The following is a 144179-nucleotide window of genomic DNA, read 5'->3' on the forward strand; positions in this document are numbered from 1 at the left end:
TAGGCTAAACTATTTATTGATAGAAAAATAAAAGCTGTGCAATGCATGAACAATTTCAACAAACCAAACTTATGAATTGAAGTGACTGACATTATTACAGTAAATCACACACTGTTCACTTTCTTTAAATTTCCACAGAAGACAATCATTTTCACAGAACTATATCAGGGTGCAGTGTCTCATGCAGCATTTTAAGTGGGATTACCCATTGTTTATTTCACTCCTGAAACCTGGCATCTTTTAGCTTTCACAAGTGCATCAATATCAGGCGTCACATCCTGAGTGGCAGCCAATTTCAGGATGTTATTCAAGTGCTTGTTCGTGAGCCTTGAGCGCAGATTTGTTTTATTGATGCTCATTACAGAGAAAACTTGCTCACAAAGATATGTGGTTCCAAACATGCACAACACTTTTGCAGCAAGGGCTGTCAAGTTGGGGTAACGTGGCAAGAGATACTGATAAAATGTGTCCAAGCCAGCTGCAGCAAATTTGCCCTTCAAATCTGAGTCACACTGCAAGTCTATTATTTCAAGTTGGATGTTGACGGGCAGATCAGAGGCATTCGCGGTGAATGGCGAGCAAAACACTTTGAAGTCTTTCTCCAGTTCACCAAAAATCTGAAAACGTTGCTCAAACTCCCGCAATAGTCCCGTTATTTTATCTTTGAACCGCTTCATGTCTGCGGCATGTTGGGTCGCGCACACATCTTTCAGACAAGGAAAGTGAGCTGCATCACCACCTGCGAGTTGCGTCTCCCACAATGACAGCTTCAACTTGAACGCACATATGCTGTCATAATACTGCGTGACAACTTTGTTGCGCCCTTGCAGCATTTTGTTCAAGTTATTCAAGTGCTCTGTAACATCCACCATAAATGCAAGGTCCTGCATCCATTCTGTGGACTGAAATTCTAACACTGGTTTGCCCTTTTTTTCCATGAACTGTTCAATTTCCTCTCGTAATTCAAAGAAACGCCTCAGCACAGCACCTCGGCTTAACCATCTTACCTCGGTGTGGTATGGCAGCCCATGGTTGTGGTCTTTCTCTCTGAGAAGGCTGTCAAACTGACGGTGATTCAGGCCTCTGGATCGGATGAAATTAACAGTTTGGACGACCACCTTCATGACGTTATCCATCTTTAATGACTTGCAACACAAAGCCTCCTGATGCAAAATACAGTGAAAAGTCCAAAAATCACGTTCTCCATTTGCAGTCTGCACTTTCTCTCTGAACTTTGTCACAACACCTGCTTTTTTCCCGATCATTGAGGGCGCACCATCTGTAGCCAGGCTGACAGCGCGGGACCAGTCCACTCCGACCCTGTCCAGGGCGCCGACGAGTGCGGTGAAAATATCAGCTGCTGTTGTGGTATCCGTCATTGGCACCAACTCCACGAACTCCTCGGTGATGGTCAAAGTGTCATCAACTCCGCGGATGAATATGGCCAGTTGCGCAACATCTGTAATGTCAGTGCTTTCGTCAATTGCAACTGAAAACGCAATAAATGACTTTACTTTGCGCTTCAATTGGCTGTCCAAATCCGCCGAAAGATCAGAAATCCTGTCTGCAACTGTGTTTCTTGTCAGGCTGATATTTGAAAAAACCTGGCGCTTTTCAGGGCACACAATCTCCGCAGCCTTCAGCATGCATGTTTTCACAAATTCCCCCTCACTAAATGGCTTTGAAGCCACTGCAATTTCATTAGCAATAAGGTAGCTAGCTTTCACTGCAGCGTCACTGATTTCTCGGCTATGAGTAAACACAGACTGCTGTTTCTTCAGACCCGCCAACAATTCATTCACCTTCTCTCTTCTCTGTTGTCCTTGAAAGTTGTTGTATTTGTCGGCATGAAGAGTCTCATAGTGGCGACGAACGTTATATTCTTTCAGCACTGAAACTTGCTGTAAACACAACAAACACACAGCTTTCCCATTCACTTCCGTGAAGAAATAGGAGGATGACCATTTTTCTTGGAACAGTCTGCACTCTGCGTCCACTTTTCTCTTTTTTGACAGAGACATTTTGGGGCAATGAGGGTGCCAAAGCACGTAATGTTCAAATCGGGCAGGCAGAATGACAAGCTAGCTCCGGACTAGCTGTAGCCTACTTCCTTAGCCCCGGTATAAACATTTTGCTTGTGTAAGGCAGTAGCCTAAATCAGCCACCAGGTGTCGCTGGTGCGCTGTAATTCCCATCCAGAATTGCACAATAGACATGGTTGTCCCTTACAGGACACCGTAGTTAAAAGTTACGTGGGGACGCCATCTTTTTTTCTGTTTACTTTTCTTTATTACTTCGTAAGGTCAGCGTGGCGGCCCGCATCGTAGTACAATATATTAATTAAAAACACCCTTCCTGTTCATCTTTTTCTACTAAATTTATAATTGAGATGTTGCCTTTCACTTATTATTATTATAGATATGTTTTATATGTAAATAGTGGCCGTAATGTTGGCATTTTACCGTGCAGAGCAGAGCAGCCGCTCTAATACAGGCGGGAGAATTAGCCTGTTGACTTATTGTTTGCTAGCTGTCTTGTTGTTGTTTCATTTAAATTATTTTTACATTAGATTTTACGTTAAGAGTGCCTTATATCATTTTATGTGTTGTAATTTACTTCCATGTTAGTGTTTAGTGTTTATTTTTGTAATAGAATACATTTTCTCATGGAGTTTATTTACTTTTCTTTATTACTTCGTAAGGTTGTGGACGAACAATGAGATGACAGCAGATGTTGTGGACAAATAAAGTCTTCCCGGTCTCAACCACAATCAAAAAGACTGTGCCGGTGTTTCCCTTAATCTGCACCACACCCCATAACACAACTATAAACACAACGCAGAGTCCCGGGGTGTGCAGAGAGGCTCCAGCACGTGGGTTACACTTGCTTAACAGAATTGGGATAAAATTGGTTATTTGTCCCCCATAAAAAATTTACAAAAATCTAAATTAAAAGCTGTATTTATTCTTAATCAACTGAATTAAATCATAAAATGCATTTTTTTTAACTCTTTTTGAAATTAAATTCATCAATATATTCATCAACAAAATTGCTTATATTGGTTCCTCTACACTTGATCCATTTTTCAAGACATTCCATGTGCTTTCAATACTTTGTGTATGTACTTCTGGGTTGTTTGGATCTACAAAGTTTTTAGAGTGATTTATTGTCCTGTGTATGTACCCCATTTTTTTTAATATTGAAGTAAGATTTCCAGCAATCAGAAATGATTATTGAACCAGGAGCAATATGTTTCTCAATTAAATCCAACAAAGTTTGTTCTTTTCTATCAGGTACATGGACTAAAAATCTCTTTTTTGTTTCCCTGCAAACCCCACCAAACATCCACTCCGTTTTTAGTATTTATCCTCTGTTATACTTTCTACGCGATATAACAGTTTCATCGATCTCGATCCTTGCTGCAGCGGCCCAGGGTTCGAATCCGACCTGTGGCCCTTTCTGCATTGTCATCCCCTCTATCCCCCCTTTCACCACTATCACTGTCAAATAAAGGAAAAAGACCAACAAAAAAAAAAATCTTAAAAAAAAAAAAAATCTTAAAAAAAAAAAAAAATTTTTTTTTTTCCTTTTTATGCTTTGCAAAATCATCTCGCGGGCCGGATTAAACCCGTTCGCGGGCCTGATCCGGCCCGCGGGCCGTACGTTTGACACCCCTGATTTAGCCACTATAATAAAGTATAAATTAACAAATTGTTTTAAGTATCGGTCAAACAGAAATCAAACCTCTTAGTTGGTTGTTGTCTTTAAATTGATTTACACATATTCTTCCTCTTTTTAAAATTCAATTTATTATTAAAAGTGCATATCAGGTTTGCCAGCCAGGACATCAAACATGTGATGCCAATAAATATAGGTAAGCACTCCATTCCATCAGACGCTTACCCAACCAAGTTCACTTTATGTATGAGACAATAAATACAGATATAAACAGCGGAGAATAAAAACACTGAAGAAAAACTGTGACCGAGACAGCAATGTCCACAGAAAAGTTTCCCGAATATGCTACTTAATCTATTAGTATAAAGGTCTCGCACAATAATTACACATTTAAAATCTTCTTCTTATGTTGAATATATTTGATATTCCTGTTACTTGACTAAAAGTTGTTTTCAATTTTATTATTTGGAAAGGTCAGAAGTCCAGAAGGTGATCCTGGTTAAAGGTAAACAACAGCTCAATGAGGCAATAGAGGCGTGTATGGATGCTGGCTGTATCCTCATGAATGATTGGATGAGGGGAGTCTATAAAAGTCTGGATTGCGTTGAAGACAATTTTAGTAAACATACGTCGAGGAAGAAGAACACATCTTTGCTGAAACTGATTTGGACAAGTCATGAGTGGATGTCCGTACTTTGAGAAGAGGCATTTGTAAGTTCAAATTGTTCCGTAAAGGACTTCTAATCCGACTTGTTTTTCAAATTTGACTAAACGCAGCCCTCTAACGATTCATTATTAATACTGATCTGATGGGAAAACATAACTAACAAAACACCTTCTCTCTTTGCACTGCAGGTTATTCAAAAACAAGCCTCCCAAAAAAGAGGAAGATGAGGATGCCTCTCAGGCAGGGGTTAACAAGGCCACTAAAGGAGGAATCATCTATGGAGACTACCTGCAGGTAAAGAAAAACACCACTTTTTGTGCCTGACGTTTTGTAAAGAAAGATATGTACTGGAACTTCAAATTTGTGCTTTTAAGTTAAGTGCTTCATTTCTTTTCAACTCTCAGCTCGACAAAATAGTCTCAGCCCAGGTGTTGCAGAGTGAAGTAGCGGGTAATAAGATCCATGATGAGCACCTCTTCATTGTCACCCATCAAGGTAAAACTAGCTTTATAGTGTTTAAGAGCCTTTTTTCTACAGAAATTAAATAGTTGTTTTTATTTTGTATTTAGACTTTTTTTGTTTGTTTTTTATGCAAATTTAACTGGTTTGCAATACACTTTATTTCACTTGTGTTAAAATACTAATAAAGGAACTTTTAACGAGAAAATGTCTCTCCTGAAAATATCATGGAAATTGATAACGATTTTTATATCAAAATGCATAAGGCATGATACAAGAGTGACTTCCTCAAATAGGCATGTTTTGTAGTTTAATTGGCCCTAACTGCTTACCGACCTGTTTTCCTTGTAATATTGTACTAAAATATGTATGATGCTTAAACTTTTTATCTTTTATTTCAGCCTATGAACTGTGGTTCAAACAGATTTTGTTTGAACTGGATTCAGTGCGACATGTCTTCATCAGTGGACACGTAAGTCACATTTTTCGTGTGAAAGAATCTTACAAGCGTTATGTGATTGTTTTTATACATATATTTTTTTAATTATTTTTAAGTACCATCAGTTCAATGATTCTGAAGTAGAGAAGAAAAATGTTGTACCACTAAATTCAGATGTAAGCTGTCAGTGTTGAAGATGGAACGCTGTGCAAAATATTAAATCACTAACATGAGTACAAAAATAGTACAAAATCCTCAGAGGAAAACACTATGATAGTCACATCTCAGAGTGCCTCGGTTAAAAATGAAGTAATATTCAATAGGATCATTTGTTTGATTCAGTTTATCTGGCTTTTGAGTTTAGTCAGGGAAAAATCTGAAATGTTGTGCATCACCAGGGTTGACGTTCTAAATTAAAATTAGAGCAACAATTTTACTTCATTTTTTCGCTGGAAGAGACACACATTAGGTTGATGAAATAATGATGGAAAACATCTAAACTCTAATTATTTCAGTAATTATAGATTAGGTTTTGTTTTGCAGTGTCAGGATTTGTGCTTACAAGGTTTTTCCATGATTGCTAATTATTTCCTTCAATATTTTACTATTCCTCCAGGTCAGAGACGAACGCAATATGCTCAAAGTCAACAATCGCATCCACAGGATCGTGATGATCTTTAGACTGCTGGTCGACCAGTTTTCGGTTTTGGAAACAATGACAGCCTTGGACTTTTTTGACTTTAGGTAAGGTTATAAATAACCTCTGGCCCGTTCTACTTCAGCTCTAAAACTTTTATAAAATGCACTCCTTCATGATAGTGCACTCTGTCTGTGCTGTGTGCATGTATGCTTACTTGTGTGTGTGTGTGTGTGTGTGTGTGTGTGTGTGTATTTAGGGAATACCTTAATCCAGCTTCTGGATTCCAAAGCCTTCAATTTCGGATCCTGGAGAACAAAATCGGGGTGCTGGACAACCTGAGGGTTCCATACAACAGACGTCATTACAGGGACACTTTCAAGGACCACGAGAGTGAGATGTTGCTCGCCACTGAACAGGAGCCAACACTCCTAAAACTAGTTGAGGTACGTCTTTCCAAACACCTATTCAGAAAGCTTCCTGGTACAAAGAGTTGCTCCAAGTGACATAATTCTAAAAATGTTCCCCTTACAGTTAAGACTAGATCCTTGTTAAGATAAAAGTTATCCACAAAGCATCTTAGTTAGCCCTTAAGAGAACTCCTAAAGTGAAAAACTGTTAGGAGTGTGGAGGACTTTTAAAAGGTTTAAGAGTTTCTTAAGCAGATGAGAAAATGGCAGAAAGACAAAGAGGTAGGAGAAATATTCTCCAAACACTGAAGTAGGGGATAATGTACAGCTAGCCGGTCGTTGTTGTGAAATAAACCCCGACATGGCAATGTGGCACCCCAACATAAAGCAGAAAGATCTTACATCGAAGGGGTTTATTTCACAACAATGACCCGCTAGCTGCACATTATCCTGCATATTACACGGCTTCTTACATAAGAAATCAATAATTTGACACAAAAACGGTCCGCCAGAGTCCGACATCAGAACTGCGTCCATAGCAACAGCCTCTTATACATAGCAACAGTCTGTTATACATAGCAACGTTCTGTTATACATAGCAACGGTCTGCTCTAAAGAAATAACAGACCGTAGAGCGTCGTGATTGACCAATCAGAATCGAGTATTCAACAAAGCCGCGTAATAATGAACTAGATTAAATACTAAAATTACCAGCATGTTAAACATAGTAAACAACTATCAGCATGTGAACAGGCTGCTGCACAAGTAGAGCTGTGTTTTCATACATTTTTTGGCTACTTTTAAAGTATGGCTTACAATTTATTCAACACTACAGAAAATATATAATGATAATTACACCATCTCTTAATAGAGACTAAATTTGACGCATTCATTTCTATTACCTCAGTGTCCTCTGTTATAAACTAGTTTTTATAAAAGAGTTTTACTCACTGATTTATTCTAAAGATTTGTATTCATTCTTTTCTTTTATCTATGGACCCATGTGTCTGAAATAAAGTTGAATTAAAATATCGCTCTCTTTCTTGGCTGCATTGGACTTTCTAATTTAAGTTTGTATGCCTGTGAAGCACTTTGTAAACTTGTTTTTGAAAAGTGCAATACAAATAAAGTTTATTATTATTTTCTCTTTTTGTTTTTTATCAACCAATTGCACCTTTTTAAAAAAAATTAGTCATAGCTAGCGATGGGGTCAACCACATCTCCTCACTAAGCTAAAAGTGTCTTGCTCAGAGTTGCACTGAGGAGTTTCCTAAATCACTTCTAAGCTAGGACTTCTTACTAGAAATGTTTATGCAAAGTTAGGAGTTCTCTTAGAGCATTCTCAGAATGTTTGTGAATACGGCCCCTGCACATGGTCATCAGTTATTAAACTTAATCAAGCATTAATTAAAGAAAGCATCATTTTATTTTACTGTATGTTACTGTATTTTTTTTATTCAACATTCTGTTTGCTGTATCTTGCTCTGGATAAGCCCAACTGCTACTCACCAGGGTATGAATGTGATAAAACCCTTGGCTGTTCTTCACAGGAGTGGCTGGAGAGAACTCCCGGCTTGGAGGCGGATGGATTCAATTTCTGGGAAAGGCTGGAAATCAATATATTTGATGGGCTGAATCAGGAGAAGGAAAAAATCGAGGTAAGAGATGATTCCAGCTTTCAGAGCCAAACTTTCTTTGCTCTCCCTGGAGTGCACAGATGACTGACAAAGACATGTTATTTTTTATTTACGGGTTACTTTTTTTTTTTTTTTTTTTTAAAGAAAATGGTAGATTCTGAGGAGAAGGAGGAAATGATGGCTGAGCTGGTGAAACAGAAAGAGCTGTTCACTTCTCTGTTTGATGAAAAGCGTCATGCCCATCTCCTCAGCAAAGGTGAGTTATTTCGACAAATTGAAAAGTCTGACTAATTAATCAAATGTCACAATTAGAGCTGTCAATCGCTAATTAATCACACATTTTTTATCTGGGGGAGATTTGTTAGGTATTTAAAAATTTTATCAACAAGGGAGTGGACAAATATGCTTGCTTTATACAAATGTATGTCTATATTTATTATTTTAAATCAATTAACAACACAAAACAATGACAAATATTGTCCAGAAACCCTCACAGGCACTGCATTTAGCATAAAAAAAATTGCTCAAATCATAATATGGCAAACTGAAGCCCAACAGGCAACAACAGCTGTCAGTGTGTCAGTGTGCTGACTTGACCATGACTTGCTCCAAACTGCATGTGATTATCATAAAGTGGGCATGTCTGTAAAGGGGAGACTCGTGGGTACCCATAGAACCCATTTTCATTCACATATCTTGAGGTCAGAGGTCAAGAGACCCCTTTGAAATGGCCATGCCAGTTTTTGCTCGCCAAAATTTAGCATAAGTTTGGGGCGTTATTTAGCCTCCTTGGTCCCACTGGTACCAATGGATTCCTTACGTTTTCTAGTTTCATGTGATGCCAGTATCTTCATTCTAGCTTTAAAACTGAGCCAGCTACAACAAGAGGTTAATTAAAAATCGCAAGTTGCGTTAATGTGTTAAAGAATTTGCGTTAACACGTTATAATTGCATTAACTTTGACAGCCCTAGTCACGATGTGTTTGTCAAACACATAATCTGTGTTTGTATTAAAATTGTATCAATGCTATGCATTACTTTGTGAATGAAGCTCTAGCTCACAAAACTACATAAAGACAATTCGTTTTACTTGAAAAGTAATATATTTTCAATTTTGCTGATCAGGTGAGAGGCGGATCTCTTACAAGGCTCTCCAAGGTGCCCTGATGATCTACTTCTACAGGTATGTAATTTTTACTGTGGTCCTTCACCTATTATGTAGTTAGACAAAGTCACAAGACTCATTAAGAGTTAACAGTGACAGATAATTAATGTGAAACACCACCCAGAAACATTTTCATATGCAGTGAAATACAGTAAATACTTAAATCTTCTTTTTACCTTTTAGGGAGGAGCCGAGGTTCCAGGTTCCTTTCCAGCTGCTCACATCCCTCATGGATATCGACACCCTCATGACAAAATGGCGATGTAAGTTACTGTAGCATCCCTGTCAGTCGCTGCATATGCTCAGCAGTGAACAAGAACTGAACAAATGTGCAGGAGAAAAAGCACATGTCTGCTAGAAACCAATGTTTTCATATTTTCGCCTAAGGGCAGAGCTGGCTAACAAGGGAGTTTACAGAGCTAAAGTTGGGTCGGGGCCTCAGAGGCAGAAGAATCTTATAACATCCTCTATGCTGCTGATCAATCCAACAACACATTCCCATGAAATGCAGTTTTTTACTTTCCTATGTCTAAACAATTTACAGCTGATGAAACATGCAGGGCCAAAACATTGCTCATAACACAGAGGATTTTTCTGTCTTTTTGTTTTAGACAATCACGTATGCATGGTGCATCGTATGATTGGCAGCAAAGCCGGCACAGGGGGCTCATCTGGCTACCACTACCTGAGATCTACTGTCAGGTATTGTAAACTTTAACCTGCTGATTAAACACTTTACACTGCAAGTATCTTAAAACACTTCAGAGTTAATTTAGATAAGGACAGGACACTGCTACTCTCTGCTTATCTAAATTAACCTGTCATATGGTCACTTCTTCCTGACATGCACAAACTGCACTTAAAGTTCAAAGGAAGTTCTTTATTCCCTATGTGTTCAATTTTTGGCAGCAGTTTAATTTAGCTTTTGTCCTTCAGAAAGTACAATTTGTAACAATTATATCGTGTGAGTACACAAGTTAAATATTTAATAAATAATTTTCTTTCCCTTCAGTGACCGCTACAAAGTGTTTGTGGATCTGTTCAATCTGGCAACGTTCCTGGTGCCTCGCCACTGGGTCCCTAAGCTAAATCAAAACGTTCACAAGTTGCTCTACATGGCCGAATGTTGCGACAGCTCCTACTGCAGCAGCGAGGACTCGGACTAAGGGGGCCAGCACTCCAAATTAAGGTTGTCCCGTTTTCCCAGGGACAAAACAAATAGAACCTGGACACAAAGATACAGTGTTGGGATCATTCTGGGACAGAGAAATGTATCATTAAAAATGAAATTATTACGTTAAATGCTTCATGGAATATATATCATATCATATGATTTAGATGTTCACATATGAAAAATGTGAGGTGGCACCGCCCGGGCACAAGCTCCACGCTATGTCACACACACATGCTTACACACACAAAATGAATCATAGGCTTTACAGTTGAGACCCAGTGCTGCCACCAGCACCGCTGTGAACCCCGGAGCGAGACATAATAATAGAAATTTAAATTATGTGATTCAAATTCAGTTTTTTTAATGCAATTAAGTCAATGAAGTGATGCGAGTTAACTTGCATTGTTTATAATAAAACTATATTTATTATGTAGAATGAAGCTGTTTTAGTGACAGGTGCGTAGGGTGAATAATTAGCCATCAAAACATGCAAAGAGAAGACACACAATGTTTCCGAGATAATTTTTTATCTCACAGGTTCATACGCCAGAAAGTTGTGACGCAAAGTCTGACCCTGAATAATTCAAATGGCCAATTTTTACTCTTTTTACTCTAATCTTGACCAGTGACAAAGTATAGCAGATGGCTCCTTGATAAAAATGTACTTAGATGTTTTCTCAATACAATTATGTTAATTAGCTGTGACTGACCTGAAAGCAAACAGATCAGTGAGAGCAGTGATCAAACCAGTGGCTCTGATGGCTTTTAACAAACGCATTATCTTTCATGTCAGCATGGGGGAAGGTGTAAGAGAGGGAGCCGTTTCAGACTAGTGACAATAGTGTACATACAGTCATAATAATCCTCTCTGTGTAACAATCAATGTCAACATCTAAAATAGAACAATGTGCACAGCATACATGTAAAACATGAAGCCTAGAATTTGTACATAATGTTAATAATGTGTATTGTATAGTAAGCTATATGGAGTTAATTTTGTTGTGTATTTATGCAGTAATTGATCTCTCTGTATAGATAAATGTATGAGCTATATCACCCAAAATATGTATCTACCTTATGTATGTAATAAGACACTTTTTATTTTGTACAGTGCATTTATTCTTATTTTTATTATTGTAGTTGTGTGTGTTGATTGCTCAGGTATGATCCAACATTTATCAGCATATTAAGTGTTATATTTTGTTTTTTTGTAATGTAACATGGTGACATTTCAATAAAAACATTATTTAAAGTGACACTTTGAGGCAAACAGATGACTGATTTGATTTTGGCAACACACACAGTTACTCACACAAACAATGACAGAGATGCACACACAATCTCGTCAAAGGAAAACTGCTGCTACAGAATCAGCAATACCTGAGGAAAAAGAAGAAGGATGTGGTATTAATCCCTGAGGGGACGGCAACATACAGACACCAAACTAAAAGGAGATATAAACAGAATATTGACAAGAGGCAAAGATCATACTTACCACAAATGTTTCCACCGATTTTTATATAAACATAACCCTCATTCCCCCATGTGGTTCCCCAAGAGTTCTGCACAATCCAGTATGGAACATCCCCTAAGACAGACAACATGCATTTCAGGATTGAATTATTTACAGGGTAAAGAAACACTAGGTGTGTGTGTGTGTGTGTGTGTGTGTGCATGTGTGTGTACTGCAGCTGTAACCACTTTAGACTATTATATAATCACCCATATCCTTGTGTAATACCCACAAAACACAAGTGTGTGTGAAATAATTCATATTGAGAAATACAAAACACCAATGTGTGTGTGAACAATGTCAAGAAATAAAGGTGAGGTAGCTGTGATTATATTCTGCTGTTAAAATAAGAGATATCTTGTATCTTCAAATTCAACCTTTCACAAAACATCTTTTCACACTGATTTTGTGTTTTAAACTTGGGACATAAAGCTTTATGAGGTAACTGAATAATCAGAACTTTGATACCTAGAAATCTAGTGCACGCACGACTCATGTTTACCAACCCAGCTAATCATTGATCACTGTGTACCGAATAGGACCAACAGGATAAAGGAGGCAGAAGTAAAAAATAATGTCAAAATCTACACACTGTAAATCTAGCAAAAAACGTTTTCACAAACAGTACTTGAGTTTCATATATTCTTTTTTTTCTTAAACATACAGAAATATTTCACCAGTGATGATATAATGGCATATTTCCAGTGCAGTTCTACTTCTTTAAAGGATATTCTAGAAATTAGTGCTGATATCTTCTAACAAGACTGTGTAAGGCACGTCACTACAATACAGACAAACTTACAAAATAAACCCTAATTTTCACTGGAGACGTGCAACAGATATTTCACTTGATATAAGAATATTGTAATTTTGGGGCTCGATAATAAACTAAACCACTTGTTAAAATATGTGTTTCGCACTCCATTTGTTTTAGCAATTAATTAGGGAGGATGAGACTTCTCTGTTGCAGCAGCAATTTGTGACTAAAGGGACTGTATGTAAGTTTTTACACATATAAACGTTTTTGTAATTGTTTTTTTCTTGCCAATGTGTGAACAGGCTATGACCTAACCTTAAAAATGAGACCTTCTGTGACTTTCTCGGCTTCCTCTATCAGCCTGTAGACTGCTTTTAATGTGAAGAATCTGGGCCGGTTTTTCAGGGAAAATCCAATCGATAAAACGTCATGCGCTCTCGTGAGTGCCTTTATGTTGAGCCCTGCTACAGGGCTAACAGTGTGCAACCATAGCTAATGTTTGGTTAGAAATGGAGTCCGCAAACTCTAACAAACGACCAGCCCCCACCGCAACCGCAAAACAGGAATGTGACCGACGTCGAGGGAAAACTAGTGTTGTGGGAGTGGCGCGGTGTGTGGGGAGTGAGTGGTGAAGCAAGAGAGAGCGAGCGGCAGCAAGTGTGTGAGAAAACGAGCGAGCAGCGGAGCAGAAGAGAGTTAGTTTAGCTTTGAGAATATCAAGGGAATGCTCAGTGGAAGTTGCAGTTTGAGCAGAAATAAATGCTGCATCTCCTCATGACCAACCGAGGTTACTCGTGTCTCATTTCCCGGCGGTCGGGCGGAGTGACGGGGGTTAGCTCAGGAGCGAGTAACGTTATTGACTCTGGCCCAGGAGACCAAAACTACGGTGTCTACCCTGTGCCCTCTGACCACGGCCGAAGCAGGAAAAGTTAACACCAGGATCAACATCGGCTGGGCCTTCGATAACATTACTGCCAAGCATGTGAAATATATATTGATATTGTGATTTTAGCTGGCTAATGTTGCTAATGCCTGTCAATCATGTTCAGTCTCGTGTGTGTCGGTAGTGCGAGCACGAGCAACAGTATGCTGACTGTCGTTGACTTAACGGCCACAGGTATCACTGTTAACAAGCAATTTCCGATCCTTACATAGAGTCCCTTTTTTAAGACTGGCATATTTTTACCTAAAAATCTTGCCTTTGAATTACTTTCACAGGCCCTACGTGTTGCAAAACTTTCTTGACCTAAAAAGGTAAACGTCAGCTCAAGTGAAATGTAAAATCCTAGCTGTCTTTCTTGAATTCTAACTCATTGTCATGCCAGTGTAGTGACAGTGTGTACCCATAGTGTTGTATCCAACAATCAGGACAGCATGGTTAGACCGTTGGCTGGAGCAGTGGTGCTGAATGATTCCACCCATGTAATCCTGCCAGCTGACAGCATCCACGATAGCAGCCAAGGGACCACGATCCACCAGCTGACCCATCATTGCCACCTCTTGACCACTGAAGAAGAACAACGGAAACATTTACACTTGAGGCAGGAAGACTGGCCCTGTGATTACACTGATTTCTGTGGTATTGCCATGTGAACTATACTGTTAAGTCAGTTTATGTGAAATGTTATCTAAATGGAGGTTATCGCTTAAGTTCAACGTGTCACTGGGCCTATTTTGCACCATTTTCTCTAGATCAGCATCTCCCCCCTCTCCGCTCTTCTCATTTATAAAACTGGTATTTTCCTCATTCTCTCTGTTGCACATATGCAGACACCCTCTGCCACCCCATCTTGTCCTTCCAGCAGATGATACCCACTAGGGATTAGCTGTGATGCCCTCCTCTGCCAAGTTCATGACATAAGGAGTCCAGGTTGGCTGTGCCAAAACTATACTGAATAAAGCCATTTTACACTCTATACATGGTGAGAGGAGGTGAGGTCTTATCTTGTCTAAACTTTATGATCCTGTTTTTTTTCTTTTGCTATGCAGCAGTAAAGATCTGGCTTATCTGTATGAGCCCCTTAACCGGAAGGTCAAGAGGCCCCCGTGACCCCTGAGTCTCTCCAATCTGCACGAGTGCCCAATTCCAGCAGCTTGATGGACTCACTGATCCAGCACTCTGACCTTTCTGAGCACTGGGGCAGGTCAAAAGGCAGATTTTCATACTGGGGGATCAGTGGATTGTTGAGATAAAGAGGTCTTTTAGTAGCATGACATTGACATTTGCTAGGTTTGAAAACAATTGCACGTTCACTTTGTTTTACTTTTAGATTCTGTTTAAGAATAATTTAAAAAATATCATTATATTTCAAAATACAAGTTGTATGTAAGGAAAGAAACTATATAAAAATAGGAGACATTTTTTTTATATATATATTACGTTGGCAAATGTAACAATCTTTCAAACTCTGTTAACTATTGATTAAAACTTCATCAACAGTGACAGAGACCCTGACCCTTGCTATCATAGAAATACAACAAAAATGACAGGCATCACAGATGCATGAGTGTGTGTCACGATCCTGTTCAATATTAAATAAAAGAGATATGATTCACTTTAACTTAAGGTAACTCTCGAGGCCAGAGTAAAGAACCGCTGTGTTACTGATGTCAAGTCCGTGTTGACACAGTAAACACTGTCGTCTGTCATTGCGCAGGAACTGACCCTCGCCTCACCTCTCTGTCCTTGGAGCTTCATGAAGATCACGTTAAAATTCCATGTGATTTCACCCAAACACTGCGCTGCTAGTTAATTTTTAGCTTTTTTTTTGCTTGTAAACAACTTGCAAAATATCGTCTCTTACCTGAAGTCATGTGCAGTAAAGTTCATCACTGCAACACCGCCATGTGACTGAGAGAAAACATGGCAGATTCCCGTCTTGGCTTTGTAGGGATACTCTGACTGAGGCACCAGTTTCACTCTGGTCTAAAAAAGAAAAATAGTTTATCTCAGTGAGTGCGTTACCTGAATACAAAACATCTATTTATCTTGTTTATGAAAGATCCTGGCTCAGGCAGTTTCCTAATTTATGTCTAACTAGAGACAGCAATCTTTGCTTACTGCCTCTACATATCTCTCTCTACTTAAAATACATGAAGATGTTTAGCTAAAGTTAAATGCACATATCTTTACAACAGGTTTCCTCTTTTATAAGAAGTCGCTTTATGAAGTACTGGGAGTTTATTCTACCTTTGTACTCAATGTAAACCATTTAGGAAGCATCTGTTTAAGACCTGAAAATTAAGGATGCATCTATACCGACTCAAATAGCTGGATCGGATATCGGTGACGATCTATTATATTCAATTCTATCTTTATACATTATATACTGTAATTGTAATTCCTGTTTAGGTTTTTGACCATTTTGTTGCTGCATTAAAAAGGTTTACACCTGAATTGTAATTCCTGTTAATTTTGAAGATTTTTTTACCAAGTTGCTGGTGTACGATTTATTATTTTAATAATAAATAACAATTCCGTAAACTTTTATCCATGTATTATATATATGTAAGTTAGAAAAGCAGTGTTCAAGTCAAGCCTGATGTTGCCTTCCACATAAAAGACTGATCCCAGTCACTTCCACACAGTGAAGCATACAGCTTATTAATTATACAATGGTATCGGATCAGTACTCGGTCCCAGGTATCGCTATCACTGAAAAAGTTGGATCGGTTCATCCCTACTGAAAATATGTCAAAGGCCTGAAATCATGTAAATATTTCAACCTACTTGCTTCAACCAATTCAGGGCCTTAAGTGGGTAGCCTCCGTTGCATCCTTCATTTTGGTAGGAGCAGTCCAAGACCTGCTGCACACTGAGCTGCTCCAGCTGTGAGCCTTCTTTTGCGTGGACGGACTGTATGGCACCAACCACACTAAATGCCCAACAACTCCCACACTGTAAAGGGAAATTGACAGTAATTAGGAAAAAACAAAACTACGTAGAAAGGTTGAGGAAGCAAACTCCAGAATACAATCGCATCTTATCAGAATGAGAAATTGTCATTTTGCTCATCCCCGTCAACAGAGAGGTTGGTGTCTTGCTAAACGACACTACTTCAGCGGGACAAGGACTCGGTTTATGTCGAATGATGATTTCTGCCATCTGTGCTGTCCAAATCAATGCTGCAATTCAGCTTTAATAAGACTAACACAAAACCTAGATACAAGTTCAAATGAGGTTTGGTGGACAAATCTCACTGATCTTAAAATAATTGTTCCAAAATACCAGAATTTTTAAAAGACATGAATCTACAGTGAGTGTGGATGCTGTACACAATGATGAGGTGAGATGATCTGGCCAGTCTGAGTTTGTTTTCTGCTGCCATCTACTGACAGAAACACCTCAGGTATGCTGCTGTATTTTGAGGGGAATCTTAATGTCTGCTTCGGTTAATGTATTAAGCTTTAAAGGCTGAAGATCAATACAGCAAAAATGGCTCTTATACTACATATCTCATGTAGATTGCACTGCTTTCCTGGAACCAGTCATTTCTTTTTTAGAGAAAACACAGTATTTCATTATGTAAGAGAGTGCGCATCTTTTCCTGTATAACATTTGCACAGGCAATCTCATTCTCCAAACAGCATGAGACTTTGCTCAGGTCACTTGCTCAGCATAAATTCCCATAAATGTGATGAAAACCTGGGCTCTCCATGTAAAAATCCAATATTTTGTTGCTCAATGTGGTTCCTTGGCTTGAAAATCAATACTAAAACCAAAATCAGTCATTATTGCTTGCACTGGAGCTAAGTACGCGCTGAGTATACAAAATATTAGGACCATCTGCTCTCTCCTTTAAAGTGATGAAATGCACTTGAGTCATAAAAGTGGAATCAAGATGAGGGAAAACTGAATCAAGAAGAATTTATGAGATGTGAGTGGCTTGATATTTTGGGTCTCTGCGCATGGTGCTGCATTTTATATTCTGTCTATCCAACTATCTATCTGTTGTGGAAACTCAGCCCTGGCAGGTCCACAGACAGAACCAGAGAAAAAGCACTGCGGCAGAGCAGAGAGGTAAGGTGAGTGTGGTCATGTACAGACTCTCCCTGGAGTGATAAGCCTTACCTGTATTCAAGAGAACAAACTATATGTTATGATGTATGCTGTTTGCTGTATGGGGCTATGTCTTTCCCTCAGGAGAACTGTCTCACAGTAAAAATATCATCCCCGACGGCAAGTTAGCTGACTAAAAGAGATGAGGGACAAAAAGAGCAGAGAGAGTGAACCTTCAGCGAGGACAAGCAAACGCTCCATCTCACTAAAAGTCACACTTAATGGTCTCGTTTGTCCTTTGACCATTATTAAAGCGCCCGTCCACTCAAAAAGGTAGTTTGCTTACTGTTACTCCACTTGGATGTTTGACCTTCACTGTGCAGATGAATGCAAGTGTTGACTTTGATGCTAGAATGCTGTTTTCAAAATGAATCTGGTGAAGGGGGGAAAGTTTCTTTGTGTTCACCTTAAATCTGTTCAATCGGGATTTTGTGACATCACAACAGGTTTGCACGACAGTCGTACTGTGTGATGTGGAGTCTAAAAGCCTCCAGTGCAGATAGATGTTGGACTTTTCAATGAGGGATGTAATTTTAATAGGGCTGTCGAAGTTAACGCGATAATAACGTGTTAATGCAAATTAATTTGAACGCCACTAATTTCATTAACGTGTTAACGCAACTTGCAATATTTAGGTTGCAGCGGGCTCAGTTTTAAAGCTAGAGTGAAGATACTGGCATCATATGAAACTAGAAAAACCTAATGAATCCATTGGTACCAACCATGTCATACGAGCATATATATACCTATGAGGGTTTCTGGACAATATTTGTCATTGTTTTGTGTTGTTAATTGATTTCCAATAATAAATATGTACATACATTTACATAAAGCAAGCATATTTGCCCACTCCCATGTTGATAAGAGTATTAAATACTCCCTTTAAGGCACAATTTGAGCGGATAAAAAATGTGCAATAAATTTGTGATTAATCACGATTAACTATGGACAATCATGTGATTAATTGCGATTAAGTATTTTAATCGAGTGACAGCTCCTAATAATTTCTGAGGCCTATTGCTTCATTTGTTAATGATAAAAAGATTTGATTAAAAAAATGTTTGAATGTAACCCAACTGTGTCTCTCTGCCTACAGTACATCCCTACGTATACAGTATATCTATCATGCATCTGTGTAAACCTTACTGGTCCTTGGTCCTGGACCGGTCCCACCACTGCTTGGTCCCTCCAGTCAAATTTGACTTGGAGCCCCTCTGTCTTCAGCCCAGAGAAGAGAGGTGCTCTGTCAGCGCTCGCTCGCAGGTAGAGATCTGCGGACAGATACAGTTCAAAGTCATTCCTGGATACAAATATATACATGTAAACAAACAGTGACTGTGCAGATTCAGTCATCCAGGGGGTAAGACGCTCAGTACATTTAAAACAATCCAATGGACAGATAAAAAAATAAGTGAATTCATCTCACCCGATAGGTGACAAAAACTTCAGCCTACCTCTGAATTCCTTCTGCGAGAGGTCAGAGAAGCGGTTGATGCCATACTTAGCAGACTGTGGTGCTGTGGAGAATGCGCTCAGGTATGCATGCCTCTCTGTAGCATTCTGCAAAAACACAAATGACAGATTGCGTGTGGTAAAGTTAACTGAAGGGGCAGGGAAATGTAGGAAACTCAAGTCAAAGTTAAATTTCTTGCATAAAATTATACTGAGAAGAAGATTAAGAAACCATGAAAAAATGTACAAGAGGTCTAGAGCGGATTTTTCTTTCTTTTCATGAAAACACAACATGATTGAGTCTGAAATTCCCACAGGCTATCTACTACATATTAGTATTTGACCACTAAACAGTGGTGGAAAGGAAGTTAGTACATTTACTCAAGTACTGTATTTGTATTTTACTTCAGTATTTCCATTTTATCCTAATAAACACTTCAACTACACCAGAAGGAAATATGCACATTTTACTCCACTACTACATGTATCTGACATCTATAGATACTAGTTACTTCAAATTTCACAAAAGTACCGCTACAAGTACATTTTGCTTGTAGTAGGCTAATTATTCTGTACACTGAGTGCAATTCTGAATTGCAGGACTTTAAAGGGGACATATTATAGAAAAAGTGAGATTTTCATGTTTTTTTATTATAAAGCAGGCTTAAGTCCTATATAAATACTGTGAAAGTATCGAAACACTCAATCCACAGGGAAATAGACACATCCCGTATAGTGATGTCACGAATATACAATATTTAGACCCTTTAAGCAGTTTTAAACATAGACATTCTAAATGTGTCCCAGTTTATTTACTGGTTGCAGTGTATGTGAATGTCATCAACTGACAGGAAGTACACATGGACCCAAGCTGTTGCCTAGCAATGCAATCCTGTTGCTCCAAAATGACCTAAAAATCAAGGAGTTGGTATCATTAAATATTTTTAAATCTAAAATGAAGGCTTTAGAAACAGACTCTATGGCATGCCAATGTTTTTAGCCCCCTTGTTGTACAGCTGACTCCCAAAAAAGTTCCTTTTTGTCCCCCCATTTGTCTTTAGATAGTTCTCTTTTAAAGCAAATTTTAGTGCTTTTAGAGTTTGTGAATTTTATTTTATCTCTATTTATGTCTGTGTCTGCAACTTTGTGTTCTTGCCGCTGACCGTCTTGGCCAGGTCTCCCTTGGAAAATAGGTTCTTAATCTAAATGGGACTAACCTGGTTAAATAAAGGTTAAATACAAAATAATAATAAATAAAATTCCGTCGCATTCCGTCGAAATGCGCTAAAACGGAGTGTTTAAGACAGAGAGTAAACAGAGGCATATTCAGACTGACAGTATGAGGAAAATAAAGTTTTTTTTTTAACATTACAGCATGTAAACATGTTCTAGTAGAAACACAAAATACAAATATGAACCTGAAAATGAGCATTATATGGGACCTTTAACTTGTAACATTGAGGTATTACTACTTATACAAAGTCTCAGTGCTTCATTTATTGCACATTAATCTACAATTAATGCATAATTTGTAAACATTTTTTACCAAATAAAATACATTTCTTTCATTGACCTGAGTGGGCGTGGTCTAGTGATGTTTGTTTTTAGATGTGTGTAAAAACTGATGAGTGATAACAGAGTTACTCTTCATCTCTACATGTTTGTCTACCTCTGGTTCTTCTCTCCTACCTGGAAATAAAGACGACGGCGGTTAAACTCCTCGCTGTTGACTTCATAGTTGCGGTGAAACTTCTCTCTGAACGAGTCGAAATCAGCGGCAGAGACATTTAACTTCATCAGAGTCTCATCCGAGCTCACATGTTGACAACAACACAGAGGAAACAAAACGAGAGAGGAAACAGCCGCTGTAATAATCAGATAACCGGAGCTGCCCCTCATTTAGAAAGAAGAAATGTGTGTTAAAAACACGCAGTGATCAAAAAGGGAAGTAAATACAGAAAGTGTTTTTGGCGGAAAAGGTGAGGTATGATCTGTAGCGCATGCGCAGCCGTCAAGAGGCGCTTCCTTTGAAACAGAAAGTAAAATGTGTTTTGTATCTGTGGTTCAAAGCAGGTGAAAGTATCATTCACAAGAAGGAGGCACTGGTTCTATGGAAGCCATGAGAGGCAAATTATTATTATAATTTTTTTAGGGGGTGATCCATTTTCTAAGTCTGGTCTAAATGGTTTCTCTCCTGTGTTTATGACTTAAAAATAGGTAAACAAAAAAAAAATGTTTGTCATGATAATCTTTCTAAGTTCCGAAATTATTTTATTTTTCATTTGTGAAATTGGTGGGGGAAAAAAAATTTGCCATGAGAATTTTTTTTTTTTTTTGCTAGGATAAATGTACTTTTTTTTTTTCATCTGTAAAAACAGATGGGAAAAAAAACTTTTGCCAGGCTCATTCTTTTAAAGGTCCCATATCGTGCTCATTTTTAGATTCATACTTGTATTTTGTGTTATTCTGTTATTTTGTGTATTATGCTGTAATGTTAAAAAAAAAAATATTTATCTCATACTGTCTGTCTGAATATACCTCTATTTACCCTCTGTCTGAAACGCTCCGTTTTAGTGCATTTCAACGGAATTGCAACAGAATTGCAATGGAATTGCATTGCTAGGCAACAGTTTGGGTCCATGTTTACTTCCCGTCAGCTGATGTTATTTACATACCCTGCAACAGGAAATAAACTGGGACACATTTAGAATGTTTACATTTGAAACTGTGTAATGGTCTAAATATTGTATATTTGTGACATCACAAATGGAAACAAATTATTTTAATCTGCGCTAATCTGCAGTTATTGTTAGCTATAATGACGTTATCCCACTAGCCTCTGTTAATGTAATGTTTTTTTTTTTATCTTGTGGACATATTTTGTGTTTCATGGATGAGACCAAAGACAATTTTCCTGCCCCAACTGGACAATAAATTGTATTCTATTCTATGTAAGTTGTAATGGTTACATTGTCTCTATGCAAAGAAATCTGTTTTGTGGATGTCAGAAGGAAGAATAGCTGCTGCATTGCTGCAGCTATTGGGGATCCTAATAAACGTATCAATAAAGATGAAAAAAACAAACATATGAGTGGGACATTTGGACACTTGCTAAGGGAATAGGATCATTTTGTACATGTAATGATGAGCTATATACAAAAGAACAAGCACTTTGTATACATTTTGATATTGGCAATTTAAATTAATATGGTTATTATTCATATTTATGATATAGAATTGGATGCTGTTTATTGAATATTGCAATTATAGTGTGATGCTTATTCTTAATCAGTACTTCAGTTGACAGGGGAAACATTGGTACTTAGACCAATCTAAATTACCCTTGAGACCAGTCAGCTGGTTTTTGTTTGTTTAATATTCCAGAGGGAGGTCCAACATTTGACTTGTGGGCCATCCTAGAGGTGTAAGCCACGTCAGTGAAGGCCATGTAAGGCTAATACGCTTTGTTTATTTATTTAACGAATAAAAGACTTAAGTAACAGCAACTATGACTCTGAATGGTGCCATCTTGTTTCACAGAGGGCAGAATGAGACCTACACAACCGATCAGCTGTGCGTATGTAATAGGTGCTATAAAGTATCTCCCAAGTGCAGTGCCTTAAAAAGACCCGATTTTAGCTCACTCTTTCAATCCATTATAATTATGCTTCTCACTTTTTTTAACTTTCTGTTTCCCATGATATACAATATTAGATTGTTGCTGATTGGAGGAGAGTCATTTCATTTTAATGAATCATTCTTTCTCTTAATACAATCTACAGGAAAAATATAGTGTGCACAACTCGTGACAAGTTTACAGCTTTTCTGTATTGCGTCAGAATTGTACCTATATTTTTGGAGGACATAATCAGACATTTACACAACCTGATTCATTTTAGTATATGCAATCTCTTGCATAAAAGGTATGACATAATTAAACTAAAGTAAGCCGAAGACTTAAAAGACCCCTATCATCCGTATTCAAGTACATTTTGTTACAAAGACATTTCTTTCTTATACTTTATAACACTATACGCAGAGCTGATCAGGTTTGAATTTCTCTCCAGCAGTGTGTAGGTCTCATGTTGCCCTCTGTGCATGAATGACTGCATCATTCAGAGACATAGTTGCTATTACTTAAATGAATAAGTCACTAAAAGTCACTTAAAATAACCATTTGAATATCAACTACTCACTGTGTATAACCTTGATTTCCTGAAGAATACTTTTTGTTTTTCTCACATGCCTCCACGGTGAAAGACAGAGTAAATCCTTACTGAATTGAAGTAAATAAAGGCCAGGTTTAACAACAGAAAAACTACATTAAAACATCCATTTACAAACTCTCTCACAACTCGTGCAGTATAATCCAAGTCTAATTTATCCAGTTGTATGCTCAATACTTCCCAAACACCTGCATTTTCACCCAAATCTTACTAATTAAAACATTTCTGCCACTACAGTCTCATGCTTGCGCAGGCACACTGTGAGTCCGTGCATGAGACGGTAATGCTTTGATGTAGTTTTGCTGTTTGTTAAACCTGGCCTCCATTTACTTCAATTCATCAAAGATTCACTCCGTTTTCAGATATTCCATTCACCGTGGAGGCATGTGAGAAAAACAAAGCTTTTCTTCAAGAATTCAAGGTAACATGCAGTGAGTAACTGATAAACAAATAGTCACTTTGTAGGTGAAGTATTCCTTTAACTATTTTATTCATTAAATAAATAATCAAAGCTTGTTAACCTCATGTGGCCTCCTCGGACATTCCCCGACGTGGTTTACACCTCTAAGATGAATTTTTGGATTTCCCTCTGGAATAGTGTACAAAATGAGCTGACTGGTCTCAAAGGTAATTTAGAATTGTCTAAGTACCAATGTTTCACCTGTCAACTCAAGTACTGATTAAGAATAAGCATCACACTGTAATTGCAATATTCAATAGACCGCATCCAATTCTATATCATAAATATAAATAAAAAATATATTAGTTTAAATTGCCAAAATCAAAATGTATCCAAAGTGCTTATTCTGTTGTGTATATCTATCATTACATGTACAAAATGATCCTATTCACTTAGCAAGTGTCCACATGTCCCACTCATAGGGTGTGTTGTGTCATTGATGATTGACAGGGCTTTCCTGTGAACAGAAGTGATGTAGAGGTCATCGATTTGCTTTTGTTGGCGGCCTACTATCTTCCCTGATGTCTCCAGCAGGCTGACATCACTTTTTCTAAAACGTCAAGACTGAGAAGGGGTCTCTCTGACTAACTTCCGTACATATACAATCAACATTGTTTGTAAAACTCAGTTTGTCATCTATGTGTGTTCCCAAATACTTAAAGGTGCAGTGTGTGGGATCTGGCGGTATCTAGTGGTGAGGTGAGGAGATTATAACCAACTGAAACGTCTTCCTGTGTACCAAACGTGTTGGAGAGCTACGGTGGCCGACTTGAAAACATGATTGTCCCTCTCTAGAGCAATTTGTAGCAGAGCCAGTGCGTAGAGTGTGTTTGCACGTGGGAAGTGAGTGGTGAAGCAAGAAAGAGAGAGCGGCGGCGAAGGCAGCGAGTAACGTTATCGACTCCGGCCCAAACAGCACTAATTAACAATGAGTTGGACTAACACCATCATTCAAGCTTGTAAACCTGAGCAAAAATAAACAGAGACATCATCAAAAAGACCCACTAAAGTAATTTCATCAGCATATTTAAAAAGCTTGAAATTGCTGTTGTCATAAAAATAATAATCTAATTTATCCAGAATTCAATACTATCATGAGTTAAAATATATGCAAACAAGCCATTCATGTCACATTTGTGACAGTACCAGACACCACTGTGTGTAAAACTCAATGTGTATAACTTGTGAACACACCCACACACTGTACACTAACATTGCAGTAGTTGCTCTCAGGCACAGTAGCAGCTGCAGGGCATTTTTTTTTTCCAGTCTGGATCAGCCAACCAGTCAGTACACACTGGGAGAAAAAGCAGGCTACTCTTTGTGCTTTTTGCGGTGGTATCTGATCCTGCCTTCATCATAACCAAAGCCCCTCTGTAACGTGTCGGGAGGAAATGTCAGACCCAACAGAGGAACTCGCCAACAAGAACTTCATGGCCCGGTTGTCCAATGTTTACCTCAGCATCTTGGCACTGTTCTGCTTTAAGCTCTTTATTAAGATCTCTCTCAACTTGCTGACATACTTCTACATTGTCCGCGGGAACCGCAAAGAGGCTGCCAGGATATCAGCAGAGTTCTATGAATGTCAACAACGCAGTGAGTACTCTGAGGAAGAACATCAAAAAAGTCTTAAAGGGGTTGTTGTTGTCTTGAGGTGCTTTCTTTGTTCCACAAACTACATCATTTTAATATATTTGTTAACCAAAGGCACATTTGGTGTAACAACAATACTGTTCACACAATACACCAAAGCAACATGTTTGACCTCAGGTGTATAAGGTCAGAGGTAGAATATAAGATATAAATTGTAGTATTCCTCGCTCACACACAAATACACACACACTCACAATTTCCGTGTTTACAAATGAGCTATAAATGCTGCATTGCTAATCCAATGAGTATAAGAACCATTAATTGTATTCACATTAATACAAACTATGGACATGAATGACTTTTCTCTCATCAGCTTAATAGCTACTTATGAATCCTGAACTGTACATTCAATATTAAACGAAGACACTGTACGCTGGCAGTTCCTTCTCTCTAATGTATTAATAGAACACAGTCATGATACCCCCACCACCCCACCCTCCTCACGCGCCCACCCCCATCCTGCCCTAGTTTCCATTCCCAGCTATGCAGTGCACCCTTTCACACTCAGACAGCAACCAAAACAACACTGCACATTCTCAGGGACAGGCAGTTCGAAGGCGCATTCTGGGGGAAGAGGGGACACGACAACAACATAATCTGTATCTATCATTCAAGGGGATGTTTAATTTAAAGTAGGACCTACTCCGTGGAATACTAATTAGCTAAGCCTAGGGTATTAGTCACGGTCCTGTAGAAACGGTCTTCCTTGTTCTAAGAAATATGTTTGATGTCTGTAGCTGGGTCTTTTATAGCCGTATTTCAAATTAGTGTCAGTCAAAGGGAAAATAGGCTGCATAAATAAAAGAGCTTGAATTTAAATAGAAAACATTAGGTTGATTATTATCTATGAATTCAAATTAAAAATGAAGGAAGGTGAGAATGATGATGATAACGTGTGGAACGCGTCGGCTGTTATTATGGACATTGACTCAGGTGTGCTGAATCAGACCAAACTTATATCAAATGGCCACAGAAAATATGAATATCTCGTGTGAATTGAGTGTTAATGTGCTGAGTTATACTGCATTAATGACTTTTCAAGCACCATTAGTCACGTAATAATATGCTGCCCCATGCATTAACTCTTGGAACACAAAGGGTAAAACATGACCTTAATAAATATATCAACAGGATGGAGGATTGATACATTTAGATTTGTGGCTGGGATTTCATTAAGCAGCTGTAATTGATTAAACAATAAAGGAATTAGAATATTATAAGACATGATAAAAAAAACAAGATTTGATAAGTAGTAATAATATCAGGGTACGTCAAATAATTTCATAAAGACGATTTCACTGGTACATACATGATGCTTAATTTCTATCTTCTATTATAAAAGAGTGTTTTACAACCGGATCTGCAAGCTTCAAGTTAAACATGCTGTGTGTGCCAGTGCTTCCCTGTCATTATTAAGTGAAATGAAATGGAAGTAAGTACTGGATTGTTATTCTCACTGCAGGATCCTGGGCGGACCGCTCACCCCTCCATGATGCTGCGAGTCAGGGCCGCCTCCTGGCTTTGAAGACACTCATTTTACAGGTGACGAGAACACAATCCCGTGGGAGAGATACGTTCATCCTCTCATCTGGACACGTGGGGTCTGTTACAACTGTCCTTTGTGTAATTCAATTTGTATCAGTGTCTTTGTAGACTCCTGGTTTAGATGTTAAGGAATCAGAGGTTTGGATGAAAGTAAGGAGTCGCTAGGATTATCTGGGATACATGTAATTATCTAATTGGTACCATCCAACACAGATGTTTTATTGAACTTGATCCATCTCCACCTCCATTAGTTCTCAACACTAAATTTTGGCATTCCTACAGAAAGTAACATTTTGGCGAGAAAAACGGTCATGGCCATTTTCAAAGGCGTCCCTTGACCTCTGACCTCAAGATATGTGAATGTAAACGGGTTCTATAGGTACCCACGAGTCTTCCTTTTTACAGACATGCCCACTTTACAATAATCACATGCAGTTTGAGGCAAGTCATAGTCAAGTCAGCACACTGACACACTGACAGCTGTTGTTGCCTGTTGGGCTGCAGTTTGCCATGTTATGATTTGAGCATATTTTTTATGCTAAATGAAGTACCTTCCACTGACAATATTTGTCATTGTTTTGTGTTGTTAATTGCTTTCCAATAATAAATATATACATATATTTGCATAAAGCAAGCATATTAAAAACTTGACAAATCTCCCTTTAAGGTACATTTTGAACAGATAAACAATGTGCGATTAATTTGTGATTAACTATGGACAATCATGCGATTAATCGGGATTAAATATTTCAATCGATGGACAGCCCTAGTTTTAAGTAAATGTCGGAAATTGGCTGACGTTTTTGTGTAAGCTCACAATACCATGACTTGCCATCTTAGACAATACATCACTAAAACATGTTTTTGAGGTAAATAAACACAGCACAGAATAATAATAATAATATACAGTATTACATAACATTTATATGCAGTATCTAAGGGTGTCAACAGAATTTGCTGATTAATGCCAAATACTAATAAATGTGAGACTGGGAGAATCGCCTCTCCCACTTGTATTTCCAGCTGCTCACAGATTGAGGGGAGTGCTACGAGAGAGTAAGCCATTACAGCTACAAAGCCAACAATGTCTTGTTCTTAACTCCGACAAGCTCACGACAAAGCAGCGATATCATTACAGTATTCTCCATGGTGATTTATTAGCTCTTTACCAAGCCTCTGTTGGGTCTGCACTTTAATTAGCGAGCTTATTAATCGCTATTGTTCAAATGTGAGTGTACATTATAGTTTGTCAATTACCGACAACCATAACAGTGGAGGATGGGTCTTGTTTTATAAGAGAGAAGATGAGCTTTTGTTAATGTTCTTGCAATTCCTGATGTTCACCAATAGAGGTTGACAAAGGTCATGTATTGCTTTAATGCACCATATAAATATCTAAATATCTGTGGCTGTTTCCAGGGTCACAGTGTGAATGTTCTGACTATAGACCATGTGACACCCCTCCACGAGGCCTGTGTTGGAGACCATGTCGCTTGTGCCAGAGCTCTCATTGATGCAGGAGCAAATGTAAGTCACGTACTGGCCCTTCACTGCGGCTATACTGCACAGGTCAAATGTCATTTCCACGGCTGGGAAAATCTGGGTAGAAGTAACAAATGAGCAATGCTGCTCCTCTCCTACAGTCACTGTAGAGCTATTAAGTTGTTGTTCCCCCAGGCTGTTGCTATTAGTCAACTTGCATGGTTAAACAAGGCCTAAAAATAACGATTTAAGGAAAATGTGTTTACAGGTCAATGCTTCCACAATTGATGGAGTCACCCCTCTGTTCAACGCCTGTACAGTGGGCAGTGTGGCATGCACTGAAATTCTTTTGGAAAATGGAGCAAAACCCCAGAGACTCGTATACCATCCATCACCAATCCACGAAGCGACGAGCAAAGGTATATTGTGACAAAGTATTTTGCATTTTGATGGAATGCACCAACTAATATATCAAACTAATATAATATAACTAATATATTAGATAGTTTTCTATTGACTTTTTAAATACATCTAAACAGCGTCACATGGTCAGGTTCAAGGCAATTCATTCATGCAATTCAACCAATACCAATTGTATGTGTTTGCTGCTGATATTCAATATCTTAACATTACCACTCAATGTCTCTTATTAATATATAAAATGAACCAAAATGTAATTCCAACTCTACTAATTACAGCTTACACTAGATCCTTGTCTTTCAACCTGTGTCTGTGTCCTCTGCTGTGCTATAAAGCACTTTCTAACAAACCTGCACTGTGACAAATAGCTTTAAAAATAAATCCCAACATGACCCGAGCAGACAGCTTGGAGAATTATCTCGCATTGTCACTTACTGATTGCCGTCTTCATGGTCCATTACTTCCAGGTCATTACGGTTGTGTGGAGGCTCTGGTGACTTGGGGGGCAGATGTGGACATGGACATTCCTCACCTGGGCACAGCGCTCTATACGGCCTGCGTCTGCCAAGAGCTGGAGTGTGCCAGGAAACTCCTGAGGGAAGGTCAGCTCCCAGCACAGTGTCGATCTTTACATCTCCATACAGACGGCCACACATCCTGTATGAGCACACAGACACAGATGCACAAGCACGTTTAAAAAAAAAAGGAAATATATACACAAACTAGGGCTTTATCTGTTCAAAATGTACCTTAAAGGGAGATTTGTCAAGTATTTAATACTCTTATCAACACGGGAGTGGGCAAATATGCTTGCTCTATGCAAATGTATGTATATATTTATTATTGGAAATAAATTAACAACATGAAACAATGTCAAATATTGTCCAGAAACTTTCACAGGTACTGCATTTTGCATAAAGAAATATGCTCAAATCATAACATGTCAAACTGCAGCCCAGCAGGCAACAACAGCTGTCAGTGTGTCAGTGTGCTGACTTGACTATGACTTGCCCCAAACTGAATGTGATTATCATAAAGTGGGCATATGGGTACCCATATAACCCATTTTCATTCACATATCTTGAGGTCAGAGATCAAGGGATCCCTTTGAAAATGTCCATGCTAGTTATTCCTCGCCAAAATTTAGCGTAAGTTTGCAGCGTTATTTAACCTCCTTTGCGACAAGCTAGTATGACATGGTTGGTACCAATGGATTCTTTAGGTTTTTTAGTTTCATATCATACCAGTATCTTTGGTGAGCAGGTCTTAAAAAAAAAACATTTGTTCGTCCTTATGTTGGTGTACTTTCATTATTCCTGCTTAACTACCTAATTGCAGATGACAGGCATTTCCAGCAGCAGCAACAAAACTGCTTTATTTTTCATCAGTGATGTGATTCATCAAGGCAACGGTTAACTCCAGCGGGAGGCGTTAGTCTGTCAGTTTTTTCCTCAAACTGCTGAACGTTTCTTTCTAGAGATCATATAAGGACAATTCAATCAGAGGAAGCAAAAATATATATATATATATTTTTTACCGGTACTGGCCTCACTAATGGAGACAGACTACGTGTTGCAATTTGAATGAGGAGCGGCACAGCAGTGACATGTAGCCCACAGCTGACTGATGACACTTTCGAGCTTATTTGTATGCCCATACTGCTGGCTACCTTTGATTGAAAGTAACAAGTTCACATCCATCCTCTCTCTCAGGGCTGTTGAAAGTAATTTCTGGGAAATGTAATACAATGTTATGGTAGAGAGCAACAGGGAGAGGCAGTTACTTTAAACATTTAAATAAGAATATATAGTCGAAAAGTAAGCCCTGGATTACAATGAACAACATATATTGATTATATAACAGTGGACGTATCTGAATGGATAATCAAGTTGTCCTTCCATACAGGTGCAAATGTACAGAAAGGCAAATCCCTGGATTCACCCTTACATGCAGCTGCAGAAAAAGACTGCACGGCTGTAGTGAAGCTGCTGCTGGACTTCGGTGCAGACATTAACGCCAGGAACACAGAGTTTCAGAGGCCGGTAGACGTGGCTCCACCCAGCAGTATAACGGAGGGTTTCCTTCTGATATATGAAGGTACAAGAACGCTTCTAACTTGTTTTTGTAGGCCACAACAGACCTATGTTTGCATGTCTAAACTCGGTTTGAACAACTCCATCAACAGATATAAAAGATGTCCTTTTACTCTCCTTTTATCTGAGCTTGTAGCAGGACAGAGCATGCTGTCCAACCAAAGTTAATGGTATATGCATTAGGACCAGCTTATATAATGACTCATTGTCTCATTTTCATAGTTACACCGCGACTGCTGAGCCAGCTGTGTCGTCAGTGCATCAGGTGCTGCGTCGGCCGTGACAGACTCCACCTTCTTTCCCACCTTCCCCTGCCCAACAGGATAAGGAACTACCTGCAGTACCAATGACAGGCACAACAATCAGACTGCCTGCCTAAATGGGACTTACAGAAATAATAAGCCTTTGTCACAAAGAGCTAATCAACTCCATGAACTCTTCCTACCTTTAATTTGAGCTACCAGTTAATTAATTAAGTCACTGAGGAGAGCTGGCTGTACCAAGCTGTGCTGCGCTGGCGTGCATCCCATATGTGATGGACAACGTAAAGCAGGGGGTTTCTAAAAAAGAGTCCTAGGCTTAGCCTTCCCTGGATAAATTATGGTTAAAAATATTATAAATACAATATTATTTGCAATTCAGGTTTGCTGTATTTAGAAGATGCCTTAATAGTTGCACTAGCTACCAGAGAGTAATAAACTTTGAAAACTTTTGAGATTATGATGTCATATAAATGCACAATATACAGTATGTGAATGAGTGTTCATAGGTTTGCATTTGATATATATGATGTATGGCACACTACTAGATGATTAAAGTTGTTTTGAAGCCTGGTGCCTTCCAAAATATGTCTGTGTTGCTAATGATGTTTGACTTAGGAGGTGCAGTGGGAGAATTATCACAAACATTTTTAAAACAAAAATAGTTGACATGTTAAAGCTTGGATTACTGAATACTGACAACTGGAGGCGGCTGACTTTACTGTTAAATCCCAAATGGAAAATATGAGGGAGTGGAGCAGCGAGGGTTTGTTTCTGTTGCTGAGACACTAGCTAATACTGCATTTAAATAAAGCGCCAGACACAGAAATAGACTATTTCTCTGGCTCCAGACATTATGAACAAAATCATATGAATAGAAGTAGTAGTATGAACTCACAATTCATAATATTGGGATGAGTTTCAAATTTTGTATTGACTAATTTCACAATTTCATGATGTTTGTATTGATAAAACTGTGTATGTCATAATGTCTTAATCGTCAGTTTAATATATACTGGTAAACACATTTTTTTTCAAGTTCAATTTTATTTGTCCCCGCAGGGCAATTGGTTTTGCAACACAAAGTGCAACATAAAACATAAAGACAACATGGCATACACCGTAAAAATAGCACAGACTCAACAGCACTGCATCATTGAACAAGCATAATCATCAAGACAATGATAGAAAACAAAGCAGTACAATGATGACTAGCGGTCATCCCCCGACTAAATATGACCAGCATAGAATTCTAATCAAGAGACACCCAACAAGCAAACAAAATCGTCCGACGACAAAACAAGAAATAAGAATCAGTAAAAAAACAACATCAACAACATCATGAGATTTGTAGAAGAGTCATCCGGGACCTGTCAACATGAAACTTGGCTTGTTCTCTTAGGTCAGGGGTCAGCAACCTGCGGCTCCGGAGCCACATGCGGTTCTTTAGCTCCTCTCCAGTGGCTCCCTGTGGGTTTTTAAATATGGAAATGAATAACTGTTTTTTGTTTACATTTTCATTTTATTTATCATTGTTATAGGTTTATGGTACGACGATACGACGGAGTATTAGGGCCACATTGAGGAAAAAAATAAATCTGAGATTTCGAGAAATAAAGTCATATTACGAGAATAAAGTCATAATATTATAAAGTAGTAATTTAACGTGTTATTTTCTTTTTTTCTCGTAAAGTTATGACTTTATTCTCGTAATATTACGACTTCTTTTTTCGTAAAGTTATGAATTTATTCACGTAATATAACGTGATATTAAAGGTTGCTGACCCCTGTCTTAGGCAAAAAAAAAGTCGTTGTTGACCTGCAAAACCAATTCAATATATTAAAAGTCAGATTGTTATCCATATGAATGATTTAAATGATTTCTTTTGGAATTCATCCATAACATGCTGTATTAATATTACATCCTCTGAGGGGCAGTAAACTCCCACCTCTGTCTGTGTGCTGCACGCATGCCACATGTCAAAAGAAGTGTGACGTATCGTTGTCATGGTGATATAAACAACAACAAAAAAGGTCCAGTGCGCCTCCACCATAGATAATAATGAAACTGTAGCGGCTTGTAACAGTAAAAAACACTGTTTGTTTCTAGTTTTCATCATTTCATCAGCTCTCAGAGCAGCATGTCTTCTGCACAGTCTCCCAAAAAGACAGGACTGCCAAGAGAAGTGGTGAAATGGCTGCAGAGCCTCGACTTGTCCTTTTATCCGAAGAATGTGTGCAGGTAACTACACAAACTAAACGAACTTACTGTACACATCCCATTGATAAAAAACGATTTGCAGGTCAATGTTCAGACTTTAAAACCGGGATAAATGTAGTTGAAAAGCCAGTTTAGCTACACGTGTTGGTAACATAGGCCTGTATATTATTGTTTATAAAGTTAGCTCTAGGTTACTGTTAACCGTTCTTTCAATAGGATTCAGCTAAGGTGTTATTTAAGGTGAAGCAGGTAGATAAAACAAAGGTTAGCCAGCTTAATGTCGAAAGAAATTCAACCAAATGTAATGCGGTTTTGATAAATAGTGGGTGTTAGCTAGATCAGTGATTATAAAATAATTTACTAATAAATTATAAATCTGTATCATTAAAAAGTGCATATCTACATATGGAGACCATTTGCACCAATATAGCAAGCATATTGTGTCCATCACTCCCACTCAGGTTAGCAAAACGTTCATTATTTTAAAGTTGAAGCACTTTCTGAAAGTCGAGGTCAGGGAAAACTTTATTATCCCCTAGGGGCAATTTGTTGTACAGTCAGCAGTACCACACAGTCATCAAACAAATACAATAAACACAATAAATAGCCTATTAAAGGCAATATATACAAAAGCTTACAACATACAACATTACAGGGCATTGTTTAGGAAACCAATGGCAGTCGGAACAAAATAATTTCTGAGCCTATTGGTCCTAAGTTTAGGCAAACTGTATCTGCGGCCTGACGGGAGCAACCTGAACTCAATGGACAGGGGATCAGCTAGGACCGACTGAGCCTCCTTCAAGGTCCTACTTTGGAATAGAGGATTCAAGTCATTCAGGGTGGTGTCAGCAATTTTGCCGCACATAGTCCTAGTCATCCTTAGACTGTTAAGTTTAAATATCTGGTTTTATTAGGACTATGTCAGTCTTGCTACTGTTCATTTTCTGAAAGCTTATAAGATCAACTACTTGCAATATAGGCTATAAATCCTGTTAAGTTGAGTCCAAATGCAATTTGAATACAATCACCCTCTGTTTGAAGTATTTAGGTTGAAAAGTTTTAGAATAGAAATACTTCCAATGGCATTTAAGAGTACAAATGGTAGTGAGCCTTTTTGCTTAATCGGTGTTTCGATTATTAGGGGGTCCTTGGAAAATGTTCTCTCCTGTAAGGGATCCCTGGCCCCAAAAAGTTTGAGAACCCCTGTTCACTATCACCTCTCACTAGTTCAGTTAACAATTGATCCATAGTCATTACTATTGAGTGTAACTCTGCCATGCGCCGTTAGCGGTAATGAAAACTTGATTTAACCTTAAAAAGGGCCTCACTGGGATTAAATATATATTTTACAGGTGTGTCCTGTTGCACCATAAAACAAAAAGTAGCAAAATATATAACACACATACTTATAATGAAATACTGTAGATAAAATATGAATAATCAAGGGACACAAAACGGATAAGAGAGAAAACATCAGTGCTTTCCAACGGTGCCAAGACAGCAAACTGCGTTTCACTGGTAGAGTAAATAAACTCAGTCTGTTCTCCCTGCTTTTCATTTCCAGAGATTTTTCCAATGGTTACCTTGTGGCAGAGATATTGTCTCGCTATTACCCCCCATACTTCCCAGTGCGTTCATATGAAAAAGGAACATCGCTTTCTGCCAAACAGATGAACTGGAGTCAAATAGAGAGGGTAAGAGAAGGGGGGGAATCTAAAAGATATAATGAGCAGTGAAGAAATGTCTCTTTGTTCAGCTCAGTTGGCATTTGGTTTAAATGTGGTTTAATTTCCCTTTTGTAGACTAGTGGATTTGCTTTAAAAATGACTATTTTTAGGTGTCCAACCCACATTTTTTGATATTTTGATATAGCTCAACCTACCAGCACACAACAGAACTCCTTAATTATCAAAACATATAAAATAATCTATACTGAAGACCCATTGTGATATTTTCTTTACCTACATGTACTTGTCGGATCCAAAACAGGACTTTCTTATTTTGAGTTAGATAATTACCAAATGTTTTTATTGTCCCAGTCTTTACAGAAGCAGCATCTGCACTTGATGAAAGAGGTCATTGATGGAAGCATCCACTGTAAACCAGGAGCAGCTGAACTGTTGGTGCAGGAGGTTTATACTATGTTAACTAACCAGAGGTAAGTGTTGATTGGGAGCAGGGCAGGGAAATTAACACAGTTCACACAATTCATCAGCTCCTTTCTTGCTTTAACCAGACAGAAGAGGTTTATATAGCATCTTGGAGGTTATAAAAACAAATTATTCTATTTTGTTTTGCATCATTTTTACAGTTTAGTTTAATATTGGTACATTAAAAATTAGGGCTGCACAATTAATCAATCAATCAATTTTATTGAAATAGCAACATGGCCTAGTGCAATTTTCAAATCGCAGGAGGCGCAATACTTGTTAAAAAGGTATCACATCACTGCTTGTGATGTACAGGATGCTGATACTGTACAATGACTTTAGCTGCGTCACAAAGATATTTTCATAACAATAAGTGGGCAATAAAAAAACTAAAAAACATCATACCCCCTAACCCGCTTCTAGTGTACTTGAACCCAAATAAACACAACTGAAGAGGATGCTTGTCAGTTGCAATAAAGCACATTTGCACAATGTAAAAATGATATTCACAAAACCTAAATATAGCAACATTATCCTGTAAACTTTTTAAATCTTCCTTCTCAGTATCAGACATGTTCAGGGCCCAGAGTCAGACTTTACTGACCAGGAGTACCAGGAGCTTCTGCCAACGCTGGCCCGCTCTACAGCCTCCAGGGCCATCAAGAACAACCTGAGGATGACAGAGATCATGGCCGAGCCCGACATCAGCACAATCCAGAAGAAGGCACGAGTCATCCTCCACAGGCACCTGGAGCACAAGGCTGCAGAGAGGGTTCTCAACCCTGGTGAGTCACCCAGGGGTGATACCGGGCTTTCTGTAGGGGGCAAATATAGGGTGGCAGTATAACTCATCAGTTTTTCCTTTGGACAATTTCTTTGGTTTCATGATAGGACGTTTTGAAGTGAAGCCTAATCTGGGTCGGCTGGCAGCCAAAAACCCTGTGCCATCCAGCAGCGATGAGTGCTTTGCTTCATCTGGAGACACTACATCAAGTAAGTGTTTAAGTCTTATATTCTCTCTCAGCAATAATCAGAGAATATTGATTCTGTAAATGTGCTCAAATGCATCATTTGGGTGCTGCAGATCCTAATGTTTTTTGGCAAATCATGACAGTTTTGTTTTAAAAAAAGGCCGTAATGTCTCTTTCTGCTGTTTTAGAGTTGTGCTACCCGTCGACATGGAGCGGAGCTGCTGTTTCCTTTAAGGAGATAAAGGTGCACCAGCCCGTCAGACGCTACCTGCTTAATTATTAAAGGAACCTGACGGAGATATGCGCTCTATTATTGTATTGTCTGTGTGTCACTTGATGTAGTGAGATGTTTTTTTTTCACAATTATTCAAAGCATAGTCTTTTTTAACTATTATGCCTCACAAGTATTTACTGGAGTATAATTTGTTTTGGAAAAACAGAAGACGTCACTGTTGTTATGGCTTATGTAGTGTTCTAGTGCCCCTACCATCATGTTTGAGCTACGTCAGTTTGTACCAGTAGGTGGCAGCATTGAGTCGTGAGCAGAGCTCTCAATGTTTTTTTCAGCCTAAAATCCACTGCTGCAGGTGTCCCATTGACAAAAAGAGGAAATAAATCAGTGTATACAGCAGAAATTGACTGGCCTTACTCTTCATCTGTTTGTGTTGCTCACTGTGTTGAGTGCTTAAATGCTATTCCTGAGTTCCTTCGCCAATTATTGAATATGCATCTTCCCTTCTTTACCATCACCGAGGCAACAGATGGACCTTTTTGTCAATCTGCACCCTAAGAAATTATGATCAGCCACCTGCCAAATGCTGGTAAAATTATGCTATATCATTATATTCAATTTGGTAAGCGCCACTTTAGGCAACCAATAACAGATTCTTAAATTGGTTTGCTAGATTTGGGGAATAACGAGTCACTGTGAAATGAAGACATGCAAGCTTTTTTTTGTCTGTCTTGTTTCTCATTCAATGCCCCACATTTTCTAGCCCTTGGTTGAATAGATTTAAGCACTTGAATGGAGTGAGTGTGTGTATGTTTTAGGAATATTGAATGATGAATCACTGGCCTTGACTGTCAAAGGTGTTGATGACTAAAGGCTAAAAATGTCAATAAAACGTTGCCTATGGTGACACAAATTAAGTGTCAACACATCTTGTGCCATTTAGAGCAGAAGAAGAAGCTAAACAATTGTGATTGTGGGTAAAAATGCCACACGTGTGATATTGATTGTGTGGCCCTCACTTCATTGGTTATGAAGGGAATTTAAAAACATCAAACAGGAGATGTATTAGATCACTCACGGTTTGCATACAGAGTTGTTCATGCTGTTCTCATCCTATTTTATTTCTAAGCATCTTGAGAGCCAAAGTCTCTTAGCTAGAAAACTACTGTCCAAGTTTAACATGGATCCTGGGTTTGTTGGTTGAATATTGGATTACTTGACAGGCAGATCATCAGAGTTAATGGCACCATATGTTGTGCTGTTTCATTGGATCACCTCAGGGCTGTGTCGCGTCATCTTATCTGTACATACTGTACGTGAATGACTGCAGAAGTATCCGTCCTGACAGACACATTTTGATGTTTTTAATTATTTAGTCATCTTGAGCCAGTTATAGGAGAGTAATTCTGCTCCTGGTCTGGCAGTTGCTGATTTTATTTTCAGGGGGGCACCAACAGCTTCTTATAACTGAATGTGTGCACGATGCATTTATCTTTGAGGACAATCAAGTTTTCGGTTGAAGCTAAATTTAAAATTGCATGGTTTTATACATTTTTGTTCCCTCAAAAGGCAAAGAAATTTACAGATGGGGATAAACAAACACACATCAGCTGTATTTAATTTACTATAACACAACTGCAAAATATTTTATTCCCGGTTTGTGGTCTTTACTCGGCTGGTACTGTGGTCAATCAGAATTAACAGACGAAACAAATCACCGGCACTCACAGATAAAGGATCTTTCTTAGTTTATTCTGGGCAAAAAACTAACGTGTTTCAGGCTATAAGCCATCATCAGCTTCTGACACTTTCGTTTTTTTGCCCAGAATAAACTAAGAAAGATCCTTTATCTGTGAGTGCCGGTGATTTGTTTCGTCTGTCTTTACCACTACCGGGCACCCGATGCTGTTCCAAGATTAGGAGCCGTGCTCGCTGCTACTTCTTACTATATCTCAATCAGAATTAACAGTCTTGTCTGATGGTGTCATATTAAACTCTGTCACTAATTTGCTTTATGGTTACTGCTGGTGCTACATTAAACACTGCGTACATATCTGTAATTAATTATACCAGACTAGCAAGGGAAGTCATTTCATTTCACTCTGACCTGCATTAACAACACCTGTATTTTATTGACTTGCCCTTTTAAGTGTATAGTTTCTAACCAATTTAATCCACACATGAATGTCTGAAAAAGCACAAGTATACATCCATGATAATCCTGCAAAACAAACAATATTATCTCCTCCATTGTGTGCTTATTTTTGCACACTTAGTGGACGACATGATTTAGTTATTTTCTGGTGCCAAAGCCACTCAGATTCACTTTGAGATTGAGATCACTCTGTTGGTCCCAAATCTCCGAGCACTCGTGGATGCTCAGTGTACAGTACAATTGAGCTGTGTGAAAGCTAGTGAAAAACGGATGACAGGATGATAAGTGTTTCTGGCTGACTGCCTGGCTTCTCATGTGGTCTGAGAAGCCCGGGCTTTCAATAGAGAGATGGGACAATGCTGTAATGATATGATCTCCAAAGCCTCAACAGACTATTAGCTACAGATGACCGTGAGATTTATTGCTGCCATAGCGAAACACCATAATTTGACTCTTAAAAACTGTTGCGGAGGAGAGCATTCCGGGTCAAACTGCAAACCAAACAATTACAACAGCTGATGCTAAACTGTAAACAAAACATTGACACTTTTACAAATCAATCCATCAGTTGTAAGAGAGGGTATCTGACATTTTGAACAACAGATCCAACCAGCCTATAATATATCTCATGGTCTCTTTGAAAGCAGCCCATCCCTTTTCCATGGTAGTCAGTGGCTGCCTGGTAAAGCCTCTTTCCCTGCCTTCCTCAGTGGAGCTGTAAAACCTGACCTCCTTAATCTTTCAGTGTCTTTTGATTTCCCTCAGCTTGACTGGGCGTGAACACACATCAGCACTTAAGACGAAGAGCGCTGTCGCCTGTTGATTTCTGCAGGCGCCGGGAGATGAGCATCGGAATTTGGATTTTCAGTGTCGAGCCTGCATTGGTTTATACTGAAAACCCAGATTGCAAGGTGCAACTACAACCGGCAGCTGGTGATACCTTTAAATGCAAAATAACAAATGTACGGTATACTACAGAAGAGCCAGGGTCATAATACATTATTTTTATAATGCACAATAAATGACTGTGAACACTAACAAGTGAGATGCTTTACATAATAAGCAGTGGTCCGGGGTTACAAGGGCGATGTTTATATTTATTCTACATCTACACGCCTCTTCTGCTGAACAATATCTAGGTCCTGGTTGCTATGGCAACTAGCAAGCCCCATACTGGAGAGCGACCAGGAGACATTAATAAGCTTACTGTGAGCTTCTTTGGCTCGTTCTGTTGGTCATGAGCACACAGGCGGTGGCTCAAGCTGCACGCGCATGCATACAAAGAAATATGCAAACGCATTCGTTCAAGATCAAAACACACACCTCATGTGCAGAAACACAGATTGTGATGACAATAAAGAGATGCCAGGCAACTGATGTTAGAAAACCGAGGATGCCTAAAATGCCCTAAGAAAGTGTTTCACCATCTGCCCATTTTTCCTATCGGCATCATGGGAACCCACAGTGTGAAGGAAGCTCTAGTGGCGAAGGCGAGGTGATGCAGCAGGGTGAGGCGGAAGGGAGGGTCAGTGCCTTATTGGAAGCACAGACAGGAACACGACTAGCCGGGGGGGTTATTGTGAGTCTTTGTAAGCTAAGGATTCCCCGAGAAAAAAAGCCCTCCCCCCATTCCCCACACAGCAAATATCCCACCCCTATTAACAGAGCCACGGTAAGCTAGTGTGTGGCCATGTTATCCAGGCCAAGGGTGGGGCACTCTCTATGTGTGTCTGCACGCTGCCGTGCACATAGACGGTGTGAGAAGTCATGTGCATGTCAGATCCTAATATCTATATGTATTTATTCAGCATCCCGCTAATGAGCTGCTTTTATTCATTTACATATTTTCAATGTAGTTACAATGCATTAGTCACCAACAAGCTGCTGGGCCCCTGTTGTTGTTAATTTTCAAATTCCCAGGAGACTAAAGCTAATTAAGTGCAAATGAGTATTATTTCTACGTGCCACATGCAAACAATACCGCTTAAACAAATATTAAAACATTATTCACTAGATTGGAGTGCAATTCACTTCCTTCACTGAGAGACTTGCTATTTGACTTGATCACTGCTATTTGCAGTTTTTTTTAAATCATATGCATTGCAAATCTTTATTAAAGAGCAATACTCAAAATGAAATACTTCCTGTTTTGTATAAATTCAGATCAGAAATGTTCAATCAAATTTGAGAAACAGTAAACCAAGAGAACACAGTGGGCTTGTGATTAACTTTCTAATTAATGACAACTGGAATAGGAAAGAATAAACAATGGATTCAGTGAGCCCAACACATTTCAGCAACCTGACTATATCAGGTTACTAAGCAGATTAATAGTGCAATTTAAATGCTGTACAGTGACCAACAATGCCCTTTAAATGCTAGAAAACTGCACCGCTCTCCCTCTGCTAGCATTAGACTCACAATAGAAAGGGCAACGGCAACAGGAAGGTACGTAAAAAAAAGAAAAAGTAAAAAGACAACATAAGACAAAGGCAAACTGTGCTTTAGGGTCAAAAGCAAGAATAGAAAATGTCATTTACATTTTTCAGTACTTACAACACTTACTCATAACAACATAGTATATTTTGTGAAGTGACCTAGTTGGTCATATCTCAACAATACCTTAGTAATACAATGACCCACTAAAAACAGAATAACATTTATATGATATTAAGCTTTTACTTTATACCTCAAAGTGCATCAAGTACATTTGGAGCTTATTTAAAACTCTGCAGTGTTTACTTGCGGTTTAATTTGTTAAATGTGTGGAGACTGATATCAAACACTTACCAAATAGTTAATTTATATTAGGAAAGCTTACCTTAATAATTAAAGGCACATACTCAAACATGTTGCTCACAGTATTTTTCAAGACTAAGACACAATGAGGCGGAGAAGTTAATAAATCTATAGGCTAACTTTACAGCAACTAGAAACATTTGCTTTGATTCCCCCACACTGCCACTTTGAAGGCAGGTTATCCAAATTCTATCAGATACAAATATCTGTTCAAGCGTCTGCCTAACTCTTGTGCCTGCAGCCTGTTTTGCTTTCATTACACAACTTAAGAAAGTATTTTTTTCACCATGGGTTGACCGAAGAAAACAGAGCACAAGCTTAAATGTGCAAGTACATATGGATGGGTTAGCAGGCTAGCTTAAAGGGCAGGTCCATCTATGTTCTGTTCAAAAAGTATTAACGTGGTAGTAAGCTAATAGAAGCTAATCAATAAGGTTATGAATAATGTGAACAAGTCAAAGTTAGCTGTGTTAAGTTTGGAAATAACTGAAAGGGTTAGTTCAGATTTTTTGAAGTGGGGATGAATGTTTACTCCCTCAGTCTGCGAGGTAAAATTACTGCTTTTATGAATGTAGTCAGGTGACTTTGTAAAGAGCGGTGTAATCGCTTCAGTTCCCTGTCGAAAAAGGGCTGTCTGACTGTGAGGTAAAGCGGCTGTGGATGGGAGCAGCAGAAAAAAAGTATTTTAACCCCCTAAAAAAAAAAAATCTGTATCATTTTAAGTGTATGCTATATTTCTAATTTTTCACTGCTTTACCTCGCCATCAGACAGCCCTTTCCAACAGGGACCTTAAGCAGTTATATCGCTGTCTCCAAAGCCACCAGAACAGACTCCATCCACAAAAACAGTCATTTTACCTCACAGAACACAGGAGGTGGTGGTCTACCGCTGCATTGATCGGTTAGTTTGTTTGTGTTATTATGTGACGAACTAATGTGACATCGATAGCAGCACATTGCTTAGCTTCCGTGCCCGGTACTCCTGTCTGATTCTCTAAACTCTGAGCGTGCACACAACATCAAAGTTACCATACGTAACGTTAATACACTGACTATAAGAATATGTATACTGTATATGTGGCAGCCTCGTCATGCATAATAATGGACACACCCTTTAATCTGCATCAAAGTGGTGAACCTACCAACTGACCAACCATCAGACAGACATTGCCGTCCCTCGAGCCTTGCCGCTAGCATGGCTGATAAAAAGCTAAGTTGCTAAATTAAAATAACAAAGGTTAGGCACTTAGTGGACACAGGAGGTTAGACCATTTGGTCGGACAATATGCTGCTACGGAAGGCTAATTAAATGATTAATTAAATATGTTGCATTAAGCAATCAAACATTAATAAAGCATTACATTTTAACATCAATAAATCATTACATTCATTTGAAACATTACCATAATTACTATAAACAAAAGCCATAATCGAGATGATGGTGCAGTTCCTCTAGAAGGCTTACAAATTAAGCTGTTAGAGTCAGGGCGGATAAACAGTACTATATGGCTGAGGAAAAGATAACTTTCAATATGTTCCTGCACCAGTAAAGCTATAGATCGCCACCATCCATTACCTTATTTGACCATTAGGGTCTGATAGGTCAAACCATCACTCTAAAAGTAATTTCCACCTGTTAAAATTGGCCTTTCCATGCACCAATCCATCCATCCCTTATTTACAATCTATTTAAGTCAATGTGTTTACTTATATCATTCTCAGCCCTTTTCACTGGCCTCCGTCTTGACTGCTTTCCAGTTCTCTACTGCAGCAGAAGCTCAATGTCCCCACAGGGATCATTAAAGTTTCATCTAATCCACCTGCCTGATCATCCATCCATACACCCATCTGTCCGTACTTCATGTCAAGTCACATTCTATTTATACGGCGCATTTCAACCCAGAGCAGCTTAATGTACCTCAATGATCTTCTAATTATTCCTCTGTGGCTCCCATCCCTCTGTCCACCCTTTAGTTTGTCAATAAATGTGTTATGTTGTGTGGCCTTTGGCCTTGGTCTTTATCAGTAGAAGGTATTAGCTACCTTGTGTGAGCAACACCAAACAAAATTCTTATTGATTATGTTAAAATGGCAAAGTGAATCTCCTGAATCTTGAGTTATTAGTTCTGTACCGTATTTAAAGTATGACTTCTGCATAACATGGAAGTCTTCTTGTACTGTGCAGAAAATTGTTTTGGCATATAACCGATGACGAATGCATATGTCCCAAAGAGTTTTTTTGGGGGAAAATTATCAACCCATTGGCTGTCCAAAGAGTTTCATAAAACCATGAGCTGTAAAACCTCAACCAAGAGCAGACCCCATGATCCTTGAGTTTGAACCTTAAAATAGAGTTGGGAGATCAATACAATTTTACTTTCAATTACGATTTTGGCATCCAACAATTTTGAAAACAAGATAGTCGAGATAAAACAATTATTGTGCCGTATTCTGTTTTGCAGTGACGCTCGTTTGTTTTGTCTTGTCTTATAGATCCAGTGCACCCTTTCCCTCGGCTATAGGACGGTTTGGAAACGCACCCCTCGCCCGAACCTCGCTCGCAAAATTGTTTACAAGAGCACAAAGTTCCACATAGATCTAGCGTCCTAATTTTGCTCTCAAAGTGCACCTGATTGATGCATTTAAGTTTAAAATGTACAACATTTTCTTTCTAAATGCATGATGTTTCCAAAGTCAATGAGGAATCGTGTTAAATAATCACAATCTCAATATTTACCAAAATAATCGTGATTAAGATTTTTGCCATAATTGAGGAGCTCTATCTTAAAATCACCAAAATTGGTCAACAACTTTCCTATGCAGCGTCTGTCTACACATAAAGCATGCATTATTTATATGGTAGGAGCCCAGTGACACCTCCTTGGTGATCGTATAATTGAATCTGTATGACTAATAAGATTAGGAGAATCCCATTTCGAAATCAGATGTCCCCCCTCCCTTTATTTAAGGAGAGGTTGAGTTAATGCAGTAGAGTCACTGCCGCGGGGGGCGACGGCCTTAACCATTCTGTCTGAGAACCGGGGGTGTTTGGGGTGGGCCGCGCAATCAATGCTGACCAACACTCATGAACACCCCCTTCTAAACATGACTCAGTTAGAACGTCTAGATTCACCGGTCAGTTTCTATATATATATATCAGTGTTTTAATTTTACATTTCTCACACACCTGCCTCTTCAGCTGCACACCCCTCATTGTCACACATGCGCTTTTCCTGCCTACCATAGAGACCACCCTCTGCTCCATCCAGCCCCCCCTACTCCCCTCCTCCTCCTCCTTCTCCACCAGGGACCAAAGAGGGTTTTCAGCACTTGCCACGGCAGCTCGCAATGGACAGCACCACAAAGGCTCAGTGATCTCTCTCACATCGCCCCGGACGCTTGACAGAAACCACAACTGACAGGCAATCTCGGCGTTCAGTAGGGACATCTAGAGAAAGTGAAAAAGTGAGAGAAAGGAAAGCGGAAGTGCTTTGTGGACTACCCTGTAAAAAATAAATAAGGTTTTGAATCTGCCCAAACAAGGCATTTTCTTTTGCATATCTCTTGTTGCCCTAAAAACAGAATCGGCACAATGGAAGAAGACATGGATGAGGGGCAGACCCAGAAAGGTAAGAAAGTATTTCTCTGCATGTTTGGGGGAGATTTCCGTAAGTAAATCTGACATGGGGGTTTTGTCAGCGTGCCAGTGCTGCCTCTGCAGAGACAATCGCACAAATGTTAGCCTTTCCCTGTTATGAATAGGGGAGCAGCTGTTTGTGGTAATTCCTTTGTCCATTGAGTGTCAGCACTCCACTGAAGAGTGCACGTCTATATGCTGTTTGGGCAGTCAGAGGGGTGTGAACCGCTTCAGCGAGGGGTGGACTGTCTTTGTTTGCCTGATGAGGCTTTCATGCTTGTCGTGATGGCTGAGAGGGAAACACGAAGAGTGAAGAAACCAACCCAAGCTTCTACACTCAGTAATCCGTCAGCTTTCAGGTTTCTGTCCTTTGTGTACCGAATACCCAGACGTTGTATCTCGCAGCGGTGTTTTGCGACATTCGGTGTGAATTTGATGCAGGAGCAGGGGTTTTCTTTCGTGCATTTAAGAAGGGGCAGTGTTTGCTTTGTGCAAAGTGGAACTGCTATTTATACTTCACACTCCCCCACCACCTTTTTCTCTGCATGAATGATTCAGTGTATGGTCGGGAGCCACAAAAGCAAGAGATTGAGAGTTTGTTTACTAGTGGACAGCAACATTTTGAATAAAGAGGTTCCTTCCAAAAGCTACCACCGAAAAGACACATGAGCAGAAACGGACATGATGCTGTTGTCATGTATTGTAGGACACACCTTTGTCTCTGCCCTCCCTTGTCTCAGATTTACTTCATGTATACAGGCATGGCTTCACATGTTTGTGTTTCTCCTCCCCTCCCACCTCTCCTCCCTGCAACATCCTCTCACAGGCAACACACACATGAGCTGAAACAGTTGCCATGGCAGTGGCCAAATGTAGTCATTATCTATTCTCTCTTCACCCACTCCTGCTGATGACATTTCAGTAACACAGGAATAGTTCACTGTGTCTGAGAGTGTGGGAGGAAGAGAGACAGAAAGAAGGTACAGAGGAAGAGTCAGGATGACAGAAATTGAGAAGAAGAAGACACAGCGAGGGGAAGAGAGATTCGAGAGAGTGCAAGAAAGAGGGAGTGAGAGGTTTGGGAGAATGTAGGTCGCACTATCGTCTACAATGGAGAGAGAGAATAATGCTTGATTATGTTAGTTATGCACACCCAGTAGCTATGTTGATTAAAGGGATTGCCAAAATTGCTGCAAGATCATTGATGAGGGCGCTGTTTCCATGACAATTTGTAACATTTGGCATATGCACCGCCAACCTCACATCACAGATTTGGATCCAATACTTCTTGGTCGCCATTACTAGGTGTGTACTCAAGCATTCCTGTTCAGAAAGCAAAATCTGTCAGCCCTGGCCACTAACACAAATGCTCACTCAACTGAAAGATGCAGCCATGCAAGCTGTGCATGCATTTTCTGTATGCCATGTCCATTCATTTGGGCCAAGCTCAGGTTTGTAAAGAGTTAGTGCGCACTCATATACTGCGAGCTATGTTAGCCCAAATGTGGCTCACTGACTGGCAAACCTTTTCTTCTGAATATCTTAAAAGATTGTAAAACATGCAAAATGAACGGGTATAGATATATTTTGTGTTTAAGTGCAGTCAGAGTTGGTCGACGCTAGCCATTTCAGGGATGCAAAAGAGTCAATTTGTTTATTTTTTTATTTTTTTTGCAGATGACGTAATTGTTTTTCTGTCACTTGATAAACTTTGATGTTAGAAAGGATGGCGATTGGAGATTAAAACTCAAGCAGGGAAAAGAGGTTCAGGATCAAGTTTAAGATGCATACAGAAAAAAAAAAAGAAATGTCATCATACATGGTGTTTATGGCTGACGTTTGTTATGTAATACTGTAAACATTCTCACCATTCATAAAGACTCCGTAAATGACCGTAAACGATAAAAAGTAAATTACCAACCTGTTACCTCAGAAGCTGACAATCAATCTGGTCCACCGCCTGACAAATATATGCAGCCACCAGGGTGAGCTGCCTTCATGAATCACTGCCCACACCTCACCACAAACATAAGGACATCTTTGATTTGTTTCTTTTAGTAACTTACTTAAATGATTTGCTTCCAACTTTTTCTACTGCAGTACTTTATTCTTTGATAATTATATGCTAAAAGAACCATTTGGTCGGGGAAGGTTGAACCGATTCAAAGTTTGCTCAAGGCCAGATAAAAGCTCCAGTAGATGACACGGTGAGATGCATAGTCCATAGAGTGGTGAAGGGATGACGTATTTTTGTAGGCCATCCAGGAAGTTAGCATCGCCTTGTTTCCCTCAACAAAAAGTCAATTGGATTCTTCCATTGGATTTTGGATTATTGCAGAAGATAAGTTCTGTGGCAATCAAACATTTATGATACTTATACGTTTTGTTCAGCAAGATAATCTTCATGAATTAACAACACTTTTATGATTTTTTAAGTGACCGCCTTTTTTAAGACACTTAAAAGCTTCAAAATTCAAGAGTTGGATATTCACTGATGTACATCATAGAACAAAACTTTAAAGTCTCTTCAGCAACATAACTTATTTCAGGCATCTAACTAAAAACCCATTGACTTCCAGACGAGGGAACCGGAAGTGCTAAAATGCTAACTCATTTCCGGGTTTTAGGACTCATTCCTGCACCACTCTATTTCTAACTACCCTTTAAAAGTTAAAGTGAATCTGGCAGTTACCTAAATAATATTATTATTTAACTACACTTATACAAGACTACAAACACACAAAACTTTGGGACGAGTAGTTTTGTGAAATCAATTTCCAAAATCAATCTCACAAGATTTAACTGGGTTCGGAAGGTTGTGTACGTTTACCCTGCGGGTGAAAAATGAGTCGATTTAAAGAAAGAAAGGTCCCCATTTATTACCAGGCTACAATACGATCATGACACAATGTTTCAGGAGATTTATGGTTGATAAAGCATGACACATTGGAAGATAGGTATGTTAGAACACGGCAGCAGGGCTGACTGGTCACCTACCCACGTGGGACATGAAAACTGTCAGCTCCTTTCCTGGTTACTGAAGACAACACGATTGAAATGATTGCTCTGACGAAGCATGATGAACAATAAAGCCACCCTGTCAGGTTCCGTTCCATGTCACTTTGATTTCATGCCTATCTTTCTGTAAATTTGTGTAATCGTTTGTGTGAGTCATCGCTCATTTTCAGGAGAGGTTAAAGCCTATAGCTGTACAATCACACATGACAATAAACAGGCTAATAAGTAAGTGAAGACAAAAAATATATATATTGCCAGGGATAAGCATGAAGACGTCAGACTGTCCTCTGTTGCTGTGATGCTGGCCCAAAGCAAGCTACAGTCCGTCAAAGATCAAGTCAGAGGTTTGGGAAGAAACACTCAAGGCATTCAAGCGAACATTGCTCACAGCAAAAGTTCTCTAAAACACGAGCACTATAACAATATTTCAGTTCAGCCATGACAATTTTAAAAGCTTATGAATGTCACGCAACATTTTTTTTTACCTATGAGAGGGCCGCTCTGTGATGAAATTTATAGGTGCCTTTATTGCCAACAACGGTGTACTATATTTACGATCTATTAGAAATTTATACCACCGTTTAAAAGACAATTTTATATAATTTTGTTGGTGAAAATGAAATACACGTCACCCAAATAAACTGCAAATAGGTACTTCCACCAGAGAAAAGGTGTAGGTGTCAACGAGTGCACTCACAGCACGCTAATGCCCTTCTGTCTTCCTCTTCTGAGGTTGCAAATCTCAGATTATGAGTCAGATGCACCAGGTGGGCACCTGCTAGCCAAATGTAGCAGTGCACTCTATGTACCACAGGGGCCCAATCAGCTACGGGAAGCAAACCAACGCCCTACTGTTGAAAAAACGCAGCTTTCACTGATGTGAACGCAGAGCTGAAATTATTGGGAGTTCTGCAGAGAAGTTCTGCAAATGAGCATAAAATGGGTCATTACTTTTAAAGAATAAAACCAAACAGCATTCTGGAGACGGTTCACACTGGTGGTGTTAATCGTCGCTGAACGGAAAAACTGAGAAAGGCACACCTGTTCGCATTTCTGGAGCCAAGAATCTACTCCGCAAGGCACCGCCTGTCCTTCTGTTTGATCAGTTTGATCAGGACGCTAACTTGGCAAGATGTTGTTACACGACGAGATGCTCATTGATATTTTTGTCTGTCGACATAAAACTCAGCAGAATTTGTCAAAATAAAAACATGGCATGAAACACAGCAGACACAATGCACAAGTTTTGCTGAATTTTTTTAATGGTTCACTGAGTTTCATGCACTTTGAATCAAAAGCTCCAATAATAAATGTCACATTTGCATTGAGGTTAAGGCACGGTGGATTCCCAAGAGGCTGCTTTGAATGTAGGTGCTGTGGTTAGACTGATGGCAGGGATAATATTTTCAAGCACTGGCCCCATGAGCCACCAAGCCCCTAAATTTGGTGGCCCAAATGTAAACTATGTAAAAAAAACAATACAGAAAAAGCAATTTAACACAACTTAACTCAGCTTTCCTTAACAGAATGAAAATATGTAATTGTTTATTTAGATTGAAAACTCAAGTTCTTTGTTCTCTCACAGTCAAAGATATAGTCTTTTTTGCATTAAAAACACTATTCAAATGACTAGGATATAACAAGACACAACAGGACTAAATAGAAACAGGGCGTCTGTCAAAAGTTCAATCATGCGACATTGCACACAATCAGGACACCCCAATAGAATCAATGCAATCCTCTTCTCAAGAGAGACTTGATAGAACTTGGTGGCCACAATGGGCCACTTACAGGGGATATTGGTGGCCACAGAATAACTTTTTGTGGCCACTGGCCATGGTTAATGTCGAACCCTGTATGGTTTGTCACCATACAGAATTTGTGTATTTATAAAGGTATATAATTGATTATTTTTGAAGATATTATTATGTTTGTACAACATTCATGAATAAATTCCTTAATTTTCTAAGTTCTTGCATATCCAACTAGTTGTTTTTTGTCATTTAGTTGGGTTGGTCATCTTGATTCAAAGAGCTTCTAACGCTGAAGAGTTAAATTGGCAAAGACTTCAATTGAGAATTTGTGTCTCATGATGGCCTGAATGCTTTTTGCTGAGGCTATACCACTCTGACATAACAGCTTCAACTCACAGCTCCGTGCTGTATCAGTGCTCAGTGAGTTATGGCCATGTTACAGTACATAACCCCTCTCCTCCCCTGGCTCTCCCTCCCTCTCTTACTCATTGTTCTGAATCCTAACCTGATCCGGCCCAGAAGAAGTCAAGGGAGTTCCACCAATTGTTCTTTTGAAATGCGTTGGAGCTATTAGTGCAGGACTTTTGAGGGTTTTCTTATTGTACTCACAGGAATAACTCCCTAGTATAGATTTTTAGATAAAGAATAACAGGTGTTTAATTTGACACCATTCCCAAACAGCCTTACTGGGTCCTTGCAATGATGATATCTTAAATTCATAATATGATGGTGCAGCCATTCAACGTGATAGTGATTTTGTATTGTCCTATTTTAATATCGTCATGGAACTTCCCCAGTTGATTACTTACATTAAGACAATTATTTTTCTGTATTACAAGTTTTCTGAAAATATATGTTTAAATACGCAAATGAGGCTTTATCTTGTTAAATGTGTGCTAATTTTCATACATTTCCAGAACAGAAATCTGAACATCGGATAACGCCGGGTTCAAAATTCTTGTTTCATTGTGTTGACATATTAGAGTCAAAGGTTTATACAGAAGAGATTTTAGATATCTCTTATCACTCCATAAATCAGAAAATACTGTCAGCCATAAAAAAAAAAAAAAAAAACTATTTTCATCATCTTTTCAGGAATAAAATGTAATATAAATCAGGCCATGAATGATATATGAACAAACCCCTCTGTAAAAAGCTTCGGAACATACAGTAGATAGGAATGAAACTGGAGAGTTTGGTGTAAGTAAGTGCTACTGAAGTGGAGATTTCTGGCTCATAAGAAAGATATGCATTTGTATTACAAGTTTTCTGAAATTGTATGTTTAAATGTGCAAATGAGGCATTATCTAATGCTAACTTTTGGTGAACTTAGGAGAAATCTACTGATGCAAATACACAAAGTAGTAAAATAAACACCTAAATGTGTATTTTGGATGTGTTCTTTCCACTAGTCTGAAAGAGGACACCTTATGGAAGCAAAATCGCCCCAAATCTCAATATAGAGCAGTGAATGACAAACAAGTTTTCCCCTTAAGCCAATAAAAAGTTTTTTTCATTGTTTAGGCTCATTTCAAAGATACAAAGACTTTCAAAATATAGTTAAAGTAGGTTAAGTATTTATATATTTAGGTAATTCAAAGTAGAGTGCATTTGGAAACAATAAACAAAAATTGAGGACAACTCTACAGATTGGTGTCACATTCAATCATATGCTGAAGACAGACTATTACTATGCTCCATTGTTTAGGAGCTGTGAGTTAAATCCCTACACCCCTCGGTGCTTGCTCCTAATAATGTTGGCGATCAAGACATTTAAGCCGATTTTCACCCAGCTGCACGCTTAAAATGTACAAATTGAAAGTAAAAGAACAACCCCTCGTCTCTCCTCCTGAGTGACGTTTGCTCCTCAGTTCCTGGAGTGAACCCGGCACAGACAAAAGACCCGTCCCCTGGCTCAGCAAGTCACGCAGTCATGTTCAGACTCTTTCATCTCTTAGTGGAAAAAGAAAGAGAGGAAATCAGTGGCTGGGCTTTTGGACCTGGCCTGTAACGTCCTTTTTGCCCAGAGGGGTTATCTGTGTAATGTGTCTCAGTCACTATTGTCCCACTGAATTTGTTGACATACAGTAAGTGGGTCATGGCTCTGAAGTACCCGGTCTATTCTCAGATTTTGCGCTGCCGTTGACATGGCAACCATACTGGTTGATTAAACATGCGCAGAGGAGATGGGGGCGTGCGGGAACTGAAAAAAAACCTTACTCGCTTCAGGGGAAGGGGGGCTGCGCATTAAATATAGGAAAGCAACGAGACATGTATTCACCCATTACTCTCAGACTGACACAGACACACCATCCCCCCACTGAGATCTCTCTCTCTCCGTCTCTCTCTCTCTCTCTCTCTGTCTGTCTCTCTCTCTCTCTAGGACCAGGCTCACTGTCACCCCACCCCCATACAAAACTCCTCTGGTAACAAGGAACTAATAACTGCTAGTTGAATGCGCTAAAATGGAGTCTGATTAGATATCTTGCAGTGTACGTGGAGTCAACATTGTACCCGTCTTAAAATTAGATTACCATTTTCTTTTCTGTCACCCCCCCTTTATTTTCAATTTGTTCATTTCCTCCTCTAACGCAGCATCTTATTAATTAACTAATTAACTGCATAAAAAGTAAAGCCTATTATCTTCAAAAAAGAAAAGATCCATTTTAATTAGGGATACACAAACAAAGACATAAATCATTATAGGCCAATATCATCTATTAAAAAACGCAATTATTTGGAATCAACTCAATATTACTTTATTCTGCTGACTGTGGAGCCAGCACTTTTATTATATTTTTGTCTAGGAATATTTATGTCACATTAGCAAAAGGATAAGACAGACATATAAAACACACACACACACACACACACACACACACACACGCACACACACACACACACACACACACACACACACTATCTGGGTAGACCAAGTAAGAAAGTATCAGATATGTCTATTGCATTTAATCAGGCCTTAATCCCACCCTCCAGTGGGATGAAGGGATGACAAAAGTGACAGTATTAGTAATATTCAGTGTATCGCTGATGCCATAGGGCTAAACAAAGCTAAAGTAGTAAAGATCACTTTGGTTACTGAAGCTCAGTTAGACAGCAACATTTCAGCAGCTAAAAACAGTTTCATTACAAACAGTAAGTAAGTAAGTAAGTGCAATGCTTCTCCTTAGACAGACCGTCTTTCTCATCTTGACTGTTTTCACAAATACATGATTAAAGGGTCGATCAGGCTTCAACAAAATACTGACAGGCCAAAAAGTTTTAAGTTTAGAGGGTTATTTACTAGGGGTGTAAATCACCAGTTTCATCACGTATCATATTACATTGATTCTTTTGACAACAATACAATATTTGCTGATATCACAAAGTCCGCCACAATCTCGATTCAGTTCAGGGGCCTGCGACTGATGTGAGATGATATCATATACCCATTTAACACAATCAGCACATCATCACAGAAGCAACTAAAATATGATTTGACAATGTTGTTACTGAGCTCATCCAGACATTTAAATGAAAAACATAATCTAATATTCTTAATAAAAAGAATACATTTAATTAGTGTGGGAATTTCAAAATAAAGGCGTATCTTCATAGCTAATAGGACTACATGGACATACTTGGTCTGCACATGTCTCAAAAGAAACTCAGAAGAAAAGACAGAATGAATCAGGATTAAGGTTATGTGAAGAGAAATTATGCTTTCAGCTTGATAGAAGCGTCAGCGAGTGAAATAAAATGTAATATTGGAGTTATTTAAGGTAAATCTGGGAGTTCTTAAGTGGCCCTTTAAACTTTATATGTGCTTATGTTGCATCTATCCTCTGACAAGATCCTGTAAACAGACCCAGTAAGGGAAAAAACAAAATCTAATAAGCTACAATAAGTATATTGACTGCTTCCATCACTAAACCAGACCTGCTGTGAGCTGGTAAAAAAACAGGTGAAATCTATCAAATCAATATGAACCCATAATATCTAACTCATTAGTAGGTTGAAAAGGGCAGCATATGCTTCGTTAATTAACCCCGACTGTCTCTTGGAGGTGAGAGTCGTGTTCTCTTTTGAAGGACGTCATTCAGCTCGAAGCATTATTTAAAGATAACCTCATCCCTCGTGTGTTGACTGGGTCAGTGAGAGTGTCTCAGTGTGTGTCTGTTTGTTTGTGTCCCTTTTGCCTGTCGGAGGATGTGACACTGACAGATGGAGGAGAAGTAGGAGGTGGGAGGGGCCTTGGGAGGGGGTCATCCTTTCTCTTTGTATTAGGGAGATGCCTTCTGTTGATTGGACCTCAGTGTTTGGGGTCATGCAGGCTTCACTTTTTTTTTTCTTTTTGTTTTTTAAACAGAGGCGTTTTTGTTTGGAGGATAAAATATCTAAAACCCCACCGTCTCCTGAAATCCTCTCTCTTTGTTCAAAATTCATGAGACTAATCCTCGTGTTGCCAGATTTTCAATTTTGGCAAGTGTTATTTATTTGATTAACACTCAGAGGGAACAATATCCTTAGTTGTCTCGTCCCAGTTAGAGACACAAAAAAAAGCATCTATTTTTAAAAACATGAACCTTCAATGCTTCAGGGATAGCCTCCAGACTGTAATAATGAATACAAAATAAAGCAATTTAGTAAGTAATTGGCCTATTCTGCCATGAAAGTAATAACTTATAATATCCAAAACACTAAAATAGCTCCATATTGTCTCCTGCTTCACCAATACCAAGTAGCACACACACGATTCTTCATCGTTTCCCCCTACTTGTCCATTTAAATAACCCTAGCCAAAGTCAATTAGGCCAAATTCCCAACTTGACTCGCTGTCTGTACTTCAAAAAGACAAGCAGCACTACACCTGTGAGCAAGATCAATTCAAATACTCGCGACTCCTCATCAAGCGAAGGATCTTTTATTTCTATCGCAGGTAATGTCGGGCTAAGCAGAAAGCATGAATAATGAATGTGAGAGGCTTGTGCTCGGCTGCACAGCGCCGCTTCTAAATTATGGATCAAGCATCCAGTAGCTCTCTGAGTCGCCATCGCACCACCACCACTGCCATTTTTCACCGGCTCGGTCTGCAGTCGGATTAAGATCGATGACGAGTTACGGAGAGGAAATGAGAGGATGTGCTGGTATGAGAGGAGGTTGTGTGTAATGCAGTGAGGACGTGTATCAGCTGTATCAACAGCACACAAATCAATCATTGCATTGGCCAATCATAGTCTTCATGTTATCCTCAAAATGTTTGGGAAAGGCGCTAGAATGACAGACTAAAAAGAGAAAATGAAACTGAATGCTTCACTCTAGACTCCACTATGACCACGATGTATTCATTTGAACCCGTCATTTAATTTTGCCCTTTCCTAATACACCTCTCTGCACTGGATCCGATTAGTTTCCCCCCACAAAGTTAAAAGTAGACAATCAATAAAACATCACTCTTGTTACATCCACTCACCGACGCTCCCATCTTACCCTGTAACTTCCTCCTCAACTGTTTCCATGGAAACAACACTTCCATTCAGTCAAGTGACAAGACGACTTATTTTGTTGTAACTGGCAAACTATCATAATGCAAAAAAACAGCCGACCAGGTCTGTGTCGGTAATAAGCAGTAATGACACACTGACTATTGGTTTGATTGCCGCTGTTACACGGGGGGGGAGTTAAAATATATTTAAAATGAAGAACAGGCAAGATGCCAGCCCATGCAGCTGGTTTAATCTGTCTGCAGAAATGTAAATAATGCAGAGGTAATAAACCTTGATTGAGGCCACGACATAAATCATTTATATTACTGCTCATCTCCCTTCATGTAGAGCACAGGCTCCAAACATCCACAGCACCAAACTTAACCAGCATGACTCAAAGGTGGGTTAAAGAAAAGCAACATGAATTTTCTCTTAAAATGAAAAAGAATTTGCTCACTATGCAAGGTTGTAGCAACTGCTCCTACTCCAGGTGATATCTGTAGGACGTTGAGCTTGAATTTTTATCCTACTTCAGCAAACAAAAAGCCTATCTTGAGATTAAATACAAAAACCTAATTGGTCAAATAACAATCAATATTGTATTTATAAAAGTTTTCATGTGCTCCATCAGGGTGCTTCATAAAATCCAAACAATTTTGTTCACATATGACATTGAGGCAATAATACCAATGCCAAACTACAGTATTTAATCTTGTAAATAGTCACTTGTCTGTTTTGCTCAGTATACTGACTGGACAGCTTGATCTTTTACAGTCACTTAGACAGGCACACTGACCCAGAGTGTGGAGGGTAAATGTGACTGCTCTCTCTCATCTCGTCAGACAACACCATCGCATCAATGAATCCTGTCCCTGCCTGCTTCCTGAAAGGAAAAGGTAACTCGAGATAATGAGTGTGAGGAAAGGGGTAGTGACAGAATCACTTTAAGTCTTAGACATATTGAAAAAATGGCTATTTGTACTGTACAACGTGCATTTCTGGCTTCCTTCGTTTAACGGAAAATGTTTAATTTCTTATGTCCAGTGGGGGATTTGAGGAGGGATGGGATGCCCATCATCTCCTAGTAGCAGAGAGAGTGCAGGGGCAGACAGGTTGTATGGTTGAATATGTTAAGTCTAGTCTGCCTGACACATTGATCCTTTATCTGACTGAGGTCTGTGCAAGTTTACAATCTATGGCTCCCACCATGGCTCTGAAATATCAGTAGCCTCCTCCGGGCGCAGCTGCGCCACGTTCCGGCTGAGACGTGGCCGCTGAAGCTGATCACGGCCCCTCTAGACAATGATAGAGAAGCATGCATTGATAAATCCATGGTGCTGTCCGTGGTGCTGAAGTAGTTAAACATTTTAAATTAGCTTACTGCTTATTTCCATGTGTAGGTGGTCACATATAGTGAATCTGATGTATTTTTGGTGCAGGCGTAATGATAATGACAACAGTATATTTTTCAATCTAAAATATGAACCAAACAGTAGTTTCAACAGCCCAGAATGCAATGCATCTAAGATAGATACTGCACTTTGAATAAAGACAAGAGACACTCCTAACCTTGAATGATTACATGCAAACAATATAGATAAATCTACCTTTTTATCAAAAGCAATTCACACTGCTTTTACGGGAGCCGTCCAAAAGTATTCTATGAAACAACTGTGACGACAAGGCAAGCTGAGGGCGACAAAAACTAATGACAAAATATAAATGCAGTGAATTGTTTATCTTAACAGAGGGATTTATATCAAAACTACCCTACCCCATTGGGCTTAAATTGTAGAATTGAAGTTGTTTCACCACTCATCCAAGAGGCGGCACCAGTTTTACTGGCAGATAAGGAGTAACCAGCCATGTAAACCTACTGCAGGTAGACAGAGCCACGTGAATTAAGGTGTGAATTGGTGTGAAAGCACCCAGGAGTGAATGTCAGATGGCACCGTCAGTACCTGATAGTCTAAAAGGGCACCAAAGGTGAGGTGTCTCCTGAATTTCATCTCCCTTGCCAGGTAATGTCCCATTCCCCTGGGCTGGGAAAGGGTGTGATGGAAAAAATACCAAGGCAGAGATGATACAGGAATGTTGTAAACAGCAAGTAGTTGCTGTCACAGCAACTCTCCCCTGTTCCTTTTAGATGAAAACCTACAGAAAAACCTGTCTATCCAGACGTGTACCTGCTGTTTAAACCATCCACTTGGGCATATTTCCAACTTTGCACAACTGAGACCCGAAAGCACCCACAAATAGAGACTAAAAAACAGGCAACAGAAGCATATCCACGGGGCATTGATAACCTAACTCATGGAGCTATTTATATTTCTCAAAACTGTAGCTGACCCTCGTGGATTTTTAAGTGTAAAAAGCTGCAGGGGTTATTGGGAAATAGTGTATATATTCTCAGCAAACTTTTCCAGGACAAAAGAGGTTAAAAATAAAGTGGTGAGGCAGAATAGACATTCTACGGTCTAGCACTGGATTACATCAGTGAGGATGCAGAAAATCGAGGCAAGCCTGGGCGAGGGTCGGGGCTGCACCAAGTGTGTCTGAGCGCTCGGCACAGCCCAGCAGGCAGACCAACTACTTGGTATTCCACTCAGGAGCCTGAGCAAATATCCCTCCTCCTCCTCTTCCTCCTCCTCATCAACTCTCTGCTTCCGACTCTGATCCAAAAACCTGCTTTGTAACTCAGGTGAAGACAGCGAGATAACCATAAAAGAGATGGTGCTAAAAACATCCTTGATGCACAATCCTGAGATATTTCATCATCTCTACAGTTGACGATGAAAACCGACTGTGCTGTCACGGAGTCTCTTTTGTGAAACGAGGACAGCCGTGCGAATGCAGATGAATTAAATCACGAGCCACGATAGTGATGCAACTGATCAAGAGGAAATTTTCCGTTTCTATGAACACGGAATTACATTTGTGCATTTCACATGCGTGTATTGATTTTGACTTCAGACGGTTATGCATATTTAGGAAGCAGCTCTCCATTGTGATACGGCTTTAAATGAAGAGTTACAAATTGATTCAAATGGGCTGGGCTTTGTGGTTATACTATACTGCAATGCACTGCAATACCCCTATAAAGTCTGGTTTTGTTCTGTGCTTCCACAGGAAATAAACTCCACTTCTCTCGTTGTTACTCTGAGAAATGGCGGACTCAGGAACCACAAAACACACAAACACTAACACACGACTGGGAGACTCATAAATCTAAGTAATTCATACAGACACACTCGCATGCACGAGTATTTACAGACTCAGCTTCTCTGTGAGCAATCTGTGCAACAGGAGATTGAAGTTGGATCCCGAGCGGCGATTAGTCACCTTAAGGGCCCCCGGCGACAGGAAGCCAGGCAAAGAAGAATGGGGTTAAAGGTCAGGATCACTATGTAAAGCTCAGGCTGAGTTTTTAGTGCTGAATAAAATGTCAGCATCCTCTGTAGGGCTGGACAACTGACACAATGAATATGTTGCACAAACCAAGAATACGGGGAATATGTGAGGCCAGATCAGCGCATGGATAGAGTGAAAGAGGCCATTAAATATCCTATTCCATTTTGTGGATTTGAATTTTGCAGTCCGGCTGTCAAGGTGTTGTATTTGGTTCATGCATGCAGAGCTGTGTTTAAGATTCTCAAAAAGTAAATGGGATTACAGTGTTCTCGCCCATTTGTTGAATTATTTAAAATTCAGCAAAATAGTAAGAATCCTGTTTTACTTTGAGTCTCAGCAAACCACACCTGGATGTACTTTGAGAAGTTGAACTGTCCTTTTCTGTCTTTGTTGACTAATAGTTGATTTTTTTGATTTTGTGTGTCTTTAGGATGCCTTGAATGCTGCATCAAATGCCTGGGCGGGATCCCGTACCCATCTCTCATAGCCACCATCTTGCTGTACGCGGGCGTGGCTCTGTTCTGCGGCTGCGGACATGAGGCCCTGTCTGGCACCGTCACCATCCTCCAGAACTACTTCGAGGTGGTGCGGAGCCCTGTGGATGCACTGGACGTCTTCACCATGTGAGTAGGAAACGGTCGCATCGGATTTAAGGGTCAGTTAGTTGTTGAAGGAAACATTATTGACCCTGAAGAACTGGCAATTTGCACACCCACTACGGGGAAAAACTAGGTCTGCAAATGACGATTAACTTCATTATCGATTAATCTGCAGATTATTTTCTAGATTAAACATTTGATTTATAAAATGTCCGAAAATAGTGAAAAATGTCCATCCCAGTTTCTGAGAGCCCAAGGTGATGTATTCAAATGTCTTGTTTTGTCAGCCCAAAACCCAAAGATACTCAGTTTAATATGATATAAAATAGAGACAAGCAGGAAATCTCCATATCTAAAAGGCTGAAAACAGCATTTTCTGCCATTTTTGCATGAAAAATTACTTTGACAATTAATCGATTATCAAAATAGTTGGCGATCAACTAATTGATTAGTCGACTAATAATTGCAGCTCTAGAAAATGCTCTAACATCACTTGACCCACAATTAAATCTCCCCGTCCTGTGGCATTTTCACATTAAGACTTGTTATATTACTAACTAGAAACAAACTGTAACATAGCGTTTTCATGGGTGTTTTCAGTGGCTCTCTATTCATTCTCCAGGATTGACATTATCAAGTACGTGATCTATGGCATCGCCTCGGCTTTCTTCGTCTACGGCATCCTGCTGATGGTGGAGGGCTTCTTCACCAGCGGAGCCATTAAAGATCTGTATGGAGACTTCAAGATCACCACCTGCGGACGCTGTGTCAGCGCTTGGGTACGACTAACATCTTAGTGCATATTAACAGTCAAATTTAGATTAGATTTTGGTTGCGTTATATCCACAGTTTATTGCTATTATAATAATATCTACTACTGTATATGAGCTTCCATTGCTGCTGCACATTTTGAGGAATCCCTTTGTAATCAAGCAGTCTAAATGTCAGGTCATTTCCCCGGGAGTTACCCTCGAAGGTTGAGTAGGTGAAGGCTTCCGCAAGTCTTTAAGGCATGGTGGCTTACACTACTTTAGTTATTTGTTTTTAACAAATCACGTTAGTCAGGAGTTTAACAGAAAGTAGGAAAAAATGTGACAGATTTTATAAATCCAGAATAGGCATTGTTATTGGGTTACGTCAAATGTTAATCAAATATTATGGATTATTACTTTAGCTAATTACAATTCAACTTTATATGTAGAATATGTAGGAATTGAGTAAGCATGACAAATCAGGCAGCAAAACGTATTGTAATGCTTCTGTGCACTAAATGATTTCTGAAGAAATTCCTAGTGCACAAACTGTGTCCCAGCTGAATTGCTCTGAAATTCTACTGAAAACATTTATCAAAAGTAATTTTATTATACTGCCATAACAATAAAAAATTAGGAGCACTCTCATATGGAGCATATCAGAGAGCCTGCGGCAATCCTAACAAGATTATCTCTGGGACATAATTGCTTAGCAAATCTGAAGCCCCGCAGGGAGGCGAAGGAAATGAGCTATGCTGTGGTATTTGTGGTCATTGGGGTCATTAAGTTTGTGTACTAATCTTGTGCCCATGGAAATGTCCAAACCTAAATAAGACCGGCAGAAATTAGCAAGTGGTGGCTTGGGAACACCTTGTAATCTACAGGGCCACAGGTTCACACCACACGATTTGTATCCCTCAATAGTCGACTAACACTCAACACGATTTTGTCGACTTATCGATTAGTTGATTTAATCGACGGATCTGTTAAACTAAGTTTCTCCACAGAGAATAACATTAAAAGCACCACTTTAAATCTTGTGTTTACCAAAGATGTGCTCAGAAGTTTCTTGATGAATGAAAACAGCATTAAAAAACAACAAAACGACAAAAGAAATCCTAGTCCACTAAGACCAAAAAGACCCGTGTATCCTTCCATAATGCACTGGATCCCATTCTGTAATAGTGTTAGTGTTAGTAGTAGTAGTAGTGTATAGGATACAGAAAACATCAGTCTAATTTGAAATAATTCAGAAAAAGTTCAATCTTGCAATCTGTTAATCGATGCAGTACCTAAATGTGATCTGTGTTCCTCTGTTGCCATTGCAGTTCATCATGCTGACATACATCTTCATGCTGGCTTGGCTCGGAGTGACTGCTTTCACCTCCCTCCCAGTCTTTATTTATTTCAACATCTGGAATATTTGCCAAAATGCTACCGTGCTGGAGGGGGCCACACTCTGCCTGGACCCGCGCCAGTATGGTAAGGATGGATATTCTGGCCCCCCACTGCTGAACAACAGCTCTCTCATCTATGTTGTACCGTCTAAATTGCTGCTATTATTTTTAGCTTCTCGGAAAGGTTGTTCTTTCCCAACTCATCTAGCAGACTTTAAAGTTTATTTAACATGTACAGCCCCTTAGTTTGTTCCTGTAAAAATCTCTTCTCCAAATTCTGGATGGATAATGCAACTATTAAGATTATGGATAACTGATGGTGAGTAAAATTATATTTTGGCATATAACAGAAGTCTAGTTCCTACTGCACAGGAATCTAATAATATAGGATACATTTTACACTTAATTTGTTTTATAACATTATTTTGCATATAAGGACATTAAAAGGTCTAGTGTGTTGAATTTGGCGACATCTAGTGGTGACGTTGCAGATTGCAACCAACTGAAACTTTGCCAAGCGTGTGTAGGAGAACTACGGTGGCCGACGTAAAAACATGAGAATGCGAATGGCCCTCTCTAGAGCCAATGTTTGGTTTGATCCTTCTGGGCTACTGTAGAAACACGGCGGCCAGCTCCGTGAAGAGGACCCGCTTCATATGTAGATATAAACGGCTCATTTTAAGGTAACAAAAACAACAACAATTCGTATTTTCAGGTGATTATACACCAAATAAAACACACATATTAATATTATATTCTATTTCTGCCAATAGATCCGAGTCTAAATGTTACACACTGTTCCTTTAAGTAAGTTAAACAAGCCACTTCTGAGATTAAATACTGCAAGTGAACCAATTTGTTCCCTCTTTTTATATTTACAATATATTGGGTTAACTGTTACTGCAAATTACTGCCATGAAAATTTTAATGATCCAGAATAACGTTATGTTGAGCTGGGATAAAGGTCCTTCGTATCAGTAGCTTATATGGCTGGCTCATTACTTTTAATTAGTGCCACATCTTTCAGTCCATTAGCCACCGGCGGCCACTAATACAGCCTCTGTGTCAACAACCATTTCAGCTGCCACCATCATATTAGAGGCCTGTGCTTTGTCTTTGTGTTACACTGTGTACATTAAGTCTGTGTTATAATAGTTGTACATGAACCTTTTGTCACTCTACACGTTATTTATTTCAGGTATTGTGCCAATCAATGAGGCGAAAACAGTGTGTGCTGGATCAGAGAAGTTCTACAAGATGTGTGAATCCAATGAGGTAAGACGAAAAGCAATATCCATGTATCAAACACTATACCAATTACTGTAGATTACGTAAATTCAGAATTTTACCGATAAATTTATGCTTAGGATATGTTTTCAATCTAAGGAGAACTTTACATATTAAAACATGATTATGAGCAATTTGAATGCCAACAACAGCTGGAGAGTTGGAACAGTCATTCAGAAGATCTCGCCACAATTGCACACCAAACACATACTCTTTCAACCTCAAAACCACTGCCTATACGTGCCCTTAAACAAGTCACTTAGCTGCTCTGGTGGAGCTGCTCAGAGGCAGATAGTATAAAAGCACCAGAGAGAGAGCTGTGAATTGTCTTTGTCCTTGTCAGCTTACAGTGTGATGGAACATGCTGTGGTTACGTACAGTAATGCATGCATTACTCCTGTGAATGAAGTGAACAATCTGAGTAGAACCATGTAAACAGAATCTACATCGACTGCTATACTAACAACATCTGCTGACTGGGAATATTGCTTACATGCAAAAAATCAAAAGGCACCTTAAAGCACAACATTCTACATCTAACTAGGTCTGGGAGATAATTAAAAATGATAATTTATTGTCTTTCGATGGAATCGTATTGTGATGAAATCATATATCAAGATATCGCGATACACAATTACATCATCTAAATTGATAATAACAATCACATACAAACTCAAATTCCTCAGAAAACTGCTAAAACGCAGTTAAATCAAACTATTGTCTTTATCTGATTACTCTGTGTTTGTGTGCATACATGTAAACACAGTCAGTGTATAGCTGGAATTATTTTTTCATTTTTCCTTTTTCTATAATTTCACTTGAAACTGTTCATTTTTGCACTAAAGTTCTTAATCAAATGAGAAAATACTCAGTGCTTTTCATTTGTCAAGTATTTAATTCACTCAGGAGTATACAAAAACAGGCTTGAACATGTGGTTAAAACATGTTATATTGCGCTAAGCATCGTTCTCGAGTTTTGAAATTATCTATATCTAGATAAAAGATGTTGGCCTTTTTTTCAGCCCTAAATCTAACCAAACATTTCACAAATATTGAATGATAAAGTTGTTCATAATCACGTGGGTTTGTGGATGTAAAACTGAATGAAGGTGAATGTGTACAATTGCATTTTCATACAGGATTTGCATTGGCAGAGACGTCCACTAATGCTTGAAGAGTAATATGTGCTGTGATTTGTTTTTGTTACAGCTGGACATGACATTCCACCTGTTCATCTGCGCCCTCGCTGGAGCAGGTGCTGCTGTCATTGCCATGGTGAGACATCAATAAAACGTGCACCTCTCTGTCAAGGGATGAAAAAATCAAAACAATAAGTCAAAACTAAAAATCTTTAACATCAACAACAAAATACAAAACGACAAAACAGAATAACACATTTCTGTGTCATGAATTTTTAAATGCAGATGGCACACCTATGCTGGTTGGAGTTTTTTTTTCAAACTAAACTCTACGTCATCTTCTTTGGTGTTAGCATGTAATTTCTGCAGTGGTGTTCACTGCTTTTGAAAATAAAGGGAATAGTGGGGAAATCCAGTAGCTGGGAAACAAAACAGTTGGGGTTTTGTTGTGGCTTGTGTTGTGTTTGTGTGAGAGAATAGCTGTAGTTTGGAGAGAAGGCATTTTGGCGCAGTGAAAAAGACAGGGTTTGTCTCCCTCCCTCCTTCCTTCCTTTTGGAGGCGCCAGGCATGTCATGCCGTTGTCATAGAAACAGGGAGAAGAAAGGCTCTGAGATTGTTGCAAACATCACTCAGTAATTTGTGAGGAGCCATTTTCTGAGAAACAGAAAGTGTTTGCTATTCAGGGATGATGCTGCAAAATGTGGCAGGACTCTTTTCCGTACTATACTAATTTTTTTTAACAGATACGCTGATGATATCCCGATAACGAGCTGCCCTCAAAATGGCTTCAAAACCAAAAATCAGTGCTAAAGTATTCTTCAAAATTCAGTGTATGAATCTCAGTTGCCTAATTGGTCTTTCTGCATATCAGAAACAAAGAGCAATGCAGCTATGAAACTGTCATTCCTTGTGAAAAGAGAGGCTGTGTTACAACCTCAGTCATTAAAGCACAATACATTCATTATATTCTTAGCTGCCATGGTAACGCAAGTCCAAGACAACATTTAGCATTACGCTGCCACCTGCTGGATCATTGGAAACGTCATCCTCAATTTAAAAGGGCCAGTATATCCAAACAAGCTTTACAACTGGGATGCAACTAACGATTATTTTCATTGTCGATTAATCTGTCCATTATTTTTTCGATTATTTGATTAATTGTTTGGTCTATAAAATGTCAGAAAAATGTTGATCAGTGTTTCCCAAAGTCCAAGATGACGTCCTCAAATGTCTTGTTTTGTCCACAACTTAAAGATATTCAGTTTACTGTCATAGAGGAGTAAAGAAACCAGAAAATATTCACATTAAAGAAGCTGGAATCAGAGAATTTTGACTTTTAACGATTAATCGATTATCAAAATAGTTGCCGATTAATTCAATAGTTGGCAACAAATCGATTAGTTTATTAATCGTTGCAGCTCTAGATATAGTATGACTGAAATGTTCCTTAAGGATGTGATTAGAGCTGCAACTGACAATAATTTTCATTAAGGATTTATCAGTTGACTGTTTTTATCAGGGATTAATCATTTACTGACAGAACCTACCATCTATAAAGATATATATATATATATATATATATATACAAAGATATAAAACAGACAATCCTCATTTTAGAAGCTAGACCCAGCAAAGATTTGTTAGTTGACGACTAATCGGTTAATCATTGCAGCTCTACTTTACAAGTATTCATTGCATTTTAAATTGACATATAAAGTAGTATAAGTTTTTAATTTGCCTCTATAAAAGATAATAAAACTTAAAAATGAATAATAATGTATAAATTATATTAAAATAAAGATGTTATGGACTATGTAACATGTTTTCACAATTAAATTAGAACAAATCTGAACACAAATCAAAAAAGGGCAGATCTTATATGATTTTCTTACACTGATTTTGTATCAGTGACACACTTCATGATTTTCCACATCTCACAGATCCACTACTTGATGGTGCTGTCAGCCAACTGGGCCTACGTGAAGGACGCCTGCCGGATGCAGAAGTACGAGGACATCAAGTCGAAGGAGGAGCAGGAGCTTCATGACATCCACTCCACTCGCTCCAAGGAGCGTCTCAACGCCTACACATAAAGACCAGCGTGAGGCCTGGCCCTGCCACTCCGGCCTCTCTCCCTCTCTCTCTCTTCTGTCTTTCTCTCTGTCTCTCTCTACCATCCCCTCCCGAGGGGGGGCGGATGGCGCCTAGGGCCCTCGCCACCGCTGATGTCACTGGTGCGTCATATGACAATGTGATCTGGGGGGGGCCAACGTCACACAAACCTCCTCAGTCACAAACAGCATTTCAGATGAAAAAAAAGCCCCTTTACCTCTCTCATGGATGGTGTTATGATTATCATTATGGCAGTTATATTCTTGATACAAGTTGTTTAGTGCTGATAGTAGTCCTAGTGTAGTTTGTAGAATCAGAGGTAGCAGTAGTATTTCAATTTATTTTTTTTTTACTTTGAATAATTTGCGTATAGTTGTTTTATTTTTCTTATTTTTTTATTTGTCATTTTCGCTTTCATGCATAATTTATTTTTGCTGATTGGGGGGGTCAACAGGGGCTTAAAAAGGGTTTTCAAGCACATTTCTCGTGTCGTGTGTCTGGAGATTTCATGTTCAAAAACTATGTACTGTATGTGAACGGGTGGTTAGTTTTTAAAAATATCTTAAAATCTCACAACGCAACCATAAAGCATCGTAAGCCTTTTGTCATACCAGTATTCCCAGGGATTCAAACCGCTTTCACGTGAAAGTTATTCAATCTGTTTTTCTATTTGAACATATACAATAGCAAGACGAGACAATAATAAATACCAAATCATTAGAGTCAAACAAATATTTGCTAGACGTGCCAAGCCTGTTAAACAGGAAACAATGACTTTGATAGGATATCAAAGATGAGTCAATTAAAGGACAAATTGTGGGTTATTTTATGATAATCTTGCCAATCAAATGTATTTTAGGACTGTGAATGATTCCATGGTCTTTGAATCACGAGCCACAAAAAGCACATGCAAACATACTTTCATAACCCCTTTTTTTAATTTCTTAAAAGTGGAACTTTATAAATACTAAACTCCTGTTTTTTGCAGAACTCTGCACTGTATATACTGATATATCAAAGCATACCTATATGTTAAGCACTGACATTTAAGGACAATTCATGTGAGAATAAGAAGAGGTCACTGTGGGTCAGTCCACATCTATCCGTCTCAACCGAAAAGAAACCCTGACAGTTGTTGGTGTAATGGCACTCCTTGGTGAATTGTCAGATGTGAGGAAAAAGTGTGTGTCACAGTAATTTTGTTCATTGACAGTAACTGTATTGCTTACACATCCTGATGCCATACCACTGCAAACGTGGCCTGTCAGTTCATTGCCTGGCAAAAATTTATTTTTGTCGGTATTCCTAAAAGCTAGTTTCATGCACTTATTTGACCATTTCTGTGCTCTCTCTCTCTAGATGTAAGTGCATTGGTGTTCAACTCAAAGTTGGATAACTGTACTGTTAGTAAAGACTGTGAATTTAGATGTTTTTCGTGGCATGGACATGCATTAATATAGTCTTATTGACTCAAAAGTTACTTTATTTCACTTCTTTATTTTTACACTTTTTGACTGTCTTGCTGGATCAACCCTTTGTTTATATGTGCAGTAATAAACCTCCCACGCTTACCGCGTTATGCTACTGATATTAGAGACTGTAGTCTTTGAGTTGTGTCTATTTAGTTTGTGATGAGCTCTCAACCATGTCTTAAAACTAATACTTGTACCAACATTGCTTACTCTGTAATGATCTGAAAAAAATGCTTTCAGCTTTCTCCTCGTATAGTCTTTTGTACTTTCACTACGAATGCTTAGTAGCAGGCTTTAAATTGAATATGTTTTGTACATTCATGTGCCAACAGCTTGAAGTGGCTTATTTGACCTGTATGATCAAATTTGCTTGCATTAATAAAATTCACTTGTGTACTTGTTAATAAATACTTTTTGTGTCTTGTGTCCAATTTGTTTTGATGGTTAGGTTAAATTATTTAGTAGTCCTGCTGGGAGTATTATAGGATTACGTATAAGCCAATATGTCTAGTTATTAAGATAATTATTTTAAGAGAAGAAAGGAAATTGATGTTCATCACGAGGAAATACACTCAGTACAACCTCAAACCACTAGATGTCTCCCTTTCCTCTTAGTCATTCCAAATAAAGAGTTGGCATCCAAAAATTGAAAGTTAACATGCATTAGATTAGACTCGAAGATTATGAAGCACTCTAAAACACTTTTATATGATTTATATTAACATAAAGTGGTCATTTTACAATTGACCTGATATAGTACAAGTGAAGAATATTTTTTTCTTTTTTAGGTATGAGTTTCCAAACAATGAATGTATTATGTTTTGTACTGCAAGGATCAATAGAGGTACAATTAGAAGTAAAAAAAAAAAATCCAACTATTAAAATCTATGTTGACTACAGAGCTGCACATGGTGTACTGTATGTCTGTTGCACAGTATCTTAAAAACATATATCAACAGATTCCATGAAAACTTCACAAACAAAACTTGAGTGTCGGTGATTTTATTTTGGTTGTGATGCAGATATTAATTTTCTACTATTTTGTAGCGAAGACTAAAAAAAATAAATGAAGATAAGAGGCCAAATCCCAAAGTTGTGTGCGTAAAGTCACAAAATCAGTTTCAGTTAAAATATAAATGATATGAATGATGTCACACACTATGCAATCAAGATGAAGGATTGTCTAAAACTAGAGGAATTTCGCACATGTGTGCCTTTTAGTTTGCATGCGCATTTAAGCTTTAGAGTAATGTTTTAATTGTGAGAAATGTGTTTTAACATGTGCAATGTTTAAATTTCTATCAACATAACTAATGCTCAGTAGAAAAAAACTCTAACAACACATTCAGACACATTCAGACAATTTCAAGCCAACCCTTTAAAAATGAGCTATGAGCAAAAGCTGTGTGTGCCAATACTAAACCAACATGCGCACAACAATATGAAAGGGCTCCACTACTGTGGACCCATCATCGGCCGGCAGGTTGAGTTTGGCCCCCTATCCTAAGCCACTGGTCCATCCAGTCAGGTAATAAATCACATCCAAGATTACACTTTGCACCCTGGTGCCAGACAGAACTCCCTCACACATCTTACATACAGTATGGCCTCCAGCTCAATAATACATTTACATTTAAGGAATGTCCTGAGCATCAGAGGGACTTACGTCAGAATGGAAACAAAAAAAAACAAAAAAAACACCTAAAACCTAAAGTCAAAGCCACAGTGTATTATGAAGGAACGGTGATTGGATATAACTAAACAGGGCTGGTCCAAGCTGTACATAGTGTGCTTCCATATTTAACTATCTTTGTATTAATTCCCTTACTTATTTATTCTTCTGTTTAATTTTTCCTTTTATTTATTTATATTTACTTTTTATTTATTCATTTATTTTTGCATTTATTTATTTATTTCTGCACAATTTTCCCTTTGCATTTCACCCCTTATTCATTTCCCGTTTATTTCTGTATTCTTTTCTTCATACATTTCTTTACACATTTAATTTGACATTTCTTTATGCATTTCTGCGTCATTATGCAAATGAGGGGGCTAAATAAGGGGTGAAATGCAAAGGGAAAATCGTGCAGAAATAAATAAATACTTTTAAAAATTAATAAAAAATAAATACATAATTAAGTAGAATAGGGTAGAAGAAGAAAAGTAATCAATGAATATAAATTAATTAATGGGTGCATTTATTTTCAATATTATTTTGCTACATTTAATGTTACATTTATTATTAATTTATTTATCGAGTCAATTATTTATTTATTCATTTATTTTCTATTTTGGCAGGTTCCGTCCTCCATTGAACATTAGTGAGTTGAATTTAAATAATCAATGGTGAGGTTGTGAAGTGAATGGATTAACAAAGGCGTGGCTGGATCACCTGACAGGAAACCTCTCCAGAATGAGCTGATTAGCGCCATGTCCAAATGGCTGGTCCTGCCCCGTCGCCCAGCTTGCGTGACCCTGTCCAACCCAAGAAATCCTCCACTAATCCCCACCCCACCCCCACTTCCTCACACAGTCAATCTGACAGGTGACCTGTACTGTAATTAGATCCTCAGCCTGTTTACCGTTGCCTCCTATGGACTTTGAAAGCTCTTTTCCTTATTCTCCAATTTGGCTTTTTTTGGGGGGGAAGAATAATTCTTCGGGCTCTCAATGAATCCAGATGACTTTTTTCCTGATCTCTCCTCGATGTGAGAACCGTGGGTGCATTCGGTGAAACCATGCGTCGACTGCTCTGCGTGCATGTATTCCTATGCTGCCTCAGTATGGCTCATCCCTTCTGTCCATCCCAATGCACCTGTGTCTTCCATGGACGTACCGACGGAGCAGGAAGCAGGTAAATTGTACTTAAATTGGGCTCTTTCACACACACACACTTGCAATTTGGAAAATTTAAATGAAAGAAAATGCCTTTAAAAATTTGTAAAAAAAAAAAGTTGATGTTTGCCTATCTAGGTCACCTTCCCTATACCTTCTCTTATGAAATAATATAAAAATACAATTTGGTGAAACGTTTTTTCAGATGCTTATTTAACAATGATGACCCATCTGAATGAGCACAACATTAAGTAGGACTGCACTCAGACCGCCTGGTGTGTGTGACCCGTGTTAAATTGACAGAAAGTAAAGAAGAAGCACTTAACAAGTTATATTTACATGTTTAGTGAGGAGCACAAAGCTACTTTCCAGCCATCCCTTTTCCATCGGTGTGTGTAAAAAAAACAAAAAACAGACCTCATTTGGATGAGCAAAAATTATCTAAAAAAGCAGAGCCACTTTACTGTAGCTTTGAATTCTGTATCTAAAGTCTACACATGTACTGTGAAAATAAAAGTAAATATATCAAAATGCTCCGCAGTACAATTTGTACTGACCTGGATTGACATAATGCACGTTCCCTGGCATGGTACCAATCCATTTATCTCTGAGAAAGACCTAATGGCCATCTGCATACTTAGTCTGATTAGTGCTGAACCCTATTCCACAATGCATCCATCTCATTGCAGTCAAACTTGGGCAACAAGGAAAGAAAAATGTTGAGTCCAACATAAAGAAGAGAAAATGCTAAATAGCACCATATAAACAATAACTATTCTAAATTCCTTGGGCTGGTATGGTTTCTGTAAGTGAGAAGTTTGATTTTCCAGGTGTAAAACAGGGAAAAGTTGATTGTGGCAGTGATACTACAGAAGAATACATTGTATAGGTATATCGGCACATGTTCTGGTACAGGACTATTGACGCTATCATCATAGCCACCAAAAGCTACAAGTAATAGCTACTAATCATGTAATACTAATTGAACTCTTAAATTAAATGTTTATCTTGTACATAGGTCTTTATCCGTGACTGTAACTGATGCCAGATAGTCCACCTCCTGCAGTGGAAGTGAATCCACATGATCACTCACCATTTATGATGATAGTGATTAGCTCTGACCTTGCCATCTGGGAAGGGCTCTTTAGATGGACTACAGTCATGTCAGAAAAAACATCCCATATCACATCAGAGAGCCTGGATGGATGGATGCATGAATAAACTAGAAGTGCACTCGGAGAGCGCAGACCTCCGCCAAGGCAGGTTTCATGTACGTCGCTGCCCCCCACCCCCTGGATCGCCACCAAAATTGAATAGATTGTTCATTGTGCCACACCCCACCCCTCCAAAATATTTCATTCAAATCCATCGCGGACTTTTGGAGTAATCCTCCAGACGGACAAACGGACAAACGGACAAACGGACAAACGGACAAACCGACAAACCAACAAACCAACAAACCAACAAACCAACGCCGGTGAAAACATAACCTCCTTCCTAGGCCTTTGGCCTTGGCGGAGGTAATGAATGAATAGATAGATACTTATACCTTGCAGACTGCTCATTATATTCCTTTATTTAAATGTTCATCTGCTGTTTCATTGGAAAATGAGTTCAAGTTGTACAGTTATCCTTTGTAAAATGGTTTTGTTATCTGTCCATAGGATATGTTTTAACTATTTAACTCATGGATCTTTCATTCTCAGATCTGTAGTCTGCAATGATCCAGACATGTCTGACATCCCTGTCAACGTCCCTGTGGATACGGTCAAACTTCGAATTGAGAAAACTATGGTACGGCGAATCCCAACAGAAGCTTTTTACTACCTGTCGGACCTACGGTACCTGTGGATTACTTACAATTCCATAAGCTCGGTGGATACTGCAGGTTTCTACAACCTTAAAGTGCTCCATGAGCTGAGGCTGGATGGAAATTTGATCTCCGTATTTCCTTGGGAGTCTCTAAAAGAGATGCCCAGGCTGAAGACGCTGGATTTACACAACAACAGAATCACTACTGTTGGCAATGAGGCAATACCCTACTTCCGCAGCATTACCTACTTGGATCTATCCAGCAACAAACTAGCCACCCTACCCTCTGACCTCATGGATATCTGGCCGCCCTTCAATGGAGCACCCATCTCTACTGATGTCTCCCAGAAAGTTGTATTAGGTAAGGATACAAAGGTTGTGTCCGGCTTAGTTTTATAGGATTTTAGAGCCACAGCAGGATACTTTTGGGGCTGTTTGTAATTACCTCAGGAACTTCCTTCCATGACCTGTTAGTCTAGCCACAACTTGTTCTGACCCTGGTAGTGACTGCCAGGACACAGTCAAATTAGCTTATTCTAAGAAGTGGCAGAGTTGACGCTTAATGTAGTCCTACATGATCAAGTTAATGTCCTAATTAATTGTTGAATATTTAACACACTGTCTTTTGGCAATCCAAGCCCGGGTCGCAGGGTTAACCTAAGCCCAGGGCTTTATGATTCACACTGAACTTCTACTAGCCCTGGGTTAAATGTCCGGAACACATGACTAATGTTTACATTATAAAATTATGTGATAAAGAAGTCGTGTGATTGGACAAATGTGACGCATATTCCATTGTTTACTTCTGCACCGTTTCACACAGGCAACTTTTAGCCCTGTGTTTAGTAAATTTTAACAACACAAACTTTGAAATGTGCCAGTATGAAATTTGTCTTAGCCCCAAGCTAACAGCTCCTTTAAGTGCAGCATGAAAAGCCCTTGAGTTACAAATGCCCATGTAATATATTAAACATATACAATATAACACATATACTGTATGTGTGTATTGCTCAAGCCACGATGACTTGTGACTCGTAATATTTTCCAGTGATCAAACATTTATCACAATTTATGATACTCCCACTGTTGGTTGCTTCATTTACATTTCAAAACACTGAAAACTACAAGAATAAGTGTCACAGTTCTCTCTAGCTAAAGTCAACTGCAGTATCAAAATTACACATTTGCTAATTGTTCTTTTAATGACATTTTGAGAACCATTGTGGGCATAAACTGGAAATGACAATAACTAAAGCATGACTGGGCAAAATGTGCATATGCGGGATAGCTTGCTTGATTGCAAGACACTGGTTATACGCTTTAAGACCAAATGCTCTGCTCGTAGTGAATAGGGCTTTCTCTTTAGTACTGAAGTAATGCCAAGAGTGCACATAATAAATAAAAATATACAACTACCAATGCTTCAGTTAAGAGTACACAATATGTGATATAGCCAGTGTATTCCCAATAATTGCTTAAAAATACATTACAGTTACGGACTACTCCTTTTAATTCACTTTATCCAGAATAGGTAATTTGGTCAGTAATTATATGACAACTACAAAAACCTTCTGTGCAAAAAAATTAATTGAGGTGATGATTGAAACGAGCAGATTTACTTCATTTTGGTAATTTAAAGTAAACTTACACTGATACACCTTTGGTTAAAAAATGAGAGAACATATGTGTTTAAAAGTTTAGTCCAAAAGAAAATGTTACAGGGCTTCTACTTCAGTTGAATTAATCTGTTTTCATTTTGTACAGGAATTGCAGACAGTTGATAACAGATAGTGTTCCCTACTTTTCTGCTTCAGCAGCTTGGGCAATTATGAGCAGATATGTCAGTATACATTTGCAATATAATGGATTCAGATCAAGCCAATAGATTAGGGAGCGCACAAACTGCCAGAAACAATCTCTGCTTGTTTTTTGGCACTTAAAAACACAGATTTTGGCATTGTCACTTAAATATCTTGAACCAATGGCCACTTACTTATAGCACTGTCCTCCATTACTGAGTCAAGGGAGGGGCAAATATGCAGATGGAAATTTTGAGTTTTTGTTTTAAAACAGGGCAGAGCGGAAAAGGAGTTTCAAGTTTTCAGTCTTAATAAATGTGTTTTAATCAATGCAAAAAATGGCTGAATATGAATTCTTATCTTTAATGCCCTTTTTCTCAAAAGTAATGTTTCATGACAGTCGAACTTTGAAAGAGCATATCTCATCGAATATTTAGCGTAGAAAGATAATCTTGGTATTGCCATAAAGCTGAGACTTTCCTCTTTACAGTCAGACAGATAACTCAAAATGAGTTTCGGGGTCAATGTGACTCATAATGATGGAGCAGGTCACGTGTGTGCTTTTTAATATTTTATTTTTTTTATAGTCTAATCTCTGATGTGTGAAAACAGTATAAAGTTATTGTAGTATTGAGTGAAACCAAACATTTGTAGTCTTATTAGAACATGTCTAGCATTTTAATCCATTTTCAGTATTTCCTGTCATGTTCTTCAATCATATTTTTTGTTGGATGTACTTTTGACTTGCATGTAACTGAATAATTAAGGTATTTTCTAATGGCTTCTATCAGTCAAGCATATACAAGACTGGATGCTTGTTCACTGTCCCGTGTTGAATGGACAGTGGGAAGGATATTATTAATAGGCTGTATGAGGCCAAGCTAGCTTATCCGTGCCCAAAGAGCCGTCTGTGTGCTCTGGTGTACCTGAAGGAGAAACAGGATTAGGCTGGGGGGAAAGAACAGTGCATGCACAAACAGACGACACCTTCTTCAACACATCCTAAAACCATTTCATGTTAGTATTATGAGGGAGGTATGCTCACCATTACCGTTTTGAATTATTTATTATTTTATTATTTTAAAATATAGAACATTTAAATATGGTTTGGACATGAAACCAGAATTTCAGGGATTTTAAGACATGGATTATAAAGTGTTAATGTTTTAAGTGATCTATTGACATTTATGCTAACAGAAAGGCTAAGGGAAAGAGTGTGTACAAACTGGAGGGAGGCCAGAGACAGCTTAGGTGCTTTGCAACTGTTAAGACAATCTAATCTGGTTAAAGGGCTTTAATTTGCACCAGTACATATGCTTACCTATTGTGTGCAGCAGGTGTTTGTAAGGGAGTATATACAGGTTAAAATCTGTTCACTTCCACAGCCCTCAAATTTCATTGACATTATACATAAAATTGTGAATTTCCAAGGCTAAAAGCTACATTTAAAGGTGGTTGATAAATATGGCTTGTGGATATAATATGCAGCTTAATGGAATCCACTATTTGTTTGGTACCTCGTGGTGATTAACTCACTTCAGAGTACATATTATTAGTTTAGTAAGTTCTATTATTAATAAGTTATTTATTGTTTTGAGTTTTCTTTGTTTTTAGTGCCTTACATATGAATTTGCCATTTAGAAACTATGTTCTATTCCACTGGTTGGCCATGCTTCCATAAATTCATACATACATTGGGAAAAAGTAACACTTGCATAGTCGTAAAGCTACCTCAAATACTGTATTCCATTTTTAATTATTATTTTTTTTTTAACATGACTTCACAGTGCCATAATCATTGCAGCGGTTTGGAAAGCAGTTGAGTTCTGCTAGAAAGAAATGTCAATAAGCCATATTGCAAATCTGTAAATTTGTTTTGCCTCACATCCGTGTCCTTTCCATTATGATCGACATAAATGCATTAAAGTAATAGTAAGTGTTGCATTTAAGACGGATGGTGTTTGACACTGGTATTTGACACTGCGATGGTATGAAACAGCAATCTGATCTTAATTTGTCTTATCTTTTTCATCTTCAGGCCTCCAAGATAACCCCTGGTTCTGTGACTGTAAAATCTCCAAGCTGATTGAGCTTTCCAAAATGACTGGCACACTAGTGGTTTTGATGGATCTATACTTGGCCTGCAGTGGACCAGAGAATCTGGCTGGTGTCGTTTTTCAGCGTGCTGAACTTGACAATTGTGTAAAACCATCAGTCATGACTTCGGCAACCAAGATCACATCTCCTCTGGGCAGTAATGTTCTCCTGCGATGTGACGCTGCAGGGTTTCCAACACCAACTCTTTACTGGGCCAAGTCAGATGGCTCACTAGTCAACAACACAGGTATAATATGCAGGCTTTTGAAAGTTTAAGCATTTTAGAAAACAAAAACAATGCTGTTTTTGAATTCACTGACACTTATACCCTTTAGTAACCTACTTTGGGTGTAGATTTTAATTGCCTGGTGTGTAGGAAGCATTAAAAGGTGCATGGTACTAGTGCCAAAAAGTAATAATCCATTGGAAAAGTAGTTCAAGACTTGGTAAGACTTGTTCCATGTTGACGTTTGTGTTCTTGTTCCACTCTTTAGTCCAAGAGACACCTGGAGAGGGCATCAGATGGTCCATCATGAGCTTGCATGGAATATTGTTCAAAGATGCCGGGAACTACAGCTGCAAAGCCAAGAATGTTGCCGGCAACGCAGAAGCCACCATTTCTATCTCAGTTGATGGTGACTTCACTACCACCACCCTTCCACTGAAACCTAGCATCGAAACTGAACCAACTAGCAAAGCCACAACATTTACTCCCCCAACGGACACTCCCAGCTCGTCCACCATCAGGACCACAGTTCTCCCAACAACATCGACAACAACGACAACAACGACAACAACGACAACAACGACAACATCTGCCCCTAAGAAGCCGAAAACTACCACCAGCAACAGTTTACAGAAAGGCTCATTCAAACAACCAAAAACCCAGCAAGACAGTAATGGGAGAAAGCTTGCAGCAGACGAAAAGAGCAAGAAAAGTGATGCATCCAAGTCTGTCAATGACATTAAGATTGTAGAGGAAACATCTGACACTGCAGTGTTGCTTTGGACAGCAGAAGGGTTACCAAATGATGCCCCACTCACAGTGGTATATTCACCATATGATGATGATGACATCAAAAGGACAGTGGAGACTAATGCTGGCAGTGGAAAAGTGCTCCTAGAGGGACTGTCCTCTGGGGCGAGGTACTCAGTTTGCCTCGTAGCAAAAGGCAGTGCTGCTGGAAAAGATCCTTGCATTGACTTCTACACATTGGACAATCTAGAGGATGGTGGGCAGAGCAAGCTTTTCATTATCATAAGCGGCATGGCCTGTGCTTTGGTTTTGTCGCTTATTGCACTGTTGCTGTACAAGATTCTCGCTCTGTACTGCAAGGGACGCGGCACAGGTTTAGACGCCGAAGAGCTTGAAAAAGACAGCTATGTCAAGTTTGAGACAATTTCAATGAAACATAGGACATTGAACTCTCATCCAACTGAGCTCTGGGCAAGGAGAGCGACTCACGAGTCAGAGCGAATGCTCCTGTGCTCCAGGTCGAGCATCGACTCCCAGATGACCTATAAGAGTGACGGTTCCCGGTCGGAGTATCTCTGCTGACGCCAGGAATCCATGGCCAGAGTCCAAACGCCATGCTAGTAACACATTATATGAAATGCTCTTCATATGCCTTTTATGACACTGATAACCTATTAACTATGAAATCATTTATAAATCTTTATGAATATATTTGTTTGTTTCACCAGTGGGGCTGTAAAGAAATTATTTGCTGTATTGAACACATTTATTCCGCATTTTCCATTAACTATTAATCTATAAAGATTTATATAATGATTTAGGAAAGTGTAGTTAACATAAAAACATTCCCTGGAGGTCTGTTGAGTGCTCAAACGAAGCTATGGTAAAAGCCCAATCAGATCAGTCAATGACTGATATTCTTATTCATATCCTTATTTATTATGGAGCCTTATATTTGATAAAGACGTTTGAATGGTTGTCACTACAGCACGGCACCTTTGTTGGACTTATATAATGTATAAATAGTACCATACAAAGAGTCTGTCCGTTAGCTGTGTGAGGCATTTTATGCTATGCCAAAGTTTAAGTGTCAGATATGAAAATCATGTGGTGGTGTCAAAGAAGACCCATTATCCACTTCCCATCACATTTATACCATTATTGTTACTTTAAGCATCAAGCTGATTGTTGCCTTAACGGACAAGAAAGTATGTTCAGTGTGTTTGATAGAATGTGTGTCTCGTCTGATTAACGTTGCCAGTTTCTATGACTTTATGTCTAAATTTGTCTATAAATGGAGTTTGTATTTAATAAATTTAACAATTGTTGAATTGTACTTGTGTTATGATATCTGTGTTAAGAAATACAGTTTTCAAAAATGTTGCCAATATGAGATTTTAATGGGCAATTATTTGTATATTTGATAGAAAGCCACTAAAACTCACATTACTGTCCCTCTCTCATTTATCAGCAATTGTCTAATACCATCAAAATGCATACATTTGGCATTTTCCAAAGAGTAAAACATTTTAGTAAATACTACTCCGATGTCAAAACCACCACCAGAAACACCACCAATCTCTGGCATCAAAATTATATATGGACATTTAAAATCTATGTTAATCTGAATTTTGCATACTTTTTGTTTCTCCAATAATCTCTCCGAATTTTCCATCAGCAACAGATTGTGTGCTCTTTCTAGGCTACACCAGGTGAAACTAAATCTCAGTGTTACAATGCAAACTGTACTCCATGTACTGTATACAGTAGCACCCTCATCGTGCTATTTTCGTCATGCATCTTTGTGTGTACTGTATATGTCTATGTGTGTGACGCAGGTGCTTGGGTGAAGCCATACAAACACAAAGAAGAGAAGAGTACCTAAAAAAAAATGCATATTATCTATCATGAATCAAACAATACTTCATATAGAAGCAAAATTATAGAGGTGTACTACACTGACATATAACATATGTAAAGTTATGAACCAGAGCGGACGTGTTCATCCTGAAAATCAACAGGTCACAGTCGTCATGCTCTATGAACATCTGAACAGGCGTTGCCGTAAATCCCGCTAAGATGACGGGTGGATCTGGAAAATTGTTCCCATGGATACCTCTGTGCCATCAGCTGTATGAGCCCGCAGTACTAAGTAATCTCTAATGCCAGCTGTGTTGTTATCATGGCAACAACCAGGCTGTGTATAACAAACAGAATGAAAGGATGTTAGGCAAGGGCTGGGCTGTTAATGATAGATAAACTATGAATGGACAGACAGGAAGATGGAAAGACAGATGGATTGATATAGGTAGATCTCAGAGGCACAAGGGCTAGGAGGATCGAGAGAGAGAGAGAGAGAGAGGGGAAAAGAGAGAGACAGAACAATAGATCAATGAACAGACTGATACAAACAGATACAATCCATTTCTTCTGCAATTGTGTTGCACAGATGCCACTGGGCTGAGGTCCATGAAAGCAGTCCAGAGAGGGCAACTCTAGAAGCTTTACAGTCGCACCACAAATCTCCTGGCAACCGTGACTTGGCGCCATTATAGCAGTCCAGTGGAAAATTGGCCACATGTAAATAGTGACAGAATATAAAACTACGAGGCTAGAAAAAGATATCGCTCACAGATTGTTGTGGTTGTTGGACCACTGTGTAACATAAGAGCTAAATGAGTCTAATGTCGGAAGCAGATTGGCTTCCAACACGATGTTAATGTGAAACAATAAGCTTATCCTTAGCCCTTTCAGCCAGAGGTCAAGCACAGAGCCATTGCAGCTTGCTCGATAAGTCACTGCAGTCAATCAGAATTCAAACCCGCAATCCACTAACTTTCCACTTATTCAAATTACGGCAAACATTATGGAGCACCTAGTGTTGCATTTGTGACGTTTTCGTTAACACAGATTGTGGCGAAAATATCCAAATCAACAGCCAAGTAATGTGAACACAAAATGAAGCATGACATTATTTAAATCAAGAGTCACGTAGTCTAAAACGCTTTGTATCGTAACTGCCTGAAAGTGACTCACCCAGCTCTATTTCCTTTATAAAGGCAATGACGGTAGCAGCATCACTCGTGCTGTTTCCTAGATACGGACTCTACCTCATCATTCAAACCCATGTATGATCGTCATTCAGCACACAAGTCACCTGAAGCGAAATTATAGACATTAGCATTTCCATTATCTGCCAGGGGTGAAATCGTGGGAAAAAGGTCAGTGCCCTTCAGACTGCTAACATTAGTCTGGAGACAAGGCAACTTTCTCAGCCATGTAAATCTTCTACTGCCCCTCTACAAGGTTACTGGTGACATTGTTGCTGACAATATCCCAGTCATGGAGGGTATGAATAGAGGAGAGTCTGTTAGTTGTTCTCCCGGGTAAAAAGAGGACAAACAATTTAGAGATAATCTGCTCCACTCCTCCTTCGTTCTCTATAAATTACTCATTCTACCGATTCCCCCAGGGAGCCAGATGAACTTCAACAGGAGACAGTCTGACACACTGATGTCTCATTCACACACAGGACACAAAACAATGTGTCTATTATGTGTGTAAGCATGTAAATTACACTCATACTGTATGTGTATGTCATTTATGAATGCTGTTATAGTCTGGAAAAAAAAGATACCAAAGGTCAATTTTGTTCCCCAAATGAGTATTTTAGGGCTGTGTCTGGTCTAATGGCCTTATATGCAACCTCCATCTCCCAGTCTCTGTCTCCCAAACACAAAAACTCTGTCTCAGACAGACGCATCCATCCACAGTCAGAAAGGACATGGGTCAGGGGGTGGGGTGAAGGGAAGATGTTGTTATTATGTGGGACCTTTCTTCAGCCCTGCCTCATTTCTTGCATATTCCACATTCTGCTGGAGACACTGACTGCAACTTAAAGAAGATCTCGCTCCAATGCTGGACTAGCATGTGCAAAATTTACCACGGGGGTGTCAGGAATTTCAATCTTTGCTTCCAAAACAGACTGGCAGCCTGGGGGCCAAAGTGGGGAGTGAGCAGGATCCCACACACCGTATTTTTTTTTTTTAGTTGAACACTGCACTGTCAGTATCACCCTCTTCATTCTGAGTACTCCCATCTTTTCATTGGGGTTTTACATCTCTCTTTAGCGAGACATCTTCTGGTATGTAAAGCTTCACTGTCTCTTTAAGCTGAAGCCTTGGACAAGGATGCCAACAGTCCATAAACAAATGTTGCTTAATTTTGGGGAATTTTTGTGTGCCGGTGCTAATAGTGGGAATGCCTGAGAAATAGTGCAGCTCCTAGGGCAGGAACGGAGTGAAGGATTATGTTGGCTGCAACGATCGCAGCAGCGCTGATCTATTTTATGGTGCAAAGCTCTAGAGCCTTGACCCTCGGTACAGCATGTTGGGATGAACACCTGTCGGGAGCGGAGAGAAACAACAGCTGTGTGGGTGAGTTTGGTTCACACCTCTCCTGTCTAATCTGATACTCCCAATTTTTAGGATTGATAGAAGTGATATTGAAAATACTGCTACTAACTACTCCGCTGTGTACGAGGCCTTTTGTCCCTAAACCATGTGACAGAAGTATACACATTTTTTTTGTAGATTGTATGTGGCAAAGAAAGTAGTTAAGATGACAATCCTAACAACTGAAAACAGTATCTTCTGGGTACAGTTGGTACTACTGATGAAATTGTTAAGTAATAGGACATTATCACAGGCCAGGTTGGCCAAGGAACAAGAACTACTTTCATAAAGCCCAAATAAATAATGGTAAAACGTGATGATGCTCATTATATGGTGAAATATTATCAGTTTTTTGATGCACAATGCTGTGTAAAGCAAAGAAGTGTGCTTATTCATTGTAATATTTTATCAATTTTAAGTGGATTAGTAGAACTTGAAGTTTATGTCAGTACATCAAAACTTAGATAACCTAGTTTGTATGTTGTTGTTTTATATTATTTCAACAATAGACTTTTGCTTCAGTGATACAAAAATCTATTATTTTCTAAGTTGGTAGATATCCCATTCTGCACAACGTTCCCTTCTTTGCTCTACTGTATATGAATATACACCTTAACATACTTTATATTGTAAACTACTATTACAACAGCTGATATAACTATTCTGTCTTGGGCTGGTGCTCAGTGATAAAATGTATGTAGCTCTAGTGACCAGAGATGTAAGCTCAATCTTGGCACAGCATAAAAAAAACAACTGCAATCAAGTGAAATAAAACAAAACAGGTTGCTCACAAAAGAAGTACCCCATCTAAAGTAGAGCAATATGAGGTAAAAGCCAGTGACTCTACAGTATGTGTGGCAAATTGAACTTGGCAAAGCAGACAATACGATGCACTGTAGCGAGGGTACAGTAAACTGGCCTGTGCTTGAGTGGGTGTATCTCAGGCTGAGCCCAAGTTTTTTGTGGGATGCCACAAGGACATTAGTTGAAGCTTACAGATGGTGATCGCTGATGGCCAAAATCTTGTTGGAATGGCCAATGTCATGCCAGATGGCGGTTAAGTAAAAAATTATTATAATGTTTTATAATGATTCGTAATATGTGATATTTGTCCAATACCCATGGAGAAATGCTCCACTATATTCTGTGTCCACCATGGAGAGGTCAAAGGTCGTGGTCAGCAACAGAACATTTTCCCTTGAGTGGGTTTAGTTTTTCTCCACTCCAGCATGGGGGGATACTATTACCTGGAGCCTTATGTGAAAGGCAGCCTTATTTAATTAACTAGAAATAGTTTGTTTTTAAAAAAATGAGCAGCATGAAGCAGCACATGGTGTAGCTGCAACAGCACAGATGGCTATCCCAACACACCAATACCTTTTTGCTCCTAATCAAATTGCATTTCCCTACTCAAGCCCCTTTTCAAGTTTGCACCATGCTGTGCCAAGATTGCGCTTACATCTTTGGTCACTAGAGCTACATAAATTAGTTGGCCACACCCTAAAGGTTATGCAAGACATTAAAGGCCAAGTACTGTGAGCTATTCAATAACATTACTCTACATATTCGTTTATAGAAACTAGACATTTTCCTCACATGTATTTATGACTGTCAATAGGGGTGGGTGATATGGATATGGATATGAACGCTTATTGAGGGTTTAACAATTCATCCACAGCTCAAATACTCAACAGTTCTTTTGATGAGCAACAGGATTGAATCGACTAACCCCATGAGCCGGCATCACATCCAAAATGGCTATTCACACTGCCCTAATGAATATTACCACAATGTAAAATGGGAAATCAATGTTCATATTGATTGTCTAGCTGTGCATTAGGAGCAATTTCATTTTTGTGTGACCTTGCTGTCAGATCCAAAAAGCGCTTACTCATGTGTTTGTTTGTTTTATTGTAAGATGGGAAAATGTTGGTTTGAAAGTACCCGTTTTTTCCAATAACATCCAATGAACTGCAGCTTACTAGGTCAAGAATCATGCTGACCACCACATGAACTTGTCAATTAATGATTCATCAGGATGCCTCCTAGCAACTCAGCACCAGCAGCCATCTTTGGGATCTCAGGCCAGACATTTCATTCTGTTGTTTGTCTGGCGTTTCGCATTGTTTGTCGTCATTCCACAGAGTTAAGAGCAGTATCCATGGTTGCACATGACAGTGTTATTACCATGATAGACCAGCACATATCTATCAATAGTTATCCAGACAGCAGTTTGTCGGGGTTTAATGGGCTCTAGAGCAAAATACAGCTATTTATTATGAAATCTAACTCAGTGTACAACAACGGACAAGTTGGAATGGACCTCCTCCTCCATCCTGTAGAAATGTTTTGCTACTCATAATGGTCGATCAGAACCATGAAGTATAAATGTTGTGTACTAAAGCAGAAACCAGTGAGAGGAAACAACACTAACTACTTGAGCCTTTAACTTCATTCATTGCACTGACGGAGTCAAACGATGCAGGAGTGATTTGTTGCTAAGGGACAACGTTTTATCCAGAAGCAGCCGAGTCTGCCTTGAACTTCATCTTCATTAGAGCCATGAACAGGCTTTTTAATGAGATAATTTGACAAATTCAACGACAACTGCAGCGTGACACAAAGAGGGAGGAAGAAGCTATTGAAATGTTAAATGTTGCCATGGTTACCTACCTGTCCCTAGGATTCATTTAGTAAATTGAGAACAAGTGTCAAGGACAGAAGTTTTCACATCCAAAAACCTGCACCTATTCAAATGTATAAATATTCTGTTCAGTCAGTAAATATGTGGTTGGAAAAAGGGGAAAATACTACAGACTAGATCCGTATTTTACTAATATTTAGACCTGCAATTATCAGCTTCTCAAATGAGGGGATTTGCTGCTTTTCTTTGTCATACGTGACAATCTTCGGGTTTGGGACTGCTGGATCGGACAAAACCAAATTGAAGACATTGCCGTGATTTCTGAGAAATTGTGAATAGCAGGTTAATATTTTATAGACTAAACGGTTAATTGCTTATTCAAGGAAATAATCAGTGGATTAATCAATAATGAAAATAATCGTTAGTTGCAGCCCTACTAATATTGAATACTATTACATGTGAAATCTAGACAAATCCAGGTATAAATACACCTGAAATTAGGGTAAACTGTAGCTTGTAGAACTGCAGCTTATTCACTGTTGAAAGTAGAACCTATTTTTATTAAATACAATTAAAAGCCCTTCATTATTAAGCCAATTAAATACTAGTATTATTGAGGATTAAATTCTTGGAACTATTGGACCAAGAATTGGACCTGTGCTGTGTTTTAGGGGCCTTAAGAGAATGGAATTCATATTACATTGTTTTACTTTTTGTTAAGCCTCACAGCCCTTCCTGATATTCGGCCATGGGAAAGCTATTCATCGGATGGACCTCGACGGGAAGAACCAGAGAAGGCTCGTGGCTGGAGTGGGAAGCTCCATCCTGCTCGACTTTCATTTCAGAGAAGAGAGACTTTACTGGGCTGACAAACACACCGGGGTGATCTACAAAGCTGCAGTGAGAGGAGCACACAGACAGGTGATTATGTAACTACTCTGAAGTTGTGAGAACTAAGCTGGCGTGAATAGATTCCAGTCCATTTTGTCATTCATCAGTATAGCAGTTAAGGAATAAACCAGTCTGTCGGATTCTAGATCCTTCCGTAAAAGAACAAAAACTCAAATCTTAAGTTTATTTTTCTTAAGATTCAACAACTATGCATTGGTCTGGGGTTTGATTCAGAAAATTTGAATTTGAATATTTGTTTTCCAGAAACTGTACTCATCTGACAAACATATCTCGGGCCTTGCAGTGGATTGGATTTGGAACTGTGTCTATTGGACAAGTGGAGAAAAGGGAAAAATCAAGACAATGGATATAAATGGGAAAAATGAAAGGACTCTTTTAAGACACTTGACCCAACCGAGTTCTATAAACGTTGACCCCACAAACAGGTAATCCATTCTGTATTATACTTTTATGTTTCTATTAAGGGAGCTCCTCACACAGTTCAGATTCTTGGCTTGTTATTTATGTGTTACTATAAATGTTTCATCTCCCTCCATCAAGCACGGCTGCCACAGAGGTGCAAAATGACTTTCGCATACCGCCAATCTTGGCCGCATACTGCCCGCCATTTTAATACATTTCGGTCGAGTAGATTGAGAAGTGGATATGCAAAAAGTGAATAATGGCAGGGGAGGATTTATATATTAACATTTTTTGGAATATTTCTCCATGATAGTAACATGCCAAGAGCATGTTTTAAATTACTTTTTTACTTATTTTGTCATATATGTCTGTGGGGTGTCTTACAATTTATTAAACATTACTATAATATGACTATGAGGCAAAAAGATTATGAAGCTACTGATTTGGGGGCATTCCTGTTAGTATTCATGTGAGGGTGAGAGAGAGGTTGAATGCACACGAGTGTTGGAGAAAGTACAGGTGTGAAGGAAGATAGCCACAATGCAAAAAATGATTTAATAATTTACCAAAGTTTGACATTAAGAATCGACATATTCAGAGGAGAAAATGCCCAAACAGGGACATTAGTAGAAGCAGCTAACTTAACTGGCACCATACTGTAACTGAGGAACACACAAAGCGACCAAATAACTAGAAGAAAAATAGAGAAATTTAGGAATGCCCTTTCTCAATTCAAAACTAATATTTTGCAGGTTTCTTTTTTGGCTGTCTGGTGGGATGACTCCAAGTATCCAGCGGTCTGATTTGACAGGACGGATGAAAACGACACTTATTAAGATAGCAGAACAACTAGAAGCACTGTCGATAGACCGAGAAGACAAAAGACTGTTCTGGGTTCAGTTCGGTCTAGAAGGAGAAAGTGCCATTGCCTCTTGTGATTACAACGGGAACGTCCTGCACATCATGGATCAGCCCCTTTGGTGAGCATATCGTTGTATTCTGATTACTTATCTATCATTTTATTTTTGTTTGCAAACTGGGATAAAACACTTTTGTTTTTGTCTACTTTGCTCAGGTCTCAGTCACTGGGGATATCAGTTTTTCTGGAGCACTTGTACTACACTGATGCTGCATCTCGGGTTATAAAACAAGTCAACAAGCACACTGGTGGAGAGCCACTGAATGTTAACATCAAGCAAATGGCGAAACCCCCAGTTGATATCAAGGTGGTGCATCCCCTCAACCAGCCAGTGGCAGACTCCCAATCATCATTTCCAGGTTACAGCATTTAAATTGCTCTGTAGCATCTCTCCATTTTATCACTTGCAGTTACATTTATTTTTAGATATGTCTTAAATGACAATGCTTTAGTAATGTATTACCGTAAACCCTTTCAAACAGGTTGTGACGAACAGAGTGGAAACTGCGTGGATGTGTGTTCCAGTCTAGCCGAGCAAGGCACGTGCCAGTGCAGTGAAGGCTTTGCTCTCAGTAAGCAAGGCACTTACTGTGAAGGTTGGTATCTATGCCACTAAATCAATGAATTACAAAATTAATCCAAGAAAATATTTGTTGTCCAGTTCGTTTAGAAACAAGCCACATCATTGATTGCTTATTACCAAATGAGTCTCGCTATTTGCACTCTATTGTCCGCCATAAACATATACTCCTCCTGTGGCCACACACAGTATAAATACATTAAATTAACAGCATTACAAAAATAACATAAAATGGTTATATCACTGTATTTGTGTGTGTGTGTGTGCCATAGATGTGAATGAATGTGCCCACTGGAACCACGGCTGCTCTCTTGGTTGTGAAAACGTCCCAGGCTCCTATTTCTGTACCTGCCCTAAAGGATACGCCCTCCTACCAGACAGGAAGACATGTGGAGGTATAGTGGAAACATTTTTTACAGAGTTGTCCATTTTCCAAATGTCTGTGTTTCCGAATCATTCTGGTGCTAGCCGTGCAGAATCCGTATTGATCTAAATAAAAAAGAGATAAAAAAAGAAAATGTAGGTTTTATTCAAAGAGTGGCAACACTTGCGCTTTGTTTTGGTCAGCATAATGAAAGCAGCTCTGCTTTCAGATCAGTTCCTCTTCTTTTTGTGGTACTATGAAAGGTGGCATTTGTCCCCCAGACACTACTTTGACCCTATGGAGCCAATAAAAAGGCTGGGTCATATGCTAGACATGCTAGACCAGACATATGGGAGCTGCCAATTGTGTGTTAAGTTACTTGGGTCAAAGCACTGACACTTTGTCACTAAAGGTCGAGTTGTGCTGAGACTGAGGGGCTGTGTAAGGTAGATGGAAGCAAGGTTATCATATTGAAGACAATAACAATTTCTTTTTAGAATTAGACCAATATATCCGTTTGCTAGATGACAGACATGTTCTGGTAAAAATGGTCAAAAGTGCTATACTAAAACGTGTTGTTTAGAGACATTTTGATTGTTTTACTAATCCATTCTAAGGTATTCCAATATGGCTTTTCTGTCTCAGTCTGTGTTTGGTCATTCCTGCCATAATGCAGGTCTGTTGTCTGCCAGCAAAAAATAGATTATTTTAATGAACAGATACCTCAGACAATCTAATGCTTAGGCACAAACGTATGCATTGCAGTCATGAGGGAATGTATAGAACACATTTATTTAGTTAAGTAAACTGATAAAACCAATTTATGTCATCATGGGTTTGGTGACATTATTTTTTATGTTTATCATTTATAATTTTTTTTATTTTTTTTTGCCGTTTAGTTTAACCCTGATAACGTAGTGTCACTGTCTACACAGTGATTAACTTTAAAACATACTAAAACACATTATGGACACATCCTAATCTCTTCTCTTCTAATCTCCCAGCTATGAGGCCGAGAGAAAGGGGAGGGTTCACATACACAATGAGATTAGATGACGAGGTGACATTTGCAATAGGGAACATATCTGGTCAGCAGCTTTGTCTGTCTAAGCTGTTTAGCAGACAACCTTTGCCAAGGTCCAGAAGAAAACAAACATGCAGCCAAGTGGCAGGCTAGACAATCGAGCAGACAACGGAAATTACACGGAAGAGTATTTAACCGGGCTGTTTGAGCCTTTTATTTTTGATTCAACAAAAAAAAATTGGAAAAAATAAATAAAAATAATTTTAAAAAAGCAGTTTTTTCGAATGATTGTGTCTGGTGGTGTCTGGTTATGAAGTTAATGTTGAGAGTAGAACAGTATATTTTCTTGCTATCTTTCAATTTTTTCATCATTTCTATATATAGAACAGTTCTTCCTGTATATTTGCTCATTAAATATTCAAGTACAGTATCTAGTCAGTGACATATTTTTGATTTTATCAAAAACGTACTATAAAAAAAGAGCAAAAAAATGGAGGATAGAACAAAAATCTAAGTTTAAGAAGTTACCAGTCAGAGTCACAGCAACAGATACTGTAACTATTTCACATCAGATTCATACCTGTATGGCCAGCCTCTGTATATCTGCCTGGCCATCACAGGTACAGGAGAGGAGATACCACACTCCTGTGAGCTAACATCACATCACCCTCACTGTGTAGGCTTTGACTGCATTCTTATCACACTTTCACCTGTTTTTGATAGGGTTAGGGCTGACTTCATAAAGGGATTGCACTAAGAAGCTTGTTGTCCATCTGGCTGTTAGATTATACTACCTGCTGAGCACCCAAATAACCCAGAAAAATGCCTGAACATGTAACATCTCTTTGATCTTGTTAATATGGCCCTTAATTAACAGTTGTACAATAGCACATTCTTTAATTTCCTATAATATTTCATCTGTTTCTATAAATTCAACTCACTTAGCCTTAACTCCATGTAATAGACCCTAAATAAGTACGTAAACTAAGTACAATACAAACGGAAACAACGTAACATAAGTACAGAAAACATGCCACCCACCTGCCATAAGCAGTCTTACTCACTTTTTATTTTACATCCTTATCTCTGAGCGTAGCATATTCACGCGGATGCATTTACATTGCAGTCAGTAAAGACTACATGGCGTACAAGTGACACGCCTATAAAGCAAGAACGGCGTTCTTATTACATGCTTTTACCTTGCCGATTATTGTGTCATTTACACGCCTTTTCGTGCGACCGGGCTGTTAATTCACCAGTTCATTGTTATAATGGAAAATACCAAGATATTTATTTTCTTTCCACAATCAGAGATCATACCATGTGAAGGCAATGTCACCAAGTGCGGCCATGGATGCCTGATAACAGACGAGGGTGCTGTCTGTGTGTGTCCAGAGGGCTCTGTTCTACAGGAGGATGGACAAGCCTGTACTGGTATGGACTACGTCACTGTTTGTCTTAACAGTAATGAGATATATGAAGCAGGATTACATCAATATTGTGTATGGGGCCTCTATGTGTTGCAGGCTGCTCGTCTGCAGACAGAGGAGGTTGCAGTCAGCTCTGTACTCCCGTCACCCCTACTAGGTGGCAGTGTGGTTGTCTGCCTGGCTACCAGCTCCACCAAGATGGCAAGCGCTGCATTGCCTCTGGTGAGTCATACTATGGCAACGCAGTCAGCTGAGGCGGATAAGCCTACGCAGATAAACACCCTCTTGTCAATCTAATCTCACGGTGTATTTTACTGTTTATCTTCACAAACACGTTCTGTAATTTAAACAAACAGGTAAAAAATAACAAGGTAAAATGCAAATTATGAGTTTAGTAGTGGATTCTACAGCACATCTGATCATGAAATAATGTATTTGTATTCTTCAGGACCACCACCTTATCTACTAGTTGCCAATCTAGTGGATGTACGACAAATTAATCCTGATGGCACAGGGGATAAAACCCTTGTGGAGGAGCCCAGAGGAGCAATCATAGCTTTGGACTATGACCCTGTCCAGAACCATGTAAGATGAAAACTCTTTAGATCTTTCATTGTTGTTTTGTTTCATATTCTTTCAATAGAAGCAACAGTATAGTAACTCCTATACCACCCTAAGGTGTCATGAGTCGTCTAGAGTGACAGGATTTAGAAAGACCAGATTCAGGTTTTGGTGTAGACATCCAGGGACACCTAGTGGACAGACACTGTAATTTGAATGTTTTATGAAAAACAATATTCTGTACTTTATAGTTGCAATACAGAACGCATTGAATGTTTTACTGCTCATCTATTTTATATACTGAAAGCATTTCTTTATGTATTTTTGTGTGAATTTTTGAAGATGTACTTTGCTAGTACAAGCCAGAAGACAATTGAGCGGGTTGATTTGAACAGTGGGTCGAGAGACGTTCTCGTCTCCGATGGTTTGGACTCTCCAGAAGGACTGGCGATTGACTGGATCCACCGCAGGATGTACTGGACAGATAAAAGGTCTGTGGTGTTTGCAGAAAGTAAATGTTGAGGATTATTTATGAACAGATTGTTTCATTAAGTGCCGGAGTTTCTAACTTGACTATTTCTTTATGGGACATTTGCTTTTCAGTGTTTTTGTGTGGGACAATACTTTATCTAGCTTTTGATACTTAGATCATATTCAAATTTGTAAATTTCAAACAAATCCAGGGGGACATTTAACTGACATTTTAAGAGTTGATTTTTGGAGGTTTTTTTTTATGGTATATTAAAGTAACGGTTACTTTGCTAAATATTATCAGAATTTATATGTTTTTTGTTGTCTATTTCACATTTCTGTATACTTTTGTCCTCCAGCCAATCAACTGTTGACTGCAGTTCCTTGGCTGGACTGAACAGAGAAACCATTGTAAGCAAAGGGCTGGAAAAACCGAGAGGAATCGCAGTTCATCCTTTGGCAAAGTGAGTGTGGCTGTATGCGTATGATAGTTTCAGAAATTAAAACTACAAACTGCACCTCTTCTTAATCTGACATCAATAAACAGCAGTGCATATTGCACGTGACACCTGGAGGGTCTGTGGGATTAATACATCTTCTAAGCCTAATTTCCAATGCTCTTTTTACTTTTTGAGGAAGTTGTTCTGGACTGATATCGGGGCCCAGCCTGTCGTGGAAAGTGCCTCTCTGGAAGGGAAAGACAGAGCGGTCATTGCTAGCACCAACCTCGTGTCACCGAGCGGCCTGACCATCGACTTCACGGAGGATCGTCTGTTCTGGTGCGACCAGAGAAGGGGCCTGGTGGAGACTGCTGCTCTGGATGGTTCAGATCGACGGGTCCTGACAGAGAACCAAGTAGGTGAGGCTTGTGTGACACATACACACACATATACAAGTGCACTGTATTGACAAAAAGTTGGAATATTGTAATTCTGGGCAGATTTACTTGCCATTCTGCACAAAGTAAAACAATACCAAGTACAGCTGAGTCCGGTATATGCTGAACCAAGCCTGACAAAGTGTAGCCAGATGGTTTGTTACACAGAACCGTCTGAGAAGCCAACATTGGAAACTGTTTTCAAAACATCTTTTCCATTGAGAAAAGCCTTCAGTGCCGTTCTTTGCTCTTCTATCAATGAAGAGGTCCTCTCCAGTTCTGATATAACTGATGCTATTGCAGCATAACCTCTTCAGGAGCCACCATTGTTGTTTAGAACGAACAATTGCTTCTCCATGTCGTGTCTCACACCTAAGCCACACCGTAGCTGCCAGTAGCTCCTCAAAGGTGATCTTGCGATTCTCGTGTGATCTTGCGACATCGCCAGCTGCCATGCAAGGTCAGACAAAGTGCACCATAGAGCCGAGTCTGACAAAGTAAAGCTAAGCCTAGCAAACTGAGCTTAAAATGTCCTAAAGCAGCTATAGAGGGGGAAGAAATTTAAATATATGTACGCTCTTATTCATCCTCTTATTCAGTGACGTCCCTCATTTCTTTGAAACATCCTTCAAATAAGTTGAAATCTCTCTGTAACCAGTGTTCTTTCCTTTGTAGTAATCCCTAAGATAATTATGAACACAAGATATACAAAAGTTCTCACCTTGAAACACTTGATGAACTCAAGTCTTCTTTCCCTCTATTCGGATTCCTCCAGGTCGACCTTTTGACCTCGCAGTATTTGAGGACAGGTTGTGGATATCTGATCGGGAGCACCAGCAGCTGAGGAGCGTACACAAGCGGACTGGGAGGAAACTGCAACGTATCCATGGCAACATGGTCCAACCAGCATCCATTGTGGTGGTTCATCCCCTTGCTAAACCAGGTACAGAGAGACAGCAGGGATTTATTTTAGAGAGCATTTGAGATAAATGCTCAGATTATGTGTAGACCAGTAACAAGTCGTCCTAAAAATGAATGATTGGGCTTCAAATTGTCATTTTGCATCCTCATCTTCAGGAGCAGACGTTTGCCTTCACCTGAATGGAGGTTGTGCCCAGGTGTGTGAAAGCAAACTGGGATTCGCCCACTGCTCCTGTCGGTCACGCTACATCCTGTCAGCTGATGGAAAAAGTTGCTCGCCTGCCGATGCTACCAATGGAACAGCAGGTGATTTAATTTAAGCTATCTTACTTAAGGTGAACACACTTCTGTATAAGCTATTAAGTAAAATGGACTAATGATGAATGCTTATGTTTACTATATGAATTCATTGTGTAGAGTCTGGAGACAGTGAATCTACTGATTTAACGTCTCTCAAAAACAAAACCTTCAACGATGAGAGCACACCTGAGACAACATCTGGGCTGTCCAATGATGAAGCCGAGGCTGATCCAGACTCTGATGAAGGCCGTGAGTCAACTCTCTTCACAGACAAGATGGTTTCAGGTAACAGTCTGAGAGTGGTAATTATTGGTAGTTCTTCCCACTCAAGATCTTACTCTAACTAAATGTCATGATTCCATGTGTCCCCTTCTCCGTCAGACCAGAATGAGTGTGACTCGCTTCGCTGTGATGTAAATGCGCAGTGCGTGCTGAGCGCTGGCAGCCCAACCTGTCAATGTCTAGAAGGTTTCACAGGTGATGGACAGGTGTGTGTGGGTGAGTATTTCTGTTCCTGTACGCAGCATATCCTGAAGAAAGCTTGTGGGATTACATTTGATACAGAGACACTTTTTATCTCACTTCCTCTAGCAGGGGTTTAAAATTGTACATTTTGGCATAGGTGACAGCACTGGGAATGGAGCAGCTACGAGTTTTAGATATAAAAAAAAACATTTCATAGAGGCAGAGCTGCTCTGGAAGCAAAGATAATCACAATATTTAATAACAGGACCTAAAGCAAAAATGCATGAAAGGAAAGGAAAAATGTCACTTTATTAATTCCTTAAAGCTAAAGGACGCTTTCACGAGCCAAAGTCCATTTGGTTAGTCCGAATCAGAGTGAAATTGATACTTTGGTTTGGTTTCACAGTGCACAAATTAAAGCAGACCAAATAAAAAATTTATTTGCTGAGGGGCGTGTACGAAAGAGTAAATTTATCTTTTTCATCCTGAGAGCTGCCACTGGGAATCACAGACTTTGATACGTATATTGCCGTTGAAGTGTGCCGTTGAAGACTCGAGATTGATCGAATCTCTTCCACTCTAGTTTATCTTGAATGACTTTACAAACGTCACTATTTTTGTGGACTTTATTTAGTATATTCTGTATGTTCTCTTCGGCCCAGATGTCAAGCAAACATTGGACTTCTGCAGAAGTCCAGGTCGGTCCTCTCCCACTCATGTTAACCTGTCGTTTACCTGTGTCCATCTCTGGCAGTCTGCGTTTTGGTTTGCTTGTAAATGGTGTGAGACCACCTCTCACAAGCGGTCTCGGTCCAGTTGTTTTGGTCCACACCAGAATACGATTACTACGTTCACAACTGCCCAAACGAACCGCAACAGAGTTTGATTAAAACGGACTAAACGTTGGCTTGTGAAAGCACCCCAAGTGTTTATTATGTTTGTCTGTATGCAGCAGTCAGAGGTCATGTGTCCACTAATTTGATAGATAAAAACAATACTTTCACAAGTGTTTCAAAGAATTGCAGACCCAGTTATGGAGAACTTGTCTACTATCATTCTTCTTCTTTTGATTGTAATGCATAAAAATGTTGATAAACGCTCATTTTGATGAGCTGGTAACATAAAGTTTATATATAAAATTTTTATCCTGTGATACTTTGAACACTGTAAAATTGAAGGTCTCTTCTCCTTTTGTTTTAGATATTGATGAGTGTAAACAGGGAACGCACAAATGTGACAAAAACGCAGAATGCCAAAATGCCTTGGGAAAGTATCTCTGCAGGTGCCAGGCTGGATACCACGGCAACGGGAAGACGTGTCAAGGTGTGTCTCAATTAGAATAGTAGAAAAACTGTGTTCAACAGGATAAGAGTATTTGCTGTTGCTACTGATAATCAGGTGTACTATTTAAAGTGGTGAGAAAGAGCAGAGGCTTGTATCCACTATGACTCAACATAACTAACACTTGTACATCTATCCTTACTGGGATGAAATATAATCCCTTTTATCATACATGGAAGACAGTTTTCACATGAGTCACTCAAAGCAGGACTAGTATTCTCAAAACCAGACTATAATTAAAGAATATAATTAAAAGGTAAGAGTGCCATACTGTATATTATATGTCCAATTTAATGAAATTATTTCCCTAATCCTCTCTCAGATTTGGAGACCACGTCGCCATGGGTGACGACCGGTAGCCCTGCTGATGTCACCACCCGGCCCCACATCAGTAACTCAGTAGAAAGCTGCCCCTCCACCCACGAGTCCTACTGTCTGTACCAGGGTGTCTGCTTCTACTTTCCTGAAATGGAGTCCTACGCTTGCAAGTAAATAACCCCTCAGTATGAACCCTGATCTCCACGTTTAACAGTTTATTGACATCTTGTGATCAAAGGACAGACGGAGGATTGACATCATTCGATCGTCTGTTTTGTAGTAGATGAGTTCAATTATAAGCTGCTCTTCATTCTTTTAAGAGAGTTGGTTGCCCTCTAGATCTTAAGTGATCTCTGGAAAGTATTTATTTTCAAGCGGCACTCATATTAGGAAGACATTGTTAAAGTATGAGAGAATACCTCCGGCACCAAACATTGCAGGTTTACTGCTTATCTTTTGTGTTCTTTACTACAGCGGACAACCAGTAGGTGTCACTACTGCCCCATGATTAAAGCCACTGCCTCATGACAAAGTGGCTATAGGGCAGCAGAGGATCCTTATTCATATTGAACTAACTGTAGTTTTTTTCCTTGCAGTTTTCAACACTACTGCTCATTATGATATTCTTAACATAAAGTTTTTAGCATATATCTTGATTTTCATTTGGTGGTTACTGAAATCTAAAGCCTCTAATAAGAGCAGTCGGCCTCAAACAGAACCTTTGCTCATTATGTATTGAAAATAGATATATTATTTTACATTTCAGGTTGATAGTTTTGCATCGTTTTATGTTTAATGTGTCATATGCATGTGACCCACTAAATTGAACTCGTCCAAGTACACTCTTGCTCTATGATAGATTGTGATCATGAACTACATAATTACGGTAATTGCCGTTTATCTTTTCTCCTGTTGCAGTTGTGTATCAGGCTACATGGGGGAGCGTTGTCAGTTCAGTGACCTGGAGTGGTGGGAGCTTCAGCAGGCGGAGGAGGAGAAGAGGAGGAACGTGGTCATCGCGGCCTGCATGGTGGCGCTCGTTTCACTGCTCTCCATCGCTGCCTGTGCCACCTACTGTTACGGGTGAGAGGGGGAGATGGAGGAGAAGTGGTAAATGAGGGTCGAGGCGTACAGAACTGTAATGTAAAAATGAAGGAAAGAGAAAATGAAGAGAAGAAGTATGGAAAAGGGAAAGGGGAATGGAGGAAGGAAGGAGTGAAGAGGGTAAAAACAAGAGTCAAAAGAGGAAGAAAGTAGGGACTGGAGAAAAGTAACAAAATGTCAATGAAGGAATGAGGAAGGAGGCAGAATGAGAAAGAAAGGGGAAGAAAAGTATGCAAAAAAGAAAGGTCAAAATTAAAAGGAAGAAGTCAAAAATGAAAGAAGAAGACAGCAAAAAAAAAGCATAGTAGAACAATGGATGGAAAATGGATGGAAGAAAGAGGAAGATGACCCACAGAGGAAATGAGTGGAGAAAGGAAAACTAACAAGAATATGTTTCATTTAAATGGAAAAGGGACACGGTGAAATATTGCCCCTGCTAAAAAAATTCTATAATCAGCCTTTAGGACCATTTTAACAGTTTGCATAAAACTTCATTTCCATATAGTAAATACCCCAAGTAGTTATCCCAAAAGATAGTATGATGCAAAACTAACCTAGTCTGAATACAGTGAGATAATAATGTCCCCAAAATAATTCCATATGGGTTTTAATAAAATGGTAAATGTGGGTGTCCTGTTATGAGATCCACCCTAATGGTTAAACAGAGAGTTCTGTTATGTATATCCCGAATGCATTTCAATGGTATATGCATTGCAATAATGCTGTATAATATAAGCAGTGTTGTGTTTAGTCTTCTGGACACTGGAAGCCCAGACCAGCCAGGGAGGAGCTGCTCCAGCGATGAATGAGCTGACAGCATTTAGAGGTGTCTATCAAGCCCAGGGTGGCATGAGCCGTGTAATGTAGGTTGTCTCAGCGTGACAGCAAGGGGGTCAGGGTGCAGATCACATGTGGAACGAATGGCAGCATGCAACCCTGGTTAGCTGAGCGAGGAGCATACGTAAACTACACCCTGCGACTACCCCTCCTCCCTTTTATTTCCACCTGAGCTGTCTCTAAGTAGCTGATTTGTTTTACGGTTGTTTCGCTGGCTTACGGACAAGGCTGTTGGCATTCTCCACTCTTTTGACTCACAAAGCACACACACCCCTCCCCTCCACCTACTACAGCCCAACGTTTGCAGTCTCGGCTCCCCTGTGGAAGTGGCACGCTTTCAATTACATGCTTGGTTTAGCTTGTTCTACAGCAATTACACATAAAAATAGGTCATTTCTCAGCTACAAAATGGAGCCGGTGAGGTATGACCCCAGAGGAAACGCTACATGGCCGCCAATAGCTCTGCCTCAAATTGCCTTCTGCACTTGACTGCAAGTGCACTTGCAGAGGAAACTGAACCACCAAACTCAAAAACTGTGCAACACACTCACAAGTATCATAACAGTACACAGTGATATGGAGTGAAAAACATAACTTGTTACCTTACGCTGTGTCTTTTTTAGGCTCAAACATGCAAACAAATACACTAAAAGCATAGATAGACACAGAGCCCTCGATATCTCTAAATCTAAATTTAGCGCCTCTGGTCAACAAGTAGATTCGACATCATGTATACTGAAAGCGATTTAAACATCTGTGGTGTGTTGCAGATTCTGGTCACATTGAGAACACAGACGTTTTTTGGTCAATTATAAAATGTATGTGTTTTTGCCCTATGTATGTGTGTGCAGGGCATTACATTGTTAACGGGTTATTCAAAGCACATGTCAATTTCATATTTCCTACCATGTTGAATTTGAATGTATAATTGCTCCTTGAGGTCACCATCTCTGTGACTTGATAATCATGCAAATGCAACGTGAGTCTATGAATATTGACATGTTATTTTATGTGTTGAGTGAGTTTGAGTACCCTTGTGATTTATTAATTAAATTGCAATACTGCATGTTTGCTTTTACTGTCTTCAACGCAGAACTAGGAAATTCTTCCACAAACAGTCCTCAGTGGATGATGTGAGTGAGACCAGCGTGACAGATGAGAGCATGTCGGAGACCACCACTACCAGTGTGCCCCGGGTAAGACCACCATCAACAAGCTCTGTCATAAATACATCTTAAAGTAAAGGAAGTCATCCAGAGAACCAGAGATTCATGTGAATACATTTGCACAACATATTAGTAACAGTACAAAGTTCCATTAAAATCTGTACAAATTTGGGTAAATTAAATCCAACTAAACTAAGGCTGTCAATCGATTAAAATATTTAATCGCAAATTAATTGCACATTTTTTATCTGTATTAAAAATGTACCTTAAAGGGAGATTTGTCAAGTATTTAATACTCTTATCAACATGGGAGTGGGAAAATATGCTTGCTTTATGCAAATGTATGTATATATTTATCATTGGAAATCAATTAACAACACAAAACAATGACAAATATTGTCCAGAAACCCTCACAGGTACTGCATTTAGCATAAAAAAATATGCTCAAATCATAACATGGCAAACTCAAGCCCAAAAGGCAAAAAACAGCTGTCCTCGCCAAAATTTAGCACAAGTTTGGAGCATTATTTAACCTCCTTTGCGACGAGCTAGTATGACATAGTTTTTCTAGTTTCTTAATGCGTGAAAGAAATTAGTGGCGTTAAAACTAATTTGCGTTAACACGTTATTATCGTGTTAACTTTGACAGCCCTAAACTAAACTTATAAATTCTATATTGTGTAGACTTAAACTTGGTTGTTTGAAGAAACCATGACAACATAACAAATGGCGGGAGCTATAGTTATAAAAAGTGTTTATAAAAACTCCAACGTTTCAATGTATTACTGTACGAACCTGCAGTTCTACATGGTGGCAGAAAATGGCGTGGAAGGAATGGTCATCCCGGCCATGGGCTGTCCCAGGAGAGCTGTCTGTCCGTCCTGCTCTTCAGAAACAGGTACCTGAAACTGACAGTAAGAAGAAAAATGAATAAAGTCAATACTTTGTAACTAAGACAAATCTGCAAATACACTGTGATATTTTGTTTGGAATTTAATTTCTAAATGATGATGTTTCTTTGCCAGGTGACAACATTGTGTCTGAAGAGTCGGGATCATTATCCCAACACAACAGAGGGTACGAGTGTTCCATGGTGTCTGCCGTCGCCATGGAGACCACGCAACCCACTGTCCACGGCTCAAGTCCGTCACTGTCAAGATCATATACTTGTACGTCTTTCAAGCCACCACTGCTCTCCCAGACTCCCAGCCCAGAGTCCCCTGCCTCCTAGTTTACCAGAGAGACCAACACAGCTGTACAGATAAACACACACACACACACACATATATGGTAACATCTGGTTGATGTGCAAACTGCAAATTATGAGTTTCATTCCTAAATGAAATACCTCACAAATACCTTGCTACCCTCACCTGTAGATTTCTATTAGACGCACAATTTATTAATGCCATGCCAGTTCATGAAAGCTATCGTAAACACAAGTATCTGGTAGCATTACCCAGAATAAATAAATTGGTGCACAGAAAATGATGTATATTACAAGATGTAGTGACAACAATTCGTTTGACACAGAAAGAAAACTGGCTAGTTTGCATGACAAAGCAAAGAGTGTCATGTGCAAAGTGTAAAACTGCACCAAAGTGATGCAAGGTAAAAAGGAAACTATAGTCAACACACTAAGACTGTTAAGTTACCTGAAGCGTGGTGCAAAAAACGAACAGACCCATTTTCCTATATAAGTATTTGGAATGAAACGCTTCCCTATTAACATTTACCTAAATAGCATATATGTAAAATGCATATGAACAGGATGGCTTTCTTACAAAGTTCCAAAGTAGATCTAAACTATGTTATCATATTACCAAGTGTTGTAAAAGTTAAAGAAAGCAAAAATATGGAAAACAAATCACATACGCGAACAAAGACAATAAAACCTGGTCATAATTTTGACATGAAAAACCACTTCCACTTGCTTGCTTTTGAAAATAAAGAATAAGTACTGCTTGTCAAGTTATCATGAGTCATCTAAGAAAAACAGCTAGATTTCTGTTTGCACAACTTTGCATGTTTCAAGAATTTGCTTTGCTCAGAATGGGGTTTTCTGCCAAAATAGTTGTACTCCAAAGGGTGTTTTGAATATTTGTATGTATTTTTTCAACTACCACTGAATATTTGACAATGGAAAGGATCACAATCCTCATATCAAATGGTGTAAATGCAGTTTGTGCACAAAAGCAAACTATGTTTCTGGTGTGACCATCGATATGTCCGCATGTTTCATCTGCTGAATAAACTTTGAATTACCATTGCAACGTTTTCTCCCCCCAATTATCAAATATCTGAACACCCTTCTCAAATTGCTTAGACTAAGCCGGTGCAGGAGAGTATAAGAACAGGATAACTGCTTGCTTGTGTTATAAAGGGATGCATTTTGTTTTGTTGTTTAGAAATCACTTTTATGTTTTCCCCCATTTGTTCTTTATTTCATGGAATAGTTGTATGTGAGAGTTTTTCTTTTAAGGTTATTGTATGGTAAACTCCACGAGGGGCTTTGTTGGGCTCGATTTACAGTATATGCTATATTACCTTCAAATTCAGTTGCTATCTGAGTGAAACAATTTGTTGCTCATCTTGGCAATCAGCTCAAATAAACAAAATGTGATGTAAACCATATAAAAACAGCAAATGCAGCTGCCTGATAATATTTAGCCAAACATGACAGGTAGCACGTCAACACAACTCAGCTAACACAGCTCACCTGTGATATTATATCGTTAGCCAATTGAATATTTATTTTTATAAAAAAAAGATCTTTGTTTACTTGTGCCAGAGCTCCATTTATATCTATGCTTTTAGGAATAAGGTGCGGATACACTGAGCTGAATTGCTGATTAACTGATGATTGACTGAATTGGATAGCTTGGTTTGGAAAGGGAAGGTATCTTGCTATTGATTTCTATCTAATTTCTTGGCAGTACGAGTTTGGGAATATTTATTTGGAAAACAAAACCCCCTTCTAGAGTTTTCATTTACACTGTATTCATTTCTCTGATTATGTATTTTTTTCCGCCCTTATGTGCTATAACTGGAATTACAGAATTGCAAGATGAGGCTTGCTTTTATTTCCATCAATAAAACTATATTCACAACAACAATGTGCTTTGTTAATAACTGCAACACATTTGGTATCAACCTGAGTTTAGTGGACCCATACTACACTTTTCTAATGACATTATTTTCTTATAATTGAAAGATTATTTTGGCCATTCATAGCCGGTCTCTGTCTCGTTACACCCCATCACACTCTTCTTCAAAAGCTCTTGCCCTTGCTCCATTGATGATGCGTTTCTATCCTCCACCAAATCTAACGCTCTAGTGATGTTGGTACCAACGCCGCAACCCTCCACCATCTGTCTATTTCTATTTATATCTCTTGACTGCGACACTCCGTCTCAAGGTTGACTGGGAATTGTTAATAGAAGGACCTACAGCCTCTTTGTTTCGAGGCAATGGCAGAAAACAAAGCACTTTAACTCAAAAACCATCAGGGGCCACATCGATATTGATTTTCCTGGCAAGACACACTTATCTATATATTGGCCTCCATTAGGGCTAACAGATAGGTTAGGGCACCACTCTAAACAGCAGCAGTTCAGCCTTCAAGTAAAGATGAAATTGGGCCCAGTGTCAATTTATCTTGTATTACTCCTCAATTGGGGCAACAGGGGGCAATAGAGTCACAGACACTGTAAGTAACGGGGGCCTCAAGGGGCCGCGGTTTTGTATCGTTTGTGTAGGTGACATTGTTTTAAATATTAGGAATATACACTCAGTTGCCAATGTATTAGGTACTAATAAGGCAAATGAATGCAGTCTAATACAATAGTCCTGGATTTATATCATACAGAAGGGTGTTTGTCGTTCAGCCCAACCTCACCGATACAAATGGGGTGGACAAAATAATAGAAATACCTCTGTATTATGCGATAGAAACTACATCCTCAAAAAAAATGATAATCAAAACCTCTCTCAAACAGTTTCAGCAAAAACTGAACATAATGAAGGTAGGATTTATTGGAGGACTGTGGTACCCAACTGCACTAGTTTTAGCTTGGTATTCTATTGATTTAGTCCTCTCACTACCTGACAATCTACTAATACTAAACTGGGAAAAAAAAGTTTGGAAACTTGTGTTTGCTCCTGACGGTGTATTGAATGAATAAAGTGTAAAATAGCCAATATGACTTGTTTGTTCCTTGTTACTGATAGAGAGTTCAATCATCCAATCCACCAAACAACTCAAAACATGAGTGAGTACCAACAGGAGAATACACTGTTTACCATTGGCAGAGCATTTTGGCAAATTTTTCTTGGGCGCTACCCACATAATCAGCTGTGCTGCTCATCCCACAAACGCATGATCCTTACAAGTTGGACATCATTGTGAAGGTAAATAAACAGGCTTTCCAACGATGTAAAATACAATGCCAATTAGCATTGGAACAACAGAGAAATAATCCACCAAACACAAGTTTCCGAACTTTTTTTCCCCAGTTTATTTAATTGTTAGTAGGGCTCTATTAAGTAAAAGTAGCAATACCACAGTGTAAAAATATCTGTTTACAAGTAAAAGTCCTGAATTCAAAATTTAAAAAAGGAAAAGTCAAATTAGCTATGTTTGAGTTGAAAGTATGGAAACAACTGCAGTGTCATAATCACCATCCTCACCCAATGTTCTTCTCAGGTCATTCGCTGTAGATATGTAGGAGCTCTAAGTTTGAGTTCTGGCTTCAGATGTTGAATACTTGTTGTAATAAAAGGGGTGGTGTGAGGGGTTGAATGTACCAATGGATAAACACAGAGACAGAAAGAACTGAAAGTTACCCAAAGTTAATTTAATGCATGTTAAAATGCTAAAAGGAATAGGAGAAGAGTGTTTTTAACAGCACAACAAACATACAAGTAACTACAGTAGTTTCATTCCTTCTCTATTAGCTAATTTTGTATGTTTCTGCCAGATGGGGCAAGCTTTGCTTTATCGCTCACGCCTCCATTCCAGCCTGGAGGACAGCTGATGAGGGCTAAAGAGGGAATTAGCTACCCACTCAAAGGCTTTGCTCTGATCCTTCAGGTCAGTGTTTGGTCCCTCCAGCTCTTGAGCAGGACAGAGTAACACTAGTTTGCGAGGATTTGGGCAGATTTAAAATCAAAAGGGGAGGGGGCCTAATGCATGTATTGGACATAAGACACATGAGCCAGAATCTATGGGTGCACCACAGAGGAGGGAAAGTCCCAAACCTGGAACGGACCTTGGTTGTTTTGCCTCCTGAGGGGCAGCTGGAGGGCACATTTTGAGTTTTAAAGCCTGAAATATACTTCCCCTTAAGTGACAGCCAATACAAATGTAATGTACATCAATGAACATTATACTACAAAACCTAAAACTGCTTATGGATAATATCTACTAGTACTCTCATGTTTAAAGTTGGCTATTCTCATGCAAACTCTAACAAGTCTCCACAGTAAAGTCACAGCAATATCCGATGCTAAAGATCTCAGTTTTTTGAGTGGGTTAGAGGTGCTTTTAGGCAGCGTAATCCACTTGGTCTTGTTTATATTGCTCAGGTAAAATAGTAAATATACTGGTTAGGACCGCATGATTTTGAAAAATACCACATTATTGCAATTTTAATAAATACTGCGATTTGAAAATTGCAGTAGGCCATATTGCGATTTTGATCATATTTTGATTAATTGTGCAGCCCTAATACTGGTTATAAATAAATAAATGAATGACTAAAGAGACACTACAGAATCTGATTTTTGGTCTTTGGACCTGGAGAGAATTCCATCGTATTGTAAAAGAGTAGCAGACCTAATTAACAGAAACCAACATGTTAGACATGGCTGATAAATAAAGTTGCTCTTGCTGTTTACATAGCCACTTTTACAGACAAGTCTTACATTTCACTAATGCTCAGATCAAATGAAAACTGGGAGAATATATTTGCCATGCCCATTTTGTTCCGGCAGATGGCGATAGTGTACAAGGAAAACCACTTAAAGTCAACTTTGTGAAACTGTGATGGTATATTATCAGCAGTAGCAATTTATTCTATTTGAATTGATACAAAAATGATTGCTTAGTCAGTAAGTTGCAGGTAAAAACCTCTTATGAGTAATTCTTCATATTATAAAATGTTCATGTAAAAGACAGGCGCCTGCTGTGGCCTTTTAGGTGCAAGAAGATCACATCTGACAGGAGTGAACTTGTTGCATGTAGACTAATAGAACATCACTGTTTTATTAGTCTACAGATCAGTCATTTTGCAGTTTGATCAACTCAGTTAAGATGGTACAGTAAAGTAATGCAGGTATTGGCTGTGCTGCAGATGTATAGCAGCTGTCCATATTGGATGGGATTACCTGGGCTTTAACCCTTTCGGGGCATAGATCAGATCTTATTGTGGCTGTCTGCAAAAAAAGTGAAAAACAAATTAGATGTAAGTCAAATTAAATTCACACAACTGTCACAAAAACAACTTTGTGAACATAATAAAATAAGACGGGAGGTCTGTTAACAGCAGCTAATAAATCAACACCATGTTCAACAGTGTCAAAACAGACAATAATATGCCTGTGTTTTTCATTTTGGAACAATTACCACCACCCTTAATATAAATATATTAGGGCACCTAGAAAAAAGGTTTGATTATATTTTAACTTGGTCTGTAATCTAAAATCCTCTATCTTTAGTTGAGACAACATCCTACAGCTCTTAATAATAATATATTTCTTTCCATCAGGGGAATTTAGTGGGAGAGAAGTGTGTTTGCATTTAGTAACACATAGTCATTTAATTTTTCTATTTGTGGCCAACAGTATGTGACAACAATTATTTGGAATAAGCTCAGCGGTATGCCTTAAATGACAGCAATTCATTTAAAAGGGGAAATGATTCAAACAAAACACATCTGTGAATGCAAATCACTGCCAGGTTATTTGACAGGGCAGACAGACTTCAACACCTGCTAATCACAACAATGCTATTATTATATAAGACTGTTCATGAATCACACAACATGACATACTACATACCTGTATGACATACTATAGAGTTGTTTATGCCCCTGCAACACACTCAAACACCTGTTTTACATGAACATACAATACATTCTGAGCTGTCATAGGTAGCAGGAACAGCACAGGTGTAACTGTACAAAACAAAACATGGCCAGTACTCCCTCAGATATTTTGGTGTACAAATATGGAACACCAAATTACATGTTATCAAGAGCTCGTTATCCTTAGAACATTTTAAAAGGAAATTATCATCACATTTAATTCATGATGTCTAATTATCTTTTTATATGTTTAGATATATTTTCTATGTTTTTTTGTATGTATTACATTGTTTTTATTGGATTGTTTTCCACTGTTTGGTTAATTTTTTTCTGCACTTTTTGTGTACTTCTTGTTGTTTAACTTTTGTTGTATTTTTAAAATTATTTTAATTTAGATCTTTCTTCCTTTTTTGTTATTGTTTTTTTGACACATTCATTGACTGGATGTTGTGCAATTTTATATATGTGTAAATAAATAAATAAAAACACTGATATCATTAATAAGCTTCCAGAGCTTCTCGCTATTGTGAGCACTGAGCAGTCATCAGTGTCATTAGACATGTGCTTTTCCTGCTAAAGGACTAATTAAAATGTGTGTCTTGAAAATGGTCCATTGATGCTGCTTGTTTACAACTACAGTATACTTCATAACATATTTAAAACACCTCGCAGATCGTTTGACAAAACTTACCGCAGTTTTTGAAGACACTTTCAGATTCATTGAAGACTTCTTTATCAAGCCAAGCAAAAATATCCGGTCTGCTGCACGATAAATAAAGGTTTTAGCTCATTCACAAGTTGTGAGTCTTCAGAAGTGAATAGAAACGGTAGCCGTTAATGACATCACCGGTCACTTCCGGCTACCATATTTACTTTTTTTTTTTTTTTTTTTGCTCAAATAAACAGTCTGCTAAACACGTTGGGCTAAACTAACCATTCGTGTATGTATACTAAAAAATAAATTATATTGCTAACACCTCACCTCCATACTATTATTGACACACAGTACACCTCAACTGAACTGACTGTAATGCTGTGCAATGTGCTGCCTTCCACTGTGTAATTGTCTGAAATATATTAATTATTTCTTTTTTTAAATATCTTTGAGAGCTACAAGTTATTTTAACATGGTCATGGAGCATATATATACTGTATATTTGTATTCTGGGGGTATCGTTCCTATGCAGAGGGTAGTTTAGTTTATTTATTGACTACGCTGAGGGCGTTTTATATTTTAATAATTTATTTATTTATTGTGTTGAGTTGAATGTGCTACTTATTATGTACTGGAATTACCTTGTTCCTTTTTTACCTTTTTTCTTTTCTTAAAGCTGACTCGGTGTAAACTGCTCAGAATTCCAATGAACTTAGATGCAAATGGCAAATAAAACTCTTGAATCCTGAATCTTGAATAATATTGGTAAATTGGTAGAAGATACAGGACCCCCAGGAGTCTCACCAGCAGACTGAGGAACAGTTTTTTTCCCCCAGGCTTTTGAATAGATAATTCATACGACACTTTCTCACACAAAAAGTGCAATAAACAAGTGCAATACCTCAATCATATATCTTATACTGTATTATATTCATAATATGCCTTGTACAAAGTATTTCCTTTTATTATTGTAATAGAACTTATTTTTAATGGAGCTTCCCAGCAAAAAGTATTTCACACGATTGTACTTGTATAACCGGCGTGACAATAAACATCTTGAATCTTGAATAATACAAAGTGGGACTTAATTTGAGTAAAAGTTTTCACTCGAGTGAGTCTTTTGCAGATTCCAGCAAGAATGATTTAAGGTGTGCTTATGCATATCAGGACTAAAAAAATTGGATGATCAAGGTACAAAAATAACTGACATAAGAGTAGAGATTCTTATTTTCAAACAAGAAAAAGTTAATTGTCCTTATTCAAAGTGAAGGATTTGTCCATTTAACATTTTTTTTCACAAATGTAGTTAGTCTCAATGATTAAGCTTTATTGCACTATTGCACCTCTAGGGGGAGGTCAGGTACAGTGGATGTAGACACTTTTGAATGCAGGTCAACCAGCAATTGTAGAAGCCAATTAGCTCAATTACTCAAGTATCATGTATGCTGTTTGTATCTACCACCACCAGCCAATTCCACCCAGCGTTGACAAACGTTGAAAGTGGAATCCTTGATATGCTTAAGAGCTCATAGCAGGTAGATCACTTAACTGGCTGTAATTACAGCTACATCAGATCCACTGAATCATGTTTGACATGCATGCAATCATACCATCTACGAGATGATAAAAAAGATAATCACCCGCTAACCTTTCTAAATATTGCTGCCTCTAAATCTGCCACTATGTGCGATGACAAGCTGTCACAGCTGAGACAAAAAAAATTCACACCACAGGCACGTCACATTTTTGCACTCTTTGTTCATACGTTAAGTTTTCAGCAACAATTGTTTTTGACATTGATACAGTGCAAATGCACAATAGCACAACAGACACCATTAAGGATACATATTATTTTTCAAAGTCAATACAGCAGATTTTCGACAATTTGCATGTTTGATTTTTGTTTTTGCAAAACATAAATATGTTTGTCCTCTGTTTTAGCCTTCAGTGTCCAACAGACAAGTTTTCTTCACTGGTCAGGGACCCTTCTACATAGAGAGGCGTTTGGAAATCAATGGCAAGTCATTTTCCAAGTGTGGTCGGCAACTTCAGCGAGGTCATGACAAGTGGTGACGCAGGGCACTGTCAGCATCTGTTTCCCATCATGCCTCAGGAGCAGTGTGATCATCTGAGTCAGTCAGTCCAATCAACTTCATTCATACTCTTTTCAACTACGCGGTCATACTGGATGAATTTTTTAGCCATACTGTAAACCGGTACTGATGTTAAACATGTCTGCTATGATTTGATATGCATATTATATTAAGAAAGAGATAACCTAAGACCTGAGAAAATATCGCTTTTCGCAATGTAAGACACAGAAGATACAGTGCCGTTCACCCCGTCAGTTCACATCAACCACCAACACTCACCAGTGTTTCAAACTTTTTCTTTGACAGATTAAACAAAACAACAAACACTGACAGCAGACAGACAAAAACATACTCAGATGGCTCAAGTTAACGTCAACTCCATCCATCTTCATATGTACCAATTTATTTATTTTTTTTAATATCAAGTAAACATATGCTCTTGGCAGATGTGTTTCTTTAAAATCTGGTGATTCGGTTATATTTTAGGTTTTTAAAAACTATTCATGATGAATTCAAAAAAGGGCTTTTTAAACTTCAGGTGGACAAGTCGTGATGGCTCTGATCATGGCGGCGCCGCTTCCTCAGCATCCCTCAACGGAGACGCCACGTCCATTGAGGCATTTTAGATCTGCACATTAGTAGTAATGCTCAAGCACAAACACCAGCCAACCTCTTGACCCTCCCACTCCCACCCCAAACCCCACTCCTAACTCCTCCACGCCACCTCTGCATCACTCGTCTTTCTTTCCAACAACCCTTACCGCTAACAGATTATCTCACTGGTCCCTGCTCTCCATTTCCAACTCCCTTTTTCTTCATTATCTCCCTTCTTCCCATACTTATGGCAATTGTTTACTCGCTCTTCTTGGTGACAGCCGCGGCCGATAATCTGGACTTGCCAAAGTAGGCCTCGAAAAAGAACTGGACAAAGAGCACAAAGTAGCTTAGGTACATGAGGGAAGACCACACAATGTTCTGCATGTGGGATGGACACTCCTGGCCCTGCTGCATCCACGAGTACACCAGGTAGTTGACCACGCAGCCCATCAGCATCTGGGTGATCTGGGTCAGCGTGATGAACATGGCGAACTTGCGCGACACCTTGAAGCCGGCCGCCCGCAGGGCGTAATAAGAGTACATGACGGCGTGGACCAAGTAGTTCATGGTCATGAACCATCCGCCGCCGGCCACCATGTCTTTGTAGGAGTACCAGGAGTAGAGCAGCACGGTGATGTGATGGTACCAGTGGAGGAAGATGAGCTTCTGTTTCCTCAGGACGATGAAGAGGGTATCACCTGCAGGTACGATAGAGGAAGTTGGGTTGCGTCAAGAGACGGGGGAGGTTTATGGAGAGCATGTGCAGTAGTAAAGAAACAATTGTTTGAAATGGTTTGAAAAAGACCAATAATGCCACTCCTTCCTATACTATATGACCCCTATGTGCATTTGTGCATGTGGTAAAACAGTCAGCAGGAACAGGCTATTTCTGTGGTTACACATTGGCATACTAGAGGCCTGTTTGTAATGCCTAATGTGTGTTTAGCCTAACATTGGGTTACGCTACAACTGGCAACAGAACAGTTGGAATGAATGGATGACTGAATTATTGTAATTGCAGTTCACGAACATGCCTTTGCCATTTGGTAGTATTAAGTCTTAGCTGTCTGAAAGCAACATCAGTAAAGAGCACCAGCTTCATGCACGACATTTTGACAATGAAATGAATTCAAAACAAAACCGTCCTCAGTGGTCTGTTAATTTAATTGGGAAAGGCGGTTCATGGGAAACAATATATTATACCTACTACACGGACACTGTGAGACATTGCCATAAAAAAGGTCTCGACTTACCCAGTTCTGGTGCTTTACTAAGTACGAAGGCGTACGCCCAGAACTTGCTGACAGGCCCGTTGTAAAAGCTCTGGTCACAAACGGACTGTTTCAGACCTTTCGTCATCAGGATGTTTATCATGTAACTCCCAGTACGGATGGCACCAAATATACTGCAAGGACAGAGAGACAAACCAGACAGAAGAAATCATTGAAGTGGGAAAACGTGTGGTTATTTCGTTACCGTAGTTGATATGTGAAGTCTACGCCGACAAACTATGTACTTGATGTGTCAAGAGGTGCTATGGCTCCATAACAACATATCACCTGCTTCCCTCTGTTGCTGGTAGTATCTGATAGATGCACTCTGCACTATGTGTAGAAAAGGCATACTATACAGACAAGACAGCGATGACAGACGTCAAATTTGATCATTTCATAGTAAATACACACTGTATTTATTCCAACATAAAGCCATAAACATAAATTAAAACAAACAAAAGACGACAGCCCAGCAAGAAGCAAGTCTAAGTTATTCCCCGCACTGACTCAAACTAGGAAAACCACAGGAAAAGGACCAGTATGACTGAGTAAAGTAGATGAAAAGTAAATGTAGACAAATGCCACCACAATCACGGCATGACACAGCTATTCTATCAGCTGTCTTTCTACCTAAAGCTCATGAAATGTTTGTGAATGGCATGAATGCATTAAGAGTTATTGATCACACAATGTCATTTAATTAGGCCACTAACTGATTATTCTGCTGGCCCTTTTTTTTTTTAAATAATTAGGGCTACTCTTTAGGTTTGAAAATCAATATTTATTTGCTGCCTTTAATAATGTTAGTGCTTTCTCACCTGAACACAGCGAGCGTGAGCGACCACAGCACCAGCGGTTTCCTCAACTCAAACTTCTCCCTCTGTTTCATGACATGGCGGCCGCCGAGGATAAAGGCAACGTAGAGTGCAGAGAAGAGAAATGACTTCTTCCTGTAAACACAAACAGAAAAAACAACAAAAAGCAAAGATTAACATTAACCATGTTTTGACATGTCATTGTCTTTACTGTGCCTTAACAGCTTAATGTGCTGATTATGTTTAGTCTTTTCCAGCAATGCTCTGCTTAACATTTCATACAAATCACATAAACACTGGGCAGCTTATAATTAACTGCTTAACAGACCTCTTGAAACAAATATGAGGAGTCAACCAGATAAAATAGCAGAAATTTGCCATAGGCTAATATATAAAAGAAGACACAAGGACAAGAACGTGACATGTGAGGAACTCACAGCTATTAATCAGTTAGAAATCCATCCTAAAACTACAAGCAGCTATTCACCATGAACATTGCATTTCTTGGACCGTGTAAGTACATACTTTATGCACATCACAAGATGCTCACATCTAACAGCATGTTTTCGAATGGGGACTTTCCCTTAATAGACTTCGGTTAAAAGCATTTTCACAGTAGTTACTACGGTAGTAGTGAGTGTCTTTCATGCCCTTTTCAACCCCAAATTTCTAAGTTTGAAAAGAAACTTCTACAACCAGAAGTCTCCTTCTCTAACTGCTCCTCTTCTAGCAGCTCCACTATATTAAGTACAACATACTGTGTACAGAACACAAACAATAGCTGCACTGACTTCCCAATTTATGCCTGAAGTAATGATTTAATGATGTGAGTCCAGTTCCAACAGTCACTAAATGCTTAGTTTTCACTTTATTGCTTCTATTCAGTTCCAACTCCCACCATCCTGTGACGCCTCCCTTAATTGAGTTGTCAGAGATCACTGCTGTGCCACATGAAGTGGAGAAGACTTGTGAGGAAGCACCACCTGGTCAAACCGAATCTAAAGAAAAGCATTTCCCAGCGCTCAGCACAATTACAAAGCACAGGTGGTCCGATGTGACAGACTGGATGCTGAGTAGGACCAACAGAAGATTGGGACATGCTGCCTGAATCTAGAGCAGCTTTGTTTGAAACATTGTTTGGTGTATTGGACGGGGAACAGAGGAATAGTTTGGAGCATTAGCCAAAAAAGTTTGGGAAAATAAACTTAAGATGGTAAGGTTGCAGGTTGCAGGGGCCAAAGGTAGAGACCATAGACTGTATATAAAGATGGACGACATGACTGCTCCCCAAGCCAAAGCATCTTGATCTCCCCCTGGTGGCTGGCTGCAGTATAGGTTATACATCCTCCCAAAGTCACGTCAAATACATTTTTCCCAAAGATGGTTTCTGTCATTTTAGGTAGTTCTTATCACGCTGATGTATGTTCAAGTGTTCGTTTTCTGATAAGTTTGGTTTTAATTAGTTATTTGATGTTATAAAAAAGGGGTGTGAGACGTCATGATTGACAGCTGCTCTGAGTGAAGTAGTTGTGCAACCGGAGGCTCGGGAAATATACGATAGAGGAGATATAACTTTAACTTTCCATAACCGTAACGAGTCTTTGTAACGGAACATGTTTAATTTGATCATAAATGTAGTTAGAGAGATATTATGGTTAGTTGTTGTATCTTTCTAGCCAAACAGCTACCGTGGTGCTAACGTAGCAGCTAGGTGGCTCACGTTAACATGCTGCGGCCGTGCTCGGCTCGTGATTGGCTCAGGCGGATGTGTGGGCGGGACCTCGATACCGCGGCTTCAGCCAACCCGATCACTACTGCGCAGCCACTGGCTCCAAATGATGTCAACAGCTCCCGTATCCGGGATATTTTGGCTGCATTTTTGTGCAGTGGGAAAAAGCAGACGCGTCGTCCATCTATATACACAGTCTGTGGTAGAGACGTGTGAAATTGTACCAAAGAAGCATGAACAGCAACACCCTTGGAAAGAATAAACAAATAAAAACATCAGGTTTGCTCTCTCAGAGGAGAGTGCACAGGCACCAGTAATGAGGCATTCTGGGAGCTCTGGGTCTAACGGCCCTGGGGATGATGAGTTGTGTAAAACTAGCCCAAGGAGTCGGGTTGTTTTTGAGCTGCTTTTTAGAGGTTATACAGAGAGAACAACATGACTACAACATTAATCACTGAATTATAAGGTGGAAATTGATGATTCTATTTAAAGCATAATGTGTGTAGTATTGTGTTACAGATAAGATAAGATAAGATAAGATAAGATAAGATAAGATAAGATAAGATATCCCTTTATTAGTCCCGCAGTAGGGAAATGTGCAGTGTACAGCAGCAAAGGGGATAGTGCAAAAAACAAGAAGCATCAGCTAACACAGTAAAAAAAAAAAAAAGAGCTAAACAAAGTGAAACAAAATATGACCCATTTAAATAGAAGGAAGTATAAAAATGGGAACAGTTTATACAGCATTGACAATAAACGGACTACTAAAAAATTGCACAAGTGGAAAAATGATATTTCACAATGAGAATGAAATGAAATTCCACCTGAAAATATTGCACAGTATGAATTACACCTGAGTAGTTATGATATTGCAGTCATAATACAGTATAGTGCAGTTATTGTCAGTTTTTGGTTTTAAAAGTAGTCTATTCAAGGTCAAATGTCTTTGTAATATAGTATAGTAGCACACTGGTGTACTGGTCAAATGGTCTGTGCACAACTCACACTGCAAACATTTCTCGCAGAACCGTGACATATGCAACCAAACCAATCCATCCTGTTCTGTTTCGCAGTCTCAGCAGAGCACTGTAACAACAGCACCTTGTTTTGCTGATCAGGTATGTAGCACGGCAAGAAAGAAAGAAAAAGTGTGCATTTTTGCAGTATTTTAAGAAATGACATCACTATTGTGCAGAGTGTCTCGACTCCTCTCTTTTTTCTCCACCCTCCCTCACAGAAAGGAAAACGATGCTCAGAATGCGAAGCTCATAACAGTAACCAAGTCGATGAAGATTGGAGCGAAAGTACAATAACAGTCAGTTTTTAACATAACGGACTTCATTGTTGGTCAGCATTCAGAGAATGAAAGATGGCACTTTTCTGTTCTTGTACAGTAGGAAGCCCACGAACTGATTTAGGCCACCTTGTCCTCCGCAGATGAACAAAGGACAAAGCAGTCCAGTCAAAGTGGAAAGGAGCAGCTTTCACAGAATGACAACAGGGTTGGACTGCAGAATGACATCACTGTTTCTCAACTCCACACGAAGGAGGGGAGAACAGAGCAACACTGAACACACAGTGGCCTACATACTGTGGAAAGGCCGGTTGGATTGGAGAGGAGCAAGAATCTCAGCATTCCCCTTCAGAGTACTGCTGTCAAAGCTGACAGATTGATGTATGTGGAAGTACAGACCATGTACAACTCAATCACCGGTTAATTAGTCAATCTTGTTTTTTAATAATCAATTAATCCTGATAAAAGTGAGAGTGTGTATGTTTTGAAAGAAGAAATAAGACATTCTACTTCTTACAAGTGAAAACTTTTATTCATAAGGACTTGCTCACTTCAATACACGCCTTGCTTGGTCTGGTATGACCAGCAGCTTATGGAGGTTAATGTTAGCAAACTTCCGATAGCTTGTTGTATAAAAGGACATTATTGAGTCTGTTTGCTTGTGTTACCATTACAATACGTTTTAGCATTTACCATTATCCTGTTATTGTGGCCACTGTTCAACAAAAAGTTACATAAACTTTATTACAAACAGGTACATACATGAAGTTTCAAGTCTTCTTCAATACAGCATGATGTTCATTTAGTAAATTATGGTCCCATTTAGAGTCAAATAGACCATAAAGCAGGGGATGCTTTAGGGCGTGGCTACCTTGTGATTGACAGGTCACTACCACGATGTTGTCCGGTATGCGAGTTGTCCGCATTTTCGTCTTAGAACTTTAACCCTTTCACAGTTGTATTTCAGTTCGTGAAAGTTAATTATAACCTTTTTGGTCGCCTAAAAATGTCTTATTCAGCATTTGGTTGTACTTAGATCCACCCCTCTCGTGCCACTTCTGATTGCAAAAACAAAAAGGCCGAACTCGAGGCTTCAAAACGCCAATAGTCCACAAACCAACGGGTGACGTCACGGTGACTATGTCCACTTCTTATATACAGTCTATGATTATAATTGATTCACCTTAAGCTCCAGAAATCATAACTTCCACCACCTTCTTGAACTGTATCTAAAAAGACCTTAATTACAACACAGGCCATCTAATACCTAAGAAGTGTTGTCTAAACTGACCAAGACAGTTATTCTTGTTATTATTTTCGAAAAGAGTGTACCCTCAATATGTCGTTCATTCTCATGTGTTATCTATGTAATACTGCATGTCAGCCAATATAGGAGATAAGATGATATCAGTATCACAACTACTCCAATGATCCAGCGCGAGCATAAAGGAATGGAGGAACTTTACCGTGTTGTTCTCTGCGTTTTCTCAGCATTGTATACAAGTAAGCCAGAGGTTAAGATGTGCACGGGCTACTGCTTTATGTTTAGAAGATGGATTACACTGTCAGAAAACATAATAAAGGGTGAAGAAACCCAAGGGCATGGTCAAAGCTGGCAAGTTGGTTGAGGGCGGTGGGGGGAGGTGCTGCTGTTGTCTTTGCAAAGGCTCTGAAGTGCCAGCTGCATCTCAGCTATGTCTGCAGTCACGGGAGTCTATTTGAGACATCGGTGTGAATTCACATCATCCCTTCATGCTCCACGGTGCCTCTACAGCTCCACTCCTGACCATAGTTATTCAGATTCAACCGAAAAATTATATTTTCAACTGAATTTTATCCTACTTGAAACAAGCTGCATTTTCAAAATAAAAGTCAACATACAAGTGATACATATTTTGAATGATCCATTATCACTGCTTTGACAAACTGACAAATGACGTGAAGTCACGGTCATAAGATATTTTTTTAAACTCATAATGACATTTTTGAAGAATGCTCCAAGCTCTTCTACTAACTTTGTAGATGGGATTTACTGAGTATACAGTATTTAGAGAGTCAGAGGCGAAGAAGAAACATAGACGGGTTCATTTTTTTTTTTTACTCCCATCTTCCTTCAGTTCATCAAATAGTGGCTACAATACAACCCAGAAACTAATAAAGAAGCAAAAACTTGAGATGAAACAACAAGTTGATCTGTTGATTTTGAGTTGAGAAATAAGATGGTAGATGCCCGTAAAATATTGTACCAATTACAAAACTAATAATTGAGAAAAAAAAAAAAAAAAAATAGAATTACCGCCTCGTGGTTGTATGCCTCCACCAGCCAATCAAGTTGCAGCTTTCATCCATGTCTGTCCAAAATATCATCACTTCCTCAATTTATCCTATTAGAGATTTCTGTTAAATTGTCATAATTAGCAGTGACACAGTGACCTTTGACCACCTAAATCTAATCAGTTCATCCTTGAGTTCAAGTAGACGTTTGTGCCAAATTTGAAGGAAGTCCCTAAAGGCGTTCCAGAGATATTGTGTTCACAAGAATAGTGCGAATGGACAACCCAAAAACATAAAGCCTCCGGCCACAGCTGTCGCTGCCGCAGAGGCAGAAAAACAAAGCTTGATGCATAAAAAAAACCACATTGCAACCACCACTTCTGAACCTGACTTCTGTCTACACAGGACAATATATTAAAAGGGGTGTGGCGAGAGGCTCGACTGCTGATTGTCAAAGTGGGCCGAGGCAGCACAAATGCAAAAAACTACAGCATCAGAGCTCTTTTGGGGAGGATCAGCATGGAGCAGTGACAGAATCAGCAGAGTTTTCTCGCTTGCTGCAAGGTTGGAAACCAGCTGTTTCTCTCCAGCTGAGATTTCCCCCAAATAACAAGTAAGCAGCAGTGGCTTCATTTTAGAAAAATAAAGGTGTCCCAGATCCACTGCATAAGTTTTACGTGTTCAAAGTGTTTACATGAATCCATGTGTGCACCGAAAGCTTGATATACTGTAATAAACACACAAAAATGATATATTGTTTGTACTGGTGTGGTCACACATAAAAAAAATGTAATAAGGAAAAATTAGTTAACAATAAAACCACCAATTAAACAGGCGATGATGAATATGTAACCAGGATAGTGTGCAAGTAAAATTGAAGTATCAGAAGAGCTGCTCAGTTACAGCTAGGTAGGTATGGCATCTCTTTGTCCCGGGGTTAATTGCTGTCAGGGTGAGACGCTGGGCGTTGGCCCAGTTTGCACTGCTGCCAAACCATGCTGAAAATCTGACATATCCTAAAAAGGTGTTCATGTCTAAAGAACATAAAGTTACAAAGCCAACAAACCAAAACTCTAGTGTTGCCTAGACCAACAAAATAATCCTCAACAAATAATGTTAACATAACATGTCATTCTAACAACTGCCACGGAGAAAAGGCATCAGATCTCATACACAATTGTACAGTAAACTAGCAGGCATAGTAGACACCATCTTAACTTAACAGTTCATCACAATAGAGGTGTGTAATATATTCTGCAGTACAGTTGGTAATATATTAAGGATGTTGGTCGTGCAGCCCCTCCCCTCCCCCACTCAGTGCTGTATAAAGCTACAGGACAACCTGCTGTGAAACTTAGATCTGTATTAGCTGGTCCAGGAGATTTTCACCCGTTACGTAATCCTGAGTTTGCAGTCTGAGGATGAGTCTGCACGCCTGTGAGCTGGTGTCCAACTGTCTTACCAGAGTGTGTGTGTGTTTACAGTGTCACACATGCATATGCACAACAAAAAGTGTGTGTGCGCTAACATATAAAGTAACTCAGTTCAGTTCAGGGGGGTGTAACTCTATTCTCTGGCACTGCTGTCTGTATCTAAGACAGTGGAAAGGCAACCGCAGTTACTGTGCCAACGTGTAGGATGAGCAGTAAACCACTAAATAAGACCAAGAGGTGCTGTAAGTAAGACCTAGCTATTACAGAATAATCTGTCATCCGAGAAGCACCCATTTCTAATCTGGTTAGTAACACACCCACCAGTCCCAGTTACTGCATGACATTTCTAATGGAACTTTTAAATAACCAAGCTTGCAAGATGCTATCACGCATTGGTTTGGTTCACTCTGCATCGGGTGGCCCACATGAAGCGACAATTTATCTATTGAGGAAACAGAAGAGTTCTTTAGTTGAGTGGTAATTATTTCAGCCTGTTAAGTGCTTAAGAACATCTTGAGTCATGCTTATTTTAAGCAGCAAGACAAATGGCTTGTAGGAAGCATATAGCACTCAACAGTTTTACCAAATCCATGCACCTTGATTGCATCTCTGTACTGTCCACTTATTGTATTAAGATTTTTTTTTGTTCACAGTGATAGAAGCCGCTACCATTAAAGACTCGGGATCAAGCTGTGTCTCTCTGTCCAATCACAGACAAATGTACACAGCAGGGTTTGCGACCACCGGTTGTGCCATGGACCAATGTTTTGATGAGAAGGGTGCCAAATTAGTTTCTATCTTGTGCTCTACTAGCACCTAATAATGACACACGCGTACACAGTCAAGCACGAGGGTGACCAATACACATTCCTGGAACTGCAGAGGGCAGTAATGCAATTATGTACTGCGTGCAAGGCATGCTATTCCACAAACTGAAAGTTGATGGAGATAATGTTCCAAGAAAAGATGTGATGTTCTGTTAAGGCGGGGAAGAAGATGGCCGCTATCCAATGTAAACAATGCAGGCTTCAACATATTTTTTAAAATCATGTCAAAATTAGGGCTGTCAAAGTTAACGCAAATTTTTAGGTTGTACCGGGCTCAGTTTTAAAGCTAGAGGGAAGATACTGGTATCATATGAAAAAGATAACCTCAGGAATCCATCGGTACCAATCATGGCATACTAGCTTGTCGTGAAGAAGGCTAAATAACGCTCTAAATACATTGTATAGGGCTGTCAAAGTTAAGGGGTTTCTTGACCTCTGACCTCAAGATATGTGAATGTAAATGGGTTCTATGGGTACCTACGAGTCTCCCCTTTACATACGTGCCCACTTTATGATAATCCCATGCGGTTTGGGGTAAATCATAGTCAAGTCAGCACACTGACAGCTGTTGTTGCCTGTTGGGCTGCAGTTTGTCTTGTTATAATTTGAGCATATTTTTTATGCTAAATGCAGTACCTGTGAGGGTTTCTGGACAATATTTGTCATTGTTTTGTGTTAATTGATTTCCAGTGATAAATATATACATAATTTGCATAAAGCAGCATATTTGCCCACTCCCATGTTGATAAGAGTATTAAATACTTGACAAATCTCCCTTTAAGGTACATTTTAAACAGATAAAAATGTGCGATTAATTTGCAATTAATCGTGATTAAATACTTCAATCGATTGACAGCCCTAGTAAAAATGTAAATGCACAGTGACTCAACGTCTACAAAATAAAATGGACTATAAAATGAACTGCTCTTTCCCTTCTTTGTTCGCAGCTTTTCCTTGACAGCCTGATGAAATCTGAAAGTGAAACCAGACGCAGCGCCACTCCAGGCAGACCTTAATTCACGAGGAGCCAGCCCACATCTTCATCTCACCCGTCGTGAGAAGGAGAGCAGCCCAGCAAACATCAAGCCCGGGGTGGACTCTGGGTTAACACGGTCAGAAATGATCAGCATCATGATGCGCTGCTCTCGTTAAAATGGCAGCAGCAAGGAGCAAGGTCTTGTAAATGTGACTGTAGGTCCATCAGGAGGAACCTCTAGGATTGCACTGGGAAATCATAATAATAAATCATTTATTTTCTTCAATTAGCAAAATAATAAATGCTGTTTGCTTTGATTTGGTTTTGGAGTTGTCACATTTGATTTAACACAGAATATAAAATGTCTTTGGTAATTTATATGGTAAGCTGTGCATTACATTCAGGGCACAATAAATAATATAAAACACAAACAGAAGGCAGCTTACTATGGCTATAATATATAACCTAATTCCTGCTACCCCAGTTTGTCACCTGCAAAATAATTTCTTCAATAAACATTTGGAAATGGCTTCTAATTATCTATAATCACCTCTCCCACATCGTCTGCACTGTGGCTCTTTGAATTATGTGTCTTTGTTAGTTGCCTGTCTGTAATGCTAGCATCTAAAAAATGTCTTATTCCATTATTTCTGTCAAGTGTAAAACACTATGGTGAAATCACCAAAAAAAAACTCAAATTACAAATATTATTCAACCAGATCTTGAACAAGATAGGAAAGGAAACAAGCTGTGTAAAGACCAATGAAATGATACCCTGATGCCAAATTTAAGACGGGGGTATCTATTGGTCTCATCCATCCAATAGCCGGGCTCAGGAACTCTGGGACAATAGGCTTGACTGCTTCTGGACTGAATAAGAAACATGAGATTCGGAAGGAAGAGACTTATCTCCTCAACTCATCAACTACCAAAGGAACCTGACCTTCAAGACTAGTCAATGAGCTACAATACATCCTGAACAGCATCGCTATATATCCCTCATAGGGTGGCTGAATCATATAAACAGTAAGCAGACAGGATACACAAATATCTCATTGCTCATTCACCGCAGCATTCTCAGACTCTGCATCCCTCATTATCAGTCCAGGGCTAAACCACCAGAGATCCATCAAAAGTGCGGAGACCCATAGCGATGCTATCTACCCGTGAGGCTTTTTTTCAAAACTGGAGAACGCAGATCACAAGCAACCTGCATGGTAATGAAGAACAATGACGTCTGTGGGAGCACAGAATGAGTCAGCAGGTTAGAGATGTCTGTATAACAAGAGGGGAACAGCTCTGTTTTGGATGGTAAGGCCACACTGCGAAACTATCTTATAACAGGCCGTTTTTGATCTGCAGCAGATTTTAACCACACAGAATCACATCCACTGCATTATTATAAAAGGGAAAAACACAAATCCCCAAATGCATCTACACAATGCTCACTCTGACTGACATACGTACATCATTTTTCAAAAGTACATCACACAACAATCTGTATTAGATCAGTTCCATTTGATAATTTTCAATAACATTTTTCACCACGTCTAAGAGTGAGACAATCAGTATGTTAAATGATACGCTTTGAACTCTATGCACCTCTGCAGTGAAGCAGCTGAGCTTTTGATATCGGTATAGATAAGAAGATAGGAGCTTCATAAAGCAACGTGCTAGATGTTTTAACTGTAATGGCCACAGTCCGAATATTATCTTGCTTATCTCTAGCTCGGCTGGGAGCACAGACATCTCTACGAACCAGTATCATTTGAATAATGACATATACAGCGATGTTTACATGTTAGATGTTTAGTTCAACACCCTTTCTTTTATGGTGAAAGCACATATTTAAAACTATAGTGAACCGACATGAACCTCTTTGGAAATTTGTATCATACTAATAAAGCACAATGCCTTGAACAGTTACACTAATGCATGCAGTACAGTGGACTTGGGCAGAAAAATACGTATGAGCTAAATGCAATCACTGGATTTTTTCATATTTTTTTGTAAAAGTGAACAGCGAAGTAAATATCACCCAGCTGACATGGCAGGTTCACTCCGAAATGTACCTGACTTCACTTTCTCAGGTCCCAGGTGCTACAGTATGTGATGCTGCTGACACTCCTGAAATAACAGGAAAGCATTGACGGCATCAATATCTGATGTAGAAAAAGGATTTATTTTTCCCACTTTTCTAACCTTGTATGCAGAAACGACTGTTATTTGGTCTGCGCTATCAATTTTTCCAGAATGTTTATTACAATGGCCGATTACTTTGAGTTGGCTGTCCACAATTTCCTGAGCAACACTGAGTTCGACAAACTGTGTCATCTCTATCATGTCATTGGTGCTGTGAAAATGTTTTAAAAAACGATGCACTATGCATGTCTTTTAACTGTATAGCCAATATACACTCACCGGCCACTTTATTAGGCACACTTGTTCAATTGCTTGTTAACACAAATAGCTAATCAGCCAATCACATGGCAGCAACTCAATGCATTACGTCATCTAGACGTGGTGAAGACGACTTGCTGAAATTCAAACCGAGCATCAGAATGGGGAAGAAAGGGGATTTAAGTGACTTTGAACGTGGCATGGTTGTTGGTGCCAGACGGGCTGGTCTGAGTATTTCAAAAACTGCTGATCTACTGGGATTTTCACGCACAACCATCTCTAGGGTTTACAGAGAATGGTCCGAACAAGAGAACATATCCAGTGAGATGTAGTTGTGTGGACGGAAATGCCTTGTTGATGTCAGAGGTCAGAGGAGACTGGGCAGAGTGGTTCGAGATGATAGAAAGGCAACAGTAACTCAAAAAAACACTCGTTACAACCAAGGTATGCAGAATACCATCTCTGAACGCACAACACGTCCAACCTTGAAGCAGATGGGCTACAGCAGCAGAAGACCACCCGGTACTAGCAAGGTGTACCTAATAAAGTGTCCGGTGAGTGTATTGTCCTGCCCCTTAGTACACTACCTCATGTGTTTATGTGTACTTTTATAATTTTCGTACAGGAGGGAAAGAGGATGGCGCTCATGTTGTCGCTAGATGACAACAGCATCTAGGTCCATGTCCACTCCTTCCTCTTCCTTTTCCTAGTCTTCTGACAACTGGTTGCTTAATCATCCTGGCTTCACAATGCTGAGCTGTCTGCGGCCAGTCTCAAGGGAACACATCAGATCGGTGTACCAGTCTCCATTCATCTCTGCACAACAACTGAATGTATACTGTATATACACAGTGCAGTATATAAACAGTGTATGGTGATGTCTCACTGTCTGTGTTTTGAAACACATGCATTACTTTAACTAACTTAATCTGGACAGAAGATTCCTTTCAGGTTGAAATGTAAAAACGTAACATTTTATCAACACAGATCCTCCAGCTCTGGTTGATCAGCAGTGTCTCCGTTTTAACAGATGGGTTTTTATGTTACAGATAAATCCTGCCACCACTAGCAGCATAACTGGTTAAGAACTTATTTAAATCAGATTTCAGGGTCTGTATCCAAATTGTTAATTTACTAGGGCTGTCCTTGACCAAAGAAATTCTTAGTTGACTAACACTCATCCGATTTTGTTGTCTAATCGATTAGTTGGGGCTAAGAGGGGGCAGTCCTATTACTTACAATACTGAATGCTGAGCCACTGGTTAAGACGTATAAGGGTGTTGCAATCCTGGCCTCACCCCAATCAGTGATGTCACAGCAGGCGTCTTTTCAGCAGCAGTGAAAAGGTAACACACCTGATTGTAGTGCAACGGTAGTTTATTGAACTTCGACCTACATCAGTGCATATATACCGTGTTTACAATGCGATGGGCCGGAGCTAGCACGCAGGAGTTTATCAATTAGCGCCGTCAATAAAATAATATGTTGCCATTTATTACACAAGACTGTTTATGGCAACCTAAATCTGCCCAAAGATAGCTGGATTTTGCTCATGCTTTTCTTATTAAAATAATAGGACAACAAATGAACCAGAACTGGTATTCATAAACTCAGAAACATATAAATATTAACATATAGCCTTTGTGCTAAGTAAACATTTGCCAGCCAAAAACTAATTCAATTGACATTTGCACTTGGCTTAGCTGGTGTTAAGTCCAGACCATAGTAGTAGAGGTTTGCTGAAGGTGCATTAAAAGAGTGGTGTGCAAGTCTGTGATTTAAGTCACTGCATGCATGGTTAAAAAGCATTGCAGTTGGTTTTCAAAGTGTCCTACTGAAGTAACCATCAAACAACAGCTTCCTTTTTTCTATTTCGCACGACGCTTGCCTTCAAACTAGTTTATTCTTGTTTTTTTCTATCTCCGTCTCGCCCCTTAACTCATAAAAACATGCCACACTTAGTCAGTTGCCCGCTGAACATTTTTGAATGTAATAAACAACCTATCAAATCTCATTTCCTGTGGTCGTTGACTCCATCAGCCATGTGTACTGGCCCAGTCTGACATCCTCCACTACAGGAGCAGCGCAGAGAAGTCAGCACAGATCAGCTGCAAACCTGATTGGCTAATGCCCTGTCAGCCGACATCAGAAGATTAACGCCATTGGTCGGTTGTCAGTACCAGGGTATGGACAGCTCCCACACGCTGCTCCCATGCTTTCGCTCTCTCACACACCAACACAGATTCCATTCAATGAATAAGAACGAAACTGTTCTAAAACTGGCTCCACTCAATCCAATTTATGTTAAAAATAATATGCTAAATGTGACTCTTTCTACAGGCAGTTCAAACCGATGATAGAAGAAGCCAGATGAATCCCTCCTGCTCACCGTGTGCTGCTTTCTACAAACCCAGTGCCACTGAATGCTTAATGAAGCCTATGCTATCTGTAACGCATGACTCATTTTGTTTTGCTTACAACCATTTCTTTGCTCAACCTGGCACCGACCTGGACAATAATGACCCTACAGTGAGTTCATGCAAGGGATGGTTGGATGGACCAGCACATGACCTACATATGAAATTCATCGATGCACACAACCACAGAGCAATGTTTACTCAGCCTAACCCCAGTAGCCACAGTGAAATATCAGTCTAGGATAATGGTGTAGTTTGTGTAAAGCTTGGCAGACGCTGCCCTGAGCAAACATTATACATAGTTTTCACCTTAAAATCACACTCTCAGTCATTACAAGAAGATTACATAAAATACACTGGAAGTTACTGTGTTGGAGTTTGTTTAGTAATTAATCAGTTAGAGGTTCATCAGTGTTCTCTATTCAGTATTTTGCCAAAACCTCTATCATTTCTAAAGCTAGACTATTAATCGATTAGTCGATTGACAAAAAATTACCAACTATTCCAACCCAGTATCACGCCAAAACGTGTAATAGACCCGTCTGCCCACCAGAGGATAGCGTGCTAGTGTAACGTTTGGCCTCGCCGAGGTGTGAAATTTACTTGTGTGTATGAAGGTGCAGTACCAGCAGGGGGCAACAAAACCACTCACTTAGGTTTAGGCAACAAAACCACTTACGCCGAATTCACACCGGAGCAGTGGCAAAGTGCGTCCTGCGGTGAGCTGGCATGCAATGTCTATGTAAAGCTGCGGGTGCTCCCGAGCTCAGCAAGCTATGGCCGTTTGATTCTGCGGCCAAACAAAAGCTGGGAAAAGTTTAACTTTTAGCGGCGAAGTGCGGCCAGAGAGGACCCGCAGCCAACCAGTAAACAGATCCTGTGAGTCCTGCGACATGTTGACCTGTGTTACAAAGAATTTCATCCCACCTGAAACACATGAACACGCCTCCCTGCCACAGAAAAATTCAATTTTTGCAGAGAGCCGCACTTCGCCGCTGCCTGGTGTGAATTTGGCATTAGTTAGGTTTAGGAAAAACATCATGGATAGCCTTAAAATAAGTACGTAAACTAAGAACAATATGTTTGAAAACAACATAACAAAAGTATGAAAAACACGTTACAAACTATGGATGTGCATTTCAAGCAAATTATTTGATAATCACTGGGAACTAGTCTACGGAAAAGAGACGAACTGAATGTGCCACATGCGTTTTACTGGTAGTAACATTACTACCCGGCGGCACCTGCGACGGATAAAACAAGGGAAAATATATTTTCAAGACATAACTATAGTTGCATAAACTATTTAATTTCCTTGTAATTGAATGACTATTCAAAAAAATTTAAATCACGACCCATGCCTATCACAAATGTCACTAAAAAAAACATGTCACTTAAAAAAAACATGTCACTAAAAAAATATGTCACAAATGTCGCTAACATAACTCACAAAACAAAACACCTGGTTGAAAGTCCGGTTTGTCTGCCATAAGCCGTGTTTCTCTCTTGTTATTCTCTGTCACTAGCTCTGAGCGTAGCATATTTACGTGAAATGTATTTACAATGCAGTCAGTAAAGACTACATGGTGTGCAAATGACACGCCTAATGCAAGAACAGCATTCTTTTTGCACAATTAAGCCCTGGGCATTATTGCGGCATTATTGCGTCATTCGGGCTGACTATGTTGATGATTGATTAAACATTTCAGTCATGGCAAAAACGCCAAACACTTTGATTCCAATGTCTCTAATGTGTGGATTTACTACTTTTCTCTGATTTACATCTTTATAAATAGAAGGTCTTTGGATTTTGGACTGTTGGTTGGAGAAAACAAGCTGTTTGAAGACATTATCTTGGACTCTGGGATCTTGTGATGGCCAATTTTCTCTTTTATCCTGATATTTTATAGTCTAACAGATGAATCGATATGAAAGAAATCATTGGTTCCAGCCCTAACCATTTTCATACAGAGTATTGCATAATTTGCTCAGAACAGAGTTTTGATTGACCTTGCAGTACGCTGACTTTTCATTCTCCTGTACATTATGATTTAACTGTGATATCTGTAGTCTTTACTTTTACTAGAAGAAAGGTAATACCTCGTTTGAAGGACAAAACCAGGATGACTGGTTCAATATGCTATTGGGCAGTGGTGGAAGAAGTATTCAGACATTTTACTTGAGTAAAAGTAACAATACCAGAGTGTAAAAATACTCTTTTACAAGTAAAAGTCCTGCATTCAAAATCTTACTTCAGTAAAAGTACGAAGAAAAACATGTCTATTTTCAAAGGGGTTCCTTGACCTCTGACCTCAAGATATGTGAATGAAAATGGGTTCTATGGGTACCCCGAGTCTCCCCTTTACAGACATGCCCACTTTATGATAATCACATGCAGTTTGGGGCAAGTCATAGTCAAGTCAGCACACTGACAGCTGTTGTTGCCTGTTGGGCTGCAGTTTGCCATATTATGACTTTAGTATATTTCTCATGCTAAATGTAAATAAGTGTAGTTTAGGGCTGTCAAAGTTAATGCAAATTTGTTTTAAGTCCACTAATTTCTTTAACGCATTAAGAAACTAGAAAACTATGTTATACTAGCTCGTCTCGAAGGAGGTTAAATAACACTCCAAACTTCTGCAAAATTTTCTGATTTTTTTTATGAGTTGAGCATATTTTTTATGCTAAATGCAGAACCTGTGAGGGTTTCTGGACAATATGTCATTGTTTTGTGTTGTTAATTGATTCCAATAATAAATATATACATGTATTTGCATAAAGCAAGTATATTTGCCCACTCCCATGTTGATAAGAGTATTAGACACTTGACAAATCTCCCTTTAAGGTACATTTTGAACATTAAAAAAATCGATTGATCATGGACAATCATGCGATTAAAAATTTTAAATCGATTGACAGCCCTAATTTTGTATTAATAATTTAAATCTGCATAGTAACTAGTGACTAAATGTATCAAATAAATGTAGTGGAGTAAAAACATAAAATGGAAATTATCAAGTACAGGTACCTCAAAAATTGTACTTGAAAGTACAGTACTTGAGTAAATGTATTTATTACATTCCACCACTGGTATTGCACCAGTGACTGTTTAGATGGATGAGGAAGCTGGAGGAGCCATGGATGACCTTTATACAATACTCTTTATCACTGATGCTGGCAGGGAGAATAAATCACAGGAAAATCAAGGACAAATCCTCCCGGTTAAAGATGCACAATGCATCATGTAGTATCCTGTCAGACAGGCTGCTGGAGGAGCATCGCATGCACACGCGGCTGCAGGGCCTGCTGTGAATTTGTTCATTTCATGAAGCACACAAGCAGCAATGTGCGGATGATGACAGAGAGACAGAGAGCCTGATATAATAGGATTTAATCCCGGTGAGCGAGGCTGATGATGCATGTGCGACAAGGCTACAAGCCTGCAGCACGTACTCACATACCGCAGTTGCAACATTATTGCATGTTACTGTATGTAGCCTTCATCTCTTACCAGTTCTCCTGCATCCATCGGATGGCTTCGTCCTCGTTGAACTGTCTCTCGAACTCGTACTCTTGCAGAGCTAGAACCGACATGCTCACTGAGTTTTCTCTTCACTGCTGCTGGAACAAGATGATACAAGAAGGTGTTTGTGTTTAGTTGGTTGTTTCCTTGCAACCCTCGACTCGCATCTCTCGTGCTGCTTGTCTGGACCCTCGCGTTTGTGCGCGAGCAGTTCGTCGGTAGCGGCACCTTCCTCCTCTACCGGTTGACAGAGAGAGAGCCTACGCCCTCTTCCTCAGGAAGGAGGACTCATGGTCCTAGCGCCGCTGAGTTTTATTTTGCTCTCTGTCATTACAGTGTCATTAAAAAATTCTGTTTATTTCAAATTCAATTCACTTTAATTCAAGTTTTAAAAAAAATTAATAATAGGTCATTTAACCATAATGTTATCATTCAGTTGAGTTTAGTCATGTCCAGTGAAACTAATTTCCTTTGAAGGTCCCATATCATAAGATAAGATAAGATAAGATAAGCTATTCCTTTATTAGTCCCACAGTGGGGACATTTGCAGTGTACAGCAGCAAACGGGATAGTGCAAAAAACAAGAAGCATCAGCTAACACAGTAAAAAAAGAACAAAATATGAACCATTTAAATAGAAGGAAGTATAAAATAGGAGCAGTATATACAGTAATGACAATAAACAGACAATGATATTGCACAGTGAGAATGTAATGAAATTCCACCTGAAGATATTGCACAGTATGAATTACACCTGAATCATGCTCATTTTCATGTTCATGCTTGTATTAGACTTATACTAGAACATGTTTACATGCTGTAATGTTAAAAAGAAATACAAATTTTTTCACTTATACTGTCTGCCTGAATATGCCTGTATTTACCCTCTGTCTGAATCGCTCTGTTTTAGTGCATTTCAATAGAATTGTGTTGCCAGGCAACAGCTTGGGTCCATGTTTACTTCCTGTCAGTAAACAGGAAGTAGATTCAAGATTCAAGCCCTTCATTGTCAGTGTGTAGTACAACGAAATTAGATTGTGACAATCCCATAGGTGCTAATGAAAAGATAATACAATAAAAAAAAGAGATAGTGCAATATAAATATAAAAGATAATACAATATAAAATATAAAAATACAATATGTACTGTATATTGATGAGATGACAGTTTTGCCAGATTATTGCACAAAGTGTTCATCAGATAATTATATAATTATTGCACAGAGTGATCAGCATATGTTATTGCACATATCCGTAACAGTAGATTTACAATATTTACATTGCACAAAAGTGACACAAAAGTGACCAACGTGTTATTGCACATGTCCGTAACAGTTGATTTACATTGCACGTGTTCAACTGATGTTCATGTTCATGCTTGTATTATATTTCTACTAGAACATGTTTAAATGCTGTAATGTTAATAAATACACATTATTTTTATAATACTGTCTGCCTGAATATGCCTGTATTTACCCTCTGTCTGAAGTGCTGTGTTTTAGCGCATTAAATAGAATTGCGTTGAGGGGCAACAGCTTGGGTTCGTGATTACTTCCTGTCAGTTGATGCGGTTGTGTGACTAAACAGTAGTATGTTTAGTTTCAGACACACTGAGCAATAATGTACTGTCACTTCCTGAGAGCTTCCTTACCAGACGTGTAACCGGTAACCCGTGCTATTGATCATAACAGATGCATTAATATGTAAGCAGAATCTGTTGCCAATCTGAAACTATTGTACAGTATGTACAATGGTAGAATAGAATACAAAAATACTTTAATGTCTACGTTTAGGCGAGGCATGCCTATAGCGCATGCAAACCAAAGACAAATTTCTGCAGAAATTTGTCTTTGGTTTCAGAAATTTGTCTTTGGTTTGCATGTGCAAAGTCTGCATTAAAAAGGCTACATTAAAGGCTATCACATCCAGACAGGACACATTTAAACACAATAGAAACTACATTTAAAAGGAGCATTGGGTACTTGATGGTGAGGACTTGGTTTGGACAGGATTTGGAGATCTACCTTCATCTCAAACATGAACAAAGTATGGATGTTTTGCAACCAACAGTGTGACATGGATACTGGTTGTCAGATCATATAATAAAAGCCAAAATTGGACAGAAATCACTCAACAGCTATTTGTCTTACCAGTTTAAAACTATACTGGAACGTCATACTTTTGTATCTGTGTAGTGTTCATGTTGTTTTTTCCAGCCACTAATGCCTCCAAAAATACACGATTTTCAAGAAAAAGACAAGACGTGTAAAGTACTCAGACAGTTTTGAATTACTAGCTTTGTCACTTTGTTGCACAATCATTGCTCATTTCCCAATGTACTACTGTTGTAATGACCGATAGAGGTGGGAGCTATTTTTTTTCCACTGGCAAAACGACAAATAGGTGGGGTGAGCCTTTTGGCACCGCCTGCCCTCATTGAACTTTTACCTAGATACTGACTACAGGGTTGCAGGCAAACGCAGACACGTGCCTACATGTACGCCAACGTAGAGTAACCACGATGATGCATGCTTTCTCCAGATTTGGTTGCAGGTTGTGCAATTTCCCCACTGATGTGCAGACTGTACTATCTGTCAGACTTACCTTTGGATGGTGGGCTGATGATAAGCCTATCATCTGATGATATTGCAGTTTGACTTGGACTTGTACCCATTTTCTCTGATGTACATCATTATAAAGAGAAGATCTTTGGATTTTGGACTGTTCGTTGGAGAGAAAAAAAAGCAGTTTGATGTGCCCATGGTCACATAGACAAACACTTGGCCAAAAATCCCCAATTCAAACATGGAGAAATCCTGTTGCACGAGTCTTTCTTGTGACATTCTCTTCAGAAAGGTTACCTTATTGTCAGCATATGAATTGTACAAGTAATCTGGATAAAAGATTTGACCACATCCTGAACAGTTTGTCATTGGTTCTTTTCTACTACAAGTAATTCGCTGACATCGATCTATGAGAACTTGTTTATTTGGCAAGAATACTGTGGCAAGCTGAGCTTTTCTCAGAAAAACTCAACGAGTCAAAGTTTCCAGTTCAACCGTGAGCTTTATTTGCTTCTCAGAGCAGAGCATCGGCTCGGCAACAACTCATCTTTGCACTCAGTCACATCTGAAACTGGGTCACCAAATTGACGCACCACAACACCCACAGTCTAACCATATATGCCCGTAATACTGACTGAAATACCAACTGTAGGAACAGTGCAGACCAAAATGTCAAACAGTGATACTAACATTGCAGAAACATGCAGAAACAGGGACTGCTGTCAATCAAGTGAAATCACATCTATTGCAGGGTATATACATATTAACCTTTATTAAACTCGAAAATTCACTGAGGTTGCCCTCATTTACAGTGACGTTGAGTGACAGACAAGTCAAAAGCAATTACACAACAAATGCAAGATAAAAACAGAGAAAATCATGCAAATGCGGTAAAACAAGATAAAAACAGGGAAAGTCATTACAACACATGATAAAACAAGATAAAAACAAGGAAAATTCACATAAAAACACACAATAAAACAAAGAGATTAAATTCACCTAAAACAGTTGCACAGTGATATATAGTGGTTTGTGATTGTGGTTTTGAATTGTGCATATAGGTTGGAAGAGTGTCAATCTTTAAAATGTGTTGAAGGTTGTTCCAAGAATCAGGAGCACTAAAGGAAAAGGCAGATTTTCCGAAGTCAGAATATACTATCTTGTCTTACGTTATGAAAAGAAAATGTTTTTTCAATGATACAGACCTCTGTGCTTTTGTGGAGTTCATACATATCCATTTATCACTTTACTCTAAATGCAAAATGTCTTGTTGCATTGCATTGTCTGAGTCTATCAAAGAATTGGCATCAAAATGTTGGACAAAAGGGTGAGACTGGATGTTTTGAGTCTCAGAGACATCTGACATTAACAATATGGAGGGTGGGTTCAGCAAAAATGGGACATTTAATCATTTGTCCCTGAACAGCCAGTTTTATTTCATCACGGTGGGCACGGTTGAAGGTCAAAGATAGACTGGTTGGCATGAGTTCAGGGAAAGTGAACCAGCAAATGAACTGGACTCATAAGCATTGGAGCATTGGATCACTGTCCAACATTTGCTGAAGGTGTTAATCATTTATGAAATATTTTAATTCAATAATGTCCAGGATTAATAAATTGGCTCAAGATGTTGTGCTGTAATGTTGAGGTTGGTAGTTCACTAGATTGAATATTTTATATTTACCTGCATCTATATAACTATATTGTTTTCAAATTGTAATTTGTCACATAGGCCTATATATGTGCAAATACATTCAAATAGTATGACAAATGTAACAAATCAGTAAAAGATGTAGCCTAGGCCTATATACTGATTGGCCAATGTTCATAATTGAAAGAAATGTATAATATAAGTATTTTTGTGATTATACTAATTGTTAAAACAGTTAGTGACAGTCAGTTGATTATAGTATAATTGATTAAATTTAAAAAACACAATTGTACTATACTTTTTAAACAATGTACAGTAGCCTACTGAATTATCTAAAAGACTTGATATGTTGTCTTGTGATTTGGTGTGAGTGAATATTTGTTATAGATCTTGAACCCATCCTGTAGGCCTAGTCAAAAAAAATGTTTTCTCTACATTTATTTAATTAATTAATTAATTAATTAATTTATTTAAGGTTTCTATCTTACTACCATGAACTATACTTCTATAGCACTTATTATTTTTATTTCTAACTAACTAATTAAATTATTTAAAAAAATATTTGTATGTTATTTTTTCTGTAACTTTACCTTTAGGGGTGGGAAGAAGGCGGGACCTGTCTCTGGGAGTGGGAGGCGATGTGTACATTTATATATATTAAATGTTAAATATAAGATATCATTTTTTTTGTATTATGGCACCGGTGTTATGTTTTGTTATGTTTGTTATGCTATGTTTGGGGGAAAAAAGGAATAAAAAGAATTTTCCCAAAAAAAAAAAAAAAAAAGTTTTATTAATCTTTACTGTTTTACTGCTAAATTTGGTCAATGTCCACAGAAATAAGAAATTACCTCCAAACATCACAAACAATACATGCAAGGCACATTGCTTCTCTCCCTCCTATAGTTCAGGTCCAGTGCTACACTCTCACGGGACATTGTGCACCTGCAACATGTAATGAACGGTCTAGGCGGTTTATTTAAACTGGCAATGCCTTGCACACTGTTTTGACCTGTAAAGCTGCTCTTTAGTTAACTAACTCTGCTGTAACATTTCTGTAAAGTTTACCTGCTAACGCTACTGATCATCGATCATCTCATATCTTAAAACCAAGCTCGCCTGTTAACAGTCCGCAGTCACAATGACTTTGCGGAGGAAATAACAGTATTTGGAGCCATCAGCTGGGGCCTGAATGCGCACTTCAAGACAGAGGCTGAAGTTTTCTGTTCTGCTTGGAAACCACTCACTGCAATGCAACACTTCACCAAGTAAGTTCTTGCTTCTTATGTCCATATTGTGAGTTGATGTCTCTGTGCAGTTGCTTTGTGTATGCATGACAGGCTATATGATTATGCTAAGAGGTTGCATGGTGCTGCTGGTTGGATCTGCTTGTGCTCACTACTATAGCTGCTTGCTGTCAGCCTATTTCTGCTCACTGTCTTCTGATGCTGCTGCTTTCTTCCTATCTCCCATGTGCAATGTTTGCTTTAAGTGTTCATTGTGAATTACTTTTGCTTGTTGTTTTTGGTGGATGCATTATGATGCTTTGGTACTGCTTATTTAAATTGGGGTCAAAAATGACACATGTTTTGAGTATCATTGTTGTGGGCTGAATTGGTTACAATATTTCCCTCTACAGAAAGTTATAATTGTTTTGGGGAGTTTGCTGTTGGCTCACTGCAAAACAGAGCTTCTGAAAGAGGGGGGTATTCACATGGTTGCCAGTTTATTAGGAACACCTATAGCTAAAACTAATGCAGTCTCTAATACAACAGTCCTGCTATGAATTATCATGAAGGTTATAATGTTCAGTTTTTGTTGATTCAACTTTCTGGTCATTTTGGAGGATGTAGTGTTGAGCTGATTATAGAGTGTTCCTTCTAATGTTGGCTTCATAGGAAACCCATCATGGCTGTTGTCACATACAGGATAGGTTTTTCCACACTCTTCTTGTTATTCAGCTGAACATTAGAGAAATGGCTCAGCTGAAAATTAACGTGTTTATGTGTCCGGTTGTTCGTCATCATTATCATAATTACATCTTAACTGCTCAGCTCCTGTGCTGCTGCTATACACTCAGACAGGTTAATTGCTTATATCTGCTGATAATTAATGCCACATAGAGTGTCTGCTGTAATTATGAATGTTCGTGATTTTAATATGAATACAAGTGAATGATTATCTGCTGCATATAGCTGCCATGTATTGGCCAGCTGCTGAATTTCATGTGGTTTGCTTGTAGTGTTGTCAAAACACTGATACTGAATATTTGAAATGGTTTCAATGCTCATTTTCCGCAGTATACACGAGTACCAGCTGTGCTTTCTGCTCTCTCTTCTCTTCGACAGCGAGTTGATACACACTGCTATTTATCTTTTAATGAAAATCAATAATTCTATGCCCTTTGGTATCAAATTTTGATATTTTTCAGTGTATTGTATTGAAGTTAGAAATTCCAGTATTGTTACAACACTATTTTCTGGCTTCAGGTAATCTCTCTTTGTCAGATGGTGTATTACCTGAAATGGTTGGAGATGCTTTGTTGGGAATAGCCATATTATTCTGATTCCACATAATGACTGGAACCAGGCTCTTTGGCGGCAGGAGTTAATTAATGTCACTCCACTCTGTGCAGATCATATGTAGGTATATGGTTGCATGCACTGATGAGGTCAGAGCCTGGATGGACTCGCATAAATGAATCTGCTCCACCTGAGCCGGCCGACTGAACCGCTTATGCTCCTGCACCTTTTCACTCTGGCTCTTCTTCTCCCCTGTTACCTAATTACGCTTCCCAAAATACCCAGCGTTTAGATTTCATCATTGAGTCATTAGTTTCCCACGAGTCTCTTGGGTGTAATTCTGCTGTAGGACTGAAAGGTGTGACCTCTCACCTGTCTGTCTAAACACATCATCTTAAAGTCTCCCAGCGGAGCATCTGCCGCTGAGGCCGGCTGTGCTACTGCACCAGCTGGGAATTCATCATCCCAGTTCATTCTCTCTGCAGCGAATAAATCTCAAGTGTTGTTGGGGAAACATAATAAGGGCTGTTTAAAATGTATTTGTGTCTACTTAATGTGCTGCTTACCTGCATGTCTGTTGTGTTTTGTGGGTTAGTGAGAGCACCTGTGTGGTGGACCTGGCCTCGAGGGGGAAGTTTGAGGCATGTCAGGCATCTGGAGCGAGAGTGTTTCAGAGTGCAGAGAGTTCATGCATTCATGAGTTGTGTCTTTTTTGTAATCCAGGAAGTCACTCATGTGAACATGCGAGGGAATGTGAGTGTGTGTGTGTGTTGGGACTGCAAGGCTATCATCGGCACTGGTGTTGAGGTTTCAAGACGAGAGGCATTGAGGCAGAACATCTTAAATATCTATTGTGCTTTTGTTGTTGTTGTTTGAATAATACAAAATATGCTTTTGTTTTGTGCTGAAGCCAATTACTCTTCTTTTCTCTTTTGCTCTTCTTCATTGTAAATTAAATCACATTGTTTGCTTTTTATAAAAGGTCGATTTACCAGCTTTTTGTGGTGCTTTTTAAAAAAAAGAAAAATACATTTTGTAATAAAAGTACAAACCATATACAGAGCAGATGTTGTGGAGCTTTCAACCACAAATCTTGGTCTTTATATCAGCAGATACTTCATAGAGTTTGACCTTTGACCTTGGAGTTAACTAATTGTTGCACTAAAATGTTTGTTTGCAGCATTGTTTTTGTTGGAATTGTCTGGTTTGATAGTGGTTTGAATCCGAGTTCGTCCAAAGATGTAATATCTGAAATGTATATTTTTCACTTTTTATCATTTTAGCAAGAATTAATAATATATAACAAGGTGCTGTGGATGTTAAATGCAAGACTGAGGCAGACAAAGAGAGATTAATAGAAAAACACAGGGAGAGAGCGAGAGACTGCTGCTGCATAGTATCAGTTCCCTCTTTTGGGACTTGGATCCTGACAGATGTTCATGTATGCTATGAGGGATTCTTCACACTGTCCTGCTGTTGTTCCCTTCCACCCCTTCTGGGTCCATACGTGTTTTTGTTGGCTTGTAAATTTCTCACAATCTTCTGGATAACTGGCTGACTCCAGATGATATGATTAGGGATGCAGCAATCCAACGTTTTCCCCCCTGATACCGATTTTGATACTTAAACTCAACAGTATACAATCTGCAAAAACCCTCCAAACGGAGTGAACTTTACCTAGCAATAAGAATGTCATTTCAAATATGTCACAAAACAATGTGCCTTCATTATTGCATAGTTTTTTTTCATTCATCATCTCGTCATTACAAAATCACGCCTTGTACCAAAAATTTAAAGACATTTATTAAACATTTACCACTTGTTCTGTATCAACTCTTTTGCAAAGTCTTTTGGACATTTTAGAAATTTAATCTTAAATTTCCCAACTTCTGCTTGTAATTATTTTACATAACTGTGTTTTATTTTACATTTTAATCTGTCAAATTGAAACCAAAAGAGATTTCAGCAATATGCAGGTTTTGTTTCAGTATTATATAAAACAAGAGCTTCTGTTCCTCTTTAGATCAGGGTGACATCATCCCAGCAGAGCAGAGACACAGTACAGTAATCTCATAACTCCTGACCATGAAATGACCTCGTGGCTGTGCTGCATATTGTACTGTAAATTGCTGATGTTTATCTGTGCAGAAATGCAGTTAGAGGCATGGACGGGTTTCCTCTTTTTAACGTGTTGTCTGCTGGAGTGTTTCCCTCTAAAGGAAGAGAACGGTTTCCCTATGACCACCACCACCACCCATGTAGAGTCGTACATCAACATGACACACACACTCCCTCCTCACATCCGAACCTGCACATTTAGTAGAATCAGCACTTCCTAATGTAACACCTTGTTCCTACTGTTTTGGCTCCGTGTGCTTTAAATACGCCGTGTCCTTGAGGCAGAAACACATCTGCTCTGAAACACAAAGTTTGTTAACACATTTCCTCGGCCATCTGGACACTATGATGGATTAAGTTGTCTTAAGTGTACGTGCAGTTCCTTCTTATGTCTGCACCACAGTAAAAACATACAGTATAATGCTGTATAAAAGTGCTGAAACAATTAGTTGAGTTATACTGACAAACAATACTGATAATTGATTCATTGTCTAAGTTATTTATCAAACAAAAATACCACTACTGGGGGCGTCTGTGTCTCAGAGGTAGAGTGGGTCATTCACCAATCAGAGGATTGGCAGTTCGATCACCGGCTCATCCAGTCCACATGGATACTGAACCGCAAGTTGCTCCTGTGGCAGTGGTGTGTGAGGTGTGAATGAGTATTAAGATTAGATCCTGATGGGCAAGTTGGCACCTTGCATGCGTGTATGAATGTGTGAATGGGTGAATGCTGACAGTTAGTGTAAAGGGCTTTAAGTGGTTGGAAGAGTAGAAAAGCGCTGCATAAATGCAAGAACATTTACCGTTCCAGCTTCTTGAATTTGAGAACTTGCAGCTTTTCTCAATTTTATATTACTGTATTGTAAATCGTATTGTTTGTTTTGGACTGTTTGTGTCACTTTGGGCTCTCAGGGCTTGTGATAATCACTTTCCACTATTTTTTGAGTAAGGGTTGGGGGTCTATTTTGATAAGATAAGATAAGATAAGATGAGATATTCCTTTATTAGTCCCACAGTGGGGACATTTGCAGTGTACAGAAGCAAAGGGGATAGTGCAAAAAACAAGAAGCATCAGCATACACAGTAAAAAAGAGCTAAACAAAATATGAATTAAACTAACAATTACTCAAATAACGCTGTTGGTTGCAGTCCTGCTGTTTGCACTAAATTCAACAATTCTTGATGAAATGCGTGGGCATAATCAACAGCTGTTCTATATACCAGTGTTTATTAGTGATGTTTGTAGCGTGAACTTTATTGCACATACTTGTTTTGAACTGCAAAAGTTCGACTATGCGTTGGATATGTGGCCAACCCTGTTATTGTGGCGACAGTCGTTTGAGCCACACATAACCCCGCAGGGAAGGCCTGAAGCACTTTTTGAAAATTTGAAAGCAAAACACAGACTGGTTGGTAGAACCAATGTTTTTAACAGCAGTTCAGTCTAATGCAGTTCAATGCAATAGCCCTGTAGAGTTTATAATAATAGTTTTTTTGTTGATACAGGTCAGAAACATGTTGACTCTTGATGGTATTTTATGAGGCTGTATTTCATGGTGATGTTGTAGAGGATTGCATTAAGGTGTATCTTCAAAAATCCCATAGAGATGAATCAACACCTCTTTATTGTAAGCTTCTCAAAGCTTCTCTGCTGTTACAAACTTATAATGCATTGGATTGCGCAGATGTTCTTTATATCGTTATATTTATATTCATACATTAAGTTATTTGCCATGTTATATTGTATTTTTTGTAATATTCTGATGATATTTTAATAGTAAAGTATAGTTTTGCAGTGACCTTCTTGTAGAATAATTTATAATTTTAAGACTAAAGGCCAGAGTTCCTTTTTTTAATATGAGAATGACTCATAATCTAAATCTAAAAAATTCAAACTGTCCTCAGTGGAGTAACCAGCTCCATATTCTCCAGCATACTGCCATCTAGTGGTCTCAGGGTGACTTTCTACCTAGTAAATTGTAGTATTTTCTGATCTCGGCCCAAACAAATTGGATTCATAATGTATGGCTTACATTACACGCCGTTTATATCATATCCGAGGCTGCGGACGAGCTCTTGCAGTAAATCTATTCTGTAATATCTGCCAGCCCTCCTCTGTGTGACATTGCCAATAAGATGGAGAATTGGTGATATGATGTATGAGTGGCCAAGGTGAATGTATTGTTTTTAAGCGAAAGGGCACCAGCTGCAGTCACAGAGTTGTGGCGTGGAAAGTGGAAATCTGACCTATTGGTTTAGAGCGGATAAAAACATATTCCCCCTGACCTTTCCGCTTCATTACCCGCCATGATGCCTCATAAATTGAGAGTACAGTGCAGGTGTCACGACAGAAGCTAGCAGCAGGTTGTTTTTTTTTTTTTTTTCTTTCTTCTCTCCGTTTTTTTTCTCACTTGGTGTTTAAGTCAGACTGTCTGGTTGTATTTTGGATTAGTGTGTTTTCTGACCTTGTTGATCTGTATGATGTATGTTAAATTACCATAATATGAAAAAAGACAAAGGCTAACAGTTTGCAATAATACCCTAAAAAAACAATAATGATTCAAAGATGAATGCAGTTTAAATATATATAATAATTTAATCCTTAAGCACTAAAGATGTGGTGAATTATTTGAAGAATATTTAATTATATAAAAAATTAAAAACATGCATAAAGTACCAAACTATAATGTTAAAGCCGAACAGACACACTAAAGGAATATCATGTACATAATTTTCATCAGTGTTGCAAAAACACAATATCAACTGTTGAACAGCAAATCTAATCTAGACCTATTTAAGACACATCTTCAAAACAAGACTAACTGCTCTTTTAATTTTTTACTTTAATTTAATTATCTCTGGCGCCCTCTGCTGGTTAATGTAGTGTCGCACATAAACTACAATACTAATGAATGAGAGTTTATCACTTGATGGTGCACTCACTGACCAACTACTGACATATCATAAAGAATAAAACATTGAGAAGTTGTAATTTTCATACTTTATTTATTACTTTATCAGCCTTCGGAGTCATCTCTCAACCTTTTGGATAAATGGTTAGATAATACAGCTTTGAGTCCACAGACTGTTGAGCATATAATAATTGTTTATAATTAACAAAACACCACCAAACTTATTTATATAACTCAAACAGGGCCAGATTGTAGAAACATCAAAAACAATATAAGAATAAGAAATTTAATTTGTTGTCTTTATAATATCAACATATACTTTACTATTACACATCATGTTATTATAAAAGCCTATTAGGGAACTGATGTTGTACGCCAAACAAATACCTTTTCACTAGTCAACATCTGCGATCCCATAACAAATGCTAAATAATCCTATTATAACTCAAAAGCAGTGTAGTTTCATAAAATGCACAAATATCGAGAGCCGCAACGATTAATCGATTAGTTATCAACTATTAAATTATTCGCAAACTATTTCGATAATCAATTTGAGTAATTTTTTAAGAAAATAAAAATTCTCTGATTTCAGCTCCTTAAATGTGAATATTTTCTGGTTTCTTTACTCCTCTATGACAGTAAACTGAATATTTTTGTGAGTTGTGGGCAAAACAAGACATTTGAATATGTCATCTTGGGCTTTGGGAAACACTGATTGACATTTTTGACCATTTTCTGACATTTTAAAGACCAAACAACTAATCGATCAATCAAGGAAATAATTGACAGATTAATCGACTATGAAAATAATCATAATTCTTAGTTGGAGCCCTACAAATGTCACTGTAAAACCCAAAGGCTATAGGTCAAATCTTACTGAAGAGCTGTAGGACCCCTCAAAGGTTCGCAAGATGAATATGGCTGCTTGTGAGATGGAGAGCAGAAACAAAAACACATATATCTGCAACACAAACCAATGTTGAATTTTTCAGACTTTCTTGTAATAGTTGTTTGTTTTTTCCTGTGAATTAATGGATAAGTATACAATCTGTTAAGAGGGGTCATGAGTAGACTTTGTTTTCTGCTGTAGGAGGCCATAAGAAACAAAAAAAGGATGCAAAGGTGAACTGAAATCCCCTTAAGATTATTAAAGAAACATAATTTTGCAGATGCCGATGGCATTAAACAGAACTAAGCAAACAGCATTAGCCCTCACAGCAGTACACCACATACTGTATAGATGAAATCAACAACAACAGTCCATGCCTATAACTGACTACAGAGGATAAATGTGATCCAACATAACGCCTCCTGCAGAGAGATGTAAACCTGTAGCTGTGGTCTACAAGATGCTGCAACCATTCATCTTTCATACTGTGTGTAGGTCATATATATATATATATATATATATATATGTGTGTCTTCCGTTTCATTAATGACAGTATATACGGTGACGCCTTCCAGCAGGGATTACCACACCGTGCGCTCTGGCTCTCCCACCGTGCGCAGTAATGAAGGAGAGCTGTGGAGACTGGAGACTGGAGGCGCAGGCGGCGGGTCGCTTTCCACCAGAGTTTACACGGCAGATGACAAATCTGGACGTGACGGTCTTACCAGAGATTAAAACTGTCTGAGAGACACACAGAGACTCACAGAGACAGAGAGAGAGCCAGTGTGCTTTATGCACTTGTTCCATCAACCTGCTGCTTGTGCAATTTAACACAAGATCACATGTCTAACAGTACAGGAAATCACAAAATAGGATGTTTTCAGGTGTCACATCTGTGCACGTTTCAACAAGATAACCTGCATCCAAAGATGAGCAGTTCGATTTTTACACATTTACATGTACGCTCAATATTCGGAACTCAAATCTTTGTCAATTTCATAGTTGTATCTAACAAATAACAAAACACCAATGTAAGAGACTCTTTCTTTTTTTATTAGGATCCCCATTAGCACTATGCATTGACTGTTCTTCCTGAGGTCCACACACATACAGTCAAACACATATCTCTTTTTATCACTCCATAAATCAGGAAATTCTGTCATTAAAAAAAATCCTTTTTTGAGATGTTTTTAGGAATAAAATGTTGTATAAAATCAGGCTATATGAACAAACCCCTCTGTAAAAACCTTCAGAATATAGATAGGAATGAAATGGTTTGGTTTGGTGTATGTAAGTACTACTGAAGTGGAGATTTCTGGCTCAGTCTGATAAAAACCTAATTTTTGCCTTTAAAAATATTTATTGTAAAATTCCATACCTTTTGCAAGACACTACAGGTGAAGAGGGAACAAAATGTTAACTAATAGATATCACCGTGAAACTTCCCCAGTACATTACTTGCATAAAGACAATATGTTTTTGTTTAAATATGCAAATGAGGCGTTATCTAATGCTACCTTGGGTGAATTTAGGAGAAATCTACAGACGCAAATAGACAAATTGTAGTAAAATAAACACCTTAATGTGTATTTTGGATGTTTTCTCTCCACTAGTCTGAAAGAAGACATGTTATGGTTTTTCATTTTGGTGACATCTTTGACGCAAACTGATTATTACTGTTGTGGTTTTGGACTTAATCTTCCCAGAGATCCGTTGGCAAGCAAACAGTGAGTCAACAGTGAGTTTCCTTGGATTTTCTTTCTTGTTACAGTTTTGAGTAACTGAAGGTGGTATTCTCTTCTTTCTTCTGTTCAGACATGGTGATTACTCCTAGTCATGCCAACCGCCTCATTGTGCTTCAGTTTATTTGAAACCATAACATGAACGACAATGTAAAATGGCTATAGGTTGAACCGTTATTGTGCTTCAACATATAGTGATAGATAGTGAAAATGTTCCATAGTATTACCTTTAACTTTAGATTCCAGCGGCTGCACTATACTCCCCTCTGGGTCTCTTCGGATGTTCAGATCCTGTGGAGATCAGGCAGAGAGAGCAGATCTTAGAAAGATCAATACTCCTTAGTGGATTTCCTATATCAACCACACTGAAATCCTACCATCTGTGACATATAGGTTGAGCGTATAAGTCACTGCTGGGTGGGATCCAATCCAATAAATCGCTCCCCACACCGTCTGTTCTGGTTGGGTTGGAAATGCTGTAGGCTGTGAGAGGTGGATGAGAGGAGCCACCAGGTATATACCAGGTGGAGCGTTCACTTCTTTTTCACCAGTTCATTGTTTATTTCACTGCCGTTTGTCTAGAAAGGTCACATTTTATATGTGTGCCATCATATTGACACATATACACAGCAAGAAGTAGACAGGGAAATATTCAAGCGCAGAGATTCTCCCTCTCGCCCTCAAACACTAAGTGTAAAAACATCAAGTTACTTTAAGAGCTGGAGCTCTTTCTTGGCCTGGAGAAGTAACTTCCTGGAGACTTGTCGCCAGCGCAAGTTTGGCAGACAACCTCCAGGAAGTTTCTGCACCTGGGCAAAAAATAATCATTTTTGCACTTTGATTTGTGCACAAACTAACCAAACAAGCTATAATGTGTTAATTAGATGTGCTTTTAGGTGGATTTGGTTAGCTTTGGACAGAGCCAGGCCAACAGTTTGCCCCCATTTCCAGTCTTTGTGCTGTGCTAAGCTAAACTATAAACTAAGTTAACAGGCTGTAGCTTCATATTTACCGTACAGACATGAGGATAGTTTCAACCTTCTCCTCTGACTCCCTTCAAGAAAGCAACTAAACATATTTTCAAAATATTAAATCCTTTTTTGTCCCTCTGTGACATGTTTTTTATTGAAATTATAGAGTGCGTCCTAGTGCATTAGTTTACAAAAGATTTAAATTTTTATAAATGTATAAATACAGAGTAATCTTCTTCTCATAATGGACATTATTTTTTAGTATTTCACCCTAAATTAATTAAAAAATAAATTAATGACACTCACACCTTGACAAACATGAACATGATGGAAAAATATGCGAAAATATTTAAATTCTAAATTAATAAATGTCATAATACAATACACAAGGATTGCAATAAAACAATAACATATTGCACAAAAATGGAAAATCACTAAAAAGCAAAATATAAATGTGCACAGAAGGGAATAAATCAACAATAACACTGAGACAAATGTAGACAGCAATCAATATTTATGTTCTTACCTTAAACAATGAGAGTACAGACATTTCGTGTAGTTTACGTCTGTCTGTATATAACAGTTGCTTGTTTCAAACAGCTGCTCATCAACAGAAAATAACAAACCTGTGCAGAACTGTTGACCACTGGCTTTGTGTAGAGATGGAAAAATGAATGCCAGAATTTAAAGTAGGAAAATACGGCTTCATATTTGCACCATCAGGGAAAAATGGAACTGCAACATCTGGCTTTAATAAGAGAGCCATCCAAATAGATATTTTTACGAGGAGTAAACATTTTATAAATCAGCCAACACCAGAGTGACTTCCAGTGACTCAACAGGCTGAGCGGTTAAGTGTTGCTGTCGATGGATGCACTGAGAGAGCTGTAGGCTGGTGACCAAAAAGCTGCTGCTGGCAGGTTGGAGACAAACTGGACCTGGAAGTAGAGGACAAAAACTTGTTGATCTTAGGCCGTGTGCTATATAACAACAAGGAAGTTAACTACACCATTTATCTGTGAGAGAAAT

General features: G+C 38.9%; 9 protein-coding genes across 10 annotated transcripts; 6 read left to right on the forward strand and 3 right to left on the reverse strand.

The window, feature by feature from the left end:
• Positions 1–212: 212 nt before the first annotated feature.
• On the reverse strand, positions 213–2086 carry LOC141775927 (general transcription factor II-I repeat domain-containing protein 2A-like). Its single transcript, XM_074649666.1, has one exon. It carries the CDS (start codon positions 2019–2021, stop codon positions 213–215), a length of 1809 nt encoding a protein of 602 aa, XP_074505767.1. The 5' UTR covers positions 2022–2086.
• A 2147-nt stretch (positions 2087–4233) lies between these two features.
• On the forward strand, positions 4234–11522 carry tdo2a (tryptophan 2,3-dioxygenase a). The gene is made up of 12 exons (XM_074649201.1): positions 4234–4389; positions 4534–4639; positions 4750–4840; positions 5206–5276; positions 5860–5987; positions 6140–6326; positions 7841–7948; positions 8072–8183; positions 9053–9110; positions 9276–9355; positions 9704–9794; positions 10105–11522. Exons 1-12 carry the CDS (start codon positions 4355–4357, stop codon positions 10256–10258), a joined length of 1221 nt encoding a protein of 406 aa, XP_074505302.1. The 5' UTR covers positions 4234–4354; the 3' UTR covers positions 10259–11522.
• Positions 11007–21053, reverse strand: ctso (cathepsin O). The gene is made up of 8 exons (XM_074649202.1): positions 20737–21053; positions 19050–19155; positions 18742–18866; positions 16267–16434; positions 15341–15462; positions 13880–14043; positions 11762–11854; positions 11007–11646 (listed from the first exon to the last, which is right to left on the reverse strand). Exons 1-8 carry the CDS (start codon positions 20944–20946, stop codon positions 11612–11614), a joined length of 1023 nt encoding a protein of 340 aa, XP_074505303.1. The 5' UTR covers positions 20947–21053; the 3' UTR covers positions 11007–11611.
• Positions 21054–24938: 3885 nt separating this feature from the next.
• Positions 24939–31759, forward strand: asb5a (ankyrin repeat and SOCS box containing 5a). 2 transcript variants are annotated; one of them, XM_074649203.1, is made up of 7 exons: positions 24939–25329; positions 26849–26928; positions 28351–28458; positions 28682–28832; positions 29301–29435; positions 30739–30930; positions 31149–31759. In XM_074649203.1, the coding sequence occupies exons 1-7, from the start codon at positions 25128–25130 to the stop codon at positions 31274–31276; spliced, it is 996 nt and encodes a 331-aa protein (XP_074505304.1). In that variant the 5' UTR covers positions 24939–25127; the 3' UTR covers positions 31277–31759. The 2 variants fall into 2 exon arrangements, with proteins under 2 accessions (XP_074505304.1, XP_074505305.1); XM_074649204.1 differs by lacking the exon at positions 28351–28458 and having other exon boundaries at positions 24940–25329.
• Positions 31760–33193: 1434 nt separating this feature from the next.
• Positions 33194–38494, forward strand: spata4 (spermatogenesis associated 4). The gene is made up of 6 exons (XM_074649205.1): positions 33194–33428; positions 34975–35104; positions 35450–35568; positions 36125–36345; positions 36452–36553; positions 36720–38494. Exons 1-6 carry the CDS (start codon positions 33328–33330, stop codon positions 36812–36814), a joined length of 768 nt encoding a protein of 255 aa, XP_074505306.1. The 5' UTR covers positions 33194–33327; the 3' UTR covers positions 36815–38494.
• Positions 38495–45040: 6546 nt separating this feature from the next.
• gpm6aa (glycoprotein M6Aa) lies at positions 45041–68189 on the forward strand. The gene is made up of 8 exons (XM_074649206.1): positions 45041–45182; positions 45300–45346; positions 59451–59643; positions 60242–60398; positions 61700–61853; positions 62967–63043; positions 64265–64330; positions 66136–68189. Exons 2-8 carry the CDS (start codon positions 45310–45312, stop codon positions 66286–66288), a joined length of 837 nt encoding a protein of 278 aa, XP_074505307.1. The 5' UTR covers positions 45041–45182; positions 45300–45309; the 3' UTR covers positions 66289–68189.
• Positions 68190–70324: 2135 nt separating this feature from the next.
• On the forward strand, positions 70325–78594 carry lrit3a (info leucine-rich repeat, immunoglobulin-like and transmembrane domains 3a). The gene is made up of 4 exons (XM_074649207.1): positions 70325–70633; positions 72321–72787; positions 76264–76569; positions 76817–78594. The coding sequence occupies exons 1-4, from the start codon at positions 70518–70520 to the stop codon at positions 77878–77880; spliced, it is 1953 nt and encodes a 650-aa protein (XP_074505308.1). The 5' UTR covers positions 70325–70517; the 3' UTR covers positions 77881–78594.
• A 2618-nt stretch (positions 78595–81212) lies between these two features.
• egf (epidermal growth factor) lies at positions 81213–100396 on the forward strand. The gene is made up of 23 exons (XM_074649209.1): positions 81213–81734; positions 85118–85317; positions 85552–85733; positions 86463–86690; positions 86786–86988; positions 87112–87225; positions 87482–87604; positions 89909–90031; positions 90124–90249; positions 90476–90612; positions 90931–91079; positions 91419–91523; positions 91695–91918; positions 92712–92879; positions 93014–93163; positions 93275–93442; positions 93539–93655; positions 94823–94945; positions 95286–95451; positions 96200–96364; positions 98316–98418; positions 99190–99286; positions 99414–100396. Exons 1-23 carry the CDS (start codon positions 81608–81610, stop codon positions 99617–99619), a joined length of 3504 nt encoding a protein of 1167 aa, XP_074505310.1. The 5' UTR covers positions 81213–81607; the 3' UTR covers positions 99620–100396.
• A 7470-nt stretch (positions 100397–107866) lies between these two features.
• Positions 107867–128036, reverse strand: elovl6 (ELOVL fatty acid elongase 6). Its single transcript, XM_074649208.1, has 4 exons — positions 127769–128036; positions 110911–111042; positions 110072–110223; positions 107867–109516 (listed from the first exon to the last, which is right to left on the reverse strand). Exons 1-4 carry the CDS (start codon positions 127849–127851, stop codon positions 109074–109076), a joined length of 810 nt encoding a protein of 269 aa, XP_074505309.1. The 5' UTR covers positions 127852–128036; the 3' UTR covers positions 107867–109073.
• Between the last annotated feature and the right edge of the window lie 16143 nt (positions 128037–144179).

Source organism: Sebastes fasciatus, chromosome 10 (assembly GCF_043250625.1).
Source record: "Sebastes fasciatus isolate fSebFas1 chromosome 10, fSebFas1.pri, whole genome shotgun sequence".
Lineage (NCBI taxonomy): Eukaryota > Metazoa > Chordata > Actinopteri > Perciformes > Sebastidae > Sebastes > Sebastes fasciatus.

Coding starts and splice junctions, on each gene's coding strand:
- LOC141775927 (XM_074649666.1), bottom strand. CDS start 2,021: ATGTCTCTGTCAAAAAAGAGAAAAGTGGACGCAGAGTGCAGACTGTTC.
- tdo2a (XM_074649201.1), top strand. CDS start 4,355: ATGAGTGGATGTCCGTACTTTGAGAAGAGGCATTT. Junction 4,640..4,749: donor TCTATGGAGACTACCTGCAG/GTAAAGAAAAAC, acceptor TTCAACTCTCAG/CTCGACAAAATAGTCTCAGC. Junction 9,795..10,104: donor TACCTGAGATCTACTGTCAG/GTATTGTAAACT, acceptor CTTTCCCTTCAG/TGACCGCTACAAAGTGTTTG.
- ctso (XM_074649202.1), bottom strand. CDS start 20,946: ATGAGGGGCAGCTCCGGTTATCTGATTATTACAGCGGCTGTTTCCTCT. Junction 16,435..18,741: donor CGGTCCAGGACCAAGGACCA/GTAAGGTTTACA, acceptor TTCCCTTTACAG/TGTGGGAGTTGTTGGGCATT. Junction 11,855..13,879: donor TGTTGGATACAACACTATGG/GTACACACTGTC, acceptor TGTCTGTCTTAG/GGGATGTTCCATACTGGATT.
- asb5a (XM_074649203.1), top strand. CDS start 25,128: ATGTCAGACCCAACAGAGGAACTCGCCAACAAGAACTTCATGGCCCGG. Junction 28,833..29,300: donor CCACGAAGCGACGAGCAAAG/GTATATTGTGAC, acceptor CATTACTTCCAG/GTCATTACGGTTGTGTGGAG. Junction 30,931..31,148: donor TTTCCTTCTGATATATGAAG/GTACAAGAACGC, acceptor TCATTTTCATAG/TTACACCGCGACTGCTGAGC.
- spata4 (XM_074649205.1), top strand. CDS start 33,328: ATGTCTTCTGCACAGTCTCCCAAAAAGACAGGACTGCCAAGAGAAGTG. Junction 35,105..35,449: donor ACTGGAGTCAAATAGAGAGG/GTAAGAGAAGGG, acceptor TTATTGTCCCAG/TCTTTACAGAAGCAGCATCT. Junction 35,569..36,124: donor ACTATGTTAACTAACCAGAG/GTAAGTGTTGAT, acceptor CTTCCTTCTCAG/TATCAGACATGTTCAGGGCC.
- gpm6aa (XM_074649206.1), top strand. CDS start 45,310: ATGGAAGAAGACATGGATGAGGGGCAGACCCAGAAAG. Junction 45,347..59,450: donor TGAGGGGCAGACCCAGAAAG/GTAAGAAAGTAT, acceptor GTGTGTCTTTAG/GATGCCTTGAATGCTGCATC. Junction 61,854..62,966: donor CCTGGACCCGCGCCAGTATG/GTAAGGATGGAT, acceptor TATTTATTTCAG/GTATTGTGCCAATCAATGAG.
- lrit3a (XM_074649207.1), top strand. CDS start 70,518: ATGCGTCGACTGCTCTGCGTGCATGTATTCCTATGCTGCCTCAGTATG. Junction 70,634..72,320: donor ACCGACGGAGCAGGAAGCAG/GTAAATTGTACT, acceptor TTTCATTCTCAG/ATCTGTAGTCTGCAATGATC. Junction 72,788..76,263: donor CTCCCAGAAAGTTGTATTAG/GTAAGGATACAA, acceptor TTTCATCTTCAG/GCCTCCAAGATAACCCCTGG.
- egf (XM_074649209.1), top strand. CDS start 81,608: ATGTTGGCTGCAACGATCGCAGCAGCGCTGATCTATTTTATGGTGCAA. Junction 90,613..90,930: donor ATGACCCTGTCCAGAACCAT/GTAAGATGAAAA, acceptor GAATTTTTGAAG/ATGTACTTTGCTAGTACAAG. Junction 95,452..96,199: donor ATGGAGTCCTACGCTTGCAA/GTAAATAACCCC, acceptor CTCCTGTTGCAG/TTGTGTATCAGGCTACATGG.
- elovl6 (XM_074649208.1), bottom strand. CDS start 127,851: ATGTCGGTTCTAGCTCTGCAAGAGTACGAGTTCGAGAGACAGTTCAAC. Junction 111,043..127,768: donor CGATGGATGCAGGAGAACTG/GTAAGAGATGAA, acceptor TTGTGTTTACAG/GAAGAAGTCATTTCTCTTCT. Junction 110,224..110,910: donor CTCACGCTCGCTGTGTTCAG/GTGAGAAAGCAC, acceptor CTGTCCTTGCAG/TATATTTGGTGCCATCCGTA.